Source organism: Dermacentor albipictus, chromosome 2 (genome assembly GCF_038994185.2).
Source record: "Dermacentor albipictus isolate Rhodes 1998 colony chromosome 2, USDA_Dalb.pri_finalv2, whole genome shotgun sequence".
In the NCBI taxonomy this organism is placed as follows: domain Eukaryota; kingdom Metazoa; phylum Arthropoda; class Arachnida; order Ixodida; family Ixodidae; genus Dermacentor; species Dermacentor albipictus.
The window spans coordinates 184,488,014-184,632,192 of record NC_091822.1 but is presented as its reverse complement, the minus strand read 5'-3'; the positions used below and the strand labels follow the sequence as shown (position 1 = coordinate 184,632,192).

The window sequence follows — 144,179 nt, the reverse complement described above, 5'->3', positions numbered from 1 at the left end:
AGCTACAATGTCAAGGAGTCATTGTTTACTCGCTGGTTGCTCACAGTGCAGCTTATTTGTTCTGTTCTGGCACCAGCTTTGTTTGCCACGAATACATCTAGAGGAGGCGGAATCTCTATCGGGCTTGAGCACTCCGCGACAGAATTCAGCCGATAGTTGTGGTGGTAGTGGTAGCAATAAACGTAGTGGCAGTAATTAGTAGTAGTAGTAGTAGTAGTAGTAGTAGTAGTAGTAGTAGTAGTAGTAGTAGTAGTAGTAGTAGTAGTAGTAGTTCAGAGTGGCGTTGCCGAGGAGTAGCACACCGAGCACGTCACTCCACCCCCCGAAATTTCTGTGTTAGTATTGGCGGCGAGGAGTTACGGAGTCGCCATCTATCGGAAGCGCCTCGCTGGCGTAGTATGAGGGATCACGTGGCGCGCTCCTCATAGGATTTGCTGTCAGCGCTCACCGAAAACACCACGCGCGAGCTCTCCCGGACATTACTGTAAATACTTTCGAAACGAAAGAAGTTTCTTACTGTCTAACTAATAATCTTGGGCAAACTGAAAGCACACAATCGTTTACAGACGCTATATCTCTTTACCGAATGCGTACAGTAAACGCCACTGCGCGCGGTCGCCGCGATGGAGTCTCCCGAACCGGCTTCTTGCGTGAAAGGTAGGTAAACGCTGAGAGCAAACTATGTGAAATATGTTCTTATAGTGTTTGTATAACTAAATGGAGTGTAATAGAACGAAGCCTCAATGAAGCGATCGCGCAGATTCGCAGCGACCGAGTGCGCGCGCCTGCATGCTTGTCCGCGCACTGTTTCGCTTTCTCCGCGCGCGCATTTTCGCACCGTGCCATGAGCTTTAGGCCGCAGAATATGAGCATTTGACAGTATACAAGCAACCATTGTTGCGTGGGCGCTATCAGAGCTGTTCAAAAATAATTTCATTGTAGAGACTTCGATGCCTACGGGGACTGTGATGTGCCGTCGCGACGATTCAATCTTTTTTTTCTTCTAAATTCTTTGACCTTTCAATACTATTTCTCGAGTTGCGTCGCACTGCATGTTTATCGGTGCTCTCAGCGTGCAATTTCCCTCTGCTCCTTTTTTGTAATCCAGTGCATTAATTCATAACACAAACATGACCATATGCCGTGCTTTTTTTTTAAATGTGCTTCTTACCGCTGCCTTTACGCTCCACTGAACTTGCCAGTATCTATAGCATCGACAAGTTCATACACCAAACCGTCATGACATTAGTCGGGCAGCGGACTCGGGCGAGCGTCTCAGTGCGCGTTTTCAGAACATCGCAGACCGGGCGCCGTAGCAGAAATCTTCCACGCGTCTGTGCTTGCTGCATACCCGATTTGCAGCCGATGACTGTTTGCCGGTTTTATGTTTCGCGACGAGCCAAGCTTCACGCAGCTTCTTGTCCTGCGGCTACGTGTGAATAAGGCTGACACCGGCCTCCGTTACGTGCGTCCGCCCCTGCGGCACCGAGCAGTAGCCTACCATGTTGCGCGCCTTCAAAGGCAGCCACTACCTATTGTAGTGCTTTGAAGCGTTGTAAAGGAGACACTCGAAGCGGGAAAATTTCGTCACTAAATGAGGACCGCAGCGTTCGAGGGAATTTAAACTCGTTTTCAGCTCCCTTCGGCGCGCCCGAAGCAGCCGACGTGGCCGCTATGTCCACGTGATCCCTCCTAGCACGTCACGCCGACGGTGGCGCCAGCTTTTCCAGTGGCGGAGCTCGAGGCCAATATGCGGCCTTCCTAGCTCCCCTCCCCTCATCCTCCCTATTTCCAGTGAAGTGGGTGCCCTCCTCGCTCCCGGAAAGAAATGTCTGCCAACGCCACTGGTAGTTGCAGCAGCAGCAGTAGTAGTGGTAGTAGTAGTAGTAGTAGTAGTAGCAGTAGTAGTAGTAGTAGTAGTAGTAGTAGTAGTAGTAGTAGTAGTAGTAGTAGTGGTGGTGGTCGTGGTGGTGGTGGTGGTGGAATAGTTCTTAATAAAGAAGAGAGAAAGGCAAGATATAGTTCTGACTGAAACACGATGGATGCCTTAATGAGAGTTCAGACGGCTTCACGCTGTACGTGAGCCGAGACACTCAGGGCAGGCTCTCTCGAGTGCGGATCTTCCCGCGGCGCCATCGTTAGGGTCCAGGAAAGAAAAGCTAGCTGCTCTCTCCAGCTTTGACAGGCGCGCGCCACTGCGCGGACCCCGCATTTATCCGCGGGCCGTGCCATCACCGCCCTTATACGGAGGAGCACCTATACGCCCGCTGCGGTCCAGAGAAACAGCAGCTCGGGACGCGGCTGCGGGGGTCCGCAGCTGTCGCGCCGTCGATCCCCGTGCCATTTAGGCCTCGGTCCCCCCCTCAGCTACGTTCCTCCTTCCCTTCTTTCCAAAGCGCAAACCTTGTGTTTCGCTCTTCTTGCTTCTGCTTTCGTTTCGTCTGTCCCGCCGCCCCGCAGGGTGGAGGTGTTCCCTCCTCTCTCTTTTCTCCTCGCTTTGCGCCTTCCCGACACGGGCGCTCTTCGCGGCGACGCTCTGATGAGCGTGGCCGCGTCGGTCCGATGGCCCGCTGCACCACCTTGGAGCGAGGGGCTTTGCGGCCTTCCTTTACTACTTTATTATTATTATTATTATTATTATTATTATTATTATTATTATTATTATTATTATTATTATTATTATTATCATCATCATCATCATCATCACTACTACCACCACCACCACTACTACTACTACTGCTGCTGCTGCTGCTGCTCGTGTTCATTTGTCTTTCTGTTATTTTACGATGACCTGGTTTTCGTTTCTTTTTGTGGTTATTTGTGCTCGGCTTATTCTCTTAGACCTTTTTTCTAATCGTATCTCAAAAGTGGTTCATGCTTTGATTTATTTTTATCTTTATTTATGTCATATCCAGTTGATTTCCTTCAATTCTACCTCGATTAATTCGACTCCTCGCTTAATTCGAACGCGCTGGAAAGTCCCGGTGAGAAACCATACATTTCTATGGAAGGAAAACTTCTTTAGTTCGACCGCAAAAGCATGTCGCTTCGATTAGTTCGACCCGCGCAACGGTGCTCCATCATGCCGCAGCGGTCACTAAAAGTGTGTAAACTTCAGAACTTTGGCAGGCTGCTCTACTGCTTTATTAGGAGACAATGGTGACGGCAGCAACGTGCCCTGCAATTATGAGGATGACGACTTGGGTGATGTCCCCTTTTGCGGATTTTGTCATCGCCGACGGCAGGCATAAAAGCCTCTGCGCGTATGAAGCAGAAGCAAGGTCCATGTAAACAGGTCGCAAAGCTTGGAACGAAAGCAGTGCGAAAATATATCGCCAGAGTAGCACGATTGAAAAGCTACTAGGTGAGGAGGAGGGGGGGGGGGGCACTGAAACTTAGAAAAGCTATGGGGAAAAAAATTCGAAAATTTTTAATCAGAATACTGTGATACGAGGAAATATTCCGTTTCAAATATTTTTGCAGTACTAAAACAACAAATGTCATTTTTTTTATATTTCACAATTTATTAGTCCGTTCTTGGTAACCCGTACCAACCAGCGATTTTGGCGCAAGACTTGTCAAGACTGTGCAAACCAGTGTCGTGCAACATGGCGTTGCTCACTCGAGCGCGGCGGTTTCATCCCGAGTTTTTTCTTCTTTTTTTTCCCCCTTACGTGCTTGGTAAGAGTGTGGCGTGCGCTTCGCTTCAAATTTTGAATGGCCTAGAGCACAACATTCGTTGGCGAAAGGTGTGAGGGCAGGTTTTTTGTTATCGTGCAAGTTCACTCAGCGGCATCCGACTCGATGTCCCTCGTCGTGACGATAAATGCGGAGCGCTCTGCGCAGAAACGTCGCGCTACGTTCGTTCAATCTCCGTAACACAGGCTTTTTGAGTGTCCGACGGGCAGCAGAATAAGTTAGTAGGATGTTTTCTAAATGATAACGTGGGTCAATGTTGTTTTGTCTAATAACTGTTGGATACGAATGCATGCATGGTGCGGCTTGGAATTGCGAATGACTCTGTGAAATGGTTTCGCATACGTTGCTATACATTACAATTGTGTGCTGGGCATAGTATTTTAATCAAATGAAACATATTTTGCTTGGTCAGTTATATTGGTTGCATTATTCTAGACGAATAAAAGTGAAGTTGCTTCTGAAGCCTCTGTGGTAGCGTCATGTATTTCCATCCTATTCGCTCACCTTCCTAAGGAACCTACTGGAGCATTCGCCGTCAGTAGCAGCCCAACTTTGTTCACATTAAACCATACGCTACTCCTATAGTTTAATGACACGCTGGCGCTTCAGCTGAGCGAGTCGCAAGCTCGCCTCAGCATCGAAGCAAAAATAACCGCTGCCATAGCGGTCGAAATGCCGGACGCTAAAGAAATTCAAACATTCGCGCCAAGCAGCATAAGATCGTCACGTCACTGCCATTGCCGGTTGTGACGTCACTTTCTAATTTTTATTTTTTGCTTGCTGGCTTTTTTGCTTGCGGCCTGACAAAAATTTATAGAAGCCCACAACGGAGCTCTAACTTGATGTGCGATGACAAAAGACGTAGTTAAAAAAAATATTAATCATTCTGACAGCTTTGGGCGCACAGAAATATCTGACGAGCGAATTTCACAGGGAGCGATATGAAACTCTCCCGTCAGGTATTTCTGTGCGCCCAAGGCCGTCAGAATGATTGCATAGTTTTGTACTACGTCTTTTGCCATCGCACATCAAGTTAGAGCTTGGTTGAGGGCCTCTCTAAATTTTTGTGCGGCCCTAAGGGTAAGGGTGTTACCAGCGCGACAAGAAAACATCCTTAAGGGTGTAAACATTTTTTTACAGTCTGCTCAGGCCTTGCACAAATGAACAGGTAGATACTTGTTGCTTTCATATATGCATCATATATATAGCTGTACCTTGAGCCCTTATGCAGACCATTTCCGGGAAATGCGAGTATACTTCGTATGATACTGTGCTGACTGTATCTTTCTGAGCTACCAACCCAGGGTATCCAACTGTAAGCGCCTCGAATGTAATGCAGGTGTCCCGATATTTCGCATGGTGAGGCATCTGAGAAAGAGGACGCAATGTAAATGCAAGACCTTAAACTTTATGGCTGCTGCGCAATTCGCTAAGTGGGCAACTTTGTCTATGCAGCAAGCTCAATCACGTTGGAGGCTCATGCGGTCTTAACCGTGTGATCAAACTGTATACACAGATGCACAGCGTTTGGCACAAATGAAATAGAATGGTTGTTTCTCATGCAGGCTTTCCAATCCATCAACACATGAAGCAGGCCCCAGACCGCAAGTGCCTGGGAATGAATATCCAGCTTCTGAAGGGCAACCGCCTCCAGATATCTGTACCGTCCACATCTACGTTCTTTAACTCTTCCTGTACGAGCCTCAGGACGTCGCTCCCTTTCATTCCTCTAACCACGGGCTCGTAACCAGGGGCCAGGAGGCGAGAACAGCATATGGATTCCTGTGAAGTAGGTACCACTTCCATCCAGCGCATGTGCTGAAGAAGCTCACTAAATAAAGTTTTTCATTAATTCTTTAACTCTTCCTATATAGGTCTCTAACGAGTCCAACTGTTAAAGTCCCGCCTCCTCGGTAATAGAAATTGCCACGGTTGCTGCAAAAATTGCAAAATAAGTGCTTCAATTAACATCCCCCCCTCCCCCGTTATTTTTTCATATTGTGAAGAATGAAGCAACAGAAAAACGACTTCGAAGACAGTGTTACAGAGATCCTGGGGTGCTGCAGCGCAACTTTCGAAAAAATTGCACAAGAGAATGAGGAGACACAAGCTCAAGATGACTCGAAAGAGGCAGCAAATTGGGTTGCCTTCAAATTAAGAGTATTGCGGCCAAAGAAGAGGTGCGACGTAATGTTTGAATAAGCCAAAATTGAACAATTTCAATAAATTGAGTTTAATGATTTGTGTGTGTGTTTTTTCTAAATGATATAGGTGCTCGAGCACAGCTGTGTAAATGTTTACTTCTGTAATGAAGCAAGACAACCGATATCACGAGCAGTTTTACTACACACCTTAAAAAAAAGAAAAAAAAAGTTGTGTTTATTAACTGGCGTCAAAATATTCATAACCGTGGCATAACTACGCCTGGTAACGGTAGAGTAAGTAACATCTTTGACTAAGCAAGGCAATCATTACTCATAACGAGTATCAGCCACCGAATCCAAAAGCAGTTAGCACCACCGAGCACAATGTTTCTAGAGCGTGTGACGCATTCACCGGACCGACTGCGACAATTCTAGAGTGGGTCCGACAAAAGCGTTATAGGCTAAAAACATCACATCCAGTGGGGTTTACTGCGTGCGTATTTGGTAGCCGATGAGTCATCGGTAACAGTGATTACATTATTTATAGTCGGATACAACTTTAGAAAAAAGGGGAGGCCCCGCCCAGATGACTGAAGCGGCGAAGTCACCGGCCGTCCGGCGCATGACGTCGGTCCAGAGCGCGCGCCCATTGGTGGATGCTCGTGTGTTTCCTCCTCGCAGGAGTAAACGCCCCCTTTTTTCTAAAGTTGTATCCGATTTTTTTTTTATAGTAAAAAATATTACTAACTTTGCCGTTACCAGGCGTCATTATATCAAGCTAGTGAATATTATGACAACAGGGGGAGGGGGGGAGGCACCACCACTGGGACAGCTCAGTCGCAGAGCACGGTTGTCCCAGTAGTCTCCGTCGCCACTGTAATTGCTTTCGCAGTCTTCGTATCGGCCGCGGAATTTCAACTCGATATCCGGCTTTCTTTTTTTTTTTTATCGACCGAATCGGCTTTAATTCAAGCTCGACGATGGTTAGGTTTAAGTGCCGGGTGCCAGGACGCTTTAAATGTAACAGCAGGCACAAAGGAAATTCGCTTAACAACTTTCGAACCGAAACAAACAGCATGATGAATGCGCAGCAACCGTCCGTGCCTGCGCCCGTTTTCCTAGCGACCGCCCTCGCTCGCCGGAGGGGATACACGCGGGTGGCCTCAAGATACGGCGGCGATCCGACGAACTTAGCTAGACCCCGGCTCTTTTGTGGGCCTCAATATGTCCCCTCGACTTCCTGGGTCTTTTCATTTCAGCCGTTTCATCTCACCGCCTTCCGTTTCTTTCGATAGCCTTGCTAAAACACAGATGGTTTTTCTCCGCTCCTCGGCGTACCCTTTCTCTTCGAAAGAAAGAAAGAAAGAAAGAAAGAAAGAGAGAAAGAAAGAAAGAAAGAAAGAAAGAAGAAAAAAAGAAACAAACAAGCAAACAAACAAAAACAGCCAGGCTTGTAGCGCACGAAAAGACGAGGATGCAGAAAGACGTGATACACACACAACGCCTGTGTGTTGTGTACAACGTTTTTCTGTGTCCTCATCTTTTAGTGTGATATAAGCTCCATCATGTCATACCGACACGCCAAAAACGCTGCATTAAAAAAAAGAAAAAAAACAGCCTTTTTTCTACCCTCAAGCTGCGAAGACGTGTATTCGACAGTCAACGAAACTCCACGCCTCCGATGCAGCTCTCTTCTGCGATATGGCGAGGTGCGCTTACGGTGGTGTCCTATTTTTTTTTTTCTTTTTCTCCCTGTACGTGCCGGACAGAGGAAAATGGCAAGGGCGGCAATGGACGATGCAGATTTTAAATATGTAATCGCGCTGCGAAATTTGCGAAAACGCAAGGCAATGGTGTGCGCTAAATGTTTCATGAAACATCCTGGGAATAGAAACACCCTTCACATGACGTGTATCATATCGCGACTTTTTACGTTAATGATACAGCTTCTTTAATATAACCCATCATACCGCAATTTTTTTTCTTCTGACAACGTTGCAGCGTTTCAGGAAATTTTCTTTCGATCGGAATTCAAAGACGACCGCGGCCGTATGCGAATGAGTCTCGCCGGCGCCAATGCAATCAGAGGATTACTAGCTAGAGGGTGGCGCATAACCTATACGTTAGCGCTTCGTTTTACTAACAACCATAGACCACATCCGACAAAGCCGATTTGCAGTCCTAATTAACCTGTGGAAGACGAGAGCACGCGGGTGAGGGCCGGTGACTTCAGTCTATTCTAGCCTTTTGTAGATAGCGCATTAACCGTGTTCAAACGTTACCACGTAATGAGCTAAATGCCTGGTAAAGGGGAATCAGATTCCTTCCTGCACGAGTTACGATAATTTCCATCACAAAAGAGTCTTCTATAAGCCTCCTGACACGGCTGCGCCTACAGTTAAACGCGACTCACTTCGTGTATTCGTCATTCCCTTCTTTAACTCTGCATGCCTGAAGAGCAGCATAAAAACGAAGATCAGGTATGTGATACAGGTCGCACAAAAGTGGATATCGACATGGTATGAATGCATTGAGCAACATAAACTTTTTATTTAAAAAATGCCAGCTTGCCGCGTCGAGGATAAGGCCTCATAAGGTATGGCTGCAACGAAAAAGCGTCATCTATGTGATATATGATGACGCCTATTATATCTCCTACCATAACGTATGGAACCAGGCCAGCAGAACCAACCTTGTCTGGGGGTGATATATGTCGCATCTGCGTTCGTCTAGGATTTTCATGAGGGGTGTTCCTGAAAAAAAAAAAAGAAAATGCCCGTCACTATTTCCCCCAGGTGGTTAATGTCAACATAAATAAACCTGAAAGAAAAAGACTCCGAACAGCACACCAGGTTTAATACAGTTAAGAAATTTCATTTCTGAACGGTCGTTGCGTGGAATTATCAATACATGTATTCTTTTCGCACACTCAAGATGAATAAAGGGGTCTAATTTTTGGCCTTTCTCTAAAAGCGTACATTAATGTGAATAAAACATTAATGTTTTATTCATGTTTGCTTCATTCTTGTTTATTCATGTCCTGCATTAATGTTTTATTCACAAGTATCCATGAAGACACTGGTGAAGCTTTCTTTTTTATTAAATTTATTTAAGGAGAGGTTGGTGCCTATGTGTGGCGCCGGCTGCTCCTCTTGTCTTACGTGATAGTTATCATCGGAAAGTTGTCAACAATCACAAAAGTGGACTAATAAACACATGAACAAGCCTTCGCGTACTAAGTCTCAGTACTGCAATATAAATAAATGTTCGGGCACCAGAAGAGTTCACATAGCATTAATACTCGCAAAGCCGAAGTGTTCACACACAACACATGAGTTCACACAGCATAAATATTCATAAAACCAAAATGTTCACACAGAAGGTGCTCTAAATACAACAACTACACATGCTACATGAACACGAAGACTCAATGAACATGTAATTAAGGGTGCCTGGTGATAATAACAATGTGAGCAATAACTGTTGTATGACTCAGTATTCTTGTGATATTTTTTATTCCTCCAAATGAAGTATTCTGTTGGCCTAAAAGTTTTTCAAAGAATATTGACCGTCTATCCAAGCCATGTAGTTTTTCCTAAAAGTTCTTGCGGGGAGCATCATGATTTTTACAGTGTAGAAGAAGGTATTCTACCTCTTCTCCAGCCTCTTCACATGAGCATGTAGCACTGTTAGTTTTTCTTATCCTATACAGGAAAATTTCAGTACAGGCAGTGCCTAGCCAAAGCCTATGAATCGTTGTTTCAACAGATCGACTAATTTTAAATGTAATATTGAATCGTATTCCAGCATCTATATTTTATAATTGAGAGTTCTGCGCATCCTTTATGAACCAAGTTTCTTCAGACAAGCTACCGCATAGTTCGTTCAATAAGCATCGCGCATCACTCGCCGCTAGAGGAAGTAGTGATAATTCATTCTCTTGACGTCCTGATTTCCTATGATTTCACAGTGACTTGGAATCCACTGGAAAGTTAAGCCGTGTTGTAGATCTTTCGCTATGGCGTATGTCTTCTGTATTCCATATGTCAATGTGATGTTTGCTTTTCTTAAACTGATTTCATTTAAGAGGAAGCTTTAGCTCGGGCCCAACTCCGACGCGGCCTATTCAAATATATGTAAAACGCAAAAACGCTTTTCTGAGATAACCCCTGAACCGATTTTAATGAAATCTGTTACATTTGAGAGAGAAAGTTAAGTTCTAGTGACTGCCGAAAGCGGAATTTCGATTTAGGGCCTCAATTTTGTTACAAAAAAAAAAAAGATTTAGCAAGTTCGAAAAAAATAGACGTAAGAAGTTTATAAATTAATAGCTCCGCACCAAGAACAGATATCTCGGTTCTGTAAACGGCATCCATTATATCACTCAAAACAGACGAATTGAGTATGTCAATTTATATCTTACGTGAATTTGTTGCGTTGTGTACAAGGGCTCTGCAAAGGGTGTATTTCCATATTACTTATTTTTTAGAGATTCATGTGTAACATCTCAGATTGTCCGCTTTAGGTGTACTATGAGATGCAATTCATAGCATTGTGCTATCATGTTTCCTTGCTGAGTTACGGAGTTGTAAACTTGATAGTTTCGTTTTCTAAAAAAAATTGCCAATTTTTATTAAAAATTGACGACCTAAATAAAAAACTCGAAACCAACAGTCAGTAGATGTTAAGTTGTTCTTTTAAATGCAACAAGCCTTGTCAAACTTGGTACAGTGGTTGCCGAGAAAAACGAATTCTCGTTTTACATGTATTTAGATAGGAGCACCGGAGCTAAAGCTTCCTCTTAAGCGTAGCAATGAGACTTGTGAGTCACTCAGAATTATCCAGCGAAGTGGTTCTGACTGCTGACATATGTAACGTAAAGCAGGAAGTATTACGTAAATTTCTGCCGTTGTGGACGTTGTAAATTGGAAAAAGCTTATAAGCACTTTTCTCTTGGTATACAGGTATATAAAACGCGAATGTAGAGCTTTGTTTCCAGTGTGATCCATCAGTATACACGTGAATGCGATCTATGTATTTAGTGTAAAGATGTGATAAAGTTAATTGCTTTATCCCAACAATGGTTATATCGCATTTGAAACCTGCTCCAGAAATTGAAGTGACTATTTCTGGAATTGCTAGTCGCCATGTTGGACGAGCTGCGCAAGTAGGCCAGTATTGGTAAGCAGGCAGTAAGTTCTTGCACCGCCGTATTTCTTCATGTGTGCGTGCAGTGGTTCTACGCTGGAGGTCTTGACACAGTGCATGATTAGGGTGTTCGTTTGCAAAACCAAAAAGAAAAAAATTACGACACGTTTCCGTAAGTCTTAGTGCATGAAAATTTGGTTGGTGGGACTCGGCAATTATCAGAGCACTGACAGATGCACGCGGAACACCAAGACGTATGCGAAGACTTCTGGCCAGGAAATTTTTAATTGTTTCCTCTAGATTACAGGATATTACATGTAGCACAGGGGCAGAGTATGCTATTCTTTGTCTAATGATTGCCGAGTGAATGCGTAATAAGGAAGATGTTGAATTACCCCATCTCACTCCAGCAAATTGACGAAGAATATTGATTAGGGAGTTTACCTCCTCCTGTAATGGTTTTACTTGGGTAGCCTATAATAGCCGTCTGTCTATGATAATACCCAAGAACTTGTGTTCTCGCACAAGTTGCACACGCTGAGAGTCAAGCACGAGCTGGAATCTCTCAAGGAATTTCCTTGTAAAAGGAAGTACAGCAGTTTTCTCATGTGAAATTATCCTACCTCTGCCTTTCAAAAAAATAATTAATTACTCTTAGTCCAGCTTGTAACTTTTGCTGAACGGCCTGAGTACTCGAGTCAGACGCCCGTATGCTCCAATTAAGTCTCCTGTATATAATGAATAATTTAAGGTAGCAGGCGAGATATGGGGTAATTCAGCCATAACACAGTTAGAAGAAATGGACTGAGTACACTACCTTGCGGAACGCCTTGATTCACTTTCCGCTTTGTGCTTTTGCCATCAGCTGTTTCAGTAATGATTTTCCCGTGTCTTAAGAAATCCGCAACCCATCTCAGTGGTCAGCGATGCTTAACCGAGTCAACCCATGTAGGACGTGAGTGTGGCTGGCTGTGCCAAATTCATGCTTTATGTCTAGAAACACTGCAATGGTGATTCTTCCACAGCTCCTCTCATGATCTACGCATGCAACAAGATCTAAAACAGCATCCATCCTACAGGCGCCTGCGGAAGCCCGCCATATTTTCGGGTAGTGCGTTGCTGCATTCTGTCCACCACTGAAGCCTAGCGTCTACAATCTTTTCCATACGTTTACACAGGCAACTTCTCAGACTGACAGGGTGGAAAGAATCTAGGTATAAAGGAGTAAATTTTCCCGGTTTTAGTATCGGAACCACTCGTGCAATTTTCCAGGAAGGCGGAAGATATTCCGATATCCACGCATCGTTCAGTAATTTTAACAAAGTTTTTTGTGGCCACAGGACCCAGGTTTTTCAGGGCAGCATATGTGGCCCTGTCAGGTCCAGCCGCTGTCCTCTGGTGGCACGATACAAGTGCGTTCTTTAACTTTTCTAATAAAAACGGCTGGTGTAGGACATGTTGATGGCTATTTATAGATAAGTTGATCAATGCTGTGGCTTCTTCGACAGAGTTAATGTATACAGGTGTGTTTACTGCTGCACTTGGACGTGAAATAAGCTGACAGAACTTGTTTGCAACGGTCATTTCCGGTACTTTCTGGACTACAGCTAGAGTTATGAATTGTTTTTGGCGCATTACTAACCCATTCAAAGAGCTCAGAACATTGTAAATTTTGATTAAGGTGTTAGGGGAGTATGGGTGAAGTGCAGAATTTCTGCCAGAGCTTTGTACCTAGGTGCTTCAGCTGCCGGCCCGTACGGTCATACATCTTTTGAAATTCTCGGTAATCTTCAATAAGGTCTGTGCATCGGTATTTTCTTTCAGCTCTGCGGGATATAGCTCTGAGCCTTTCGTATTCAGAGTCTACACCAGTGTAACCTTCAGGAATCTTAACACACTTTGGACAAAGGTTTGTCTTCTATAAGCGATAATATACTGTATCAGTGACCGCGTCAACTTGACTTGTAATGTGATATCGAAATGCCTGCCAATTTGTTATCTTTGCAGAGCACCGATAGGTCGAAAATCGTAGCCTAGAATGCTGTATTAGAATAAGAAAATGGCGTAATAGCTCTGCGGAAACCCGCAGGGCGGAGAGAAATAATTAATAAAGGGAAAATGAGACATCTACCCACTCGTAGCAATTGCTACAGAGGAAACACATGCAGGTTCCTCGAAAGAAAGGCCTCGCAGTTGAAGAAAAATTCGTCCTGGTCCGGGACTCGAACCTGGGAGCACCGCCTTTCCGGGGCAGCCGCTCTGCCATCTGAGCTAACCAGACGGCTAGCAGATGGCAGAGCGAAGTCGAATTCATCAACAGCGTTGGTGCCAACATTCATCAACAGCGTTGGGTTCAAGTCCTGGGTCGGGATGAATTTTTATTCAACTGCGAGGCTTTTCTTCCGAGGAACCCATATGGGTTTCCTTTGTAGCAATTGCTACGATTGGGTGGATGTCTCATTTTCCCTTTATTAGAATAGGGAAATTATCACTAACCCTTGTTTCAATGTCTGCTCTCCATGTTGCTCTACATGCAATATCGTTTGAGCAGAGCGTGAAGTCCAGGCAGCTGGAGTAATCAAAACCCCGTAGCAACGTCACTGAGCCGTCATTCAAAAAACAAAGACCACTCTTCTGAATCACCTTTTCAAGGTCATTCCCGCGACGGTCACACTAGGTGCTTCCCCACATGACATGGTGCGCATTGAAATTTCCTCAGTATATTACATCTTTTGTGTATTTCTGAAAGACGCCCGTCAATGGGGAAAATGAAATATTTATAGAAGGTTGTAGATAAACACTGACTATAGGGATATTTACTCGGTCAAACCGAACCTCACGTGCTACGTATTCTGGGATGTCTGACACTGCGGCACTTAATAAAGCTCACGGCAGGTCTCTTCGAACACATATCATCACTCTGCTTAGTCCTGAAGATCGAGAGGACGTATAAACAACGTAGCTAGCTAGTCTAAAAGCGTTGTATACATTTGCCTCTGTAGTGCATAGCGTTGGAAAGGAGAACTGAGCCACCACTTTTCTAAAATCCGCACACTTAGAGCGAAGACTATTCGCGTTCCACTGGAATATGGCGACATTTTGATAATTATTCATGCCCCACCTGCGCAGTGGTTGATGTAGTGTTTTGCAATATCATGTGTTCCATCGACAATACGGTCTTGACCTCTGGGAGGTTATTAGCCTGTGGAATCGCAGCAAGTATGGCTTTTAAAGCACGAAACAACATTGGTATGACAAGTTCAGCAATAGACGCAGATGAGTTCGTCTGTTTCGTTACACTTACGGGCTGCCGTGGGCTCGTATTCTGTCGTACGTTAGTCATGTGGTTGCTCTTCTGAGGAGATCCCTCCTGAACTTTTTGTCGAGTTTGATGTTGGCTTGGTGATGTCCCAAAACGTCGCTGGGTTCATCGTGTTCATGTTTGGTTCCAGTGCATAGCGCTGTTGCGTGCGACCATAGATAATGTCGTGTTGGTATTGAAAAGCGGCCGCTTTGTTCTGCGGGCATCTAGAAAATGGTGCAGTGTGGGACCCGTTCCAATTCGCGCACTTAGGTTGTCTTTGTGATGGTGATCTTCTGCACATATTCTCGGCAGTTTTTCGCTAAGTGACCAAATCTCTGGCAGTTGTAGCAGCGTCTGGCTGGCCCCAGATATTCGTCGATGGATGGCTAGGGAAGCCAAGATACGTACACTATGGGATTGTCGGTCACAGCGGAATTGCAAAATTTCGCTTCTCACAGGGCGCGATTCCACGGTGTCATCTTCTCGACGTATGTAACGGGTCTGTCGTCTAGCTGATGTCACTCCTGCCCCTTATATATTCTGTTAATTATTCTCCTGTGTATTCCATAGGTACGTTTATGATTTTGCCCACATTTCGTATGCATGACTCCGGAATAAATGGCTTCTCTAGTAAGCCAGCCACCTGCACACATGACAATAAACTCTTGGCTGAGGCGAGTGAACTCACAGTGACTGAGAAACTTTCGTCCATAGGCTAAAAGTTTTCAATTTTCCGGGGGGGGGGGTGACCAGCTTTCCGATTCTCCTATATATATATATATATATATATATATATATATATATATATATATATATATATATATATATATATATATATATATATATATATTGCACTTGAAGAAACTTCGTGTGACCTCGAAGAATTGGTCACTGAAGTGACGGCCTTACATAAGAAATTATGAGACCTCACAGATGGAGACAGTTCAATTTCACAGCCTCAGTCCTCTCCCGCCCCCAAGAATCTGGCGTCTCTCGGTGGTGCAATCTTACATCGTGTAATTGTCGTATACTTCGCTATCATTAATACTGATTTGCCTTCCCGGCAAAACTGCAGCCTCTCTCTCTCTCTCTCTCTCAAGTCGGTTACTGAGTGAATACAGGGTGCCCCAACTATCATGGACTAAAAGACTTTAGAAAAAGTGCAGTTGTGTTACTCGAAGAAAATCTAGTGACTTGTTTCCAGTACAGTGGAGTAGCCGCCAGTCATTCTTTCGTTCCTGAAATTTCATTCGACAATTGCAATTAATTGTCTAATTCGAGCGGTACTGTCCTAATTACCGGAGTGCCAATTAGGCATGTGTAGGCACCCCCAGGCAGTGACCTCATTGTGACCTCATTGTATATGAATTCTTAAGCGTCGTTGAACACCAGCTGCAGCCTGTAGGATGTGTTCCAATAGGTCTCCTGCAGCTAGGCAGTACTGAGTCCGTTTTATCACACCTTCAGTGGCTTTCTTGATGACCGACGCTCTAATTCTACAGCAGACATCTGTTTTCATTGTCTTGAGCTAATCTGACATCCGTCTCGGTCATGTAAGCACGGTCTTTCACATAACCCCAAACAAAGAAAACGGGTGGAGAGAGGTCAGGAGACCTAGCCGGACAATTTACAGGTTCGTGCCTTCCAATCTATACTGCGCATGAAAAGTCGCATCCAGCCAGTTTCGTGCTCGGCTGCTGCTGTGTGCTTGCTGGTGCTCCATCTTCCTGATACCACAGAAGTGGAAGACGTGACAGCGGGATTTCGTTGAGAAATTCATCCACCACTCCTTCAAGGATTTCGTCCACGAAACGTGGGAAGAACATGGGACTGATTATAGCACCGGCATAAATTCCGCATCCCACTTTGAACGACCATTGGTATACTGGTGCCGAGTGCGCTTTACCGAGTGTAGATTGGAGACACTCCAAAAGTGTGCATTTTGCAATTTTACCTGGCAGTTTCTGTGAAAATCGGCTTCATCTGTGCACATGATGTTGCTCAAAGAGTCCGGTGACTCATCGGCTTTTGTGAGGACTCAATTCGAGAAATCTAGAGGAATCTCCAGGTCCCTATCTTCCAATCATTGGTGCTGGTTAAGGCGGTACGGGTGAAAGGCCGCTGTTAAGAATCCTTCAAACTGATGACTTGGAAATTGGTACTTGGACGGCGAGATCCCGCACGCTAGCATGAGGGTTTAAGGCCATAAATGCTAGAACATCTATGCGTATACTAGGATTCAAAGATGAGGCCCTACGCCACTGTTTCTTGAAACTGCCGGTTTGTCTCAGGTTTTCATCATTTCTGATTATAGTAGACGCCATTGGTCTACCGCCACACCTCCATGACTAATATATATTTGCAGCCTTCCTCTTGTTGTCATTTGCAGCTCCCAAGGTAAGGATCATTTTTACCTTCTGCTCATTAGAGAAAAAAGCATGGCAACTGGGATGAAACAAAACGCGCCTTTAAACACTCGCTCTGACGTTGTCAATTCGCTTTTGTGGCAAAAAAAAAAGACAACCATCCGTGCACTTTATCTACGCAAGAGAACAGCTATCATAGCTTGTTTCCAACTAACACCAAACGCGGCGCGTTACTTCGGCCGAGGCGTGGCAGATAAGGCACTAGCTCGATCACGGTTTTTTAAAGCGAAGCTGTATGTGGCCAGCCGATTCGTCCGCCCATCTGTCTGTCGCCTGTACGCCGAAAATTTCTCCGGCGCAACGCCACGCGAATGCGCAAAAAAAAAAAGAGAGCGAAAGAGAGGCGTGCGAATGGCTGCTCCAGTATTGACGTCGTTGCTCGCCGTCGCAGCCGAGTGCTCGCTCTCCAGCTCCGAAATGCGTAGGCCATGCGTCATACGTACTCCTGAGGAGCAGGCAGCTTTCGATCAGCAACGCCGCGAGCAGAACCGGGAACACGCTAGTCTACACCGTCTTGATTCTGCAGCCCGAGCACAAGAACAGGCTCACGCAGCCTAGCGCAAGCAGCACCTGCGTACCGAGGATTCGGCCGCCTATCAAGACCTCCTTTAATGAACCGTCGGGATTAACCCAGTGATAAACACCGGCACCACAAGTTTAAGCTTCGCTGGTTTACCATCTGTACGGAGTGAACGCTTGGTCGGTGATGTTTTATTTCTTTCCTTAATTTAATTCTGGCTAACTCAGAAGGAGCCTGTTCGAGGGCGCTGCTTTATAATGCGGGTGGGAGCGTGGCCAAGTATTCACCATATTTCGCACTGTTTATTTATCAGTCGGAAAAAAATATAGTACGCAACTAGTACGTCACTGAAAATACGGCAGTTATATGTCCCTTGGCTGTTCCTACAAATGCGCCATTGACACTTTGATAATTATGACAGTATGTGTCGAGTTAGATAAATACAATTGCCTAATTAAATCTCAGTAAGGAAAAAAAAATACTGGCAGGCACTCCACTGTACTCGGAAGAATATGCACTAGGTTTTCTTCGAGTAACGCATTGTTTTTTGTTTAAATCTTGGTGCATGATAGTTAATTTGAACACCCTGTATATGTTTGTGACCACTGCCTGCAAGGGACGATGTTTTCATTCCTAATATATGTTGCAAATTATTAGAAGTGTATTTTTAATGAGTCGTTAGCTTTGTTTATTGGAAAAGGAGCGATACTGAGATCCATATCATTCACATATCATTCCCGCCGTTGATAAAACACTCTGCCTAAGGGTCACTAAAGTCTACAGTTTTTTTTCAGAGTCAAAAAGCACGCAAAGCAATTTGAAACGTGGTGAACATACAGCAGCATGTTCATTCTCTAGGCATAGGCTATCGATACCTTTAAGATTAATTTTTAATTGGCTACCGCCATCTCTTTCAAAAATATAAACTTTGTCCTGTGTGTGTATTTAAATATATTGTGTTTGTGCGCGGTGCTTACAGTGGAAATTTAAAACAATGTTTAAGTGAGAAAAGTGAGAAACGTGAGCTTATATTACACACAGTTTAGTGCGGAAAGCGAGAGAGAGAGAGAGAGATAGAGAGAGAGAGAGAGAGTGCGGAAAGCGAGAAAGGTAATGTTCTAAATATGGTGGAGAGTGTAGCATGGCTACCACGCTCGTACGACGTCGCAAGTCGTGTAAACTACAAAAGTAGCAAATTTCATTAATGTAACACAAAACGACAAGCCACTCAATAGCGCTGTCACTTGATATGAAATTTCCTTTTTGTCGCTCAATCTGCGGCTCCCGGTCTCAGTAAAGTATTTTGAGCCAAATTGCGCTCCGGGTGAAGTAACCCTTTAGAAAAGATGTATCACTTAATTCGCTTTGATGATAGACGACGTTTTAAACGTGCATGTATAGTGCGCTTACATTCGCCTGCGATTCGTTTTCGTGATATTTTATATCATAAGAACGGGGGGCGGTTGCTTTAATCCCGAGGGCAGTTGCATGCGATAAAATACGGTAGGTGTTCTGGCAGGCAGCCCGCTTTCTCAGCACTGCACGGAGCTGCTGCAAGGGACCGAGCATCGCTCCCCTCCCGGATTCAGCTCCCCGCACTGCTCCTGAGGAGGTCGACATGCAGACGGTGTACTGTACGTGCGTTGTCTACGCGCCGGGATAGCGTGCAACAAAAACAACACCGACCACAGTTTCGCTGGATGAGGAAGAGAGAGACGCCGCTGTGAGAGTGGAGGAAGCGTGTCGATGCAGCCCAAAAAAGACGGAGAAAAAGGGAAGATGAGGGCCATCGTTGAAACTCACACTTACTACAATGGATGCATTACAGTGACCACAACCGAGGAAAAGCAAACTCCAATTATGGCATCTTACAGAGTACACTTTTTCCAAATGGTCTCTAAGAGACACTATTTATCCCAAAGGCTGTCCTGAGGCTAGAAGCGGAGCCCTGAGGAGCCTTCTCCTTTTCTAAATACTGGCCTTACGTCGAGTCTAGTCCAAGCGCGCCCGTCCTGTTATAGCTGCCCATGTGTATATAAAATTCAGTCATGTCCTCTTCTATCAGTTCTTTGTATTATTCTCTGTTTACCTATGTGTACGGCATGTTTGAGGCGTCATCGCTGAGTAAGACAGTTACCACGCTTTCCACCATTTAAACACTATACGCTATCTTAAACACTATACGCTATCTTTGGGTACGCTGTTCCTGTCAAGTACAGTCGTGTTCGCAACACCACAGATTTTACGGGAAACTTGGGTATGTTTGACTAGAGGAGCCTATTATATCCCTCCAATCTACTTACCTGCTCCGATATCCTCCGTGCCTTCTACGACAGGAATCAATACATCTGGTCAGTTTTTGGCCCAACGTGGCGTTTACAAACACGTCTTCGTTTCGCACTGACATTGCAGATGGCGCTGCTTAGGAAGTATGTGTTTATGGTGAACTACTTCTGAGTGTCAATCTCTTTGCTGAAACAGACGGTCTCTGTATGTTTTTTCTGCCTTCGATAATGTGGACAGCTGTCTGGTTTCTTAAGTGCATAAGGTTCTAGACTCTCTGTCCTTGGCAGAACGTGTACACAGCAGGATCTAGAACCCCGCTCAGTTTTTCTAAAGAGGACATGTTCGTGCCTGAAGACTAGGGTATTTTAGGATATGGTGTTACCGTTTTAGTGTTCTCGCTACCGCTACCCTTTTCACCCAGTCGCGCATACCCAATCGGTGACAGGCGGCATTGGTAACGGTAACAGCTGAATGAAAATTTTATACCAAAATACCGTGCTGTAACCGCACACCTCCAGTGCCTCTATTTTTTGCATCTCTACGTTCCCTTTCTCCAATGCAGGAGAGCAAACCAGCTTACATCTCCGGTTTTCACACTTGCGTGCTATTTTCTCGCCCTCTAGTCGTGGAGAGAGAGTACGAAGTGGTTCCGGCGCTGCGTCCGCTGCGGCGCGCGGACGCTTTTCTACTGGAGTCGAGCCGTCGGAGCCGTTTCTCGCGCCGCGCCGTCTCTTCCTTCGTCTGTCCGAGCGGGGGGGGCGAGAGAGGGCGCGGCGTGCCCAAAGCCCGAAAGGCCCGTGCCGCCGAGGAGGGGGTCCCTTTCATTGGATTTTGCCGCGGGCGAATGAATGCGGGGCCCTTGAGTCGCGCGCGTCGGGGCTGTCGCGCCGGGGGCTCTCGACCGCGATGCGAGCGAGCGAGAGGAAATGGCAGTCGCGCTTATATTGTGCGCACGCGCGCTCGGAGGCGGCGGCGGCGGGCGCCCGTGGAGCGTGCGAATGCGTCTCCGCGCGCGTGTTGAATGCGTTCGGTTGTTGTGAGAGAGGCGAAGAACGAACGGAGAGCGCGCACCTGCTGCATTGGGACAGGGAGGAGGATGAGGAAGGAACTTCATTGCCGTTTATGGGTCCGAATTCTGACCGTCGGCTGGGCGAGGGAAGTTGAGGGCTCTGCGTGCGACTAAACTAGATGTTTATGCCGACTTCTTGCGCACCGTGGGCTCAACCATAGCCTCCTCTAATAAAGGAGGCTATGGCTCAACATTGGCAGCTGCTGGGTTCGTCACAAGTCGCGAGAGGCGGATACTACTACTTTGCATTTGCAGGAGGCTGTATGAAACAGAAATACTCACCCGGAAACGATTTGTTCACGGTCCGTAAAAGTTGTCCGAGAGGCTGTCCCTAATTCTCAAGAGTGCTTTGGCTTTCCGAGCTCAGTCGTTAGCAGCCGTTAGGGACTTAGCCCGTTCGACCATATATAAAGAATGTTCATTCGATCGAATGTGGTCGGATGAGTTTAGTGGTCGCGTGGGGAAGGGAGGCGGGTAGGTGACGGTTGGGTTGTAGCGGTTACTCTGGCCAGACAGCCATCCCCGTTTGCGTGTCTATCCCGACACCAAGGAAAAATGCGTGTCCTCGTAGCGGTATTGTTTGCAACGTGGGCCGATCGTTGAGACAGTGAAACGTCACCGCACCCATACGCCTCATAGCAATAACTAATGGAGCTAATCGATACATAGAGAAGCTCTAGGATGTCCGGTATTCCGGTACACGCAATGGCGTGCGTGTATCCATCCTCCTTTCGGCGCCAGTGAACGTGTCTCACAATACAAGTTCAATTCGATTCCCCTGTAGCACTGTGAAGCAGTTCACGGTAGTGTACAGGAAGTTCAGATGCAGCTCGACTTGTGTGGTGCAGACACAACGCTATACTCCAAACGAGTGCCGAGATGCAGACGTATTGCAGACGTTATGCTTTATCCGACTAATGTGGCGCCGAGAGCGTAAGTTTGAGATGTGCAGAACCGCAAGTACACGATTGGCTTCTGAGGCATAAATACATCCCGTGCATCCGTATATAGACACATCAGACGCGTGTAAGTGGGGTTTCAGTGGCGCTTTCACCCGTATGCTGTGTCGTCTGGTGTGCTGCTGCTTTGCACATGTACGTCTGCACCAAGTCGGCACTAAAGGTATAGAGGGTGCAGCAATATCGCCAATCAGCCCTGCATCTTTTGAAACGAACGGCGTGGTCCAGAGGGCGCAATTGACCACTTGCAGAAGTCGGAGCGCCACCTAGCACGAAAAACGGGAAGCTTGCGCCTCGCCGCTTGGTTGGAAAACATCCCGGCTCCAGCCTTGCTTTGGTACGGCGGCATCAAGTGGCGACGTTGTGTTTGCAGAGCTTCTTTCGCGTTTTGTGAAAGCGTCGACGTTCTTTGGTAGTCGCCATATATGACCTGCCTTAAATATGATTGAAGAGGACTTCATTCTCTTGCCGTTTTTGCAAATGGGACGGACAGCTGACTTCTCAGAGCGCTGGATAACGAGCGACAATGCGTGGGGTTATCTTCATGCCAACACTTCGTCCGTTTGTCAGGCACACCGCTGATGGGCTAAAAGAAAAGAGGGTTAAGTTAAGCACATAAAACTTAACGTAAACACCGTGGACCTTCCACTTGGCCTCATAGGAGCTACGTACACACCATCCATGAAGTCGGGCATCTACGTGGTTACAGCATGGTTCACAAAAGCCATTGGCGACATTGCCGGAGAGCACTGTGAATGTGTGGCCGGATGAGTGCTTTATGCCTGTCGCATTCCCCGAACTCTTAGTTGTAGCATGGAACAACAGATGTACACGTTCTAGCTTGCAAATTTGATATTCATCTCGTGCTGTTTCGCCAAACTGCTGTGTTGCATGCTTGTGGTTTACGAAGCCGTATCCCAAATTTCGCATGCGGTACATGTACGCGGTAGGTTATTCAGTTTGTTTTTGCGAGCGCTAAGGCCTCAAAGCTTACGCCAACCTATTTTATTATATGTTATATTAGCTTAAATATGGGCAGCGCGTGCGTCCGCAGGCCAGTACGCTCCCGCTTACTCGCGAGTACTCATCAAGGCAGATAGTTTGACGAATTGATTCGAAGTCATGGTGGAAGAGAGCGCAACACAACTGACATGTACGGAAAAAAAGAAGACGAGCGCAGACTCACAAATGACATGACGTACATAGACTGACCGCATCTGTTTGTGCGCTGTTCTTCACAAATCGCTTAATCGTATTCGCATCTACTCAGGGTCACTCAGTGACGAGCGCGAAGGAAAACTGCATTCTTTATATTTTAAAGCCTCAGCGGGCCCTGCCAGCACGTCGCTGGCCTTCTGTTCAGCGTTGCAGAACTGGCAGGAGATGACAAGGGTATAGTGCCTTGAATATACTTCTAGAGTATAATTCTAGGCACTATATATAACAAGGGAATAGAAGTTGCCTGCATAAGCCACAGATCCTAGAATGCACTGTTAGCTGCAACGGCGTGCCGTCCGGGTTCGACCGCTTCACCGCTGCCGTCCGCAAACTTCTCCACATTAACCTTCGCGGGCGGAAATCTGAAGAAATTACTATTTCCATTTTCATAATAATAGCTCGTGCAGCCGAAAGCGACTCAGTTGGCCGGCATGTCACGCCCGAGCAGCGCAGTTTGCTTTCCAACCACGGAGACGGCGCTCACGAAGCGCCGCCCCGCGGCCGGTTTTTGCGCATGCGCAGTCGTACTTCTGCAAGTGGTCAAAAGCATCACTGCAACGAATGGCATAGTTTGCAGTACCTCGTGAACATGTTCAGGTGGTGCAAGTGATTCGGGCAGACCTGCAATAATTACGTGCACAAGTGGGTGGGTTTATTGCGGACAGACAGCTAGTCGTCGTTGCATCAGTGAATGAATACGAGAGCATTTTATGCCATGCTATTACGTCACACAGGCGCTGGACAGAGTGCCGAGTTTCTCGGTGCGAAATCAGGCAAATGGAACGAATAATTGCACGCCAGTTATTTCGATCTACTCGGCCATTTTGAAATGCAGAAACACGCAACTAGGCTCACGATTATCTTCAATTTTCCTACACAAGCGCGTGCCATAATCATGGCCACTAGGACGTTACATTATGCAATTAGTTTAATTAGTCAACAAATTGTTTTGTTTTTTCTTGCAAAAGATGTCCGCCTAGGCAAATAATTAATCTGTAGTGAGGTTATTCTAGTAGCTTTTGTAGCGTTTAAAAAGTTTTCGAAGTGAAAACAACAACAACAAAAAACATTATAGCTGTATTGCTTAGCCGGAATTTCTTTACATGCGCATCCATCAATAATGTATTACTGCATATCTCAGCGGTTTCTTTCGTAGCTGCCCCTGTTCATGGGAACTGCTCACTTTTCATGCTTCTGCACTTTTGCATTACGTGTTGACTTTATCTCTTAGTTTACTTTTTGTTTTATCGGGTGCTTATTCTCTAATTTATTGAGGTTTTGTACGCAAATACTTGTATTTCGCTATTTAATCCTTATTGCTTGCTGTTGCTTATTTTCTTCATACGTTCATTGTTTAATAGTAGATCCCCACAACGGTATTGCTATGAGACCTCCTCCTGAGCTAAGAACACATGTGCCTATATATTCAACATGTTATAATGAACAAATTAATCGAAACAAGACCAGTGAGCTGTACCAACGAGCGAAAGACCTGAGTCTGCCTCTCTTTCGTCCTTGACCAAAGTACGCGCTTATCTTAACCAGCAGGCTGCAAGTATGAGTCAATTAACTCAGCAACATGTTCATTTGGGCTTTTGATACGAGAGATGCTTTATCGCCACTTGTTGACAGGTCGATTAAGGCAGTAATCGGGTAACTTCCAACTTTTCGACGAAAGTCGGCTATTGGCCATGCCCTCTCGAGTTAGTAATGACAATAATGTAATTACAATACATCTCTACCCCCCACCCCACGCACACACAACTGTAAGCTTATGAACGACGTTCTTAATTGTGGTAAACACCGAACGCAGCGAACACAGAATTTACACGAGCAAGCACGGTGATGCAACCTAAAGTGGGCAGGCCATTTTGTCGTGGAAGTATACAGAGAAGTGGATTTTGGCTGGGCGGACTTGCAAGCGCGAAAACCACTAAACGAAGAAAAGAAGAATGTGCCGGCGCGTCAAAAGGCAGGAGGGCGTGAAGTCGTGCTGAACGCCCAGCGACGTGTAGCTTCTCTTGGTGCTTTCTGTTTGCCGACGTTCTCGAGAACCGGCCACGGCTAGCCACGCCGCACCCGGCCTTGCAAATACGCTTGCCCGGCGCTCCCGCGTGTTGCTTTAGGGACGCCAAGAAGAATGGAAATGAAGCAGCGTTTGCCTGAGGCCTGCTGCACTGACACAGAAAAGAGCACTTGTCTGAGGAAAGGGAGGCAAGCAAGAACCGAAGAAAAGCGCGACAGCGAAAGAACAACCCAAGGGAACCGCAACAGATGCAGCTTGAACCACTCTGCGAGGAAGCCCCTCTAAAAATCCTGGGAAGGAGTGGCGAAAAGCTCTGCATGGGGAAATGAAACAAAACCTTGTTTCCTATCTTTCTTTATATATGCATATATATATGGTCTTTACCTTGACGTGTGCAGTTCCCTGAGGGCGTCAGGAGGGCAGGACCGTTGACAACTCCCAGATTCGCGGAAAATAAAAAAAAAGAATATATTTTTTTCTTTTTGTGTATTCACTACAATCTTTTGTGAGTGTTCTTTCCAGAACTGGATCATAGGAAGGAAGATGTAAACCCACGAGGAAGACTATCCTAGTGTTTATCTTCATTTCTTATATATATATATATATATATATATATATATATATTAAAGGCAGTTTTTTTTGGATGCAGTAAGAAAAGATGCACAACTTGACGCCGGCAAATGTGGGTACACAGCCGCACGGGCTGACTCGACCTTACTAGGAACTAAGCGGCGTGAAAACTCGTTCAAGTGATAAGCAAACGACAAAGAGCAAAGTGTGTGAAGGAGACAAAAAAAAAAAAAGTAATAGTTTACCTGACTGCGCATAGATGACGCTACCATACTGTGACGAAAACGAAACCGATCTTTTTTCTTTTTGTGCCTGGCTGGAATGTGGCGCCACGTCTCGGAGAGCAGGCGAAATACCCAGTCTACTTCGAGGCGCCGTCGATGTGGTTTGGTGCGGTGCCACCATTGGTAAAACCTACTTGGCATCGCGATGCGGCGGCTACCGTTGAAAATGCCGGCAAAGGTCGCATCTCGCTCCTGCTACAAGACCGAAGCGTGCAGCCGACTTTCTAATGAAGGTACGAAACAGATGTGACAGCCCCTGTGCACAGAATGACTACCTTTTCGAACGGCTCCGCGGCGGCTTCACTTGTTTCCGTACTCCGCTTTTCGTGGCGGGAAGGGGTCCGTCTTTTGTGTTTTTGGTTGAGCGGCCGTGGTCGGTTTGGTCGGTTTCTGTGGCTGGTGCATGGCTACCAGGTCCGATTCCTAATTGCAGCGTCATGGGCGTTTCGTAGTTACGCTCTGTAACTCTGAGAAGAAAGTGCTTTGGGTGAGCGTTGATGTATTCCAGAGCATTGGCAGCATTTGACAAGCGAGTGCGTTGTTGACTACTAATTATTTTTGCATGGTGGACTATAATCGCGTGTTGGCGCGAAGCAATTCAAAATAAAAAATGTCGTTTCGCTGCGCTTAGCGTTAACGGAGTGTGCCGGGGTCTGATACACTTATTGAACTCTTATAATAGTGCAACATTTAATTCTCGGTGTAGTGACGAAACTGATAACATTCTGATTCATGAAATGCAGTGACACCGCAGTTAGCAAACGTATCCTGTGCGTTTGCTAAATGGCTGAGTGATTAGCGCTGTATTATGTCTAATTCTTTCTCGTCAACTTGGTAAGCGTCGCTATAGTGAATGTTATTAAAAGCGAAGGATGTATATTTCACTTTTCTTGCCTCTCTGTAACTGTATTGGTTGCACTTCTAGGAGTGATATCTAAAGTCTGCACTTTGCACGCGTCTCACTGAAATATGTGGTTTATAGTGAGTCATACAATGCAGAAATGTAAGAAAAAGCGACGATATGCTGCTGCATTGCATCTTTTTTGAACCTGATAATCTGACCTCGCCTGGCAAACAATGAAAAACAAACAAGTAATATTGTAAAACAAAAAGAACAAGAAAGGAGAAAGAAATTGTGAGGAGATAAAGCGACGAGCTGAAACGTCCTTGCTGAGGAAAATAGCGCAATAATAGCTGCAAAACGTATTTCAGTTTATTTCAATACACCCTGCAGCACCGAAGCATTATGACGGGATCGAGTGGGTATACAACGGAATAAACACAACTGAAGGCACAAGTACAGAAACGATTTCAACGTCATTTAGTTAATAATGGAATACAAGAAGGGTGAGATTGACATATCATCGACTGCGCTAGAAAATGCAGCAATACTGGTTGTCACGACGTCGTCAGGCAAGACATATCATTCCGAAACTGTTTGTTGAAAGAAAGAAAACTTCGTGTAGTTTGTACCAACGTTACTAGATTAGTTGGTTTGTACGGCGTTGAATCTCCCCTATCTTACAATGGTGGTTCCGCCTGCAGGAAATGTTAACGGGGAATATTTAGGTACTTGAACTTATCCAGTCCAGTTGTGTTGTTATAAATCGAATGTAAATGTTTAAGTCTGCTTCTCTCATGGAGTGGCTCAATTCCAGTACCGCATTTTATTCCTGTTACCCTAGCTGTTCATGAGTATTGTTGTGTTACAAATCTAGTGGCACAGTTTTTGTATTGCCTTAAGTTTATCTATGTAGCATTGTTGTAAGGATTCCATTCCGCATTTGCGTATTGCAAGTGGCGTCTAATCAACGAACGACACGCTGCTTCCTTCAGTTTTTGAAGGACGCCTTTAAGCTGGTTTTAAAGCGAACGCTTTACTGGCCGCGAACTTGCGATTTAGCCGTGGCCGTGTTCCGAGGAGGCACATGACGTCACACCGCGTTCCTCGTCACGCCGCGTTCCTCGTCGTTGCGTTCGCCTCCGCTCGCTTCGCCAGCTGTGTCGCATGCCTGATAACATGTCGGAGGATTGAAGAGTAGAGCTCGCGTGCGCCGCAACCACAGTTGAGGCGGCAGTATGGACGGCGACAATTATGATAAGCAGGAGGAAGCCTGGAATCGACATCGGAACGAGATGAAGTGGAAACGAATCGCCCAGGAAACAGACGAACAGCGCGCCGAACGACTGGCTTAACACCGCAACATAGTTAGACAACCAGACTAACCTGGACTTGCAATCAAGATTAACCATAGAGTATCTAAATAAATACCCTAAGGCACTAGTGTCTGCGGGGGCTCTCACGAGCGTTGCCTCAACCTACATGGAAATGACGGGAAGTACAGGCTTCGGATTGACTTCGATCGTTACACTAGTGGCATTTGCTTGCGGCGCAGTAAACGAAGCTATACTTAAATATTATCGCGTAAAATCTAATTTTATTTCTGCAATATCTTATATAATGCACAACACGTTACATAAACTTTGTATGACTTTGAGATTGAAGCACGGTTTACTATGGTTTATCAACAGGGCACACCAGGGTATGCATTCCTGTGCGATTCCGTTCCCGATTTAACGCCAGAGAATAATTATTTATTTATTTTTACAACATCAATAACAACCCTGCATGTACTTACATAAAAATACTCATCAAGTATTTATGGAAATAAATATTTTGCATTGTGAGAAAGTGTTAACGTTGCGCCCTTGAGAGGAATGCTACAAGTGTCGTCTGCTACGACGCCTGCTCGCTGCAAACGCGAGACTTTTCTCGCACACGACAGGCACTTGCAAACTCTCTCGCTCTTTCGGAAGGCTGCGTCGGCTGTCACGACTGCTGAACATCTTCAAGTACTTTTAAGCACATCTGCTGCAGTGCTGGCTAAAGCGCTTGTGGCCGCCTACGAGTATGCTTCATTATATTTTGTATTGACGTACCGAATTCGAAGCGTTATGGCGTGGCTTTGCACTTACCCATTTTGCGACACTAGACTACAGCCAGGAAGCAGCAACCTCTCCTACCACAAGTAAGTTTGTGTTCTCAAAATCCTAAAACACGCATTTCAATGAGCACGTAAACGATCAATGCGTAATGAAGCCCTCAATAAAATTTGATTGTCATGCCACTAGAAGTACAACTGTCTGTCTTGGATCAGTATAGTGCCTTCTTTTTCCTATTTTCAAGTTTCATAAAGCACGTAACGCTACAGCGCCAACCAAATACACTTAACAGACCAAGGTCCAAACTGGCAAAACATATTCTTTCAACGTTTACGATATCCGTGGCTTTCTGGTTCTGGCAGAGCTGTCACGATTGCTGAACGTCTTCAAGTACTTTTAAGCACATCTGCTGCAGTGCTGGCTAGGGCGCTTGTGGCCTCCTACGAGTATGCTTCATTATATTTTATATGGACGTATTGACGCTGGGCCAGCGGCAGTGCTTTCTGCCGCTGGCCCAGCGCACTGTCCCACTGCAGGTTATAGCAATTGCGCTTGGAATGAAACCAAAACTGCCAAAAAATATTTGTAGACTAGTTCGCCAGCCAAGAGAATGCCGATCCGTAGCCTGTACTTCCCATCATTCCCATGATGGTTAAACGATCGCAGCGCCAGATTTCCCTCTAGTTATACTAGTATTAAACTCTACGAGATTAACCAAGGCTAACCATGCTATGCCTTAGCTTTCGCTACGTATATCCTGGCATAGCCGAGCTGAGTCACTGTCAATTTTTTTTATTTTCTTTGCAATTCTCTCGCAAATGATTTTGCGATTCCAGCGGCGACGCCGGCGGTACGTCAAAACGACCAGGGGAGAGTGAGCCCGTAACAGGCATCGCTCTAAAAAGGCCAACCTGCGTACTCGTACACTATACCAACAACGTTGGTTTAGTCTACGTGGACATTTCTGTAAGCGAACAATTAAATAGAGGGCGCTGCTGTGCAATCATCCGATGTTCTTTTTTTTTTTTCTGTTGCAGAGCGCTCTCGCGATTTCACGTTCCCTCCGACTGCCATCGTGCTCTAAAAAGAAGGGCTGCTGTAACCTAACTGTTGCCCCAGTGAGAGGCGGCGAGAACATCGTTCCGCTGCAAGTGAGACGTGCCTTTGTATATGCGGAACTGCAGTAAATGTGGGAAGATTTCAACATCACGCCGAGGAACGAGTGGGTGACTGATAAGGGGGGAAAGTAGGCGATGGTACTTGTGAAAAGCGGCGTCCTTTATACGGGACATAACGGAAGGAAAGAAAAGGTGGCCTTTGTCTAGAACGTTGCTCTTTCTTTATTTCGTTAGTCCATTGTTAAGAAGCAAAAAAAATAAGAAGTCTTCATTTTGATTGCACATTTTCGCTGATCGCATCATTACGAGTCGTTTAATTTCATCGAAAAAAAATTCGCCATTGTGTGTAAAAAATACTGTAAAAAAAGAAATAAAGAAAACCTGAAGGATTAGATTTTACTGGGCTGTAATTAACCGTGGCAATTTTTTTTATGACGTTTGTAATGTTTGGTACCTCATGTTTTTGAAAAACTGCTACCTGTAGGTTTAACCTCGCAAGCGGGAAACCGCCGTAACTTGTTCGATCCTAGCAAAACAATTTGTGAGAAACCAAATGAGTTCGCAGCGTTTAATTCTGATTTGCTTGATCTTTTCTTCTGCTTTCGTTTCCGCTTCCCTTTCTATTTCTACGTTTTAATCATTAATGAGAACAACGCGTGTAATTTTCTTTCTTTGCCTTCGACGCCTGTCGGCTTCATATGGTTCTCAGGAGAGGTGTAATACTATTACCTTGATGTTTGAATTGTTTGGTTAACACGGGCGTTCAATTATTATGTTGTGGTCACTCGCTTCATTGCCTGCATGCTTTCTGAACGAAACAGTGGAGATTGCAGTAAAAATGGGAGGCGGGGTGGAACTAGGGTATCAAAGGATGTCGAAGTCGAAGGACGTCGAAACTCAATTACATGTATTGACGGTGTTTACGGTGTTTGCACGTTCGGAGCGTAGGCGTATCAAATATAGTCGTGTTTGAATCGTATGCGTGCATGGTACGATATTTACCATTATGCACCTGTCATGACGTGCACAAAATTTACCAGTTTCGGAAGGCTTGACTGCAGGGCAGCAACAGCCGCCGCAAGTTCTTTTGTCGGGGAGGAGGTGGCTGGCTGTTTATTGTTTTACCCCTGGCCTGAAGAACCGCAGGGATCTTTTTTTGTTGTTGTTGCTGTTGTCCGCACTTGCTGCGCTAGGTGCACGCCGAGCTCGGCCAGCGTGTTGTTATCAACGAGCAGCGGGAGTGCGAAACATGCAGAACTCTTGCCTCGCTTGTGAAACGCTAGTACCTGGTGAGCTCTGTAGTGCATCAACCTCGACCGGGAAGCGTTTAAGATCGCGTTGAATTTCTTTTTTTCTTTCTTTCGTTAAGTTCGAGATGAACTGCTCTAAGACATAGTAACAAATAAAAAAGAACTTATTAAGTTGATACAACTCCGCGTCGTGCAGACAGACCAGTATAGTGTTTTGTAGTGAGGGTCATTTTGAACCGACGTGCTGAGGACGGCATACCGGTCTCTGCAGAAACGAAACCGTCAATCCCAATCACAGTCCGGCCGCGAAGAAAGCGCCGCGAATGGAGCAAGGGCTCCGGTATGTACCGTATTTTCGCGATTCTAAGCACCCCCCGATTCTAAGCACCCCCCTCTATTTTCGGGAAACAATTGGGGGAAAAAGTTTGCATGCGAATCTAAGCACCCCTTATGTTAAGAAGAGCGGGCAGCCAAGGCCGCCAAGCGCGCTTGCTCGCTCTGTCATCGAGCGGGAGCCGTCGGAGTCGGCGTCCGCGGCGCGATCTTGCCGCACAGCCGGACTGCAGAGCCGCGCGGACTCGTGAGCGGCAGTGATAGTCACTGAGCGTCCGACACAAACGGTGGGTTCACTGTCTTCAACGATTTTATGCGAAACATACTAGCCGCACAACCACGCTCTTCCTTGCTGCGCCGCGCGCGGCCGCGTAGCTATTTCTTTTGGATGTTTGCAAAATAAAATGTTATTTCTCGCAACCCATCTCGTCGTGATGTCGCAGCGAAAAGAGAGAGAGAGGGGGGGGGGTCATTCTAGATTTTTTCGAATCTAAGCACCCCCCTCACTTTGGGCATCGCGATTATGAAAAAATGGGGGTGCTTAGAGTCGACTAAATGCGGTATATGGCGCTCTCGGGCAAGACCGCAGCAGGTGGTAAACGGCGGTGTCGTGGGCCAGGGTATTTCGTTCACTTGTGAGCGAGGTGGCGTCGTCCTCGACGAAGGCCGTATCCACTTGAAGTTAACAGCAGGGACGAGGGCTACTTGGTCGAGCATATTTGAAGCGAGGAAAGTGTAGGAGTGCGCGAATATTCTAAGCATTCGAACAATGAACTGTTCGTTGCACTATCCGATGCGTTTCTATCTTAACCGGATAGCTGCTGTATTCGCAAATACGAATATTTTTCGGACAGTTTTCGCATACTTCAAATCGCCAGGTGTGCGCGATTGAGCGTGATATCGGCGCAAACGTGCGACAAATTTCATCCTGGTGGCCATAGTAGTTATGAAAGGCAGAACGTTACGCAGAAAAGAAAAGGGGGGGGGGTGTTAAGTGCCAGGAGGAAGAGAAAAGGAGGCGAGTTCGGGCGAGCGTGTGGCGGGCCCGTCCTAGTTGAAGGCGTTCACGAAGGGCAGTCGTTCTCAAGAAAGGCAAAAAGTGCCTACTGGGATTTATCGCTCACGGCCAACGCCGCCGACACCGACGCCGACGACACCGGCTTTTCTGCGACACGAGCTCCTTAACGCTGTCGCGTTAAAAAGTCCCTCCACAGCCTTGTGAGCCGACGAGCGACGGGGACGCTCTTCGAGTATCGCCCGCACGAACAACGACCGATCGTCCAGTCGTCGCAATGTCAAAACCACGATCTGATTATGAGGCACGCCATAGTGGGGGACTCCGGATTAATTTTGACCATCTGGGTTTCTTCAACGTACGCCTAAATCAAAGTACACGGGTGTTTTTGCATTTCGCTCCCATCGAAATGCGGCCGCCGTGGCCGGGATTTGATCCCGCCACCTTGTGCTTATAGTAGCGCGATGTGCATTTACTTTAAACGCGGTATGCATATAGTACAGGGTGTACTATATACATGCCGCGAGAAATGCATGCATTCTAGGGCGCTATAACGTAAAACTATTCCAATATGTTTCTGTTCCAATCTCCTGACGTCAAATTTGCGTAACCACCAACGCAAGCACCGGGCGGTCACCCATAGGGTTATCTGAACAGACCAATCAAACGCTCTCCTCGTTCATAGGAGGTCACTTTTGTTTGCTTGAAAAACGAATAACATTGACCACACTGAGCGGCTTGTCTTATCTAATTGGCTGACAAGAGGCGAGGAGAACGCTCAGGTGGAGAGGGATTCAATGGGGCAGAGCCAGTGCACTGAAAATCGATAACCGGATGAAGAGGGTGGTGCCGGCGTCTGCGATTGGTCGGCTTTCCCTTACTTAATTGCTTGTGGTGGCTCGTCGAAAATCATGGCGGCATGCAACGGAAGCTTAAGAATGACGCTAAAACTGACCCCCAGCAAAGAAGAGTTGGCAGAATGAGGCGGTAAACGTGCCGAAAGGGCTCGAAAACGTTACATGGCCACGCAAGAAGTTTTATTATGCGCAAATACACCCATGCTCCCCGGCAGGTGCGAGTAGCCAGCGTCTCAGCAATCGGCGGCAGCCATCTTTTATTCCTTTCGAAACGGGGCAGCCTGCGGCTATTCCGAAGGAAATTCAGTTTTGTTCGGCATATTAATGCATCTTTATCGCGTACACGTCACTTTCACGCGGTGAGCTTGTGCGGTTTTGTGACGTCGCGTGACAGGCAGGTGAAGTGGGTGCAGCCCGGAAACATTTTACCAATAGCCGAGGGCTAATGGCGAAAAGGGGTCGAATCAGAAATAAATTATTTTCTCTTTTCTGTCAAATCATGCATAATCAGTGCGTACACATAATATCAGATGGAGATATCGCGGTTTTTATAACGTCGCGCGACAGACAGGTGAAGTGGGCGTGGTCGAAAAAAAGTTTTTGGCCAATCGTGGAGGGCTGATAGCAGAATTGGAATAGAAAAGTTTGGAATAGCTTTACTTTATAGCGCCCTTATAAAAAAAAGAATAAAAAATTAGGAAAACCAGGACAAGACCAAGCACACACGAACGCAGACTATCAACAGGCATGTGTTTGAAAGGCACACATATATCTACCAGGTGCTCCAGCTATAATGCACTAAGTTTTCTTCAAGGGCAATAGCATTCATTGCGGATGAAACCAATTGTATATTCGAGACGCTACTACCCATTGGGCACCAATTGAGATGGGCACCAATTTGAGATTGATAAATTATACGTATACTATGACACAGCGAGCTCTGGAGCGCGGCCATCTTTTTTGCTCGGATGGACAAACCTACTATACCGAGCTGCGCCTCTCTGAAGGTCGCTTGCGAGTCTAAATTTAGCTTCTTTCCTCTGCACAACGATACCAAAGTAAGGTGTGCGGGCAGCATGACTGCAAAGGTGTAAGCGACAATGCTATAACACGCTTTCATTACAGCGGTTTAAGTAAGTAATTCCTTTTGAGCCTTTTTATAGAGACGTGTCAGGTAAAAAAAAGAGAGAAAAAAGAAAACCGCACCGCGTTTGTTGTGTGCCTGTTTGCGCGCCTGCATTTCAGTAAAGTAACGCATTGTAGCCCGCGTGGGTTCCGCAAAGTCCCCAGAGCCCCAGAACGTGGTCGCCATTCATGGCTACGGTAGTTAGGCGCCATGGCTAGTGTAATATAAACCGCCATCAGTGACGCACCCGCGCGGGAGCGAACCGCGCTGTCAGCTAGCTGCACGCGCGCGTCGTTCACGCGCGACAAGTTGCGCTGCGTTCGAGCCGTGTTCGCCTTCGCGATTCCCCCCGGGGCTTTCTTGCGAGTGCTCGGTGTCGTGCAGAAAAACGCGCTTTGCTGCGTCGTTCGGGCCTGTGTGAGCGCTCGTGGAGAAAGCGCACGATAGGCAGTATTTTTTGTTCTGCTGGGTTATGCTTTACTGGCGATCTGTCAGTTTATCATGTCTGGCTGGTTAATTTTGGGATGAAACAAAATAGTATTGGGCCCCGCAGTGCCTCGTGTTCTTACGTGCGCATATATCTATGTGACAATTTTGGCATACCGCAACCACGCACCACCAGGGTGGCCAGTGAGGTTTGAGCGCACCAGCTAATTCGTGCTATACGGATGAACGCATGACGAATATTAGCTAGCACGGGCTAAGGCTGGGATTATGGACGGCACAATGGCTGTAACCGTACGCGACATCCATAGCGCTGTGCTAAAGCACTCTATTCATCACGACGTGCGTGAGCGACGGCTTGTATATCGTTACGGTAATTAACGTTCGTTACGGTCGTCACATGGCTGCCATTCAGAGCAGCCAGCCAGACATCGATGTCGCGTTCTTCAAGATGTTTTGCATGTAAGTCGCTATTACTAACAGTTGTTCCTTCTGCTTCAAACCAGACATCGATGTCGCGTTCTTCAAGATGTTTTGCATGTAAGTCGCTATTACTAACAGTTGTTCCGTCTGCTTCAAACCAGACATCAATGTCGCGTTCTTCAAGATGTTTTGCATGTAAGTCGCATATTGCTAACAGTTGTTCCGTCTGCTTCAAACGAGAAGAGCCAGAATTAATTCTAGGGTTTTATATAGGTGTCAAAAACCGCGATCCAATTGTGAGGCACGTCGTAGAGAAGGACTCTGGATTAAATTAGACCACCCGGGGTTCTGTGGCCTGCACCCTAATATGCGCGGTACACGAGCGTTTCTGCATTGCGCCCTCATCGGATATGCGGCCGCCGTGAGCGATATCCAACCCGCGACCATGATCTCAGCGGCGCAACGCCACAGCCGCTGAGCCAACCGCGGCCGGTAGCCAGAGTCTTTAATGACAGTGCTGTGCAGACAGTAACAACGGCAAATGATAGCGCGACGCGCAGGAAACTAAAAAAGAAAAAGGAAAAAAAGAAGAAAAAAAGCGTGACATGCAGTGTCGCGTATCTTTCTTGCCGCATTGTGTGTGTCGCGCTGTCTTTCTTTTTTCCGTTTGTTATAGAATATACATACTTTTAAAGCATTCCGTCCTTCTAAGTGACAATGTATATTTTTTGCCCGACTCATTACTATAGCGACGGCGGACGTCACTTAATGTGTCAAAATCACTGAATAACTAAGTGAAATGAAGTGACGATATAAATATTAAGTTAATTGTTTTAGTTAACTCACGTAATGGTCGTCTGTCGAATGCGCCGCAGGTTTCCGTATTCGTTTTGCTGCGATGGTTGTTGACAGCTTTAAACACCCGCCGTGGTTGCTCAGTGGCTATGGTGTGGGCTGCTGAGCACAAGGTCGCGGGATCGAATCCCGGCCACGGCGGCCGCATTTCGATGGGGCCGAAATGCGAAAACACCCATGTACTTTGATTTAGGTGCACGTTAAAGAACCCCAGGTGGTCGAAATTTCCGGAGTCCTCCACTACGGCGTGCCTCATAATCAGAAAGTGGTTATGGCAAGTTAAACCCCATATTTTTTTTTTAAGAGCTCTAAACTGGGTTTGCTGTGTCCGTTTGTCGTTTCCGTTACGCAGTCGTCGTAGTCGGCGCACCACCGCCTCCTCCTCCTCCTCCTCCTCCTCCTCCTCCTCCTCCTCCTCTGGTAGGTAAAACGCGTTGGATACCCCAGTGTGCGCGTGCTCCACCAACCCAGTATGAAAGAGCGCCCGTAGATCTGTGAATCCGACGCTTTGTTGCGTACGTCGGTCGCGGTAGGTGGACGTTAAACTATACGAATAAAGGCTGCACCCTAAATCAGTGTGAAGCACGCGGCGCGCTTGGTGTATACTTCGACCGGCGCTTGCTGGTATGGCGACTTTGAACTCGCCTTGTAAGCTACGGCGATATGTTCGCGCTTGGTAATCTGGGCTGGACTTCGTGCACCACCAGGACTCTGAGAGAGCGTCGAAGTCTATGCGTGCAATTCTGAGGCAGCAAACGAAGACGACGTCGGCTCCATTTACACGAACTCGAGGCGAGCGTGTCGGTCAGCCCATCTTACAGCTCAAGCTGGTATAGCGAAACATTCCTTGCAAGCGGCTTGACACTACTCGCCTCGACGCTCCCTCGGCCAGACCCGCTGGATGTGACCGGCTTTCGACTGAACAAACCGAATCCACCCGGCTGTACTAATGTAAACGTAAGTGTTGTGCGCATCGCAACGGAAGTTGAGAATAACCGCCCGATTCTCCGCCGCTCCTCCCACTGTGGGCACGCGCGCAGGAAACAACGCAAATGCAACAAATGTCTGCGTCCCTTTGGAGAACCTGCAGCTGCTGTCGCAGCGAATGCGTGCGCTCAGGGTCGTAGGAATCCCCGAAGTCGGCAGGTTTTTTAAAAATTTTCTTGCGCACCTGTGCGTGTTCGCTGTACTGTTTGCGCGGAACTGGCTTAGAGTGCCTACCTTGGTTCGCACCGCTTTTCCTCCTCTTGTCCTCAAAAGAGCACCGGGGCGTCCTTTCCTCGTTGCCGAACCGATAAGGACACATTCTATCTTTACCCACTCTACTCTCTATCTCCTTCGTCGTTGTCACTCTCTCCCTCTCTCGCCTGACATAGTCATTGCTTCATACAGTGGAAACCTCCTCGTGTTGTCGCTGTACTTCTGGTCCGTGTTTTTCTCGTTCTGCAGCACTGTGTGCTCCTGTCGTGCCATGAAGCTGTTGCTGTCGCCTGTTGTCGTTCGCTTAAAAAAGAAAAAAAAAATGTGCATCTAAAACAAATCGGGAGGGGGACATCTTTCGCTCCGGCTATACCGAAATACAAAATTCACTATACTCAGACAAGAATAATGAAAAAAAAACGAACAAAAAGATTAGCACTCACTAGACACACGAACAAAAGTCACTAGCGCATAAATAGTGTCGCTATTCGAACGTGAGCACCTGCAGCATGGACCAGTACCTGGGACATTCATCCGTCACACAGTCGAAGTGAAGGAGGAGAAATACACGAGTTCTTCAACGTGTACATACATATGCAGCATCAATATTTGCCCGTTGACCTGACCGCTGGGGTCAACACTGCTAGGATCTCGATACGTTAAAAAAAGAAAAAAAAAAGCCGTGGCGACGATATCCTTGTCGTTGCTCTAGATCCCACAAAAGAGGCCAAACTAACTGCTGGAGGATGGACCGGTCACCTCCTCACCCTCCTACCCTCATCTCCTATCTCGCCCTCATTTCACCTCTGATAGCTGTTTCCGCGGCTAAACTCGCGGAGCAAAGCTGAGTGACCCGAATTAGATGTCAGCAGAGACGACGTTTACCAGATGTTTCTTTCTTGAAAATCTGAATTAGTCTGAATACTTCAAGAGGAGGACTCTATACTTCCACGGGAAATCGAAATGCATAAATAATTGAAGGGAAAAATTTCGCTACTTGGCTTCTTTACCGAGGCGTCCTGGGAAATACATTACAGTTTACGAATTGGAGCCGGTGAGTTCTCAAAGCACATTGGTACGTATCCATCTATAGAAGGAACTCCTTGGCGGGGCGTTGCTTTCTAGATGTGTCTTCCGCGAACTGCGCCGCGAAATTAATTGTTGTACCATATAAATTTGTCCTGCACTGTTAGGAGCGTGCTTTGTCGAAAATAGGCGAGTGGAGAAACAGTGCATTTTGCCGCAAATGTGATGGCGATTACTTCAAATCTGGTGCTAGTTTCAAAGTTCACTTCAGTTCTCTGAGAAATCAGCGGCTTCAATTTACTAATCGCAACGTGTACCCTAAAACGGTTAGTAAAATTTCAATATTTCATTTTCTTAACCAATCAGCTAAAGATTTACTGCGATTTCTTACGCAATTAATTTCTGAATCTTTGAATAATGAGCCACAGGCAATATTTAAAAGTTATGTTAAAGGATTAGTACATGCGCTGACATTTCCGACTTTTCAGTTATTGTGCGTTAATTTAAGGTACTAGACCGTAGAAAATGGGCTGGTAAGACTCGGAGAGCCCCAAGCAAGCTACTCTTAATAGTTGTTCAACGAACCATCTTCGGTTTCATTTCTTAGGAGGTCCACATCTGTAGTGACATCACGACGTGGAAGTCACGTGGGTGCAGGACGTCGCGACGTTGGGGCATTCCCTGCGGCTTGATCGGTTTTCTGTTAGGCTGCCACTTGGTGTGAATGAAGCCCGATGTGTCGCATCAAATAGCAGACAACCGAGCGAGACGCAGCGAGTGCTGAAGCTTCGCGACGTCTTGCTCCCCTCGTGACCAGCTTCTTCGTCGTGACGTCATGACACAAAACTCCTGGGAAGCGAAACCTAAGCTCGTTCGTTGAAAAGTTATCATACTAAATTACTTAGGGCTGTCCGAGCCGGAAATGTCATGCCAGTACATCTTTAACATAAAGCAAAAAATATGCATTTTTTAAAAGACAATTTGGAATCTATGCGAGGCTCGAGTGAAGCGGTTAGTCGGCTTGTGTACAACTAACGGTCATGCGTGACATTGTGTTTGCTCTCATCCCATGCATCGTGTAATTTGATGCAATGTTGACGCTTATACGCCTCGAAGGTGGCAACTTTGATGTCATTGAATTATTTTTAAATTTACGCACTGCGCCGCTCACAAGCTATGGCGAAACGCTAACACCAAAATCAGGCGGGTCCACAGTGCGAGACGTCTACGCAGTGACGTCGCGCGAACGGAGGCAACGTGTGATGCTTGTCGAGGGAAGCACACGTGCTGAAAGGTTGTCGAGGGAAGAATGGCGATGACAGTTGTATGCACCGAAAAGTACGACACGTATCTGTAGCAAGGTTTGAGTACGGGCTAGTTGGTATTCCACGTCACTACAATACCCGGGAGCCGTCAAGTCAAGGCCAAGAAACGGCATGAGCTGAATGTACTTATTGACAGCTCCCTGGAACAGAGGTGGCAACAGGAGTTGTTTAGTCAGCGCTTGTCTACGTCGTCCTTTTTTGTCCTCCGTCTATGTATGCGCTGTAAGTGACGCTTGATAACGTATCTGTAGTCGGATACAACTTTAGAAAAAAGGGGGCGTTTACTCCTCCGAGGCGGACGCTCACAAGCATCCGCCAATGGGCGCGCACTCTGGACCGACTTCATGCGCCGGACGGCCGGTGACCCCGCCGTCGGAGAAGATGGCCGCCTGGGCTTCGAACTGGGCCAAGTCGCGTCAGCTGTGCGCGTCAACGCCTCGTCACAGTGAATTCCCAAACTGTTTGTGATCGTCTATCATGCCAAAAATATTACTGCGAGCTTACGATGCGGCATTTGTGCCGCGTGCGTTTATTCTAAGCCGTGATCCGGCGAAGAAACATTGCAGCGAGCATCGCTGGCGCTGCGCTACGCTTTGCCTGAAAATAGGATCCCTCGGCGACCGCTGCAAACACACATCTTGCCTGTTTGTTCCATGACTTCTTTGATTTCGCTCCCGAGTGAAGTTACGACGAGAAACGTTTGCCAAAGTCTGGTGCCTACTGTCAGCGGCGGGGGTGTTCGTGTACTGTGTCGCTGCGTTTATCGTCGGACGGGGTGAAGTAATGAAGTGGACGGGGTGAAGTTATTTACCTCTCGTGTCACAGTGGCTCATACCCCATTCTGGAGGATGGACCAAGAGCGGCCACTCAGCCGGGGGCACGTACCGAATGGATAAATAAATGAAAATTAAGTAAATCAAGCAATTCATTAAGTATAATGCGTCATTCCATTAACACGTCGGTGGGCTTTAGAGGTACCCGTGAGTCGGCATTATTTGTTCAGGTTTTATGCAGGAGCTTTCTTTGTTGTTATGCAGGACAGAGGCGTGCTTACTCGCACAGCTCTGCCTGTCAGCATGCAAGGGTTATGCAAACGCGTCGAATATCCAAAGTATATTCGCCAATACATCGTACGACCGAGTAGCAGCCACTGCAAATTAGGAGGGTAGGCGAAGAATGCTTCGCTTTAAAAAAATGAACGCCTAGTATTTAAAATTTCATCAACACAAGGATGGTCTGGTTCCCTCCCCGCTGCGCCCGTTTCTGTGTAGAAGAGACAATCATGCTTTCTTATTCGGCCACTGGTTCATGCATGAAATAAGTAAATAAAATAACATGACGAAATTTAAGTAACGCTTATTCAAATGGGTGTGAATTTTTGAATTCCTGTGTTTTTTTTTAGGAGCTTCCTCCCTTGGACACTGTCACAAGGGTGCTTGAACAGTTGTTGCATAATTTATAATTGTTTGATGGCTATACTGTAGCTAAATTTCGTATACGTGGTGTAGTTTTCATTTCTGGGGTTATTCCTCAAATATTCCTGTCGTTTTCCAGTTGGTACAGAACGCCTTCCTATTCCACCCGAGTCTTCTCGACCAGTCTCTCACAGTGGGTATCATAAGCCGTCAACAAACAAACAAACAAACAAACAAACAAACAAACAAACAAACAAACAAACAAACAAACAAACAAACAAACAAACAAACAAACGTTGGACAGACGGATCACCGCGGACTGTTTACCGTAATTGTGTCGCGATGACTTTCGCTTTCCTTCCTCGCTTGAGAAATCGACGTCGGTCAGAGCAAAAGGGAGTCGGCGCTTCGTACGGGACACATCGGAATGGGACATTTTATTTCGGTCATCGGTCAGTCGCCGCTGTGATACACCGGACGGATGAATAGCGGAGGCAGCACGGGGCTGCGTCGCGCTACCTACATATATACCCTACCACTTCCTTACCCCGTTCTGTAAGGGAAGATTCTGGTGAAGAAATATGGCACGAAAGAGTTCTTCACTCCTTACTAAGCACTAAACGGGAGCTGTCCTTGCTCGATGGCCTTTCAGAGAACAATATCTGTTCCTGAGTCGTATTTTGAATCGACTCCTTTTGATTTATCATTCGTTTTGAGGTTGGTAGTTATCTCTCACCGAATTGCCTATTCAGCTATCGCTAGGATCGGCCACTCGATGGGACGATAAGAAAGGAATAGATTCGGGCGTACAGTATCCTTACAAAATATGGCCGCTGATATGCACTCCTGCCTGTGTCATTTGGCGCGTTCCCAATCCAGCGGTGCTGAAGCACCTCATCCAGTGCAGCTTTTCTTCGGCAAAACAACCCGAGTTGAAAATTTTTTGTTGTCTGCCGCATTGCGCAGATGTATAACGGGAAAGTTGTGCCGTCGCGCACCCGAGGGATCGTCGTGCTAGGACGAGAAGGAGGTGTGTAAGGAACCTTGAAAAAAGAAGGAGCTTCCGCAGGAGCATGTAACCGCGCAATCATGCGTATATCAACGCGGCATCCTCGCCGCTCCTCCTCTTCGGCGACCACTCGAAGGCGAGGTGAGTAGGCAGGCGGCGCTCTGCTTTAGGACGGAGGGGAGGAGAAGATATCTCACCTCGGCGAAAGGAAAACAACGTCGTCTTAAGAATAGCACGGACATATATTCAGATAAAGCGCGCACCGAGGCCCTTCCGGAAGGCTCCTCATGCACACGTGTGTACAAAAGGGCTGACCCCCTCCACCGTTCTCCCGTCCTCTCTTCCTCCTCCTTGCCGGCCAAACACACCCGGCGTAAGCATCGTGTTTCCCCGAAGACTGTGCCCCTGGCGACACTGGGCAGTCAGCTGTGTAGTTGACGTTGTTACCCCCAGCAGTTACTCGCGCCCAGCGCTGCTCCTGTCGTGGCGCGTGCAGGAAACTCGTTCGTTGAACTGCGCCCGCTGCCGGGTCTGTGTCGTCACTTCACGTGGTGTGCCGTGGTGCTGAACCAGCAGTATTGCAGCCTCTGTAAGCACTCCGGTCGTTTGCAGTGGCGGCTCCTGTGTAAGTAGGGCTCTGTGGCATACATCTGACTCCATTCTTTACGGGGTGCTTCACAGCGCCGCTTGCGCGGGATACAGTCTTCAAGCAGCTGTCACGCACGTCTTCCACGCATTTGCTGCCGTCCCGTTGCGACGCCAGTGCATTGCGCGCCCTCATACAGTGCCGTGGCTGTCTCCGAGGTGTGCCAAAGAGCGGTTGCGGTAGCAGGATGCGGCTGACGCCCAAGGAATTAGAAGGCCTGCTGGTGCACCAGGCGGGGTATCTGGCCCAGAAGCGATTGGCGCGTGGTCTGCGGCTCAATCATCCCGAAGCCGTGGCCCTCATCGCTTGTCAGGTGAGCGTGGGATACGACAGAGTTCTTGCGCGTGCGCGAGTGGCACTTTCTCGTTACCTTTATAGATTTGGCGCGGAGAGGTTGTCAGTCGGCTACAGGTGGACCACCACAGCATGTACTTCTGGCTGGTCCACGACGAATGCGGTCGACAGTCGACGTGCCGGGTCGGATCATCTGCACGTATAATCATAATGCGTCAAAGGGCGTGGAACGTTCCAGCGCATTTTGTTGGTATTGAACATCCGAAAGCAACACGCGTTAAGCCAGACAGGGCCATCCCGCGGTATCGGCGTTACTCAGTTGCCCAAGGTCGACGTTACCAGCGAGGGCTTCGAGATCTTGATCGTGTAGGAAGTTGCACGCATTTTTTTTTTATTAAAGGGAAGCCTTCCATGCCTTTTCCTTCGACTTTTACACTGCTGCTGCTGCTGCTGTTGGGTTGCACGCCGCGTGAGGAGGTGGTTCAGAGCGCGCATATACATGGCATGGGCATGGCAGAGCGGAATTGTGACGCGACAAACTCGTTTGGACCTTTCCATCACGTCACTACAATGCCCTCTGGAGCTCCCTGGGCATCACCACATTACCCTGTTGACTGCTGCAATTATGCGTGAACCCCGCAAAAATTGCCGAAACTGCAGCGCTTATCTTTGTACTAACGCGCAAAGATCCGGAGGGAAGGTAGGAAAGTATTGTATAGAATTGTAGAGAAGAGATAAAGAGAAGAGGCAGAGAATGGGTAGAACCGACGCAGTCCGTATACATGGGGAGAGGGCGAGAGAAAGAAAGGTGCCGTAAGACGGCAAGAAAACGCTACTACTAGACAATGCAGCGGTTGCAGACAAATTGGATAAATTTAATCTCAAGGTATATGCGGCGCGTACCAAAAAAAAAAAAAAATAAACTCTGCGCAAATCTGTTAAGTTGACAACTAACACAGGGCGTGCACACGTAAAATAAAAACTGCGCTCGCCGCTGTAGGTTTGCAGCTATGGCGTGGCTCGACGTCGCGAGTTCGATCCCTACCGCGGCAGCGGCATTTCGACACGGGCGAAATTCAATAGCGCTCGTGCAGGTAAATTTAGGCGCACGCTAAATAACTCCAGAGGGTAAGAATTACTCCGCGGTCTGCCACTACGGCGTGCCTTATAATAAGATTGTGGTGTTCACATGTATAGAGCCCAATCATTCACCTAATGTTTAACACTTCTGCCACTGTGTGGTATGCCGTGCGAGGCAATGACAATGCTAACCTTCTCGGAGATTATGAACAGTGGCGCACAAGAACGCCTGAAGCAAACACATCTCTTTGTGTGTTCTGTGTACTACGCAGACAAAAAGCAGTGGTGCACGCAAGGTAACTTTAACGTCAGCTCACCACTCTCGTATTGGCATTAAGCGCCGTCAGAAACTGCCTGCAACTAAAAAAAGAATTGCCTCAACTAAAAGAAATTAAACATTCGCCGTGAACATCACCGCTAATTGTCAATCAAAGCAAACAGAACACAAAGCTTCGCTTACATCGATCCCCACAGCATGTGGCATCCGCATCATTTTTTTTAATTTTAAACTTCTACCGGACGGTTCATTCGAACGTCTTTCTAGTCATCCGGCTATTAGCTGTAGCGCAAAGGGGAACCGAATTCCGTGAGCGCGTTTCAACTCCCGGAATCGTGTGCTGTGGGGCTATCAAGGTTGCGAGAGTGTTTTCTTGCTAACTATACAAAACACGTGATGAGAATCAAAAGTCCCAGGGGTTGAGCAGAAGCGTGAGGCGATGATTCACTGTCACTGAATGAAAGATGGGCGACATTCATTCATTCATTCATTCATTCATTCATTCATTCATTCATTCATTCATTCATTCATTCATTCATTCATTGGCTTTTGAGCCGTTACATAATGTTAGCCCTGTCCCGAGATAACGTTTTTCCATTCCACCAAAACCCAGCATGTGGGCCGGGTCTGGGGTGTTTATTCTGTCGGAACTAAAGTTATTTCCTCCTCTTCCTTTTCCACGCAGTTAAATACACCTACCGAACTCAACGATGATGATGATAATCCAAGTAGGGTCAGGTACCACAAGACACGACAAGAGTGGCCGACAAGGCTAGTCGAGGGTCCCATCGAAGCAAGGAAGACGCGGACACTTAGAGAATCATAAACATGCACTTATGTCGAAAATTTCCAAGCCACTGTTAGCCTTATCGGTCATGTCGCGCCACGTGCTCCAAAGCCCCGGAGATTGACAATAGTAGGGCTCCTCATTCTACCTGCAAGTTTCGGAGTGTCGAGGCTGTCTGCATGCAGCAAGGTACGACATAAGATACGACCACTCGCGCTGTGGCCTTGAAACATTGGCCGTGGTACATTGAGAAGCTGACGACGAATTCCGTGTAAGGGATAGACGGTATCTTTCTTTCTCTTGGAAACGACGTGCGTGTTCCGGGGAACATACCAAGTAAATAATTCGAAGTAAGCTAACCTTAAGCACTAGGTCTCGGCCATCGTGTTAATCTAAAAAAAAAAAAAAAAAGAACACACACAACGTTGGTGCCGGTGGTGTACAGCGCCGCGGTGCGTCTTCCTCGTGAACAGCACAGGACGCCGGCATCCTTTCGTTCCTGCCTATTTTGCGTCACGCCGCGCTGAGCTTTCCGTCGTGTTCTCCTGCTGACAGCGGACGCGCTGCGCGAGTCTTCCAACTCGGGACGGAATGCAGCGAGAACAGGCGTTACACAGTATAGGAACGCGACCCTCAGGGCGTTGAACTTGTGCTCGCTTTCTCTCAATTGCGGCTTTCTGCAGCCGCTGCGTGTGGCGCGGCCGAGCGAGTCTCCGGAGGAGATAGCGCGGCACCGCCTGAGGGTGCCTCCGCGGTGTAGGCCACGGGCCGCACGAGGGCGGCGATGACCGCACGGCGGGAGCCGGCGGATAAGACAGGTGGGCCGGCCGCTTCAGGCGGGTTCTCCACATCGGCAGCCGCTCAGTTACCGAAGGGTCCAGGCCGCGCGGACACCGCGCATTGTTTGCTGGACAAACAGCGGCAGCGTATAATGTCGGTTACGTCTCGCTCTCCAGACGGAACGTCTGTTCTTTCTCGCGGCGCTTATCGCGATGCTTGTTGTCGCATGTGTCGTGTTATCTCAGCTCCTGTCAACGAAGCACTTCTGGGCGAAAAGGAAGAAATAAATTAGGAAGAAGCCCGATTCCTAAATAGCAAGACTCCAGACCACCGTGCTCGAGACATTGTGTAAGCCCATTTGTAATGCACGGGGGCATTAAGCGTTCCTGTCGCATTCTTCTCCCGTCCCTTGGTGCAAGGGTAGCCGGCTATGTAGTATAGTGTACTTCAAGCCGACCTCCCTCCTCTATTAAACTGGATCATGCTGCGTCGGTCCGTCTGTTCTTTCCGTTACGCCGACGGTGGTCATCCTAATTACCGTGCGGTTGTTTTCGGGCCGCCACCTCACCTTCGTAGTAGAGTATGGAGAAAAACCAAAACTCGCTTACCAGCGCGATTGGGATTCCAACCCACGGGCGCCCTATTCCCTACAGAATGTTGCAGCTAAGCTGGTGTATCCCCCCCCTCCCCTTCCCTTCGCCACGGGTCCCTCCCTGGATTCGCCCGTGACGGGGAGTCGGGGACGACGTCGTTTGCGCCGAAAAGTTGTTCTAGGTTTCCACTGTGAGAGGCATGCTGCTGTCGCAGTAAATGAGTTCAGAGATGGAGGAATTCAGACCATATATGTGTTGAAATGAAGCCAAAATTAGATTTACACGTCTTTTAGTTCGACAAGCATTCCAGAATTTTCTCAGCGCTTGCACAAGGGAAGAAGCAGTGCGCAGGACGCACGAAAGCTATCGCTTCGGGTTATCAGTCTCTTAACGGCGTTGCGACATGTCCGACTTTGTGACCTCCTCGTGGCATAAACATCCTTCCTCTCTGATGAGAGTATTTGCATAGATTGATAAGGAACCGGCTCATTGCCTGGTGACCTTGTCGGTTGTACGTTTGATTCGCATAGAATGTGCGCTCGCTTCACATCTTCTTCACTCTTCTGGGGGCTTTGCCGTTTTAAGGAAAAAAAAGAAGATTATAGCCGCTGTCAAGTTACTGCCCGCGTTGGTTTGCGCGCGTTATGCCGAACCTACATATGAGAGCTGGGAACCGCGCGCGGGTTAACGACACACAAATAAGCGCTGTTAGAGCAATGGATAATACTTCATACACCCTCATTAAACCTCGAGGCACTCCGAAAATGCGTATCAGGAGCAGACTTCTAGTTCACCTACTTCCATTGTGAAACTACTACAGCCGTAAACGTTCTTGAACGAACGTTTTCAATTACTTCTGGGTGGTTGACTGCGACATACTAACAAAACTTGCACGATGTCTTACGCGCTATCTTCTCGCGCTATGTAATGTCATATGTCGTCATCAGGCAAAAAAAGAAAAAAAATGCAATACACTTTTTTTAGGGGGAGGGGGGGGGGGTGACGCAGCAACATCACGAACGTCACTGAATGGCCGCCACTATAGTTATTAGACGTCTTCAGGGTAGTACTGTACAGTGTAAAATGAACACGTACAATGTTCTATGTTACAGCGACCACTTTCCACTTTGATATGCTTCAACGCATTGCACGCTTTCAAAGCGGCGAAACCATCTTCATGAAACCAGTCATTGTGCAACGCATATTCGACTTTTGCTTCAGGCGCAGTTCTCAATGCATGTCTCGATATGAAATGAACTGTATTAGGCCTACACTGCCTACAAACAAATGTCTTAGATTTAAATTTGACGTCGGCTCATAATGACACTTATGGTGCGGCTGTGCTGCAGGATGCGTTCTATTTTTTTAAATATTTTTTTGTTTAACGGTGATCTGGGGCAATTTTTCGGAAGATCTATGGCTGGACCCGTGCAATCGGGATGGTCGGTCGGGATTCGGGAGTCTCCCGGGTGAATCGGGAGAGTTGGCATGCAGGTACGCGCAAAAGGGCAAAAAAGAAAGCTCACGGGACTATTACGAGTGATTCGTAACCGTCCTGTGAGCTGTCTTTTTTGCCCTTTTAATAATTTGCTATTCGATATAATTCGATAGCTGGTTTTCAATCGCGCCTATTCAATATTTTGTTTCTCTATGTATGACTTTTCATAAGCAAAGGCGTCATCGTCATCGTGAGCTTGTGGGTGCGTTTTATCCAGTCCTAGTAGATGTAGGGCGATTCTCCAACAGTGGTCGCCATATCTCCCGGCGTTCCTATTCGCAAAAGGTGGCACTCACAGCAAACAAAGTGGCTGCGTGCGGTTGTGCGTTGCAGAGAAAGCGGGCGAACATAACAGCACCGACAAGGCATTGAGGTCGACTGGACACACGTGCTTACCAACACTCAAGAGATAACGCATGCGCACGTGTGGGCGAATGAAAAAAAACATCCTCGGCAGTGTGCTGCGTTGGCTGTTCCACCTCTGTCTAGACAAGGTCATACGCACAAATAAGCTATTATTTGCGTTGTATACAGGCTTGGGCGCATGCATGAAGTGGAAAGCTTGCGACGACCACCTACGACTGGGAAAAACTCTCCTGGCCCAATCTTGGCCGGTTGCATGGTGGGCAAGCACCGCAGCAAGCACCGGTTGAGCTAAGTACGGCAAGCTATATAGGTCGGGATGGTTGGCATCGGCATTACAACGTTACGACTGTTAGGGTGCCTGCGTCATGTGCCTACGTACTGGCCAACGTAATCGCCTTACATGGCCCGCCATGAATTCCTGGATGGTTCCCCTCTGTCCGACGATTTGACCCGTGAATCAAAAGAGCTTTTGGGTGGACTTGGACATTTCGATTGTTTTGACAGCCATTCAGTCCTGACGTGGGTGGAGGCTGGACACACCGCGACTACGTTGATTTATTAACGTTAAGGGCCCCCGTGTCACATGAAATCGGGTGACGGCGTCTTGCGTCAGACTTCGTTTAGCGAAACGTCATTCCGAACCACAACCACGCAGGCCCTCCGCGTGGCGCAGAGGCGTTACTGAAATAACTGAATTCCTCAAAGTATAAATGCGTCAGAAAAATCTTAAAGTACAACCTAAACACAACCTGCTGACGTGATAGCGTAGGAATTGTAATTTGAATATACCAGAAAACAAAACTCTGTTACGCGGAAACTCAAGCATAAACCATTTTCCAGCGTTTCTACCATTCAGGGAGAGGCGCGCTGCGCTCGGTTCCTTGCAACAACACCATCCAGATGGCGCTCGCCTCCGCGCTTCCGCGGCCCTCACAAGAGGCCGCGTTTCTATCAGAAAGCTCGCCCGTTCGCCGCCAGCGTTTGCCGGTAAACGTTACGGTTACATAAGCTGCAGTTGCCGCGAAACGCGAGAAGCAGTCAGGGATCCTTGAATGCTATCGCGTTCCACTCTTAAAAGTGAAGCTTAAATGTCCTCCAATTTTAATTAATTTATTTATGTTGGCCACGTGTATGTTGACCAGCTAAGATTAAGTGGGTAGAAGCAAGATTGAGGAATAACATAGGCCTGACTCAACGCCACCTAGACTAGTAGTCTAGCGTTGCCTCACGTCGGCCGATAACCACGGTGCCTTCGTTGTGCCTTGCGTGGTGGTCTGACATAAATGTACTTGGTCGGCTTCAACCTGCCCGGCGGTTTTCTCTGCAAAAGAAAGGGCTTTTCGGTAGACATCTACGTTTCGTTTGCGATAGACAGTCAGTTCAACAGCGGGCACGCATGTCGCGTCACGGATTTATAAACATTTTTGGCGATTCATTTACCTGGGAATACCGGCGTGAGCTCCGTGGTTCGGTTGACACCGTGTGTAAATCAGGAACGCGCGTACGTTGTCCGTAAGTGTGGTAGGTACATATCCCTCTTCCTTGAACTGCCGCAGTTCTCCGGTGGCGCGACGCCACGAATCAAAGACGGTGATAGCAGGGTATTTAAATACTATTCACGAAGCTCGTGTTGTTATATGGGAAGTATAAATAGCAGCAAACATTTTGCTGACTAACTAAACATGCGTGGTGTCAGGCGTTCAAGCTATAGGACACCCGTGAACAGAGTTCACTCGACCACCGCGGGCACTCGCGCTCACAACACTCGTGCGATGAAGAGTGACGGCAGCGGGGAGCGCGCGTGCTTGTCCCAAAGCGAACGTACCGCGCTGCCGCTCCCTTTACCATTATTGCGCCGCGTTTCCGAAACACGGCAGATCACGCGATATCCAACGATGTAGGCCCTTTTCACGGCGATTCCATGGGGACGCCATGTTTGATCACGTATTGACGCGTCCATTGCTTGCCTCAGCGGCCTCCGTTGCCTCTGTGTTTACAATGTCTGTGCACGACGCCGGTGCGCCTCAGCAAACCTCTGTGTCGGCAGATATCGTAGGCGGTGACTGGGTGGACAACGCCAAGCTTCGGCCGCAGCTTCAGAGGACGTGTAAACGCTTTCGGAGCTTCCCGCTTATGAATTAATCAGGATCAGTGTGTTTTGCTCTTCGTTCTTTATTATACAAGCATATTGAAGCAGGGGCCTGCCATATTTCTGAGTCAGTAAAGTTCCTCGCTGAGGTCACTATCTATTTATTTTCTGCTTAATTACTCGCGGGTGTGCTCACTTACAATATAATTGTTTTTGCTGCGTACAAGGGCTTGGAGCGTATGTTCAAATACATGTAAAACGCAGAAACGTTCTTCTGAGATATCCTTTGGAGAAATTTAATTAATTGTATCGTATTTGAGAGAGAAAGTTAAATTCTAGTGACTGCTGGAAGTGGAATTTAGATATAGGGCCTGAAATAAAAAAAAAAGATTTTCAAAAATTCGAAAGTTTGAAATAAAAAATAGAAGCACGAAGTTTATAAATTAATAGCTCTGCATCAAGAACAGATATCGAGGCTCTGTAAACGGCCCCCATTAGATCATTCAAAGCAGACAAATTCGATATGTCATTTTATATCTTACGTGAATTTGTTACGCTGTGTACGAGGGTTCTGCAAAAGCTGTATTATCGTATTACAATTTTTTTTTAGATTCATGTGTACCATATCAGTTTTGTCCGCTTTAGGTGTACTATCAAATGCAAGTCACATAACTGTGATATCATTTTTCATTGCTGAGCTACAGAGTTCTAAACTTTATAGTTTCGTTTTCCGAAAATTTTTTATTTTTGCCAATTTTTAGTAAAAAGAATTGACGACCTAAATCACGAATTCAAAACCAACGGTCACTATAGTTTAAGTTTTTCTTTTAAATGCGACTAACCTCGTCAGAATTGGCGCAGTGGTTGCCGAGAAAAACGAGTTCTCCTTTTACATGTATTTAGATAGGAGCACCCGAGCTAAAGGTTCCTCTTATAGATGCTAGGCGCAGAATGACCAGAAAGAGAGGGCCCCCAGTCCGCAACAGCGCGCAGTGTGCATAAGCACGGCGTATCGCCGTGGATAAAGCGAAGTTCGATCCCAGCATCAGGCGAGTAATTTTTTTGTTTTAGTTTGACGTGAGCTATTCGGCGAGACACACCCGCCGTGGTTGCTCAGTGGCTATGGTGTTGGGCTACTGAGCACGAGGTCGCGGGATCGAATCCTGGCCATGGCGGCCGCATTTCGATGGGGGCGAAATGCGAAAACACCCGTGTACCTAGATTTAGGTGCACGTTAAAGAACCCCAGGTGGTCTAAATTTCCGGAGTCCCCCACTACGGCGTGCCTCATAATCAGAAAGTGGTTTTGGCACGTAAAACCCCATAATTTAATTTAATATAGTGTTTATGGCTGACAACAAGGGAGATTTGCAGGGATTGATTGACAGCAGCAGCACCCAGCTTGCCAGCAGCCGCGGTAAGGAAATTTCGGGAAAGTTCGCAAGGAAAGCTTCATCTTTTAAAGAGAAATAATGTTTCGAAGGAACGCCGAAGGCCAACGTAGAGCCAAGCTTATAATGATATATTAGTGATCCAAAATGTCCAAATTAAGCGTCAGTTTTACTGACGAAGCTTGCGCCGGTGAGTTTACGTTTTACAAACGTGAACCTATATTGATGCCGTCAGTAGTCACCCACTCGCTTAAGTTTGACGCATGCTGTTAGATTTGGAGATAACAGCTGCGGGCGTATCGGGCACATGCGTGCACAGTGTGTAGATGGAGCACAGAGTGTGGAGGATGTGGAGGATGGAGCTCAAAGAATGTTTTCTCGAAGGAAAACATTCGAAAACAAGCACCGCGAAAACGAGCACGAAATTTGTGCTTCAGTTAGTCTTCTGACTGGTGGCTTTGATAGGCTTCTGGATTGGCTCAACTGCTGTTTGAATGAGGGCAACTGAAATGTCTTCTTGGAAAAGGTTGTCAGCTGTGTGGGCTTTTGTTTAGCGCTGTAGCGTATAATGTGTTATTTCACAGCACAAATATACGTTTGCATTGTGTGTTCATTGTACAGGTCCTATGATTTGTTTTTGTATCATTATTATTTTATAGGTACAAGAGATGGCCAGAGATGGACTTACTGTATGCGAAGCAACGGAGAAAGGAAGAGAGCTTTTAGGTAAGATTAGCATCGCGTAGACATTGTACACATTCAAGTGCACGCACTCTATCAATATTAGTGTTATTTTAGTGTATGTACATTATCAGTTTTCAATGTCCCCGCGCAAGCCTCGGAAAATGCCTTTGGTACGCGCACCCTGCATCAATTTAACACCGAATGCTTCCTTATGGCTGTCGTATTGACCTGGACTTAACGTTTTGAGTGATACTAAGTTGAGATCTGAGCGAAATTTCGTGCTAGAAAACTGACTTTTCAATTCTGCGCTTTGACAACTGGCCCCTACCATTCTGGTTGAGTTACGTGACTCAGCCGTGGAGTAACAACTGTATGCAGTATGTAACTGTGTGCAATTCTACAACGTATATTACTTGCTGGTGCTTCTGTGTGGGACTTGGAATAATATCCCGCAGTATGGAAGTTATTGACCACCAGTTCAACGATAACTCGAAGAGGCAGGACGTGTTTTCTGACTTGATATCTTCCGAATGAATAGAGAGAACTTTTAGCAAAAACTATCCAAACGTAATACCGCGCTGCTCCATAATTCATGGGGCTAGTTTTGAGGTGTTGTGGGAGAAAAATATATTTGCAGCATGTAGATGTTATTTGAATACCAGCACAGTCGCACTAAGCTTATTTGGCATCATGTCGGAAATCTATAACTGTATTGTATCATCAGCGATCCTATCTTCCGCATAAATACCGAACTAAAAGAAATGTTTTAACGACAAAGATTTGAATACCAACGCGTAATTGTATTGCTACCAATAAGACTGGATGGCTAGGAATTACTTATTCTTGCTTAAAATACAAGAATTTCTATCTCATTTTGTCCTTAACCTACTTTTTTTTTTCGCAGGCAGAAATCAAGTCTTGCCTGGTGTGCCAGAGCTGATTCCCGAAATGACTGTCGAAGCGACCTTCACTGATGGCACAAAGCTTGTGAGCAACTCCCTTTTTTTAGTCGATTCTCCGACACCAAGAGCAGCAGCTGGCATATACAGCTCACCCTTGCTGTACACGGCGCTGTTGAGCAGTGTGCTGTACGCAGCAGCATATGCAGCATTGAGCTACGTGAAGGATATCCGATGCTTATAAACCCATTCTGAGGGATAAACTACGTCAGCAGAGCCTTTTAATAGTGCAGTTGCTGCACGGTTAAAGCGCTATGGAGAGAGTACGTTATACAGTCGAACTTCGCTCTGGTTGATTCGATGTTTCGATTATTATTTCGATCTCGACCGAAGATCTCGGCCGGCGCCCATGCACTTCTGTGTGCCAAACTTTCATTATTTGTGTCCTGTAATTGGCCCTCGCCGGCTAATTGGAACTTTGACTGGTCAGAACGCACCGTCTGCTAACCTCAATGGTGGCAGCACTGTGGTGGTGGCACTCAGTGGTGGCAGCATAAGAAGCCAAGACACCAAGGACAGACAGCAAGGGATGAATTACATGTATTCATTCATTGTACTAAAGAAATTATAAAGTAATAAAAATAAATATGGATGAAAAAAAAACTGGCAGTAAATGGGGCACGAACCAACGTATTCGCATTACGCGTGCGACGCTCTTGCGAAAACAAAAAAAAACAGAAAAGAAAAAAAGACTACCGCGGCTCCGTTTTTCCATCCGCTTTTTGGGGTATTTATGTCTACCTACTAGAACTAAGCACGGGAGTCGGCGCCACAACTCACGGTCTTGAAAGCGGATGTGGAACATCCTTTCTTGTGGCGGGCGTTACGTGTACGTGAGCTTCTTGGGTCAAAGCACGTGACGCACACGTCACGTACACGTGACGTGTGCGTGACGTGTACGTCACACGTACGTACACGTGACGTCACGTCACGTGTACGTGAGCTTCTTGGGTGAAGGCACGTGACGCCAGCGACAAAAAAGGGTGTTCCACATCCGCGGTCAAGACCGTGAGTTGTGACGCTGACTAAGACTCCCGGGCTTAGTTATAGTACACTGTAGTTTTAGTAGATAAACATAACTATCACAGAAAGTGCACGGGAAAACGGAGCTGCGGTTGCTCAATTGGTAAGAGCATCGCACGCGTGATGCGAAGACGTGGGTTCGCGCTCCATCTGCGGCCATTTGTTTTTTCATCAACTTGCATTTCAGTTATCACTTCCTTAATACAATTACCCGCCGTGGTTGCTCAGTGGCTATAGTGTTGGACTGCTGAGCACGAGGTCACGGGATCGAATCCCGGCCACAGCGGCCGCATTCCGATGGGGGCGAAAGGCGAAAACGCCCGTGCACTTAGATTTAGGTGCACGTTAAAGAACCCCAGGTGGTCGAAATTTTCGGAGTCCTCCACTACGGCATGCCTCATAATCAGAAAGTGGTTTTGGCACGTTAAATCCCATAATTTCATTTAATTAATACAATTACTGAGTACATGTAATTTCCATATGCTGTTCTTGGTGTCTTTGTTTGTTGGCTTCTTATGATATAAATAATAAAATTCGGGCCCTGTTTCCTTTCTTCTCGTTCCCTATATATGCAGTAACTCTAGCGAATGCATCAAACACGCGAGGAGGAGGAGGAGGAAAATATTTATTAAAAAAGGAAAGGACAAGCAGGTGTCTTCCTGCTTGTGCGGGAGGTGCCCTTAGTCCAGGGCTCCTGCGGCTCTTGCTGTCTCCCGGGCCCGCCGCACCAGTTGTTGCTGGTTACGAGGGTCCGAACTAGTTAGCACGGCCTCCCACTGCTCGGGTGTGGAGTTGTGTATTTGCGGGGCTGCCTTGACGTTGGGGCACGCCCATGTGGTGTGATATAGGGAGGCGTAGTCGTTACAAAGGGGGCATTTGTATGAGTATAGTGTAGGGTGTCTGCTTAAATGGGGGTATGCATTGGTTTGTAATTGTCGCCATGTTACGGCGTCTTCACGTGAGAGGATTTTGTCTGGAGGTGGGTATTGTCGTCTGTTCAATCTGTGGTGTTGTAGTATGGCGTTGTATTGTAAAGGTACGGGCTCCATAGATGCGGCCGTATCCCTCTCTTGTGGCGCCCGGTAGGCATGAGCTCGGGCTACAGCGTGCGCACGCTGATTTCCACGGAGGGACTAGTGTCCTGGAGTCCATACTAATTCAACGTCCGGGAATTGGGAGGCGTGTTTGAGAAGTCGATGGGCGATCGAAGATATTCTGCCTCTCGCGTAGCTACGGCAAGCTGCCTGGGAGTCAGCAATAATTGTTACGTGCTCGTTGGTCAGACTCGAGGTGATGGCCAAGGCGATGGCTGTCTCCTCCGCTACGAAGGCGCTGTCAGTGCGGACCGTCACCGAGACCACCTCTTGAAGGTTATGGTCGACAACGCTGGCCATCATGGCTTCTTTCTGGGGGCACAGCGCAGCATCTGTGTATAGTGTGGTGGGGAGACTGCTATATTTTGTCTCTAAAGTATTTGCGCGAGCTTGGCGACGACCGGCATGATGTTCCGGGTGCATGCTTCTGGGGACAACGGTTACCTTGATGTGTTCCCGGAAGTTGGGAGCCAGATGGATTGCTTGTTCGCTGCCTTTGCCGTGTGTGGGGTAGCCTAGGCGCGCTAGGACTGTTCTTCCTGTTGGTGTGAGGGCTAGGTGCCCTCGTTGGCTTGTGAGGTGGGCGTCTATAATTTCTCTTATTGTATTATTGTATCACTATCACTGAGGTGCAACAAGCACTCCATGCACTCACACGAAACACTACTCCAGGCAAGGACAAAATAAATAACAAGCTCCTGCGCAGTCTGGATGACGGCACCATTCAATCTCTTACTGACCTCTTTAATCATCATTGGGAAGCGGGTGCGCTACCAGCAGACTGGAAGCACGCGGACATCATACTCATTCCTAAGCCAAGCAAACCCTCCAGCTTAGGAAATATGAGACCGATATCACTGACTTCATGCCTAGGCAAGCTTCTGGAACATGTCATTCTGAACCGACTTCAACCCTACATAGAATCCAGCGATCTCTTTCCCGAAACAATGTTCGGATTCCGGCCCCACCTTTCTACCCACGACATCCTTCTTCAGCTGAAGGAACAAGTCCTTGAACACACCTCACCACACCATACCGGAGCGATTCTAGCACTCGATCTCAAAAGCGCTTTCGATAATGTGGCTCACCAAACCATCCTTACAAACCTAAGTCTCACGAACTGTGGTCCTAAAACTTACAATTACATACGCGCCTTTCTAAGCAACCGCACGGCCACAATAGGCATTGGCTCACTCAGAACTCCGACGTTACCTACCCGCAACAAAGGAACCCCACAAGGTGCTGTTCTGTCACCCACCCTTTTCAACGTTGCTATGATGAAATTACCTGACAAACTCAACGCAATGCCAGGAATCAGGTATGCAATATACGCCGATGACATTACTATCTGGACCACCACTGGTTCCGAAGGAGAGAAACAAGACGCCCTTCAGCAAGCGACCGACGTCGTTCAGCAATATGCAAAAACAAACGGTCTCCGGTGCTCCCCCGAGAAGTCGGAACTATTAGTCGTTCGACAGAAATCACGAAGAAAACTCAATGATATACCCCACATCACACTTACCATCGACGGCAAAGAAATACCCACAGTAAACCGCGTCCGCATTCTCGTCCTCCACATACAACAGGACGGCAGAGGCGCATACACCATCCAACGTCTCAAGCAGACCACCTTCCAAGTCATGCGAATGGTCAGCCGCATCACCGCCAAACAATACGGACTGAAAGAAGACGACATAACACAACTCGTCCAGGTCCTGATAATCAGCCGCATTGCCTACGCTGCCCCGTACTCACCCCTCACTCCTAAGGAGATAGATCAATTAGATGTACTTCTCCGGAAAGCATACAAGCAAGCGCTCAGCGTACCACCGGGAACAGCAGCGACACTCAAGCTTGAAGCGTAGAGCTTCTCACTATTATAGTGAGAAACTCTATGGCTTGAAGCCCTAGGACTCTAACACAATAAGATAAATTATAGACGCCCACCTCACAAGCCAACGAGAACGCCTAGCCCTCACACCAACAAGCGATACAATAATACGCTATATCTCCGGCCGAAAACGCTGATTATCGGCTAGCCTTCGGAAGATGCCGAAGTGAAAACGGCAGCTAAGAGATGGGTATTCGTCCGGTTCTTACGTGCTCTTTTTCCTCAAAAAGAGGGTTTGTATATTTCTTGCGTCGGATACGAAACCGAAACTGCGTTATCTGCTATCAGCGCCATCGCTATCGAAGTTGTCATCATAAGATGGCGGCAAAACAAGCTTTGTGCTATCAAGTAGCGATGCTTTGTGCGCTGTGCGTAATAGCAACATGAATAGCAACAACGCCGACGACGCAGCACTTTCAGGCTTTTATTACGAAAGGTAATTCAACAGATAAAGTATTTTACATAACAAGCTATCGGCATCAGAATCGCGTCACGTGTTTTCGGCGCTCGGGACGCTGGCACGCGTGGCAACAGCGCAATCAGCGGATTTGAAACCCGTCGGCGCACGGCTGACGCAATGGCTGACGGCGTGCGTCTGAACCTCCTCAGATCGAGGTTGTGGGGCGCTGAACGTGAAAGAGATCATAAACAAGGCCGCCGAAAAATGTACAGTGGTTGCAGTACCGTCGTGCTGACTTCCACGTTCGCGATTAAGTGTCAGGTCTCCCACTGTACAGATATTTTGGAAGGCCACCGGAAGAAGAGAGCCGCAAAATGATGAGTGATGTTCGTTGCGCTGCTGAGCTCTAGGTTGTGCGTTCGAATCCCGACCTCGGCAGCCGCATCTCATTGGGGGCGAAATGCGAAAACGGTCGTGCACTTAGATTTAGGTCAAATTTAATCCGGATACCTCCACCATGGTGTGTCTCATAATCAGATCTTGACATTGACACGTAAAACCTTTTATTTATTTTAAGGCAAAAGCCTTTAGTGGCTAATACCCTCGATGGTCCGGGAAACGAGGCGTGCGGTACAGAAAGTCATATAAGCTAGCCTTGCGCGGGCACGCGCTCGGGCCACTGCTATCGCGTTCGTCGTCGTCTTCAACAGCTGGCTCCGATGCCGCTCACGATCTTAAAAAAAAAAAAGAAAACCACACAACAACAACAAAGAAAAGAAAGAAAGAGAACGTGAACTATGATAGAGTTAATTCGGCTGGCCCCCACTACCTTCGTTTGGGAGTGAGCCCTCGAGCATATCTAGAAGTCGAACCCACGACGACCTTTGGTGTTAAGACGAAGTTAATTAAGGCACAGTTAATTAATATAGACTTAATTGAGGCGCTCGAAACTGTTACCTTTGGTGGGAGTCGCACCCATGACTTTTGGTGTTAATTAAGACAAATTCAATTAAGGTACAGTTGAGGTAGCGTCCCTTTGAGTAATTGACCTAGGTAAACATATTCATTCACATACTCCAATGGTTGACTGACCATGCTGAACTCTTGTTCTCTTGCCAGGCTATTGATTATTATCGTTGCTTCCTGCATATTAATCTTCAACAGTACCCTTACATACTCTGTGTTAAGGTCCTCACTCATTTGTTGTAACTCGTCCCCAGTGTTGCTGAACAGGACAATGTCATCTGCAAACCAAAGGTTGCTGAGGTATTTGTCATTGATCCTTACTCCTAAGCCTTCCCAGTTTAACAGCTTGAATACTTTTTCCCAAGCATGCAGTGAAAAGCATTGGAGAGATTGTGCCTCCTTATCTGGCACCTTTCTTTACAGTTATCTTTCTACTTTTCTTGCGGAGAATTAAGGTAGCTGTGGAATCTCTAGATATTTTCCAAGATATTTACGTAAGCCTCCTGTACTCCTTGATTACGTAATGCCTCTGTGACTGCTGGCATCTCTACTGAATCAAATGCCTTTTTGTAATCTATGAAAGCCATATAGAGAGGCTGATTGTACTCCGTTGACTTCTTGATTACCTAATTGATGACATGGATGTGATCCATTGTACAGTATCCCTTCCTGAAGTCAAGTGTTGCCCTTTATCTATTGGAAATTATCTTGTTGAATATTTTATATAATACTGGAAGTAAGCTAATGGGCCTATAATTTTTCAATTCTTTATCATCTCCCTTTTTGTGGTTTAGTATAATGTTGGCATTCCTCCAGTTCTCTGGGACCCTTGAAGTCCTGAGACATTTCATATAAAGGGCTGCAAGCTTTTCAAGCATGATGTCTCCTCCATCATGACAAGGGAATTTACAGAAATATAAAAATGGGTCGGAGCGCATACGGCACACATTATCACATGGAAGCTTACCATTACCATTAAAAAGAAAGGTGTACAATCGTGCATTCTACTGGTGCTAACATATAGGGCAGAAACTTGGAGACTGACAAAGAAGCTCGAGAAGAAGTTAAGGACCGCACAAAGAATGTTAGGCGTAACGTTAAGAGACAGGAAGAGAGCGGTGTGGATCAGAGAGGAAATGGGAATAGCCAATATTCTAATTGACATTAAGAAAAAGAAATTGAGCTGGGGAGGTCATGTAATGCGTAGGTTAGATAACCGGTGGACCATTAGGGTTACATAATGGGTGCCAAGGGGAGGGAAGCGCACTCAAGGACGGTAGAAGAAGACTAGATGGGGTGATGAAATTACGAAATTCACAGGTGCTAGCTGGAATCGGTTGGCGCAGGACAGGGGTAATTGGAGATCGCAGAGAGAGGCCTTCGTCCTGCCGTAGACATAGGATAGGCTGCTGCTGCTGCTGATGATGATGAAGGTGGCGTCAATTAAGGCACTCGAACGCACGTCCTTTGGTGGGAGAAAACAAGTAAAAAGAAGTAACAACGCATTCGAATGAAAATGTCAAGTAATTGAATAAATGTCTCTTGACTGCGCAGGCTTTCGCCTTCACCCTGTTTGGCATATGCTACAGTGACTGTATAGCATTTTGTAAAAGCGAATGAGTGATGTTGGTTTTTAGTGATTGCCTTGTTTTTTGTGATAGATATAACTAACTGGTCCTCATTTTCATGGACGCAGATCATGGCATCTGCTCAGCACTTAACGTTTCCTGATGCTCCATATCTGCAACTGCAGCTTCCACCTTCTAGGGCACGGTCAGCCTTCTTTAGATGCAAAAAATAATGGTAATGGCCATGATAATTTCACCATGCCCACTGACTCGTACAAAAAGTGACTGATATCAAGATTAGAGATAGGTTTTGTGGGTCTGAATGTTTTAATTATAATCTGCTGTGAAAAAAATACAACTGTTTTGTTGTCAGCCGAATGACTTGATATCATATTTCTATCATATTTTTAGACACTTTTTGTCGCAGTGTGATGCCTGTCAACAACTTCTGGTAGCGTTACAATACATAACGTGTAAGTTTAGTATGTGTGTTGTGATCTAAGCAGTCTTTCAAGGTCCGGGCTAGTAGGAATAACTAGGAAGTCCAACTAGTCTGCTTATCTATGGAACCCCTGACCATTTCACGTTTAGGAGGTTGTTTGAATGTGCTTAACTCAACAGACACTCAAGTCCTCATCTGTCACCTTAGAATGTGCACCGGAGAAGACTTCCTGAGCACAATAAATGAATACTCACACTCCTACTCGTGCCCATACCTGTTCGCCAATGCTCACTCAAGTTCATACTCACTTTCATGCACATTTACCAGCACACGGTAATGCTCATACTCACCTTCCCTCACTCTCACCAGCACTTACGTTTGTACTTGGAGCCACTCACACTTGCCGTCATTCACTCACATTCAAACAGCCACTCAAACTAACTGTCGCTGACTTTGGATGACATTCATATTAATTGGCACTCACTCCTCTTCAGTCTCGCGTGCACTCAAGTTTGCTGACAATCATTTTCTTTCATACCCTCGTCTCATCACACTTCTTGTCACTCTGCGAAATCACTGTGAAGCGCCTTTCAGTCGGTGTGCTCATGAGGGAATATGCTGACCTGCGTTTTTTTATGAGAAAGAAGTGAGACAAAAAGTGGTCAGGTTGGCCAGAGGAATGTGTCATTCATGAGCCATTCGTGCTCTCTGCTGTGGCCCTGGCACACATTGCATAGGTTAATGGGATATAATGCAGAGAGGAAACAAAAAAGCATTGTGACATCAAGGCTGTGTAAAATGTTTTCCCATGAGTCCCAACCACTTGATTTTTCTAGTGTTTCAGGCTTGATGCATGTTCGTAATCTTTACTTGTACGGCATTATGACAGGTGTACCTGGAGTTTCCAATTTGTCGACGCAATGGGGATCTTAAAAGTGCTCTGGAGGGAAGCTTTCTACCCGTTCCTGATGTATCTGTATTCGAGAAAAGGAAGGTAAATGCCATACATTTATTGTGCGAACTCTTGTAATAGCTGTGGCTTCATATTGCCATAGCCTTGTAACTTTAGGAAGCTGTACAAAGTGTATTTAAACACTGGTTTTGTGCAGGCATCACATTCATATATTTGAGCATATTGCTGAAATGGAATCAACGCATGTCCCATCAGCTCCGTGCTGTAATTAATGAAACAATGCTTAGCTATGTTGTGCTGTGGTAATGATGATAAGATCAGCACCTAATGGTACTGTAGTGTGCTTGGTAGTGTGTTTGCTTGTAGCAACCTCATTTATGATGAATTCTTGGCTTTTATGAATAAAAAAACAACAAGAACTACTATATATATATCAGCACCATATGCTATATGTATGCACAGGCGATGTGAAGCCCTGTTTATGTGCTGCATATTAGCTGTGTAATACGGTGAGAGTCACTATTAGTCACCTTGTGCTTTTATGGTACTGTACTCAAAAAGTCCAGAAAAAGTGCAGAAAGGAAAAATCAGACGTGTGCGTGTACAAAAACAAAATAGAGAGTTATGGCTTGACCGTATAATCTATTACTCTTGATGGAATACTGAGTTATTGGAGACATAGACTTAAACAGTCACTTTGCTAGTGCCATAGTGTGGTACAGAGTTTAACTAGAGAGTAAATCCATGAGAGGGGCTAGTTGCTGCGTGTTCACAATTATGTTGTGCTGAGTTTTACAATGGCAAGAAAATAAAGAAGGAAACAAATATGTGGATGGACAAAGCAAAACCTAGTTTGTGCTTTGTTCACATCTTTGTTTCCTTTTTTGTTATTTCTTTGCCAGTGCAAAACTTAGCGCAACATAATCATCAACTAGAGAGGACACAGAGCTATTATCGCATACCAGCCATAAACTATATGCCATTTGCTTGTGTGTGCCGTACAGTGATGTGGTGTCGGCTGTTACTGCTTTCAGGCACAAAGAATCATACTTGCAGCTGGCATGTCGTGCTGTGCACCATGTTTTCTGGAAAATTTCTTTTCTATGAACAGTGCTGTTGATGTCACCAGACAGTGCATAAGTAAAAATATTGTAAATTTCCAGGTGTCACTGATGCCAAGGCATCGATTGACGCAGTACAGTCCTATTCACACTGCTCCTTCACAGTACTCCTAGTTAACTTTCTCTTTGCAGAGTGCGAAAATGCAAGCATTCATTATTGACAGATCTTGTGTGTTTTTTATGAAACATTAGCCACACAAGTTGGCTTTAACAGCAGCTCTCCCTTTTCCTCAAAATAAAATAAAAAGGGAGCAGGGACTATCTTTCTGATGGTGATAACTGTTGACCTGGTCTCCCATCCTGAAAGTTGGATAGGTTGATGAGCTCTTATCTGAATAGCAGGCTTGTCTGATTGCAGTGATTTAAGGGAGCTAGAGAAACTGAGATAGAAGCTGTAAAGCAGATAAGAAGCGGGGCACATCTAGCTGTAAAATTGCGTGTTCTGGATTAGGGCTGTTTGTAGATAACAGGATTAGGGAAGTGAATTAGGCAGACCTTGGTATCACCTCCCATAATACAGTCTAAATGTGGAGAAGCCCTAAAAGGAGAAATGTGTATAATTAAATTACACTGTGTGTGTCAACATCACTTGAGTGCAAAAATTATTGATATGGTATTACATAGCACTTTAGTTTCTTGGCCTGATTCAAACAGCATCCACATAGTCTCATTATTTGCAGGATATAGAAAAATGGAAAAATAAAGCTTTGAACTTTTGCAGTCTTATCAAAGGGGAATTGAAACACATTTTCATCCACTAAGAAACCATTGCTGACCTGTAGACAGTGCTGCTGTGAACATGCAAGCCATATATGTTATTCTGCTGCATGCAGAATAGAACCTACAATCTTGTATAGTAGATCGCTTGCTCTCTCCTGTGGCTTTCAAGGCTCCCTCTTTTTTGCTGCTGTCGTCGACGTCGTCAGGGACACTACCGCGATATTTCTATTAGGGGGTGGGGGCGGAGGGTGGAGCCTCCATTTTTGTTGGGGGTGTGTAAGCGCACTTCATCACTTGGCACTACATGTTGGAAGGAGGAGAGCGATGATGAGGTGGGGAGGGGTTGGGAAGGGTAGCATGAAATATTGGGGGCTCAGCCACGCCCTCTTGCACCCCTTTAGAGCCACCATTGGATGCCATAGACAGCATGACAGTCCATGGATTTGTGCCAGCCAGTGGGCAATTGTTTAGGATATTGAGCTACTCACTGGTAGATGTCTGTGTGCCAAACCAGATCTTTTAGGAGACAGAGATGCAGTACTTGTTAAAGCATCCTGCCTGACCTGTCACTGCCTTTTTGTTTCTCGACGGTCGACGGTTTCGATGAAGCTGTGGCAGTGACGGTTCCGTTGTTGTGAGCGGTACCCAGCACCTCCACCACTTTGTTACGCGTGAAGGAGACCGTTTATAACCCTTACGGATGAAGGGGACCGTTTACTTTAAGTCGCGAAGGTGAGCGCAAGAGCGGCCAGCTGGTTGATCAACTCAGCGTCGTTCTCTTCTTCCTTCCCCACTCGGGACCGCAAGCACGTTCACCGGTCTTCGTTTTCTTCATGCGTAACAATATTGTTTCATCTTGGCAGGACTGTTTTCATTGAGCAGGTGTGTCTAATGGATATATATGGTTTACTGAGTAACTGGTAATAATGACACCATCACATCCGTCACATGCGGCAAAGCACACAAACTATTAGTCCCAGATTGTTACTGTTAAGCACAAGAAGTGTGCAATTGATTTGGTTTAGTTACCTTTAAATACTGCAGCCTTGAAGGGCTTATGGCACACAGGTGTTCACACCGTGCTCCTAGTTCATGCAAGTGTAACACGAAGATTTATCATGACATCCCAGGCAGCCCAGCACATTAGCATGCGATTCCTCACAGTAAGGCTACATTTGCGGCCAGCCACAAAATGGTAGTTGAGATGTGTTAGAATTGTGTATCATGAGAACCCTGGCCCTTATTTCGGTCACTAACAGCTAGCAGCAAGCCATACCTGCTACAGGTATGAGGGGTACATTGGAGTAAAACTAACAGAGTTCAAAGTAAAGTAGGTTCGTACAAGGCAGGAGCACCACAAACAAAAGTGAAGCTTGGAAAGATTACAAGAAAGAAACATGTATGTACAGCATAGACAATTAGCAGTTACCAGAAAGTGCATCTGAATATCTAGTGGTGACTCAAAAAGTTCGGTGAAAAATGGTATGAGCAAGGAAGCTGCACTTGTATGCATTTCACTAAGGTAGGGGTTTGTCTTGTTGGTGATCTGTAAAGTAGTAATGTAGGATGAAGTGGCAAGACATACCTGGGACCAAGTGCGTCTTACTGTCACTTTGTTCGTGCTCGTCCTCGACGTACAACATTTCGTGCTCATTAGTTTGCATTATTACTTAGTTGCAGTATGCACAAGCACAAATTTTACAGTGCAAAACAGTCAAGTTTACATTTTTCACAGAAGAGGAGGGGTCAGCTGAATTAAAGGCACGTACTTTATTCTCTTTCTTTGCAGCCTGATGTCCTTTCAAGAGTTGCCCCTTTGTCACTAGACCAGTTGGATCAAGAAACAGTCCAGCTGCTGAACAGTGTACCTGGAAAAATTTTGCCTTTAGAGGAAAACTCCGACATCACAATTAATGAGGGCCGAACCATCTACTCTATCCGTGCAGTCAACACAAGTGATCGCCCCGTGCAGGTACGTCTGGGGTGATTCTCGAACTCTTTGAAGGAAATAGGTGTTTAAGTCCAGGCTAAAGTTGTTATGGAATCAAATCAAACTTTATTTGCCTTGAATACAAGAACAGGTGGGGCCACAAAAAGCTGCTACCATGAGCAGCTTGATGAAGCAGCCGCCCCCGGAATGGGGAGCTGTGGTTAGGCACAGAATGCAGGAGTGTAATTGTAAAATGAGTTGAGTAGTGTTACTGCAATGTTAGTATATATTAAGTATTATTCATGCAATAAAATTGGCCTATAGTATAGTCAAGCCTGCTTACTATGAACTTAACTGTAACTCAAGAGAGTTTCCACCACAAGAGAAGTTCATATGTATTCAAAATTCACTTCTCCCGAGAATAGTACTGCTTAGTATTGTAGTGAGCTCCCCAAGCTCACGCTTCCCTTGTTTATTGCACATAAAAAAATAAATCGAACACACAAGGTATGTGGAGGAAGGGGCAGTGGCAGTCCCAGAGATAGATTTTGGAGGGGGTGAGAGCAAGTAAATCGGGGGTGGGAGTAGAAAATTTTTTCCTTCGATAAAATAATAATAATAATAATAATAATAATAATAATAATAATAATAATAATAATAATAATAATAATAATAATAATAATAATAATAATAATAATAATAATAATAATAAAGAAGAAGCAGTGTTGATTACAGGCATAGCATTTTTGTGGGTCAGGAGAAGGAGAAACATTATCCTAAAAATGCAAAAAGAGAGATAAATGTGGCAGCGGTCCAAGACAGCCTTTTCTTTCTTCTTTCTTTTTGAGAGGGAGGGGGTGAAAGTGAGAGGCACAGCTAGAGTAAAAGCTCTTTGTTCAGCAAAAATATTTATAAATGACAACAGATTTTTGTTTGCAACCTGACGGATTCAAATGCACAGCAGCATTTATGAACCATTAGTAAAGGTAAACCATTGTGGCTCTGATCGCTCGTATTCCTATATAATTACTCATTCATGCTTCCTGCATTGTGCACATGCTATGTTGATCCCAGAACTTTGATAGTATAACGCAATGCAAAGTTCACTTGGTGAGCCGCTGATCGACTAGGCATCCCTCTTCATTCAAGAAATGTTTGAATGGACCTTGGACTCATGATGCCGTGGTCGGTCAATATTCTCTGTAGTCCTTCTCACGCAAAACTTATCGCTAATTGATCACACTCGAGAATGGATGGTGCCGGCAAACCCAAGCAGGGCTACTTTCGGTGTTAGAAGATGCTTTTTTCAGAAGTGCGGCATCAGATGTCTTCATCATGCTCGCTTCCGTAGATTGCAGAGGCATAAAGGCTACCAGCTTCGGGAGATGTGAAAGCTTTCTGTCTCCTGATGCCTGCTGTTGTCCCGAATTTCTGCCGCTCAGAAGGCTGTGGAGATGTTTGGTAAAGGCACGGCCACACTTGAGGAAAAATGCTTGCTGCAAAATCTGCCATGCGACGGTCTCGAGCCATGCGAAGGATCATGCCATGCCGGACGGTCTCTAAGCTATTTCTCATGGCATGTCGTGTGCTGCAGACAGAGGAGACGAATCAGAGCGACCGCTTCAGCCATGTGCACACAAGGCAGCCGGTGTCATCAGGACATGCCGGACGGCTCGTTTCACTCTTGCGTTCATTGGACTTTGAGGGGAGGTGGTATATTGATGCTGTCAGGTGGCTGCCGCAGCAGCTAACTGTGACTCGGTCTGGCCATGCTACCACACCTACATTTTACTGCTGGCGCCGTGACACGCGCATCTTTTTTCCCTCTAGTGTGGCCATACCTAAGGTGGGCTCTCCAGTAGCAAGAACTGTTTTCTTTTTCACCTTCTCAGTGTTCACGCAAGTCATTGGACCATTGCAAAAATATTCTGTGTGGGAGCGAGAAAACTATTTTTCAACAAAAGTAGGTACTCTCAGCCATCGACGAGTAGAAAAAAAAAAATATTGCCGCTATTCAACAATTTTGCCTTTACTACCATCAAAGACCTCTACTCTGTGATCGTTTGGCTGCATAGTAAAAGCTACTGAATGGTGACAATACAGTCTCTCTCGGTGGTTGGGTGTGGGTTGTGATGAACTAAGCCAGCATGAAATTTTCAGAGTAAGTGCTGAAGAAGTTTTCTTCTCACTGGACGTGGGATGGGGTGGAATGTATTCTGTGGACGGGAGTGGATCAATTGTGGTGGTGTGATCGATGATGCCGTCAAATACTGAAAATGCTTGCCTCCTGGGGACAGAGGTAGTGACAGCGGTTAGATGGGGAGCAATAATGGCCCAAAGTATCCACTTAACAGAGTTGCATCAACACGCAGTCTCGTGATTGATCTGGTGCGGCTGCTTAAACATAATCTGGAATCCAGGAGAGGTGCGCCTCGGGTCCGACTGCGAAACGTTTTGCTGCTACAGGCAGGGCACCTTGCTTTCTTGGAACGCCTGGGTGATGGAAGCACTTGGCATAGTGTCACTGGCATAGCCGCTAAGCAGGAGACTATCCATGCCGACAAGCACGAATTCAAAACCAGTGGGGATGATGCAGGAGCTTTTGACAGGCTCAAACCATTGGTCTCTGTCCGTCGCAGGTGTCATGAATGGTTTGTTTTTCCAAACTGTGGCTGAACCCAGTCCACAGGCCTTTCCCGGCTTTTCTCACTTGCCCCAATGCACTTTTATACCGTATCATCTCAGAAAGCGATGCACTTCTTTCATCCCATTGTTCATGTAGCGATGGTGACATGACACAATCGAAAACGATTTGACGGGGGTGGGGGGGGGGGAGCCGTGGGACTGCCACTGGGTTGGAGTTGCAAAGTAGATAGCTTAAGGGCACACCTCCTGTAAGTTCCTACTTAGCAGGAGGAAGCTTTTGCAATGAATTGCAATGTGCTGAAGTAAACAAGGGCAAGAAAATATGTTCTCTATGTGTTACTGTGAACCTCTACAGCTATACAATGAGAGCATTGCTTATTGCATAATGTGTTCAGAGGCTAATTCATTCTTGCTTACATGCCCTCGGCCAGTGCATGGTGGTGTAGCTGTGATCCACATCTTATATCAAGGATAGGAGGACGGAGTAGTAAACAAAGTTCACACAAATTTAGTGCCCTTGTGAAAGAAAATCGAACACACCAAGTGATCGTGGCGACCAAAGGAGCACAGCTGCATGCATGTCCTCGAGGGGTTTTTTAGTGGAGTGTTCTGGCATCACCACTGCATAACTAAAGCATCACCTGCTGTGTTGCTATCTGGTATACAGAAATCAGGGCACTTTCACTGTAGAGTTTCATGTTTAGAAAACTAGAGGGCTCTAGAATACACAAGAAATGCTTAGACCTACATCACTAAATCCATTGACCAGCGTGGCACCTAAACTGCCAAGCTTCTCATTGTGTTCAGTACACATACACTTTGGGCCCGACATCGCATACATGCAAGGCTTCTGGCACTCTCTAATAGTGTTGTGGGAAGGAAAATGCGTAGGGGCAATATATTTGCATTGTACTATTTACAAGTAATTTTGTGGGGAACAAAATGGTCACCAGTATGCGCTAGGCCATGTCGCTATGTTTATTGATACGGTTCCCAGTTTTGTCACATTGGTGCACAGTGCTAACACATTGTGGCTCTGGTATGAGAAAAGGGCGCTGATTGATTAAGGCATGTAGTATGCGACATACGTGATACATACACTAGCAGATCAATAATTTTTTTTTTCTGCAAGAAGCTTCTACTTTGGAAAGCAAAAGTTTTGGTTTCAGTGAGCATTGCAGTGACTTGTACAAAAAGAAAAAAAAGTTTACTTGTTACCTGTGTATAAGGCTGTAGTTGTGTCATCTTATGTCACCCATGGATTTCATCATCTGGTTTGGTTGAGTGGAAACTGACAAACTTTGACATTTACATAACCGCAGCTGTCTTGGCCTTGTTTTTCATTTGCTGTATAAGCTTAGAGGCCGTAAAGGCTACTCAACAATCGACCATATTCACACTATCGATCAGGTGATAGAAAAATGTGCGGAATAGAACCAACCTTTAAATATAGCTTTCATTGATTACGAGAAAGCGTTAGATTCAGTCGAAACCTCAGCAGTCATGGAGGCATTGCGGAATCAGGGTGTAGACGAGCCGTATGTAAAAACACTGAAAGATATCTATAGCGGCTCCACAGCCACCGTAGTCCTCCATAAAGAAAGCAACAATATCCCAATAAAGAAAGGCGTCAGGCAGGGAGATACGATCTCTCCAATGCTATTCACAGCGTGTTTACAGGAGGTATTCGGAGACCTGGACTGGGGAGAATTGGGGATAAGAGTTAATGGAGAATACCTTAGTAACTTGCGATTCGCTGATGATATTGCCTTGCTTAGTAACTCAGGGGACCAACTGCAATGCATGCTTACTGACCTGGAGAGGCAAAGCCGAAGGGTGGGTCTAAAAATTAATCTGCAGAAAACTAAAGTAATGTTTAACAGTCTCGGAAGAGAACAACAGTTTACGATAGGTAGTGAGGCACTGGAAGTGGTAAGGGAATACATCTACTTAGGACAGGTAGTGACTGCGGATCCGGATCATGAGACTGAAACAATCAGAAGAATAAGAATGGGCTGGGGTGCGTTTGGCAGGCATTCTCAGATCATGAACAGCAGGTTGCCATTATGCCCCAAGAGAAAAGTTTATAACAGCTGTGTCTTACCAGTACTCACGTACGGGGCAGAAACCTGGAGGCTTACGAAAAGAGTTCTACTTAAATTGAGGACGACACATCAAGCTATGGAAAGAAGAATGATAGGTGTAACGTTAAGGGATAAGAAAAGAACACATTAGGTGAGGGAAAAAACGCGAGTTAATGATATCTTAGTTGAAAAATAAGAAAAAGAAATGGGCATGGGCAGGGCACGTAATGAGGAGGGAAGATAACCGATGGTCATTTAGAGTTGCAGAATGGATTCCAAGGGAAGGGAAGCGTAGCAGAGGGCGGCAGAAAGTTAGATGGGCTGATGAGATTGAGAAGTTTGCAGGGACAACATGGCCACAATTAGTACATGACCGGGGTAGTTGGAGAAGTATGGGAGAGGCCTTTGCCCTGCAGTGGGCGTAACCAGGCGGATGATGATGATGATGCCTTTCTGAAGCTTCAGTTATTTTCTTTTTTCTGTGACACTGATTGACATTATATATCTCTTTTTATTTAGATTGGAAGTCATTACCCTTTCATTGAGGCAAACAAGTACCTTGTATTTGACAGAGAGAAAGCATATGGAATGCGACTGGTAAGTATAAAACTGCTGAATTTGAACTAGAGGAACAGTAAACTCCATTGTAGTCATGTGATATGTGCTTTATCACCTTTTGTGTGACTCGGCTTTAATTGCTCACTCCTGTCTTGCTTGCTTGGTGCAAACGCAGTTGTGAGTATAGTAGCATTGTGTCCACTTTGCCTTTTGTTCAGCATTTGTTCTACCTGTTCTACCCTTTCAAAGTCTCTAAGCTAGGTTAATATTTGACCCTTTGGCATGTGGTGACATCTGTGAGCCAGTGAGGAAAAGGGAAATGAATGAACAATAAAAAGAGTAACTGCAAAAACTAGTCCTTAGATGCCTCTTTGACAGTAATAGTTGTTACTGTGCTGTTTTTAAAGGGCCCTTTTAAAGGGCCCCTCACCATGTCTGGCCATGTTGAGCTGACAAGCGAAGAGCATACAATGTGTGCTAACGATCGTGTTTGCTAAGAATTATATTGCTACACGCCACGGAAAGGCCTGAAATTTCAATCTGAATGTCATTCTCCCTTTCCCTCGCGGCAACTGCACTCCAAGCTGGACGGTGACGCACTCATATCCCTGCCCCTACGTATTCGTGTTCGCGGTGTAGCATCGCTCGTGGTGACATGTGAGTTTGAGAATTATTCAAGGCAACATCTGTTATTTGTGTGATCTGTTGCTTGAATTGACGAACTGAAGTTTGGATAAATAATAAAACACGCAAAGAGAATGTCTGCATGTCTTTTGTTTTACTTCATACCGAAGCAAGAGAGATGTGCTCCTGCTTTGTCTGCTTGTTTCCATGGTCATGCAGTCACTTGCGCAGCCACCGAAATTGTGCCATTTTCTACCATGTTCCAGCTTGCGATCATGCTCCGCGATCCACTTGTTCTGCCCCTGTATTCGTGTAGCACTGAATTATACCGCTAGTCATGTTTCCTTGTGCACAGCGTGCAAAATCGTGTGCTGCGTGAAACGAAACAATCACAACAGCTTGCACGCAACGCCGCCAGCTAAACTGCGCAATGCCGACAAAAAAAAAAAAGAAGCGAGGAGAAAAAAAAAGAATGAAGGTGGGGCCCATGATGTATGCGTCTTGCGATCCTCGAGGTCTGGTATGGGAGAATGCAGGGAAGGAATTTCGCTTGCATAGGCTAGATAGGGCGAGTGGAGAGAGAGACTCGTTTGGCAGTGGAGCGAACCTGCTGAAATCATGGGTTCGCTACAGTGAAATATTTCTATCCCGGCTATTAATGAGCCGATTTCAAAATTTTTGCGACAGAACGCTTCCTAGAGTATGTGTAACACCTTCAGGTGTATATTGCTATGGGGCCTGGTGAGGGGTCCTTTTAAAGCTTCAACAGCAACATGCACAGCTGTGGCTGATGGTTAAAAGAGCACTCGTTCCATTACTATACTGAGGTACACAGCTCTCAAGCATTTTGGTGCATAAAATGTTGAGGATTACCCTCTGTATTTGCATTTTCTGTCAGACTTTAGTAAACACTAGTGAACTGCACCCATGCTTCCTGTTTCTTTGTGCAGAATATTCCTGCTGGCATGTCCATTCGCTTTGAACCTGGGGATGCCAGGAGTGTCCCACTTGTGGAAATCGCTGGCTCAAAGTAAGCGAATGCACAAAAAAATTTTATGCACCTCTGAAATTCTCTACGCATTGTCCTGCTGCACAGGCGTGATAGAGTGAATTGTACATCAGAATGTATGGCAGGTTAAGTTCTCAAGTTCTGATGTGCTTTCTGTAGGAAAGGAAACACATTGATGTTACCTGGTCAAAGTGTCAAGCCTGCAGCATTAGTAAGAAAATTTACAGCACTACAGTAGTAGTTGCTCTGATTTAGCTCTTTTAAGGGTCATGTCATTACATGCTTGACTCTCTTGGCAAAAGCACAACAAGCGACAGCACTCTCATGGCTGTTATTGGCATCTCGCTATGTAACATCCTACCATTGCGGCCACTTCACATATACTAGTATCCCAAAGTACGGGGATATCTGTAGCTTGTGGAGAATGCATACATTTCCAAGTGCTGAGGTCTCATAATGGCTGACCACCTGGCCAGGAGCAACTTGTACTAATTTTACTATACTCCATTTCATATACAGCGGGCAATGTTGCTCAGGCTGTACAAGTAGTGAGGTCATACAAGTTTCACATTGTGCATTTTGCAGTGCAATTATTTTTTTATCAGAAACACTTGCTACAGGGTAACTAATTTATATAATTACACCTGCTACTACTTGCGTAGGAAGATTATGTCAAATCACATATTATATATGTGCACCTTCATGCTGCCAACATGCAGCATAGCGTGTTGTGGTTGTGAGAACAAGTGGTGTGCTGTGGCTACTGGTTGCAGAAATGAGTTACTCACTCATTTGGCGGTATTAAATGTTCTTAGATCTGCAACGCCTTCCATGTAATAATTATGTTGTATAATGCGACATCAAAGTATGAGAGGTAATGTTATGTCAGATTATGTAACACATCCTACTGTATATTTTTTTCATATGTGATGCACTCTTTTTTTGGTCATGAATGTGAGCAGTGAGTCTCGCTAGCCTTTTTACTAGTGTTGCCTGCTATGTATAAAATGAAGTTTACATTAGGTTCACCTGGCAGCAAGTCTCATCTGCATCTTGTAGCCATGATGGATATCCCTTTCAGGCGCCAATTAATTCTGTTGATCAAAACTAAATTTCACCATATTTCTTACATGTTCAGCATCATAAAAAGCATACAACTGCAGAATAGAATAAGAATTTTGAATTATTTAGTGAGGTTTGTCAAGTTTACGGAATGTGGACTCCATGCAAAAACTCTCTACAGGAACAGCAGATATCAGAACATCTGCTATTTTATGTCTAGCAGGCTTAAAAAGCACCTATCCAGCCACTTGAAAATTATTCTTGGTGCCGTATGGTGTAAAAACCAATGAAAGGAGTGAACCTGCTGCATACAACAACATATTCATGCCGAGCAAAAATACCCCACCTTCGCACTTGTTTCACTGAAACATTTTGCACATTTTATTTATGCTTGCAGCACAATTCCAATCAGGAGTCTTTCGAGAAGTATTCGACACATTTTAAATGTCATTACTTTCATCAGTGCTGTTGCTGTTGATGCAAAATCTTGGCATACACAATTGTGTACGTCAAGATTGACAGCTGCTTTATAAGGCGAGCTGGTGTGCTCATGAGACGTCGCTGCAAGGAAGCTAGACAGCTCTGCAGTCACTAGCTCTTCTCCTTCTGTAAGGACATACTGGATTGTTTTGAAAGCCTTTTCAGTGTGCAGAAGCCATCAGAAGGCTAGGTTTGTTGCTGCCTAAATGTGCAGCCAAAAGTTAAGGGGTGCATTTTACCATATGTCGCATTACTAAGGGAGCCAAGCATAAACAAATGTTTGGGCTAATACCCATGCAAGTGATGCACACAGCATTATATTGGGCCGATATCATAGTTGGACATGTTCTGATTATGACCTTACCTGCCATGATGGGTAATTCTGCTGATTTGATAGCCAATCACAGTGGCTGCATTTAAGTGGAAGTGAAATGCAAAAATGATTGTGTTCTTAGATTTAGGTAAACATTAGCACTTAAGACTCCTATCACTTGGGATTCATTCCAGATTTGACTTTTGCATAAAAAAATAAAGCATTTGAAATTATTTTTAGACCACTCGTGAAGTTTCTCAGAAAAATAAAAATAAATGTTCCAGAAACCAACACCAGGTGCAAAAAAACAAACAAGCAAACAAGAATGTATGTGAGAAAACATTGTATGAATGTGTGTGAATATATAAAAGGTTGGTGTTGTTAATATCTGCCGGGAATGTACACACTGGATAGCAGTATTAATGCATTCAAGCAAAATAAAGGACAAAGCTGCAGTTGTAAAACATGCCACGTTGTTTTTGTTGCAGAATTGTTCGAGGTGGAAGCAACCTGTGCGATGGTGAAGTGTCCAATAGAAACCTTCCGCTAGTTATGGAGAGGCTTCGAGCACGTGGCTTTGGTCACCGAAAGCAGGTGATTTTTGTTTGAACTTTTGTACAGTAGCCTTGCACGAGTTTGCATGCATTGCGAACTGAGAGAATCAGTGAAGCTACTTGACCTTTTGAGACTAAATGAAAATGTTTCCATTTCGTTATTTGCACGTGCGAGATGTGTCTTGTGACAGCACTAATATACTACCTACTTGATGGTTTGAATTTCTGGTGTTGGCCCTTACAAAGTTGCACACATTGACAGATGCGTTCCTCTTCAAAGCTTTGAGAAGGTGAGCCTGCACGTATTAATGCTGCGTTTTTTTTTCTCCAGGAGCAAGTGCACATCTCAAAACCATACAAGATGTCAAGGGCTGACTACATTGCCAGCTTTGGACCTACGGTTGGAGACAGGGTAATTGTTTCCTCGAAATGTATTTTTAGTGGTATAGAATGGTTTCTCTCTTTGAATGAGACTAATAATTTCAGCCGGTTTGATCATTTGTTGTCTGCAAAAATGTGTCTTTGTTTGTGTTCGTATGTACTACTTTTTCTTTTTTCTAGATAAAACTTGGGGACACTTGCCTGGTGATTGAAGTTGAAAAGGACTACACCCATTATGGTGATGAAGTCAAGTTTGGTGGAGGAAAGGTAAGGCCAGAATATATTAATCAAGTAAACTCTATGGAAATCCACTAAAAGAGGGGAGCTTCATCTTTACTTTTGACAAAGTACATTTCCATATAATTTTGTTCGATAAGTATACTCCAGACTGCAAAATGTTTTCAAAATGTGTCAGCATTAAATTTTTAAATTATTATTATTATTATTATTTTTTGTAGCTTGGTTGCTTAGTTTGGGCATCAAAGACACAGCACACTGCTTAAACGGACACTGAAATGATTTTGGCAAATGTGTACAGACGATACTGAGTCGGTAGGGTAGCTCTTTCTGAACATTTGGAGACAGATTTAGGAGCTCTCCATTGAGTGTGTAATTTATTACCAAGTTTTTAAAAATGTGCATTGCTACTGACCGCAGAAGCGTTGCTTCCCTGAGTTTTCAGCTGCCCTGTCCCCTGATATGTAGCGGGAGTATGTGTTAGTCCGGCGAGCTATTCGATTGGCTACCCATGAAACATCATCGGAAATCATAGAAACATATTGCTTCATAAAGCTTATTATTATTTTTTTAATAGCATGCGTATGCACAAAAATTTGTGTGCCCTTAATAATAAATACACAACTGCAATTAGTATAATGCATTTTTTTCAAACAAATGGCCCACTTCTGCCTGAGAATATGGATCGTCTGCTACATCTGCAGTGACGGCAGCCAATGAGGTGTGGAGGGGTTTCTCAATGAAAATAGGTGCAGTGATGTCTTCCTTGGCAGTAGGAACATGAATGGTGCCAGCGCTGTATTACCCTTGCCTTGCACTGCAGGTGCATGCAGGGGGTAAACGGCAGTGGCGGCACCCGCCGTGGTTGCTCAGTGGCTATGGTGTTAGGCTGCTGAGCACGAGGTCGCGGGATCGAATCCCGGCCATGGCGGCCGCATTTCGATGGGGGCGAAATGCGAAAACACCCGTGTACTTAGATTTAGGTGCACGTTAAAGAACCCCAGGTGGTCGAAATTTCCGGAGTCCCCCACTACGGCGTGCCTCATAATCAGAAAGTGGTTTTGGCACATAAAACCCCATAATTTACGGCAGTGGCGGCATGCTGTAGAAGACGCGAGCGCTGTATGTCAGCGTTAATGCCAACCTCCTTGGTCAACACTGCGATCATCCACAGTGTTGAAACATAATGCGCTTTTAGTGACAACCACAGGATTCGCGTTTGTCAGAGAATTGTGTTGTCAATAATTTCCTTAGAATGCTAGTAGTAGAAAAATATCCTAACAAGCCAACATCTGGAAACGGAGAGTTGTGAAGGCAACCGAATGTGCCTTAATACATGTTGAAATGTCCTCCAGAAAGCAGCCATAGTCAGTTAAACTTCAGCCCAGTTTTTCACCTTCCACTGGAATGCGTAGCATGTGTGCATTTGTTTTTGTGTGTGTGTTTAAATATAATGCAAATAATGTTTGCATTACATTACTCATATATCCATGCAAAAAAAAAGAAGGAAAAGAAAAGTTAAACTTTATCGCAGTGTGGCTGTCTCTATCTCCCACTCTAAACGTGTAGGTTCAATTCTCGATGCTGGTTACATTTTAATTTCTCAATTTCGTTTTTTTTACTTTCTTTTAAATTCTAGAATAGAGGAAACGAGATAAGTAGCCCATTTCACCAAATTCGCGAGTTAGCAGCAGCTCTAGCCTAACTGTCGCAGCACTTGTTTTTACCGCTGACAGCTATAAAGAAATTTTGCGAGCATGACGTAGAGACTATCGTAGACATCCGCATATATTTACATTTTATCAGGCTATTATCAAGCCAAAATAATACCATAAACAGCTACTTTGTAGTTTTGACATTGCATCAACACTCATGGCAACACAAGGAACGCCAGGCATAGTCCAACTCTTTTTTTCTTCTTGTAATGCAAGCCAGTGAACTATTGCTTGAAGTTCTTCGTGAAGGTTCACTCCTTGTAGCCCAGGCTTAACAAGAAAAACTACCATGGGAAGAGATGTAGGGACACACTCGGTTCAAATCAACAGGAAGTAGACAAAACTTGCGTCACCGCATGAAGGAAGCAGAACATAGCAATGGGTACCTGGTGTAAATGTTGAGAGAGAATGCCGCTGCTTGGGAGGAAGGTGATGTTTAACCACTCGTACCTGTTTCATTATAGCGTGCCATGCAAAACTTCTCTGAGAAAGCATCCCTTGAGAGATACCATCCATTTCTAGGTGTAGAACAAAAACCGTTTAAGGGACCCTTTAACAGGAGTTCAAGAAATTGATGCAGTTGTTGACAAAAAATTTTTCTAATGGCTTTCCTGTAAGCATTTGTGGTTGATACTGCGTAATTAATTTCTGTAAATACAACTTTTTCTAGGAAGCATGTATTTAATGGGGTAGTATGTATAGCAAGAACTGCAAGAACTAAATAGTATATTTGCTTGTGCTCTCTAAGAGTGCAGTGGTTGGCTGCTAAGACTGTATGACGAGTCACATTTTTGAGGTACTACATGCATCATAAGTAAAGTTCGTGAGGCATGTTATGGGCTCGCTCTCCTGGTCGTTTTGATGTCTGTGAGTGTCCGCCACCATCCATCGCTGGGATACCAAAATGCCTTGTGAGAAAAGAAAAAAAAAAAACTAAGTTCTCATTCTGCCACGAGGATCCAAAATTATGACTTACAGATTCGCTGTGCAGAGTTCCCATGGCCACTCTGCCAATGCCGCATCACCACCACAGCAGCTGGTGCTCGTGTGCCTCTGTTTCCTGCAAACCATGTTTCTCGCATGCACATGGAAGATCTGACATGAAAGATTGAAGTCATACTGGTAGCTTAATAAAAATGATATAATTAGAACTTCCTATTCATATGATCTTATTAAGCAGTTTTCAAGTGATAGATATGTCACTGACAGTATAGTGGGATCATCGAAAAGCCTGCGCTGCATGTCTGCTCAGTGGAAGGTGCATAAAAAGGTCCAACGAGATGCAGTATCGGAACATTCTTTTTTTCTCTGGAATAATTTGGATGACCACGGAGAATGCATGCAGGTTCACATAAACAGGTAGCAGGAACGGTCCTGGCAGCTGTCTCAACCATTTTTTGAAAAAAAAACTGTGCTCACGAGGGAGGGGCTTCTAGTGTGACACTAGCAGGATGCTAATGGAGAAGTTGGTACATTTTGGAAATGCAACTTTCCTATCGAAATTAAGATACTTGCTTATGCACATGCTGAGCTATTGTGCACACTGCTGTTTCTAGAGCTTAATATTTTGGGAAAAGTAGGGACACTGTGGCAAGGGAACTGCTTGAAGTGTTTCTATTCTGACAAAATTAGAAAAAGTGCAACAATAAATCACTAACGATAGGCAGGCACCCAATAGTTCTCTCTTATCGCTCTCTTATCCTTTGGCAGTGCATACCATTTGTCTCTCTTGCTCCTTGGCACCTTTACCACCTCAGATTAGCTCTGTACCAACTAGATGTAAATTTTCAAAACATATCTTTGCATGTACCCACTCCTGCTATGTCTATTTTCTGAGATGGCAGTTTGTGTAAACAAATAAACAAAAATGATAAATGGAACCATTCAATAATATCTCATCAGAAATTAAGAAATAGAAAACTTACACTCATAATATTCAATTCCTTTAGCTCTACCAATGCATGTGAGACTGTTTTGAATTATACTTTTGTTCTGTACTCACTCGTCTGTGAATTCTACCAGAGATGACACAGTATGAAGTAAATCTTCAATCCCTTCACAGGTTTTGTGGGTCCATTTTCTCTTTACAGCCACCGCCTCCCCTCACCTTACCTTCCCACCTCCCTTCGCCAGCGCGAGACCTAAGGAAAGATGAATTCAATTCGATCAGTAGATTTCATTGAACCCTTGTATGTATTTGCTGATGTATAAGTGACGGTGTGATACATGTGAAGATGTGCCTTCCACTTTGACATGCTAGATGAGAGTGAAGGTTTTTTTCCTTCCCTTGTTCCTGGGGCCGTTGTTTATTTTCGAATTTATTTCCTCTGCCCTTTCTTGTAGACCGCCAGGAGTATGTATACTACACATTGAGAAACACTGATTTAAAAAAAAGTGGAGGGGAGGGGGGAGGGGAACTAAGGTGTTTTTGTTGATGTATCTCAAGTTTGCACTTATGTAGGGGTATGCAATTGGAGGTTGACATACCTGATGCATCTGTTTACATATTGTTTACCAATGGTAAAGTTTATGAAATTTACAGTGGCAAATAACAAGTAAGAAGGAACATATACTGCATCTGTGATGATGACTAGAAGTATACAAATTTTGCACGGGGCTTCATTTGTTGAATGCTTATGATCTGCAGGTGATACGAGATGGCATGGGGCAAGCAGCTGGCCGTAACCCAGAGGCAGTCCTTGATGTGGTCATTACAAACGCTGTCATTGTAGATGCACTTCTGGGTGTTGTGAAGGCTGACATCGGAATTAAGGTAACAGGAAATAAATCGTTGTCCCTGCATCGAAATTTTGCAGCAGCACATAGATGTTAGCATTACTGCAGCTGAACTGCCTTTTCAGGCTGTACCTTCTGTAATGTTCTGTTTTTCCGGTCTGTCCGACAGCTTTGTCTGTAATTTTCTTTAAATTCTTTTTTCTTCTTAATGTGGTACTAATTGCAGTTGTAATGAAGGCTAGATGAAGTTGGCAAATTGTTGACTAAGGTATCATGCGTTTGTTAACCTTTCTGTTAAAAAACAAGCTACCAAATATGTGTTTTAAACTTGTGCTTCCTGGAAGCATTGTTTCTGGTATTCAAGGAGTGTTGTACAATGGGCTGGTTGGTATGAATAGATTAAGGATAATGAAACAGTGCTTAAGAGCACAGGACATTGAGACATAGACGTGGGACTGAATTGTGAAACGAAGAACCCCATGTAGTCATGCTAGGTGATTGTGCTCGCACACACGTGCAGAACATTTTTGGGGGTACGCTTCCTCCTCTCATACTTCAGTTGCAAGGCCACACCCATACCCTGTCTACCTGTCGGTGTCCTGCATTTCGCATGCTGTTTTATTATTCCTAATTCTTTCTGGTAACTAGCATTTTACACCTATGCTAAGTGGAAGCTTTTTGTTCTTGGCAAGAGCATTAAAGGAAACATTCCTGATATGAAGTGCTGTGCCACACGTGTCAAACATGATTCCTTCTTTTTATGTTACGTCATAGGCAAGCAGCCTATATATCTAGTTCGCTGTCACTGAAATAAACCAGTGCGGTACGTGCTCTTGGATCGTCTCCGTCACTCTGCCACCAGCTACAACAATTCCCACTAAGTAGCTTCAGTATGCAAGATTGCAAAACAGCTTTATAGAAAAGGCTGCCTCTTCCTCACCAAGAAGGCGTTGTACTGTTTGAAATGTAGAATGTATAATCTGTCCATTGTGGAAATTAATGACTTGCATTTGTACATTGCATTGTCAAGGAAGCTTGCACGGATTTTTTGTCATTTAGAAACTTTTGTACTAGCAGTTGGTTTTGCTTTCAGATGCTCTGACCATGCACAAACTACACTAATTTGAGCTAGTAGACAAACAATCCCAGGTAGTACTTGAATCATATTTAGATAAAAAAGCATTGTTGGTTTACCCACTGAGTATTAGTTTTGATTTATTCTGCTTTTTGTGTCATTGATGCAGGGAAACGAGATTGTTGGCATCGGGAAAGCAGGAAACCCTGATATAATGGTGGGAGTCGACCCAAAGCTCGTCATTGGCTGCAGTACGGAGGTTGTGGCTGGTGAGGGCCTCATTGTGACGGCTGGTGCCATAGACACCCACGTGCACTACGTCTGCCCTCAGCTGGTTGAACAAGCAATTGCTGGCGGCATCACAACTCTGATCGGGGGTGGCTCGGGACCAGCGGAAGGGACGCGGGCAACCACGTGCTCTCCAGGTGCTGAATGCATTCGGTAAGTACTCAGGTATGCCACGAGTAGAAAAACGATAAGAAACATCCAAGATATTCTATTTTTAACAATGGCTGAACAAGGGAAGCCTCGCTGGTGTGATAGTGCAAGGTGTTCGCTTTTCCGGAAGAGGGTTATAGCGCCGAAAAAACACAACACACAGCAAGTGAGACGGGACAGGCGCAACTTCCAACTGTTTATTCACCGCTTATGCAACAACTAGCCACCCAACAAGTGTTCGCTTTTCCGAACACCTTGCTCAGTTGTCCTATCATGACTCACGAGGCGATGCGGTTTCGTCAGTGGCCGCCAATGCGGTGGGGTGGGACGACAGAATGTGCACACATCACATGCCTGTCGATCATTTTAAAACTGAACGAATCATGTGCTAGGTGTGGAGCAAGGGGCAAGGTTGTTCACTTTCCAATGAATGGACGTTTCGCTCATTGCTGACGACGTGCCTGGTGTCTGCTTGTAATGGCCATTCCTCTCCTCTTGTCATCGCATGCCCAACGTTGGTGGCTGGTGTTGCGGGATGCATATTTTTTATATGAAGACACCTTCTGCTGCCATTTCTGCAACCTTTTGGTGGGCATTCTCGGCAGCAAGCAAGCCAGTGGCATCAGGATGCAGGAGGAGGTCCTTTGTGCTCTCCGGTTTTTATAAACCAGCAGCATTCGACGTCCTTGGGCAGCGCGTTGTTGTTTTACTTCTTGCCTGTGTCTGTTTTTGTAGTATTATCACTGTTATGTAGTTGTTGCTTGACGCAAGATGTGGTGACAGTGTCCAAAGTTGCTTGAATGTTGTCGCCATCGCCAGTATGTTGTCAACATAAAGTGAGACCACGGTAAATGTTTGTGTCAGAAAGGTGAAGTTTATCAGACACATCTTTTTAGACTGCGATGTAGGCTGCATGAGCTTCACTACACACAGGTTGGTTTCACTGCATGTTTTGCTTTTATTATTTACATGTTTCAACACAGCACACTGTATTGCAACATCGCAGTCACTCAAGGAAACTCAGCTCTCTGAATTACCGTGCTTTCTTTTCTTTTCAACACTACTTGAAGTGTTCACTAGTTTCATGGAGGATGCCCCTTTTAATATAGACAGCTATCATCATGATAACAAAAAAAAAGGCCTTTGTTTGTAACTTTATTCTTCAACAGGCAGCTTACGCCATCTGGTATTGTTTATAACAGCCACAGAGCAGGAGACGAGCTCAAATCGTCTTGAGGGCTGCATGAGAAGTAAAACAGCATTGAACGAGTTTGGCTCATCATTCGTCCTTTTTTCAAGTCCGTGCATGATGAGCTCAGTTTGTATTCTGTTCAAAAAGGAAATTCTTCCATCAAAATCAAAATTTTTAGGTATCCAACTCAGTGTTCTTGACTTGTCTCCATTAGAAGAGCCTCTTGTCAAAACATTTGCTTCAGTCTGAATCTTCCCTTGTTCAGCCACTGTTGATACCTCAAGCACTCACCTTCATGTGAACCATTTCATCTTGTTCGATTATCATCATCATCACTGCCGCCGCCGCCACCACCACCACCACCACCACCACCATCGTCATCATGTTTTATGTCCACTGCAGGACGAAGGCTTCTCCCTGCGATCTCCAGTTACCCCTGCCCTGCGCCAATCAATGCTAACTAGAGCCCGCGAATTTCCTGATTTTATTGCTCTACCTAGTTTTCTGTCGTCATCGATTGCATTTCGCTTCTCTTGGTGCCCATTCTGTAACCCTAGTGGTCCAACGCTTATCTAACCGGCACATTACATGACCTGCCCAGCTCCATTTTTTTCTCTTGATGTCAATCAGAATATCGTCTATACCCTTTTGCTCTCTGATCCAAACCGCTCTCTTTCTGTCTCTTTAACGTTATGCCTAGCAATCTTCGTTCCATCGCTCTTTGCACGGTCCTTAACTTGTTCTCAAGCTTCTTTGTCAGTCTCAACGTCTCTGCCCCATATGTCATCACTGGTAAAATGCACTGATTGTACACCTTCCTTTTCAATGATAATGGTAAGCTTCCAGTCAGGAGCTGACAATGTCTGCCGTATGCGGTCCAACTCATTTTTATTCTTCTATGAATTTCCTTCTCATGATCAGGGTTCCCTGTGATTAATTGACTTAGGTAAACGTACTCCTTCACAGACTCTTAGAGGCTGACTGGCGATGCTGAACTCTTGTTCCTTTGCCCGGCTATTCATCATTATCTTTGTCTTCTGCATATTAATCTTTAACCATACTCTTACACTCTCTCTGTTCAGGTCCTCAATCATTTGTAACTCGTCTGCATTGTTGCTGAATAGAACAATGCCACCGGCAAACCAAAGGTTGCTGAGATATTCGCCATCGATCTTTACTCCTAAGTCTTCCCAGTTTAATAGCTTGCATATTTCTTCCAAGCGTGCTGTGAATAGCATTGGAGTGATTGTGTCTCTCTGTCTGATCCCTTTCTTTATAGGTATCCTCCTGCTTTTCTTATGTAGAATTAAGGTAGCTGTAGAACCTCTGTAGATATTTTCCAAGGTAGCTACGTAAGCGTTCTGTACTCCTTGATTACGTAATGCCACTATGACTTTTGGTATCTCTGCTGAATCAAATGCCTTTTCGTAATCTATGAAAGCCATATAGAGAGGCTTATTATATATTTTGTAATTTTTCAGCTGAAGGCTTTACGGGTCCTTTCAGCTGTGGACATGTTCCCTATATCCATCCAGGCCATGCCATAAAAATAGCAGCTTTAAGCAGAGATCTGTGTAGTTGCTTTGGGTATCTGAATGTAGGCTGTCTAAATGGTCTTTCTGAATTTATAACAGTTGTGAAGCACTGAAGTCAGTGATAAACAATATGCGTACATGTATTTTTTTCTAGCTTAATGTTGCCATTGCTGCAAAGCTGGGTTCTCAGTTTGTTAATGTCAGTAGCAGTGGCGTAGCCAAACATTTCGTTTGGGGGAGGGGTTCACGTTGCAGCTTGGTCTTCTCTTTAAGAGGAAGCTTTAGCTAGGGTGCTCCGATCTAAATACAAGTAGAAGGGGAATTCATTTTTTTCGACAACTGCCGCACATAATTTGATGAGGTTTGTTGCATTTAAAAGGAAAACAAATTTTGTTGACTGCTGGTTTCGAATTTTTCATGCACGTTGTCAATTCTTTATTAAAAATGGCCAATATCGTAAATTTTCAGAAAACAAAAATATCAAGTTTAAAACTCTGTAACTCAACAATGAAAAATCATATAATAATTCTGTGAGTTGCATCTAATAGTACATCTACAGCAGACAAAATTGATATGTTACACATGAATCTAAAAGAAATTAAGTATTATGGAAATACGGCTTTTGTAGAACCCTTGTACACAACGTAACCAATTCACGTAAGATACAAATTGACATACCAAATCTGTCTGCTTTGATGCAGAGCTATTAGATTGTAAATGTCCTGTTTCTCTTTTTTTCAAACTTTCGAATTTTTTGAAATATCTTAAACGAAATTCAGACCCTAATCGAAATTCTGTTTCCAACAGACGCTGGAATTTAAGTTTCTCTCTCAAATGCAACAAAGTTCATTAAAAGAGATCCAGTGGTTATCTCAGAAAAGCGTTTCTGTGTTTTACATGTTTTTGACTAGGCTGCTTTGGAGTTCGGCCCAAGCTAAAGCTTCCTCTTAAACAATTTGTCGAGGGATCAAATACATGAATAATAATTGAATTGGCATTGCCAAAGATGCTGCACTGAGAAAACAAGTAAAATATGTATTTTTTCATAAAAGAATGTACTCGTATGTTGCAAAAATTTTGCCTAAAATAACTGATATCAATGCTTCCATCTCTTTTGTCTATTTAATAAGTGAAGAAAACATCACACAAACTTTAGAACTATATCAGTTCGAAACCAGCAAAGCAGTGCATGCCGTTGATATAAAAAATGTAAAGGCCATGAAATGAACAAGTTGAGGACAAATATGTTAATGAAACTTTGTCATTCAAGAACCGTGTTTACATTCTTGTACATAAGCAATGGCCAGTGAGAAATCTCAATGACGCTGTCATTTGTTCCAATGTATTACGCAGGAGCAGCTGTCACCGGTCCTGTATCATGAGTAACTGCACCGAAATTATAGTCGCAACAGAGAGCACGTATAAAAAGCAGTTCTGCAAAATGTACGAGGGCGAGTCAAATGAAAGTGAGCCAATGCGAATATATGACAAATGGAGTACTTTATTTAAAAGTAGGCTCCATGAGCATTTAGACGTTTGTCCCATTGACTAACGAGTCGCGTGATTCCCGTCTCGTAAAACTCCTTGGGTTGCTGCTTCAAAAAGTCTGCAACTGACTCTTTCACGTCATTGTCCCACACGAATCTAGTGTGGGACGATGCCCAAGAAGTTTTCTGGGCATCGTCACGTCATTGTCTCACACGAATCACGTGTGGGACAATGCCCATTCCCAAGTTGGGGACCGGCATTTTCGTGGAGCAAGATGACTTCATTACTCAATTTTCCATGTCGTTTGTTCTTGATTGCGACATGCAGCCGTTCCGACGTTTCGCTATATCGGAAAACAATTGATAGTCTCTCAAAATTTAGCAAATTCTTTCAGTAATGGCCCCTGACAATCGAAAAAAGAAAAAGTCAACAACACCTTTTTGGCGGAAATGACGACCTTTGCTTTCTTTGGGCATGGTGAATTCGAATGTTTCCACTGTAAGCTTTGCCGTAGTGTGTCAGGCTCGTAGTAGTGGCACCATGGTTCGTCCCTGATCACAATTGCAGACAAGAAGTCGTCACACTCATTGTGATACCGGATGAGATGGGTCAACGTAGCACCAAACTTCTTCGTCTTCTGGCGGTGATTGAAAATCTTGGGCATTCATTGTGCACACAAGAGCCCATAACCAAGACGTTCATGAATTATGATGTGAACCGAACCGTGACTGATGTTTACATGCTCTGCAAGTTCATCAATGCTTATTGTCCATTCTTGTCTCATCAGCTCATCAACCTTTGCAATTTTGTTGGGGGTGATTGCATGATGGCTTTGGCCCGGTCTTGGATCGTCTTTGCAACTTTCACGTCCCTCTTTGAACCGTTTGCTTCGACGTTTCACAGTGGCCAATGAAGTGCAATGTTCAACGTACACGGCAGCCATACGACGACTAATTTCTTTTTGGGAAATACCTTCAGCTCTCAAAAACTTCATCTCACCATGCTGTTAAACTCTTGGAGTGTCATTTGTGTCACGCAACCATGTTCAACCGCGTGTATGAGAGCATTAAAGAACCTTTATCCTTACACCTGCTTGTCACTTTTGTAAATGAGAGATGCCTCTCTGCTATGTGCATGCAGGGTGGGTAGGCTCACTTTCATTTCGCTCGCCCTCTTACATTAGAAATGCGAAGATACAATGGGATATACAAATGCAAAGATACAGTTTGATAAAGGGCTAAAAAGTGTCAGTGCAGACAAAGTTCACTGCACGTATACACAAAACCTCGCAACAAGATATTTAAATATACGTATAAGTCTCCAATAAATCTACGTATCCAAGAAAAAGTCACTGTATATAATGGGTCAAACAAGGCAAATAAATGTGTTGCACAATCACAGATTCACAGAATCCTAGATCCCGCACCCATTCCATCCACTCCCCCGGATGTATCGCGCTCGATGCGCTTGCTCCCCGCTTTTCTCCTTTGCGCACACAAGACTGACTCATTCGTCGGCTCACCCATTCAACCCCCCACCCCCATGCTTTCACTCGTACATACGGCATGCGGCGCTCAGTCACGATGTTATTGGCCTTGGACTTTATACGAAACATGAGGGCGACGGCGATGGCAGGAATACGCCTGGCTTGTCCATATAGTTGCTATCACAATAGACAGAGTAGGCACATAGACAGAGTATCCGGCAACTGAAGCGTCCCGTGGCCTATTACTTTCCGCAAAAGAAGTAGTAACAAAATGGAACTTTCACCATGCGAAAATTCACTGCGCCGCAACAGTGTATTTTTTTTCCTTTTGTGAAGTGGGGGCACCAAAATGAAAAAACAAAAAAGAAAGTATGTGGCTGCAATCGAATGCTTATTTTGGGCACCTAGTGTAGCTGCCGAAGGAATAGCGAAGAAAACGTGAGACGCTTGGTCCACCGAGAACCATACGCTTACTGCTCGGTATCCTACACCGGTGAGACAAGGCTTTCCGGAGAGGTTGCGCTCAAGCGAGTGCGGTGCAATCCGCATATACATTATAGCATATCGCGAAAATGCATAGATAATGGCCATTGGGCGATTCTTCATGACCATGAGGTATTCTAAGTGAAAGCTTGTGCCCATGTGCACACCCTTCCAATCTTCTAGCGAACAATGAAGTGGGGACTGTTAACATGTTTCGCAGGGCTTTCCACCACTCCCTAGTCACTCTTGGGTACCTTTGTCTGATGCCAACCTCCAAGAGCACTGTGCAAAGAATGAAAAGTAAGAAAGGAGCAAAGGACATGGCACTAAACATATTACTCTTAATACCTCCGCTATTGCTAGGGCATATTCAAAAATGTTTGCCACTGTTAACAGCGGCAAACACAACCACTGTTAACAGTGGTGGCAATGTTCTGCATTAGAAGCTCTCTGTAGTTGCCTTTATTTTTCTTGCAAAAGCTTCAGCATTTTCAATATGCTACTAAATGTTGGCTAACTTAAATGCAAGCTAGCTCAGTGGCTCGATCTTGTGAGTGGGGGCTTTTGACATCTTTAAACAGAAGCCTGCTTCAGTCTTGGAACCAGCGGAGACCTGCATTTTTATTGAAACAAACTAAAAGGGCCCTGAACCACTCTTTATCGAAGTTGAGAAATGCATTTGAGGTTAAAATAGACTATTTCAGAAATACTTTGCTGCGAAAAGTACTTCATTTACTTCAGCAGAAGTGGAGTCATTGGAAATCAAGCACCTCCTTTGTAGTCCTTCCACTCCTTCTTCAATGACTTGCATTGCAAAGGCCTACTGAATGTCGCCTTGGCGCGTAGTTCAAATTTCATTTTGGATGTTCACGTAGATGCCTTCCTTCTGATTTTGGCACTTATGACGCACCAAATGCAGTTGTCCTCAGTGAGCCGCAATGTGCTGAGCCAACGGACTTGTCGTGGCACCCAGCGGCGGCTGCGGTATCTGCGCTACATAGTAGACTGTAGCTACATGCAATTTTAGTGCATATGCTTAGCATTTGCTTTGTGCACGGCAGTGCTTGAGTGTGCGCTCATGCTCATATGCTCCAGTCTGGCCATTCTACGTGATGCGGACTGGCTTTGTCCTGCACCAGTTTGACCGATGGATAGTAGCCACATCCAACCTGCATACTTTGAGGCACTATCAGTAGCTTAATACCAAGCAAAGCCTGCCAAGGTGTCTAACTAGAAGCGGCCAGGAATGAGCGCGCACTGGCAAGCATCTGTGTAGTCTGACCTTAAGTTTCCCGTGGTTCGAGGCTAGTTGAGTGTCGAAACTAATCGAAATTAGTGAGACCCGATATCTACGACACCGATAAGCTGGGTGGCCAAAGTTTCCTTCCTATGCAGGTGGCTGCAGCCGAGCATGAGGAGCCAATAGTCGGCTTCTTCCGAAAGTATGTAATTATTATCGAAATTCAAAACCAGCTTGTTGCTTACTTGAGGATGCTTAGTAAACTGCGTCAATAATTATACACAGTAACAGTGGGAAGAAGCGCACTGCTTCAAACACCCTTCTTGAGCTATGAGAGCTGTTGGCTAACAGCAGCTGCATATAGGAATCTGCTGTATTTTGAAATAAAGTATCCAGAAAAGAGTGAGGAGCAGGCTTCCGTTGAAAAGTGAGCGTTTGAGAAAAAGGTGACTTTGCGTTCCACTTGCAAGCTCCACACGCCATGCATGACTGCAAAACGTTTCTGAGATGTTCACAGCTGTGTACACTACCTCTGGACTGTTTCTTTTTCACCCCAAGCCTGTGGGGTGCTTCAGGACTTCTTTAAAGTAAGCTTTTGTATGTATTACTCTTCTGATTTGGCTCAGACTTTACAGCAGATCTGCAATTTCTGGTCAGCATTGTTAAATGAAACACTTAGAATCATTGTTTGCACGGGTCAGTCAGACACCCAATGAAGAACCATGCTTCTGATACATTCATCTAGCCACTTTTAAGTTCCCTCGCGGCGTGCTTTGCATTTGGCTCATTGGAAGACATTCATTTGGTTGGTCCATGGTGCCTCGCTCCATCTCAGAGTGCTTGGAGGTGCTTTCACCTCCATGCACTCCTATTTTGGCCTATAAAATTTGCGCCTCATATTATGTAAGGAAACGAGCAATTTCAGCTGAAATCTTCAGTTCCGGTTTCTGCACAGGTACTACCATCGTTTCTTTTCCTAACAAGGGGGGACGCCATCGCTATTGTATCATTTCCTCTGACAAGGGACTGTCTTCCAGTAGTGCAACCAGTGAGGACGACGGCAATGACTAAGTTGCGAATCATCATCACACAAAACGCTTTTGCTGAGTGCTTTCAGCGCAGGTGTCATCACCTCTATTGTCTTGTGTTTTTTGTTTGTGTTGTAGTTTGCTTTCGATGAAAATTTTCTTCACTTGTGCTATACGATAGTTATAAGTTTTTTCAGATTTTTCCTGTTCCCAAATATCAACTCTTACTATATTTGGATACGTATAATAAGTGGGTTTTTACAATTATCCCTCCACGAATCTTTTGTTTGTTCGGCGTTGCGCGGAGGCAAACAATTAGATGTGGACAGTGGAGGAAAGTTTCATTTCATGCCCTTTTCTAGTTGCTGGTGTAACCCATAGCTTTCACTGCATTGCATGGAGTTGGTGAGACGGACTACAAAAGCACAGCCGAAATCCGGCAGATTTCTGGTCATGTGACTGCTTCAACTTCTGTTATTGGCGCGTGTCTGAAGCAGCCATTGCAGAAGCAGTGCCAGATGTGCACCTTGCAAGTTTGTTTCCAACAGAATCAGTGCTGACACATTTCCACTTTCTGCCTCGCGATCGCACTGGCCAGTGGCTGAACATTCATCTGAGGCATGCTTTCTCTGGTTTGGATCCCGCGTGGGCTCTGCATTATTGCAATCTCAGTCACAGCACGACTGGAACGAATTGAATGTACTGTATGGGCAACTGTTAAAGGGAACATGCAGTAAGCATTCTGCCGAAGGATCGACATTTGGGCGAGTTGGTACTGGTTGAACACCTTGAAGGGGCAGCACAAAAAGACGATGACAGAAGGCAGGAACACACAGGACAGCGCTGATGCGCTGTCCTGTGTGTTCCTGCCTTCTGTCATCGTCTTTCTGCGCTGCCCCTTCAAGATGTTCAAGCATTCTGCCATTGATTATCGCTGAGATATGGCATGGAGGCCTACTAACAAGTTCTTTTTTTAAATTTATAAATGTATGTTCCATTGATTATATAGCCACTTCTTTCCAATAAAGGTGAAAAAAGGCTTAATCATACTGGCTTTATTATTGGTTAGGCATTCCATTTAACCATTTAATAGTGGGCCATACTGTACTATTAGTATATATACCTAACCATCACAGAAGTGTGTTGCTGTATAGCAATGAATTGGTCTCATAGCTGGTTGGCAAATAAAGATCTGTATAATTGTGGCAAGCAATGAATGTCAAGTGTTTCATTAAACAATGCTGATAAAAAGGAAATCAATTTGCTGAGTTATTCAAGCAAGGACAAAGCAGCAGTGAGTGCAAAATCTTTTATAGTTAGAGTGTAAACACAAGTTTCTCTACTGCATACTTATTTTAACTTGGGCATTTTCATTTTTTCAGAAACATGATGATGAGCACAGATAGCATGCCACTGAATTTTGGGTTCACAGGTAAGAGCTGTATGTCATTTCTTCGAGCTATGTTAGAATAGGCCAGGTGTATCATACTTAATATTTAGGGGTGATGTGCATGCCGTTGACACACCGACTGACACACGGCCATTGACATGTGACTGACAGATGGCCGTGTCACCGTCCTTGTGCGCAGCGCTCCTTTATTCTCAATTCTACACCCTCGCTGCTAATATAGCTTCGCTTGTTGCCGCACCTATCCGCCTTGCCCCCTCTCCCCTTTAGAAGAACCCTACCTATATATACTGTTCCGAGGAAAGCATGTCACCTTGAAAAAGACAAGTTCACTTGTCGAAACGTTCGCTTCCACGTTCACCTTGTTCTCATTTTGCTCATCGCTTAATATTGAGACAAGATTTAAGGGAAGCGTCTCCTTAGTGAGTTATGTGCACCGTCGTGAGTTTTGCAAGGGCGATGGGAGCTGCACATGCTTTATAAACGTTAACCTAAGGTAGTAAAGCTTATAATACTCAAGTAAGATCTCATTAATATGTACTCATTCAATAAGTAAATCCAGTTTGAATATACTGTAATCTTAATGAATCTTCTATCCTGTTGACATTGAACTTAATGTATTGGCTGACTGCTTAAGCAATAGTCATATACTGCATGCCAAATGGTTAAAGCATAGTATTTACTTAATTTTTCGGCACACACAAGCCTGGAATCAAGAAAATGTTGTGCACGTAGACCACAGATAGCGAATTTGTGGCGAACAGACTTTTCATGGACAGCAGCCCCCACCGATAGTGACTTCAAAACTTGATGGTTGTGACGAGTTTCCTGCTCCCATAGCTTCTGGCATTTTCACGTTGTTCACGACAGTGACTTGGAAGTGGGTGATGGCCCTGCCATTTCCAAAGCGGCGCATGCGTTCACTGTCATGAGGGCATTCGCACAGAAATGGGGCCTGATGGAGAAACTGGCTTGTTGCCTTGCCAAGTTTGAGGATGCCGATTCTTGCAAGGCCGCCACGGTGGCAAGTCTTTTTGCGGTCTACTCGCAAATAAAACTTATCTTCATGTGTATTTGAGTGAGAATTAAGATGTAGTTCTTTTCTTGCTGATAAGTTTATAGCCACTCATCTGCCATTGTTGCTTAATTAGTGCATACCTGATCCACATTCCCTGTCAACTGCATATTAACAAAGTTTTACTGTGCTTTGCAAGTGAAGACTCATGGTTCTCGCTGTTGCAAAATATGGCACAAGATGAAAACCTTTTACAGATTATCACCTGAATCTCTCTAAACTTTGAAATAAATGAGGAGAAATTAGGGAACCAAGGGGCCCAATATTGTTAGTCACAAGACTCGCAACCATATGAAGTTAACAGATGAAAAGGAAAGGAAGCAAAGGAAAACATAGGGGAAATTATTTGTTGTTTTAATTGACATGTGTAAATGATAATGTAAAATGAATTGAAAGTTGAGGAAAAAACAACTTGCCACCGTTGGGAGCTGAACTTGCATCCGTTGCAACTCACAGTGAAGCAGCTCCACTTGCTATTTTGGCTGCCATGCCTGCAATTATTTATCTGCATACTTTTCAGAAAAAATAGTGTTTCATTGGTTCCGGGAGCAAGCTAAATTAACCTGACAAACATTCCTCTACATTTTAGAACTGAAGCTTAGGGTTCTGGTCTGGATGGCCATGTATGATCGCTAATTTAATGTGAAGCAATGTTATTATTCTCGTAGATAATATAGTTCCCATTTCACTTACAGTGAGAGCAGTAGAATTACAGCAAAAAGCACACTGGCTCACTGAGTTCTTTGCGGTGGTGGGAGATGTTTTGGCCAGACTGGGAAATTACCAACAGCAAGAATGAGTATGCTTACCGCTCATTGTGTGCTAATAGGCACTTTTCTCGACATAGTGGGATGTAGTGTGTTAAGGTGCATTAAAATGAGCAAGGAGAAATGAAATTATGACGGAAGTGTAAAGCTCATTGTCATCACTAATGGAACAGTATGTTGTTCTTTGTTCAAAGTTTCTATGTAACAGCTGCAGTTTAATGGACATTCCACATTTGATGTCATGGCCAGGTGTGCTGCTGACTAGCACTCCTAAGGATAGATTACAAATATATATGTAGTGCATAACAACGCATACTTGGGGGCGTGATGATTCAAAGTTTTAAATTTTTCCACTACAGTAAAACTGCAGTGTTCTGCAGTTTCCTGCAGTAACTGCAGAACTGCAATTAAACTGCAGTTTCCTGCAGTAAAACTGCAGGAAACTGCAGTGCACTGCAGTGTTCTGGTTATTGTCTTCTTCACTATGGTGTTGTCCTTGTTAGCACAAAACAAATTGTAAACATATACGTAGAGGGAGAGAGAGAAACTTATTTACAGAAAGGTAGAGAGGTCGGTCCCAGTTGTAGCTTGCTCTGGCCTGCTACCATGCACTGGGAAAGGGGGGCAGGAAAGGAAATTGGGAATGAATGATGATAATAAGAGAAGGATGTGCACATTTAAAAGTTCACTATGTGCGGCATCTCTAAAGCCACTTGTGGAAAGGCTATAGCTGCTCTTGTAATCAGGGCTGCACTGTTTATCAGGCCAAGGACCAATAACAATCTCATCATTTTTGATGTGTGCAATCAAAGAGACCAGTTTCTGTCATTCTCACGTGTACGCAGGGCAAATACAAAACATGTGCGCAAGTGTTTCTGGCACCAGACAGTATTCACAATTTGGACCAATGTCACTGCAAATTAAGAGGTGTGTATAATGCCTGGTGAATGCAACACCACATCAAACTTGCTGTACCATACATGTTTCATTTTGTTCAAGCTTATGAGGCATAGGGAACTTCATTTCTAGGTCCTAGTTACGCAATTGCCTCTGGTGTCAACCTGGTAGGGTCCAGTGCTCAAATGTAGAGTTGTGTATGACACAACGAGGCAAGGTGTTCGTGTCTGTTTGTAAGAACTCAATACGTACTTCAGAGGCATTGTTTAAAGCTATTTTTACTTCAGCTTCTGCCTGCTCATTCCTGATAATTTGCAGTGTGCCGATATCCACTGAAAGGTGAAAGTGTGGCCATTTCTTTTCGCAAGTTCGAGGAGCTCTGTGATTTCTAGAGCTAAGGTATAATATGGGTCTTGTCTCATGATGCAAACGGTGGTTTGAAGAGCTGGCTTAGCATCGCAGAATACTGTCCATGTGCAAAGAGGCTCCCTGGAGAGAAATCAAAGTGCTTCTTAGATTGAAACACGTTCTGCAGTACAGTGGAAACCCGGTTATACATCCCCCCGCTTTGCGACGACCCGGGTTTTATGACGGATTAGCGCAGTCCCGGCGAAGTCCCCATAAAAGCAGTGCATTAAAAACCCCGGTTATCCGACGCAATTTTACGCCTGACCCGCGTCATACGACGACCCTCGCGAAGTGCGGGACGAAACAGCGAATGAAAGAGAAGTGCCGCGGGTCTCTTTCCTTGCTCCATCTCTCCACATGTGGAGCACTTGATACAGCTCGACCGGTTCGCTCCGGCGCAGCTTTCTTTCCTGCCTCGTCTCATCGTTCGTTTCTCTCTCCCCACCAGCAGCCGCCCGCGATGCTCGCTGTGCTAAAATAGCGCCTTTTCTTCTCCACAATCACTTTCTCCCTCTCTTCTCGGCAGTGTTGCCTCTCGTCTCATTGGGGAAGCGTTTCTCTCCTTCCAGTTTCCCTGCAGCAGATCGCCGACAAGGTAGCACGGAGAGGCCTAGGTTTATCGCACATGTTCTTCGTCATGACCCTAGCAACCAGCGTTCAGCGGAGATTTTGAGTTGTGTGGAGCAATGTGACGCATGATGTACCGAAAGCGGACAGTTCTGCCGCTCTGCGATAAGCTGAATATTATCGAGGAAGCAGAAAAGTGGCATGGAGCCATGACAGCCAGCATTGCCCGGGACCTTAAGATACCCGAATCTTCACTTAAGGCGATCCTGGCAAACAAAGCGGTGATATTGCAGAATGCCAACAAGTTCGGGCTCAAAAGAAGGACAGCATGAGAAGTTAGAAAAAGTTTTCGTCAAGTGGCGGCATCAAGCACAGAGCTCTGCGATCAACATTGACGGCACCATTCTAAAGGAAAAGGCGAACCTTCTGGCATTGCGCCTGGGCATTGACCACTTTCAGGCATCGAATGGGTGGCTGGATCGCTTTAAAAAACGAAATAGGATTGTGTACAGCCATTCCTGCGGAGAAAGCACTTCCGTGGACGTTTCGACGGTGAACGAGTGGATGGAGTCACTGCCGGAGATGTTTGCTGCGTACAAGCCCTGCAACCTTTTCAACACCGATGAGAGCGGTATTTTTCACTATTTGCAGCCTGAGCAAACCCTTGTGTTTAAGGGTGACAGCTGTCACGGTGGCACGTGTAGTAAAGAGCATGTGACGGCACTATTCTGTGCTAACGAGGACGGTTCCGAGAGGCTGCCTGTCTTCCTGGATGCCGGCATCATTAAGTGTGTCAAGCAAGGGTACCGGAAGTGGTTAGTGCAGCGTCAACTGGCTGCTATGGAGCACAGCGAGATGGAAAAAAAGATCACTGCGCTCGACGCCATGCATTCTATTACCAGTTCGGGGAACGCAGTGTCGCGAAGCACAATCGCTAACTCGTTCAAGCATTGTGGCTTTAAGCGAGATACTGCCTCCTCTGCTGGGGACGCAACAACCTCGATGCTGCTCGAGGCCGATGCAGGCTTCACCGACGACGATTTCGAGGGTTTAAACCTCACCACGACCTTCACTGAGTACGTGGAGGCCGATGACAATGTTGCGATCTGCGGTGAGGGGTCGCTGGATGATGCCATTGAGGATGCTTTGTCTAGTGCCGACACCGCTGCGACATCGGACGAGGACAACGACGACGCCACAGATGCCGTGCCTGTGCCTACCACGTTTGCCGAGGTGCTACGGCACATAGGCGGCATCCGGAACTTCTTCCGTTCACATGACGCTGCAGAGGACCTCCTTTTGGACGTTGCCCAACTCGAGCGAAAGCTCTTGGTTCACAGATCAAACAAGGTCCAAAAGAAACTTACCACCTTTTTTTAAAGTTCACGCCGGCTGGTGGGAATTGCGGCAGTGGGCAGTGGAGTGTCGTAAAGGTTCATTTGAATAGAGCATGATTGGTACCTGTACTGCAGCATTAATTCTTATCGCATTTACTTTTTTGGTAATTTGGGTTTCCAAGCCCTGCAGAGTATGTTAGTAGTTTACATTGAAGTTTCTCGTAAATTCATCGTGTGAAATAAGTTGTATTTTTATAGGCATAATTTATGTTCCGATTTTACAACGGCCACAGTTTACGACGCTTTTTCGTGGTCCCGAGAAAGTCATATAATTGGGTTTCCACTGCAGTTGATATTGACTTTTGGTATATCTTAAACCATTGAGAGATGATCATTTGCAGGTTGATAAAAGCTGCAGTGAAGGCACGTGGCATTACATATCCATTGATATACACGTGCACGGTACTGCCACAGATTGTATAGATGCGAAATAGCGTTAATTCAGTCCAAGAGATGGAACATAGAACTTCAGGTCTAACCAAAGGTTGAGGTAGGACCCATGGAGGTATTCTGAAAATACTTGCAGGAGAGAATCTTGATGGTAGAATGTACTCATGGCGCAATATAGTCCTCTAAAAGCTGCAGCCAGGCTGGGTGGCAGGGAGGGATGACAGGGGGTGATGCCGGTATTGGGCTAACAAGCAAAGGTACACTCGAAGAGTCTGAAAGTGCATATACGTACTGATAGGACAAGCACAAGCTTCCACTATTTTTACATTTGTGGATGTGAAGCATGGTAGGCTCAAGCATACACAAGAAAGTAGATGGAGGGACAGCCACTGCCATAGCTCAGTTAGTAAAACACTGCACATATCATATGGAGGCTGTGGGTTTGGTTCCTACCAGCAAAAGTTGTCTTTTCTTCCACATGCATTCCCCCCCCCCCCCTTTTTTTAATTAAAATGAGGAATATGAAGCTTATTGTAAATTTAACAACCAGTTATAATTATTTCTACCGTTCAATAATAATGACACCTCATTCCACCAATTCCTTTCTTGTCTTCATTGTCACTTGGTTTCGCAAGGTCGTTACTAAACCTCAAGCTCCTCATTTTTTCCAATACATTCAAATTAGCGTTGGATGTAGACAAAGCGTGTGCGTTTCATACCTGCTGGATTACTTGATTTCACCAGAGTTGCCTTCTTTTGTGGAATTTTGTGAGTAATTTGTGTGCTTGTGCAGTCGAGTTTAATGTCATCTTTGTGCCTTTCAGGCAAAGGAAACACTTCGTACACTGAAGGCCTTGCACCTGAGCTCGTATCTCAAGTGGAAGCTGGTGCAATGGGGTGAGTAAATACCAACAGTTCAAGGAGCTGCCAGCAATTAAAGCAAAGAAAAATGTGACACAGTAAAAGCTCTTCAAGCATCTGTCAGAAAAAATGTTGCAACGTATGCTGATTTAATATTCAATGCCAGAAAATTCCAAAGTGTGAGGGCTGAGAAAGGGGCTGTCATTTTACCAAATTTAGTACGTGAATCCTTATTGCCCATCCTTGTGGAAATATTGGTGGCATACATGCCAGTGATTCCTAATTGAGAAGCCAAGCTGATATAAAAGGGGTCCTGAACCGCCCCTCAGGCTTCGTGAATAAACATAGTCCACGGATAACACATGCTGCTGTGAACATCTCAGCCAATTTTGCAGTCATGCGCTGCACGTGGAGCTCACAAGTGGAGCGGGAAGTCACCTTTCTCTCAGGTGCTGTCTTTTCAACAGAAGCCTGGTCTTCATTTTTTTCTGGATGCTTCATTTTGTAATATAGCAGATTCCCATACGTGACTGTTATTGGCTAATAGCTGACATCAATCAAGAAGGATGTTTGGATCAGTACGCTTTTTTCTACTGTTACTATTTATATTTATTGATGTAGTTTAATAAACGGGCTGAAGTAAGCAAAAATCTGCTTTCGAATTTCGATAATGATAACGTATTTCTGGAAGATGCCGTGGTCAGCTGCAGCCGCTCACATAGGAATTAAACTTTGACCACCCTGCTTATTGGTGTCGTACTCGTTGAATCTCGCTAATTTCATATAGTTTTGAATGCTCAACTAGTCTCGAACCACGCGAAACTTAAGGTCCGATCACACACACGCTTGCCAGCGTATGCTCGCTCCTGGCCGCTCCTGGTTAGACACCTTGGCAGACTATTGATAGAGCTTCAAAATGTGCAAGTTGGATGTGGCTACTGTCTGTCAGTCAAGCTGCTGCAGGACAAAGCCGATCTGCACCATATAGCAAGGCCAGACTGCAGCATATGAGCGCGAGCATGCACTCAGGTCCTGTTGTGTGTGAAGCAAATGCTGTGCATACATGCTACAGCTGCATGTAGCTGTGGCCTGCTATGTAGTGTAGATACTGTGGCCACTGCAGGGTGCCACGATGAGTCCACTGGCTGAGTGCGCTGTGGCTTGCTGAGGACAACAGTGTTTGGCTTACATTTAGCGTGTTGTAGGTGCCAAAATTGGAAGTAGTGGTGTCTACATTAACATCTAAAATGAAATTTGAACGGCACGCCACGGTGATGTTCAATAGGCGGAGTGCTGTGGGCATGCCCTGCTCTGCCGTAGCCTTAACAGTGCAAGGCATTGAAGGAGCAGAAGCACTGTGAAAGAAGCGTTTGATTGCCAATGACTCAGCTTCTGATGAACACATCAAAGTACTTTTTGTGGCAAAGTATTTCTGAAATAGCCTATTTTAACTTCAAATGCATTTCTCCACTTTGATAAAAAGTGGTTCAGGGCCCATTTAGGGTAACAGGACCAACACCACTTTCCATACATCTAAATGCATCATACTTTTACAAGGTGAACATATTGCATGAGGCATTATGAGGGCAAAAGTTCATCTTTAATCTTAATTGAGGAGTGATGCATACGTGTTATACTCACTGTAGGAGCATGTGTGTGCGTGCATGTGTATGTGTGTGTGTTTATGTATTTATATATATATCTTTTGGATTATCCATGATCCATGATTTCAGGCCATTCTTTGAGGGAAACAAGATCCTAGACAGCTACTAAAGCAGCATACTCTTGTTCTAGATGTGCTTGAGGAAAGCAAGGCCTAAGTGCATACCTACACCATTCTACCGTAGAAAATTGTGTTGCAGTGTTGGCTGCACAATGGTCTTAGCTTGAAGTCAGTATGTAGTACCTTCAGTCAAAATTCATTATGCACACCACATGTTTTCTTTCTATAGAAAAACTTGCGATTTTCAGCCTAACAACACTCCTGTGTACTCCACTCTAAGTGTGGACAATAGACAAAGTACAGTATTTGCAGAATAATTTCCTTTTGACAGTTGGCAGCAGTAGTATTCTGCCAGAGATAATATTGTTGATAAGCTCTGGCATTTTTGAAATGCTCATTGATCACCTCGTCTACATTATTTCCAGGCTTAAGTTGCACGAGGACTGGGCAGCTACTCCTGCGGCTATTGATGCCTGCCTTCAGGTCGCTGACTATTATGACATCCAGGTATGTAGCTGAATTACAGCAGAGCACATTAAGTGTGGCAATTTTGTTTGGATTGCCACTTGTCAGGCATGTCGCAATGAAAGAAACTGAAATTTTACAGAAGTATTTGTATGTACTCTATCGGTTAAAGGGACACTAAAGGTTAATATTAATTCAATGTGGACTGTTGAAATACCATCCCAGAAACCTCGAAACGCTTGTTTCGTGTGAAGAAGACTTATTTTGGGAAAAAATGCGTTCTGAAGTGTCCGTGTACCTATAGCGCAGTTCAAATACAGCATTGTTTATCAAGCTTTGTACCCATGAAAAAAAAAAAAAAACAATATGCGCAAAAGAAACCCTTGGATTACAAGGGATATAATACATATGAAACATAAAATGTCAAGGTTGAGGAAGCTTATGAATGAGACATCAGTTTCCTGCTACTACAAGAAAATCAGCAATTTGGCGCATATGTTGAGAGCAGTGATAAAATGGGCAAAGCATACGTACATGAGTTTCACACTTAGCAACTTCATAAAGAATGCTCCTCAAAAATTTCAGATATTTTAACGCGAACGCACATAAGCAATGCAATTTGCCGCCTAAGGATGCTCTCCAAAGAGGAAATCAGTTTAATAAGTACTTTGAATTCGTTTTTACTACGGACAATGAAACTTCACCAGATTTAATAACCATCAGCTGAGGGGAACCGGCAACATACTCGGTGATCTAGAGCTAACGGAATCGGGTGCACTGTCACTGCTGCTTAACGTCGACATTAAAGGGACACTAAAGCGAAACAATAAATCAGTTTAGACTAATGAATCATTGTCTGAGGACCCTGCAGGCAGTCATTTCAAAAAAATAGTTTGATTATTAGATGAGAAAATGAAGGTCCAATATCAGTATTTGAATTTCGTGCCAAAACCCCGCTGGTACGTAAACATGACGTCAGGGATTCCAAAGTATGTTTTCGCATTTGGGCCGCATTGGCTGAATAAAGGTTCCCGAAACTTGCCATGTTTAATATTTGGTTCCTTTAGAACACAATGTAGTCAATCTGTACCGCTATATATAATTAGTAGGCCCTAGAAGATGCCATCAAAATCCAAGACGTCACAGCCCCCAGGTGCGGGAACTTAAGTAGGCGTCGCCACCCGTATTTAGTTCTTGCAGTTTTTCTGGCTTACCAAACGTCTTATTGTTGTAAGAGTGGTGTTTTTGGTGTTGTAGAACGGTAATTTACTGATGCAAAAGAAATCATTTTTCACTTTGGTGTCCCTTTCAAACATCTTGCGGCCCAGCTGGCATTCCAAATATTTTTCTCAAGATATACGAGAATGAGTCTTGAAATACCTCCTACTTCTTAATATCTCTAGAATCATCTGAAGTGCCAAAAGACTGGAAAATAGCTGATTGTCCTGATTATTAAATTGGGTGATGCAACAACCCCACCAGATTGCAGAGCAATTTTGCTACCTTGCACATCTTACAAAATTCTCAAACATATTATACTAAAACACATTGTAACTTTGTGTAAGATAATTTGCTGAACAACAACCAACATGGTTTCAAAAAAGGACTATCAGCCAGTACGCAACTGATACGAATTATGCACAATCTCGCTCTAACAATTTATAACCAAGGGCAGACTGATATAATATTTTTTAGATGTATCAAAGGCCTTCATCCAGGTATCACGTCCTAAACTCCTGGGAAAACTAAAGACATTCTCTGGTGGCATACCTGGATAAAAACTTATCTTTCAGGTCGACAGTAATTCGTTGGTTTCGAAAGTCACTAATCGGATTGGGTAGAGATGTCATCTGGTGTACCACAAGGGACAGTCCTAGCACCAACTATCTTTTTACTATCCATCACTGACATGGCAGATAACACGAAATCAATGTTGTGCATGTTTGCAGACGGTTGAATTATATATAGAGATATCACGAACCATAATAATCAAGTAACACTAAATTACAAACTTGCACAAATTACAGATTGGTGTCAGGCATAGCAAATGAAGATTAATTGATACAGGACTGTTTTTGTGAGAGTAAGCAGACAAAAAGACCCACTAGAATTCACCTACACAATGGAACAGCAGAAATTGAAAATTGTCGATGATTGTAAATACTTGGGCATTGTTCTATCATCTGATATGAAATGGGACAAACGTGTGGCACGCATCTTCTAAGGCATTTTCAACACTTTGTTCACTTAAATGCTCTTTAAAATTTGCCTTACCTGACGCTAAGATGCTAGCTTACACCTCATTTGTTTGTCCTGTACTAGAATATGACATTGCCTGTTGACTCCACCATACCAAACAGTGTATGAAACGACTAGAACCAATACAGAAAATACCCAAAAGAGTCATTCATAATAAGTAGAACTGTAATGATTCGCCAACAGAACTCCTTAAGAAAGCTTGCCTACCGATTATTTGCAAGCGTGCTAAATTCTTACTCCTGAAGTTTCTATTTCACCTCCTTAATGTGGACTATAAACTAAACAGTCGTACATATTTCTCTTTCTCTGAATGGCAAAACACTACACCATCCCAAACTTTTAATTGAATATGGGTTACACACTGACACATTCAGGTATTCATTCTTTCCCCAGACAATCAAGGATTGGAATCCATTGCCTAGAGATATTATAGTTTGCTCACCTAACAATTTTCTCCCCATGCTTGAACAGTATGTCTGTCAGTATGTATTGTGATTGTAAATGTCACCTACAGACACCACATTTTGTTTTGAATTGGTTTTGATGTGCCTTTTCTTGTTAATTTTCTGCTTTTGTATTGTTATTTATTAATATTTAAGGGTTGGCTCAGGAAGGTCACACTCTCTACTGCTCAATTACGTCCTCTTGTTAACTGCATTGTTAACAAGCGTATAAGTTGTTATTCATATATTGGTGCACTGTACTTTCCAATGTCCTACAACAGCCTCTGTATGGAGGCTAGTAGTATGTATGAAATAAAATAAAATAAGCACTCTTCGAATGCTCACTGGTGGCGCAATAAGCGACAGCTGCTTTGCTGTTTGAGTATCATGTTTGAATCAGTGAGCTCTGTACAACATTTTCCTTGTATTCTGCGATTTTGTCAGTGTATAGTTTTTAGACACTGCATGTCGTCTCATCTTGCTAGATAGAAATATTAAAAAGGCATTGCAATAGCTAACTCCTTTACGGTAGTGCTGAAGCTTTGTCATGAAGTGCTGTGGCCACAGTGATTGTCCAACACTGTTTCCTTTCTAACTTCTGCCATTCATGGCCCTGTGTACATGGAACACATTCTTCACTGTCCCCTGCATTGTGGCAGGCCATGATCCACACAGATACGCTGAACGAGTCGGGTTGCCTGGAGCAGACCGTAGAGGCATTTGATGGACGAACAATCCATGCGTACCATGCAGAGGGTGCTGGAGGCGGCCACGCACCGGATATCATCAGCATCTGCGGGGAGCTCAATGTCCTTCCCTCGTCGACAAATCCTACCAGACCATACACAAAAAACACTGTTGAAGAGGCACTAGACATGCTCATCATCTGCCACCACTTGGACAGGTGGGTTTGACCTCCACATTCAAAAGCGTTTTATCCACTCTACACTCTACTATATCTCAAGAGCGTAGGTGTCAGCCGTGCTTCTCAACCAAAGTGGACACGCTACACTAATTATACTCCATGACCTTTTGTGGTGGCTTAGTGGCTATGGTGTTCTGTCGCAGAGCACAAGGTTGAGGTTGCGAGCTTGATGCCCAATCACTGTCGCTGCATTCTGATGGGTGCAGAATGCAAAAACGGTTGTTTGCATAAATTTACAGGGGCGCTATAAAGAAATACAGGCGGCCTAAATTAATCTGAATCTTCACACTGTGACTTCTCTCAAATCCCATGTGCTGCTTTGGGACGTTGAAAAACTTAATAAATTGGTTGGTTGGGCGACATTCCGCAACAATTCCTGAAAAAATATGTTGAAACCATGTGCTCTTGGCATCTATTCAAAGGCATAAGAGTGAAGGTGTGTCTTCTTCTTTAGCCACACGTCTTGCTGCATAGCATATTATGTTGTGTCTCAAACAGATTCTCATCATTGAGATCACTTAGGGGTGCTTTTGGAATGGAGTATTTTGTTCAGTCTGTAAGTGTGGTGAGGTGCTGCATGCGGTGAAGTTGAAGAACGAGCTTTGGGTCAAGGCCTGTTTGTTATATGCAGGCTAGCTCTGGTGAAACTGTTTGGCTGGCATACAAGATGGATACGCTGTGGCCACCTCAGCAATTTTAACTCATTAGCTTCCAAAGTTTGTGTATTGCTAGGTTTGAGAATGAAGGCCATATTGCCAAAACTGGCTATTCACTGCATGGGAAATATTCTTAGTTTAAAACACAATTCGTACAATGGCATTACACCCAGTATACGCTGGGAAAGTTTAGGTATTATATCAATAGATGGCACTGCATGTCCATTTCAGGTGTGGCTTGATTTGAAAAGCTTTTAATTAATTTTTGTAGAATGTTATGTGCATAGTTCACTTATGATATGATGGCTGCAAGAGATGGTCGCCATGTGCTAGCTCATGATGAAATTCTTTGCATTCTCTTGAGGACTCGGGTGACGGCAACGATTAACCTGGGACTGGTTTTTGAAGACGAAAGCTTCCCCAACGACATTTTGGTGTCCCACACGCTTGGAAGCACTCCTGATCCTTTGCATGCCCGAGTGTTTCAAGCTTTTCTATCCAAAAATGAATCTGTGACTTACAGTTAGGTTTCCAAACTGAAAGGTGTTTGCTTCATATAGCAAATATAAACCTTAGTTGTTCACATTTTTTCGATGTTCGTTATTGCAGAGAATTGTATAATTAACATGACATCAGAAGTTTGTGTAGTGTGTATATGGAGCAAAAATTATCCAGAAGGAGGGTCTCATGGCGCATGTCATATTTTGTAGCCAATGGGCTAACCTCTTCTCAACAAAATTTCACTGTACATAAAATACACATTTCAAGCTATAGGAAGCAAGTTCATGATGCATTCTGAAAACAGTCTGCACATTAAGGATAAGGCAATAATTAAAGCGAACAACACAGACAGTGACTATCAGCTGGCAGTTTACTTGAAGAGAAAGAAATATGTATAGTAGGGATAGAAACTACAGTGTCTGTAGCACCAGTGATAATTCATCTGTTGAATAGTAGTAGAACAAGGCATGCCTACAGACAAGATTTCAATGAGTGGACTTGCCTTCAATGTAAGAATGCGCATGCTACTTGCAAGGGCTTCGAAAAAAAATGGGGGAAGAAAGCTGGCTGGTTGAAGTCTTGACAAGAGAGAAAAATATGCAGATCCAACACACATTTTGGAACCCATGTGAAGTGAAGCTTTGTGTATTTGTTGACGCCTATTTGATGCTCTATAAAGACTGGTTTGGTTTGTTGATTTTACGTAGGAATCGTAGTGGGACATGCCTATTCTGAAGGATGGGTCAAGAATAGGCACACATGCAATGGCGCATACTGATTGGCTAAATAAAATAAAATAAATAAATATAAGAAACTGGCAAATTCATCATTCTATTAACAGATCGGTGTGCCTTAGATCAATGCCTGTGAGCCAACATTGTACATTCAGGCTTTGTGTAAAAAGTTATTTTTTTTTGTTGCACAGAACAGAAGTGGGTATATTTGGTCGGCATACAAGCATTGTATAATTCACTTTGCAGGTACTTTCATGTAATGTTCATATGTACCATGTGTCTCACTTACTTATGCCAAAATTTAAGAATACTCAAGTGTCATGTAACTCGACAGAACCAAGGTAATGTTGGTTGTTGTTGCTTGGAGCAAGTCACACAATTTTTTATACTTCCCCTGATTGCATACTTAATTATAATTAATCAATCAACTTCCCAAATGTTATAAGTCAGAGCAAAACTGTCAATGAGGAAGTTGTAAATCATCCTGAAAAATTCCTGATCAAGCTTTCTGTTGCTCAATACGTACTACATAAGAGTTTTTTCCTAGCATAAGTGAAAGTCAGCACAACACAAAAAGGCGCTTCACAACTAGTGGCGCAGCACTTGGTGAGGCAGCCGGTCAACTCACCAAATTGTCTTTTGCCTTGTGACCTTGTCTCATTCCAGCGCACAGACGCTTACTGCCGAATGGTTTGTCGATCGGCTTACTGGTCCAGCACTGCCTCCCAACAGCTGCTTACTGTGACAGCTTGCAAGTCTTAAACTTCAAGGAGGACCACTATACAGTTAAACCTCGATATAAGGAATTTCAAAATAACGAAATTCTCGATATAACAAAGTATTTAACCTTTCATGACCTCTTGTTCATAGTACACCTTGTATAGTATTTAGAACCTCAACACTTCCAGTATATTTACGATCCTGCTGATAATCAATGGGTCCCTGTTGTCCCTCACTCACTTCACCTTCAGGTTTTAGAAGCCTTTTAGGACAACCCAACTGCCAGCCACTTACATTTTCACAAGATGCATGATTGCATCAGGACTCACTGTGTGTGGTCTAGACTTTGAACCAGTGTCGCTAAGTATGTTGGCTCTTGTGTGTCATTCCAACACTGCCTGACATCTCTTCCTGCCAGTCTACTCCAACTTCTTCCATGCCCATCCGCTCCCTTTAAATTTGTGTGTACAGACTTATACAGTCCCTTTCTGCCAAAGCCAGCCAGTAACTGCTAGACTGTTAATGCTGGACTATCTTGTTTGCTACATGTGTAGATACCTGGATATCTTTGAGCAATACACACGTGCAACTAAACAGCATCTCTTGCCTTTTTATCTTTTTCAAGAAATGTAAAGGAAGACTTGGCGTTTGCCGAGTCTCGGATCAGAGTTGAAACTATTGCCGCAGAGGATGTTCTACATGATATTGGTGCCATCAGTATTTATACCTCTGATGCACTTGTGAGTATTTTCTTTATTTCTGACATAATTTTGTCGCTGAACACTGGCACTTGAAACACCTTTTGTCAAAGCTACAGTGCGTTTGCCTCTAAAGCTTACCTTCTTGTTGTAGTCATTGATAGGGCATGCCTGAAAATTTGTCTCATCTTGTATTTTGGTATGGTTTTCTTGATGCTGCCCAAGCTTACTCTGATGAGTGTTTCAGTATACTTATCTGTACAGTTGTTTATTTTCTCCATTGTTTGTGGTGAATGCTCAAGTTGGTGTTTTATAACAATGGTGCAGTTCTCTTTATTCGCCTTTGTCTAACTGTCTGTAGAGCGGCCTCATGAAGGCGCAGGGGTTAGAACATAAGAATATAGTCAGACCTTAATATTATGAGCTGCCTGTGAGTAATATAGCTGTCTGAAAGTGGTGTAAGGAACTGTCTGTAAGTACATATGGACATTGCGAAGCTGTAGGAGTGAGAACATGAGGACACAGGCAGGTTTTAATACAGTGAACACAAATAATGAATTATTCAATAAGAAAAACAGAACTTAAAATTTATATATTATATTTCGAGGTATTTACATGCCAAAACCATGATCTGATTGGGTCGTACCGTATTGGGGGACTCCGGAATAATTTTGATCACCTGGGGTTCTTTAACTTGCACCCAATGCACGGTACATGGGTGTTTTTGCATTTCAAACTTAAACTTTGGCTTGTAATGCTTGATACGAATTGATTTTGCATGGCTATAACAAAACTGGAAATGCGAAATTTATAGCTGTGTCAGTCACAATGAAGAGAATGATTTCTCTTTAGTGAGGTCATGAACAGCATGCACGGGATCAACTGGGCATGGCATTCTTGAAAGGAAAGTAGCGAGGGCAGTTTCCAAGAAAGGAAACGCAAGCAAGACAGATGACAATTACTGTTGTGGGACAAGATAAGCCCCAAAGGGTACAAGGTCGTTTTATAGTGTAACTATATAGTAGTGTAATAGTGTAACTTATATAGTAAATATAATGCCCATTTTTGAAAAATGAAATATTACCTGCAAAGTTATGGACCTAGCTGAGGTACTTGACGTCAATTTTAAAAGCAGCTGATTTTAAAAGTAGGTGAGATGCCCCAGAAATAGCCTATTTGATGCTAAGTTGTCAGGGCTAATAGCCCTGGCTTTGGAAAGAGGCAAGGTCTCAAGAAAATAGTATATATTTCAATTAACCTATTTTGCATGGGTATAGCACCTGTGGTGTTATAGGTTTGTTGTATACAAAAAGTTACTCATTTTACATATTTTGCTGATGTATATGTTTACGTGCTGCATTTTCTAGTGCAGAAAAATTTTGGTAAGGCGTTGGCCTTTGTGCTGATGTAAGCCTGGTATATCAAAGCACCAATGCTTTGCCGTTTTGGCCTCCTTTAATATTGTAAATTTTGACAGAAAAGTTGAGAAGGTGACTGGCTGATTATGGAAGTGTTTGCTGCACTTGGAAAATGGGGGATCTTTCTGGCTGATACATGACAATATTTAGTCATGTACAAATCAAAGCCCATGCCAGCTTCAAGGTCTTCAAATTTTGTTCTCAGATGGCCTGCAGGTATTGCTTCTGGTGCTGGTAGGAATTATTGAAAAACTTGCTGTTGTGCTATTATGCCATGCCTTGATGAGATTTTTTGCTATTGCTGCTGATTTTTGGCTGTTTAAGGTTGGTAGTGGTCATAACATTTCACTTGTTAAGGCAATACAGTCAAACGCCTTTATAATAAAGTACTTGGAACCTCCGAAATCATTGTTATACAGGCCATTTCGTTGTAAAGGTCACGCACTGCACACTTAACCGTAAAACCAGGACAGAATAATAGGCGTTTGTTGTAGAAACGCTCAATTGTGTATACTAAGTGATTTGTTGCTGGTGACAACAGCACATTCACTTGCAAGCTTTGCCTTCCAGGCCATGGGTAGAATTGGTGAAGTCGTGAGCAGGGCCTGGCAGACTGCTGACAAGATGAAGATTTTTCGGGGTAAACTGAGAGAGGACTCACTCACCAATGACAACTTCAGAGTTCTCCGCTACCTTGCCAAGTACACCATCAACCCTGCGCTGGCTCATGGAATTGACTACTATGTCGGATCTGTAACGGTTAGTCGCTTGGCTTTGTGGTAAAGTTAAAATGCCTCAAAGCACTGATGAGGTTACAGTGCAGGTACTAACTTGTGGGCTGGTACTGAGAATTGACCATTCTCATAACTGGAACTGCTCATGTACAAAGGATAGTATGCATAGACTGAGATAGTTTATGGTAGGAATGTGGTGTCATTGTTGCTATAGGTGGGCTTATTATAAACGCTAACGGAGAGCTTGGGCCTTCGGGCTTCCCGGTACCGGTTGGTGGTGCCGATTTGTTGTGTACAATACCTCACTGTGAGTGCGAGAGAGATAAGTCAGCATTGAGTGCTACAAACTTTGAAGATGTTTCAAAGCAACCTCTTTCTTTTTGTTGTTCATGCAGCTCTTTGTTTTGTTAAGTTTTATTTCTAAGGAAACGAGATAGCTGCACAGTGTTATAGCAGCACGAGATGGGTATTGGATGATGATGTTTCACTATTCCCATTGCGGCAAGTGGCATTGATATTTTTGAGCGTGGTATTCTGGGGTAATCTAAAGGTTGGGCATGCAGTTTCCAGAGTGCTACCAGGGGCTAAGTTTTTTGTAGTGATTTTTGGTGTGAATTGGCTGCTATGGAACTTTTCTCCTTTCCTCTTTCAATTTAGACTAATTGTCTTTGTTCACAATGCTATCTTTATTCATTTGGCAAAAAGAAAAGACTAGTTAATTATTACTACTCCAGAAAATCAGGGCCAGAATTCCTTTTCTTGAATTTCGCCCCACAGCCTTTGTGGCGGTGGGGTCAAGATTGGTAATGTCACAATGAGCTGGTGCTGGCACTTCAACATAGTGTCGCCACCTGTGTTTCATTTTAGTGTCTTTCATTTGAGTCCTCCTCTCAGGATAAGAGTGACCACATTGCTGTTCAAGAAGTTGAAGAAATGTGATTTAGTTTTATCAATATAGTTTGACTTAATATTCCTGTTTAGTGTCCTTTTAACTTTAGAAAAAACAGTATCTGCAAGTGGGGCATTGTGCAAGGAAAGGAGATAGGGATGACCACACAACCCTGTTCGTACTGCAAGAGATCGGAACAGTCATGTCAGTGCTAGTGGCAGTTTTCTTTTAATTTCTGTTGTATATAGTGGCCAACAATATACATTAGAATTGATAAAATGGCTGTGGCTTAGGTAAGGTTAAGCCCAGGATGCGAAGCATACTAGCCTTTATTTTAGTTGTTGAACCACTGTTTAGCCTGGTGAACTGCTGTTGCTTGGCTATATTTGGTTCGGCTAGACGAAGAAACAACTCATGCATTACTTCTTCGCCTTCAAGAGTGGAACGCGACAGCGTTCCCGTCGACCCGCCAAGGGGTGTAAGACAATGGGCTACAGGGCAGCGACTACGCGCCCCGCATTGGACGCGGTGAGCGTCGAGCAAAGCAGCGTTCGGCGCGGCAACGAAATGTGCGCCTGAGCAAGAGACGCACGCCTTAGAAACAGCGCGTTTCTAAGGCAACACCGCATTCACTAGAGGCGCTTTTGTACCGCTTTGAAGCGTTGTACTCGTGGCTCAGTGGTAGCGTCTCCGTCCCACACTCCGGAGACCCTGGTTCGATTCCCACCCAGCCCGTCTTGCAAGAGTTGAGCCAAAGCCACTTCTCCTCTGTCGTGACGTCACGGTGTCACGTGATTTCATGGTCACCGCCGCGCCTGAGGAGCTGGGTTGAGCCCTCGTAATATGCTTCGCATAAAAACTTAGAGCACAAAAATACGAAATACGTAGAAAAAGAAACACACACCACATGCGCTCACTCACAACTGATGTTTAATGCACATATAGAAAAATACATGTATAGAAAATGGATGCTTCGCACATGTCAAGATGAGGTATAATAAAAGCATGCATCTAAGGCATGTGTGAATATCGATTATTAAAATTGAATTCTTTATCATGTAGAAATAAGGATGGTTGGCTTACATACAGCGCGGCATTTTTGGTTATATGATGGGCTTCAGAGATTTCTTGTGTGGTTTGGTTAGGGTGACAGAACAAAATGACTATGTTTTCAAAGATGGGTTTACACAGACATGATTTAAAATGTACGGCGAGATGAAAGGATGGCCACAATATACACCGTCATCTGGTCCGAGGTCTTACACCATCTACGGCGCTGTAAATACAGCGCCGTAGATGGTGCTGCAAATGCCAAGCTTCAAGAGGGTATAGCAGTCTTCAGATATGTGGACGATTATTTGATTTTTATTGACAGATCACATGCGTCACAGAGAATGGAAGAGATTGTAGATTGCTTTCGAAAAGAAGGCATGGGTCTAAAATTCACCTCCGAGTGGCCGAGCAATAATAGATTACAGTTTCTTGATGTGTGCATTAATTTTGGTTCGGATCATGTTTGCTGGCACTACAATCCAAGATATGCAAAACTTGTTTTAGATTTTCCATCGGGCCATTAAAGCATTGTGAAACTTGGAATTGCTCTGTCGTGCTAATGCATGGCCTTGGAAAAATTTATGTGCACAAGTTGAGCACGAGCTTTCGTATGTAAGTGGAACGCCTTAAGGCCACGGGTTACCCTATGCACCTCATCACATCAGTTTGTGAAAAGCTTGTGCGCATTGCAAAGCAAGAAAAATGTGGGCGTCGTCCTTTTGTTCAAAATGAAGGAAACGAAAAATTGGCAGTCATCTCCTACACACATAAAATTTCACACGTCCTAAAAAATGTGACAAAGCGTTATGGCGTTCTGGTGGTATTTTCTGCACCACACAGGCTTAGTCGCATTTGCTCCATTGTGCACAGGAGGGCAAAGGCCACATCGGTGGGTGATAGAGGGTGCAGCCAGAAACATGTTAATCATTTTGTCGATTGTGTCTCGGGAGTAGTATACAGAATTCTCCTAAGCTGTGGTCATATGCACATTGGCCAAACAAGCAGATGTGCCAACATACGCCTAAGAGAACACAGAAATTCATTAAACGGCGCGCCATACGTTGTAAATCATGTCTGTGTAAACCCATCTTCAAAAACACTGTCATTTTGTTCTGTCACCCTAACCAAATCACACGAGAAATCTCAGAAGCCTATCATATCACCAAAAATGCCATGCTGTGTGTAAGCCAACAATCCTTATTACTACATAATAAAGAATTCAATTTTAATAATTGATATTCACACGTGCCTTAGATGCATGCTATTTTTATACCTCATCTTGACATGCGCGAAGCGTCCATTTTCTATATATGTATTTTTCCATACATGTATTAAACATCAGTTGTGGATGAGTGTGTGTGGTGTGTGTTTCTTTTTCTATGTTTTTCCTGTTTTTAGCTTTTTAAGTTTTTATTAATATGTGTTACCAACTAGCCCACCTATCCATCTTTTTGCAATATACATTAGAAAGCTGATGTGCACTATACCACTAGACACAGCAGTTGTTGCAACCTGGTGCGAAGAATAAGTTAAACGGCCACTGCAGCAAAATTTCACTTTGGTGAAATTGGAAATGAATGAGCATAGTAGTATATACCGCTAAAGCAGTCCTTGCCGATTGTCTAATTTTCTTATCAGCAGCCTTCTAATATCATGTAAACACATAATGCAAGCACTTGGTGATTAGCAGTTATGACATCACCTTGAAGATTTTTCAACATGTTGTGGCCAGCCAAATATGGTGCCCAATCTTGAATGTCATGCAGAAGTGTCGTCTTATCTGAGTTTAACATTACTTCCGGCAAGTGGTAATGGCACTGATTTTTCCTGTTTTGGTATCAAAGCAAATACTGTTATGAGTCTTTTATGACACATCCACTTGTTCATCAAGCATTAGATTTTGCATGGGGGCTGTTCTGTATTTACACTATAAAAATCTAGGCTTTCTAGCTAGCCCAAAATTTCGTTGCAACTGATTTTTGAACTAGAATCAAAGTGATGGGCTTAGTTTGTCTAATGTTGCTGTTAAGACTTGTTGGTGTGCCATTAAAGCAGGAAAGATGGCACACTGCAGACATTAACAAAGAAATGAAATGGGCTTCTGTGTCCCCTTTCTTTTTTTTGTGTCTGTTTGTCTTGCTTCTCCTTTTATTCTGTGCATGCAGTATGTTATGCTTCCTGCTTTATATCCTAGCGTGTCACTGGCCCTGTGAGATGTATTTTGCCCATGACACGCTACCTATGCCTTTTGCTGGTCTTCACATTTGCCACAGTCTCCCTCTTAAAATATTTTCATGCTTGTTTTTTCGTGCAGCCAGGCAAAATTGCTGACCTAGTGTTCTGGAAACCATCCCTCTTTGGGGCCAAACCTGAGACTGTGATGAAAGGAGGCCAGATAATATCTGCTCAGATCGGTATGCATATTTCACAACATGTTGCTGCCGCATTTCCACACATATTATATGCCTGTGCAAATAACTAAAATAGCTTTTGAACATTTAATGCAAACTAGATCAGTTTCTACCTCATGTATCCATGAGTAGATATGCACCACAATTTTGTGACCAGCCTGGGCTTGACACTAGCAGAAGGCTGGCCGGCCTGGCCTAACTATGGGCTGAGGACAGGCAGGCCAGGTCCAGCCTGACGTGTCAGAACCACAACCCACTCAATGGCAGAGCAACATGCCTGTCCTCAGCCATGGAATAGTTGAGTAGTACATGGTGACAGTGAATGATAACCTATTTATTAAGATAAACATGCTATCTTTGCTGCTGTCATTGCTTGTTAATCCTTTATTGACTACCATTGCCTACAGGCAACATACCAGAAAAAAAAAAATTTATTTGTTGCGGAATTTCAATGTTGAGTACAAAGTTTCTGAATGACTAAATGACTTCCACCAACACTGAATGACAGGCAGCAAGCGTCATTTCTTGGTTTAAAGCAATGACACAGGACGAGGAAGATCTCCGGCTGCAGTATTATGTAAAGCATCTGAAATGTACACCTATGGTTCTCATATTGTCACGTAGTAGTGACAATAAAGAACACAGTAGCAATACTGTGAATGACGAAACTGACTTTTATTAGGCGAACTTGTGCCCACAAAAGGAAGTTACACTCAAAGCACTACGATAGCGGCAAACACAGTCGGCGTGAAATTTGATCTACCGGTTAAGAGTGTCGGCTTTTATACATGAGCCATCGAAGGTTCCAGAGTAATCAATGGGGCCTGCATGTCTTCCATAAAGTTCTACACAATTCGCGTCGCACATGCAATCAGATTACACAAGCTTCGATGACAACAGAACCATCAATAACATTCAAGAAACTTCCGATACATGTGGGCAGGTCTCGCGCTGAGCGAGAACATTTGTTAGACGGTGAAAAGCGGTCACCAAAAAAAGATAAACTAGTACACTTGCCAGTATGATTAGAGCTGTCTGTACAAATTCCAAACAAAGCCTTAGGTGACTTTGGATGAAGCCCACTTCCAGTTTCTGGCCAGGGGTTTCCTTCTATGGCTGAAAAATTTCCCCTCTAAATTTTTTTTTCACGTTTAGATAGAAAATAAAAACATTTTGAGTATTTATATGTGCTGTCATTAAAGGCTTAATAACTGGCTTAGAAGGCTGGAGCTTCAGAGCATAAAGGTATTCAGAAATTGTTGTGAAGAAACAGAAGATAGCCCATAACTTCAGGCTTCAGGCGAGTGTGTGATTCCTGCAGTGCACTCGCTGCAAGCTTGGCAAGTTCTTAATAGTCGCCTTCTTTGCCCTTCCAAAACTCCATAAGTTCTGATTTGGAGCACAGATTTAATGTTCCAGCATGCAGATGCTCACTGATCTAATCCTGCTCTTGTGCTTTTTGTTGCCACTGTCGCACCACTTGCTGAATAATTTTGCGTGTTGCTTTATCACGGGCATTTTTCAGACGTGCTGTCCTGTGTTGCGAATTCAAATGATTCTATGAAGTGCCTTGCATGTGTGTACATCTCCTCATGCTCCTCAGGCAAAAGCATTTGTAGCTAGGTGCTCCGCTCCTTTATCCATGCCTCGGCAAGGATGTTGCTCGAGTTTTAATGTGTTAGACATTCATTACCACTGCTCAGCAATGCCTTCAACTGTGTGCTGATGCAAGACAGGCATGTGGGCCTGGGTGTAACCTTTTGTTTGACTTTCTTCTGAAAGTTGAAAGCTACCAAGGATCTGGGTCCAGTTCAGGCTCCAATGCTGGTCCTGCCTGCCTGATGAAATATGCCTGTTAGCCTGAGCCCAGCCTTGACCAATCTAAAGATAGGCCGAGCTGCCTGAGCCTTTGTGCTGGCCCAGGCTCGTGCACACCTGTTGCAATAAGTACCTAGGCAAAATACATCTCCATGCACAGAGGAGAACCTCCAGTCTTGCCTAATGTTTCTTGCCATCATCACCTTCACTCTTTTGAACTCCTGTCAATGTTTGTTGCTTCTGGTGCACCCCACACATAGAATGATTGCTGTTCAAAGCGTTCCTTCACCACAACAAATGACAGGGACAAAAACACAGAAGCACAGATGACATTGAACATGGCAGAAAATAAACGAAGTGAATGGGATGAATTTCATACCTGAAATGACAGTACAGATGCTCAATAACGAAAAAGTTTGGCGACATCTATGCAATCTTTAGCACTACACATTATGGACAGAGAGCACTTGCCACTGTTGCTCAAATTCTCTTATCTCATTGCTCATTTCACTGCTTTATGTACCGTAGCACTATGTGGCATGGCAAGGGCTGTAATGCACTTCGTTTTCTGTAGCAAAAGCAGAGGCCTTGTGCCTTCCTTACCCTCTAGCATGCCTAGGCAAAATGCGTTATGAGGCCAGGACGGAAAGAAAGTTGGATTGGTGTCAAGTTGGGTAAAGACAACCGTTTGCTGTAATAAAACAAGACTTAGCATGATGTATTGTTACAGGGTTTTAGGAAAAGCAAGTGTAAACAGCTTAGTGTACCTCATGGGCAGGGTCACTGACACTGCACTCATCAAGAAATGAGGCGATGTTTTTGTCCATTTGTACACAAGGTAGGGAATAGTGTCTTCTAACTTTGGGATTGCATGCTCTTATAAAACTCTTTGCTGGGTGCACTGCATTGCACTGTGCTAGCAGAGCCATGCAGCCTGTGAAGTAGTTGGCATAGTGAGCCTGAAGGCAATCATACACATTCAAGGATATGCTTTGGCTCTTGAAAACTGAGCTAGTGACCGCTTGAAAGAAGTTTTTAGAGGAAACATTAGAGAGCTTTAGCTTGTACAGTCAAGAGTGAAAGTTTGGGGACAAAGGCTTCGCAATTTTTATTTTTTTTTCACAGCCTGGGCATTGTGGTTGAAATCAAGATCGTACACCTACGGGCACTTATTTGACCAATACAATGTATTAAACCAATTTCAGGCTGTGGAGCTACGCTTGAATATATTTGAATATTTCGCTGATGCCATGGTCTACAAACTTTTGCTCGCGACTGTGCATATACTCGTATGTTTCATTACTACTTTGTGGTGTGCAAGCACGGAACTGCAAATGGCAGTGCTTGTGATGGTAACCTGGGACAGTTTGTTTAACCAAAGTATGTTGCTCTGTTGCTGCATTGTGTTACAGTGTTATCATAGCTGCTGGTGAAAAAGCTTCACAATGCAAACTTCGTAGCTCTATACCCTTTCCCACCAAGGCTGTATTCCACAGAAACAGTGGTGCTGAAGTTAGTACAGTCAGCTACAAAAGTTTATGGGACGCATGACAAATTTTATGTCAAACTCTATAACAAATGTGAGTTTCTACTCTAACTTAGTTGGTCACTATGTAGATTGCAAAAGCTACTACAGATTGAAACATTTAATTTGAAGCTTTGTGTGCAGGCTTTGCGGAAATTCGGCTTTCCCACAAATCCTGTGTCCTGTAAACCCTTGTGGTCGACTCTTCGTGTGCTCACTAAAACTTTCTGCTACTGAATTGTGACATTTGATGCCAAAATTATTTGGAAACATAGTTGGAAGGGCGTCTTGAGTCTCTCCAAGGGTGGCAGCTTAGTAGAGTGTGTGTCTGTGGAATGGTTTGTTCTTGATTCAGGGATCATTTAACAGGTTTGGCAAATGGATCCATCCCAGTTTGTGAACCAATTTGTCTGAGAGACATGTATGGTGCCCGTGGGCTCTCAGTTGGAAGAAATTCGGCTGTGTTTGTATCCAAGGTGAGCATGCTGTTGTCATTCTGCATTTTTACAGATTTTAGTTATGCCGACTAGAGTCAGTGACAAGTCACAAATGCAGGAGAAGCTACTCTCAAGAAACCACGATGCACCTGCCATTCATGTCTTTGTACCTGTAAAAGCAGTTTCCTTACATATCACACCAGCACAAATATTGTTTCATAAACAGCCAGGACAACACAGTCATGCGCCACACGTACCGTGTCACTTGTGTCGTCTTCACATTGGAGAGGGGATCTGTACAACGCTTTGGCTTCTAGCGCGAAGTGAAACACGGACACAGAAAGGAGCAGACAGGACGAGCTCCTTTCTGTGTCCGTGTTTCACTTCGCGCTAGAAGCCAAAATCATGTTACTGTACCAACTCGCCCAACTGTCTATCCTTTTGCTGTACAACGCATCTATGGGTATATCTGCCAGTCCCCGTCTGTTTGATTCGGTAATTGAAGCCCTGCAGTTGTAGGACTCAACGCTTGACCCGAGGCGAAGCTTGGTGGGAACTAAACATCCATGCCAAAGATGAGCGGTCAAAGGGAATCCCAAACTCGGCAAATTCAATATAGGCCCTGAACTTGTCCACTGCCCACATTGCTGCAAGGCACTCCCACTCCTAGACAGTATAATGGCTTTCAGCCTCTGTGAGAACCCTGCTAAGGAAGAAAACAGGCTGCAGTCCATTAGGGTCAGCCTGCATAGCACAGCTGCAATGCCAACACCGCTTGCATCAGTTTCAGCCACGGAAGGTCGGTTTAGATCTCGAAGGCTCACAACTGCATGCTGAGCTAAGGATTGCTTGAGTGCTGTGGAATCCTGCTCTTGACTCTCTTAAGGGCTTTACTCTCTGCCACTGCCATCACTCATTCTTCTTCAAAAGGTCCGTGAGTGGATGCCCTGTCAGCGAGAAGTGTGGGATGAAGTTCCTATAATAGCCAGCAAGCCCCAGGAAGGCTTGCAACTGCTCAATTTGGCTGGGTCTTGGGTAATCTAGCACTTTGTGCACCTTTTCTTCATCTGGTCTGCACTGTTCGGGTGGGTGATGTGGCCCAAGAACTTAAGGGACGGATGGCACACCTGTATTTTGTCTGGGTTAACAGTAAGGCCAGCACCTTCAATATATGGCAGCACTTCCCTCACCTGCTCAACGTGACTGTCAAGCGTCTCCAAGTAGACTAGAAAATAATCTAAAGATGCCATAGTGAAGTGGTGATTGATTCCCTGTAGCACACGGTTTATAGAGGTTTGAAAAGTTGCCGGGCCACCTGCCAACCCAAAGGGCATCCTGACAAATTTAAGCATACCCTGATGGCAGATGAAGGCTGTTTTTATAATGTCGGCATCGCAAATGGGAATCTGAAAACAACCCTTGGGAGGGATTGAAGCTTGAGAGCCACTGAGCTTGGCCAAGTTGTGCTCGCAGCCAGTCTGTTCGAGGCATTGGGTAAGCAGGTACCTTTGTTCATGCATTCAACGGTCGATAGTCTACAGCAAGCCGGTAGCCTCCAGACTTCTTCGTGATAAGAACTGGGGTGCTAGTCCAAGGGTTGCTGCTTCGCTTTGCAAGACCCTGCTGTAGGAGGTCATGTACGCAGCCTTCAATTATTATTTGCGTCTAAGCATTCATTGAACGGAGCTTGCATCTTACAGCCGCACTATCCCCTGTATCTATGCAGTGTTGAGCGAGGGTGTTACAATTAGGAATCGTAGTGAACAAAGGGCTGAAGTCGTCAAGCACTTCCTTCATGCTTGTTTGTAGTTTTGTTGCTACAGCACGTTACTTACCCTCTTCAGTTGGAATGCTACTTAGTATTTCAGGAGCTGCAAGAGCCTCTTTGAAGAGGGTGTGCAAGTGGTAAGACTCTCGATCTTCCTCTCTTGCGAGCACTGTGGCTGGTCCCTCGTTGTGCTTAGTGAATGGTACACTCCATTGCGGGTTGGTGCCAATAGTCCATCTGCGTAGTGCTACATGTACAGAGATGCCTGTTGCACTAAAAAAATATCTGCTGAGAACAGTGTCCTGGTATAGGTCTGGCACACACACAAAGCACTGGTTGTGGCTGCTCATAGTCCATTGAATCTTGCACTTTAGAGATGTTGAAAGACTGAGACCAACCTGTTGGCAATCAGGTTGCACACACCTGTGTCCTTGAAAGAAAGAGGTCCGGACACTGACCAGAATGGTTTAAAGTATATATTTACGTTTTGGCTCCCACCCCATGGGAGGCTGTGTCCCGAACTCTGTCCTAATCTTGGTGCCTGTCTCCTCTGCTACCTTTGCCCTCGGCATTCCAAGTAAGCTCACACATGATGTTGAAGCAGCACACTTAAGTCTGATGTGTTCACACACGCATATCATGGCTCACCAACTAGCCTATCAGTATCTATTAAGCTCACGCTTAAGCCTGTATCCAGTAGGGCATGGAACTTAGCCTTCCCGATTTGCACCTCCAGGAGGGGTTCCTTGCTGCCAGCTGAAACCGCTGCCTGCAGTGCAGTCACGCAGGTGCCCGCCAGGGTGGCACCTGCCGCCTCCTATTTCCCAGACACTGTGATCATAATTGCCAGATTCCGTTGCATTCATAGCAGCGGGGTGGCCCAGTAAACTAACTTGTAGGGAAATAGTGAACTAGGTGACAGATAAATCTCCCTGAGTCGCGCTGTTAGTATCCATGTGATGGAGCTGCGAGAGATGGCCTTATAGCACGAACAGTCAGTGCATGCAGTTAGTCTTGATGGTAGGATGGCTGTATTGCTGCGGCATGCAACGGGCAGTAGGATGCAGCCAGCGGAGACTGAAACAGCATGACAGCCGCAGCCATCAACATTCTGAGCTGCACGCTGGGCAGGCCAGTCACAGTCAAAGTTGACTGGAAGGCAAGGTCTCTCACCACTTGGTTTGTCGGAGGTGGCGGCAGCTTGTACTGCAGCTGCCTCGAAGCGCGCTCCTCAAGGCCTCAGCTGCTGCAGACAACTCCACGAGTCTGGCAAACTGTTTGCCCTCTACCAAGTCTTGGAGTTGCAGATGCATTTGCTGCAACACGCGGTCAACCTTTTCTGATTCCAACACTTCGCTGCCAATCCGATCATAATAGGAAGCGATTGTGTAAATAAATTTCTTTAAAATTTTCTTCTGGGTGTTGCGTGCGGAGCTTGAGTTCTTGTTTCAAGCTGCCATCAATAGAAGAGAATTCCACAATGAAGGCCGCCGTAAACTTCTCCCACGATGCAAATGTGGTCGTGAAGTGCCACCACAACTTTGCACTGCACTCCATAGTAGTGGGCACACTGTGGGTCAGCCTTTTATCGGTGACGACACCGTTGACCAAGCAAAACGTCTCCAGCCAGTGCAAAAATTCTTCAGGGGTCTGGATGTCATTAAATCCAAAAGGAGCTGATCTCCAGCATAGCGTGGAGTGGCTTTGCCTGATGGTTGAACTGCCACCGCTGCTGTCACAGAACGGGCAGGCACTGCTTTGGCCACCATCAGCCTTTGTTGAACTGCTGCTGAGACTTTCTCACGTTGCACGGTAGAGCCGTTGGTATGCCCACCATATGCTGCAGCAACTTTTCAGGCACGTTCACCGCTTCCATGTCCACGTCCCTGTTGATCCCAGATGAGCCCCCACTTGTTACGAACGATAACAGGCAGCCACGTATATCGAAAACATTCCCACAATTACCGCACTGTGCAGCTCTTCCTCCACTATGCTTTCCTTATGCTGTCCATCTGCACACACCGCATGCAACACACACACTTCGTGCCACCTTCATCTTCCGTCCTTCATCGCCACAGCACTCACGCCACCTGGTCCTTTCCCTGGCAACTACAGTCAACCATGCATGCGACGACGCCTTGTCTCACCTCGCTTGGAGCTATCAGTCTGCTTATGCCACCACTATCTCCTCACAGTACCAAGATCAGACTGCGTGAGAACTAAGACAACTCACGGAGAAAACTGGGAGCTTGAAAAACGGATTAAGGTGGGAATTTTTCTGGCTTTCTGTCCAAACAATAATAGTCTCGCACTACTCCTGTGTTTGTGTCCACAGCAGCCTCTAAACATATACATCATCGAAGGTTGAATGCCGTGGTTAACCTTTCCACGTAAAGGCGTATGTTTAATTCACAGTTAATCAACAACAAGATCGTTTAACAGGCTGAAAAGTTTCAGGATTAAGGCAGGTGTGACAGCGAGCTAGTTGGTTACACATACCTAAATTTGTGTTAAAGAAATTACGAAAAAACCACACTGAAGCATGTGTAGACACATTGCTTGCTGTCCTGTGTCTATTTATAGTGTAGTTTAGTTCTTTTTGTAATTTCTTGGACACAAATAGGTTCCGGAATGCTGCAGTGCATAAGTGAGGTGAAGGCACGTACAGTAGAACCTCGTTGATAAGATGCCATTCTATATAATTTTCCAGTGCCAACATTCTCAATTGAGAACACAAAAAAGTACCCAATGCAATTACACTCATTTTTACCAGTTAATACGTTCCCGGAAAACACAATCTTCTAACACCAACGTTAAGCATATCGGCAAACTGCAATCATATGGTACATTTTCTGGCTGCTAGATCCTATGTGAACAAGAAAACATGTGAGGCACATGCAATAAAGAGCAGTAGTTGCCCACCACTGCAGCCTCCCTGCAGTACTCACCCGCCCATTTCACGTGAAATGCCTTCACGCACTAAGTTTACTCTTCCAGTACCATAGAACCTCCTCGCGGGTCGGCACACGTTCCATTCACAACTATGTTTCGTTCTGACGGCACCACCCACCACCAGCTTAATGTGCGTCGGTGTCTCGTGCTGCAACGATTCTTGCTGAGTGGGCATGTCAGACCTTCCCTGCAAAATGCCCCACCTGAAGAAGCACTGACCCAAGCTAGCCATCCTGCCCATGACGACAGCATACTTCTCGGGCTGCTTGGGCCCCACCAGCTCGTCGTGTGTCGGCGTCTCTTCCTGCAACAATCGTACATTGCTTCACGTTACGTAGATATCAACTGCAGTTGAGTATGCCAAATTTTTTATAGGCATCGGGTCGTATGTTTTTCCGGTTAGTAAGTTTTTTTTTTCGCATTTTGTTACAGAACATATAAATGAGGTTCTACTGTACTTGGACACACGAAGAGGGAAAGAGAGGCAGAATCAAACACAGAAGGTTGTTGGTGCATGGTGGAACTAGACTTGAGCAGACACCGTCAAAATCCATAGCATTATGGCAAGCTCATGGGCAAGCTTCAAGGCAGCGTCACAAGTCTTTTGCATTTGCATCCTTTCTGGCTTGCCATGCCTGCACTCATACTACAAGTTGCTATTGGGATATCGCAGAACCATAGTTTACTAATACAGCTTAGCCTAACATTCCTTTTTACTGTCTCTTTTATTTTTACCTTTAAGCACTGATGTACCCTTGAGCGACACTTGCTGATACAATCTTAACCTTTACTGGCTATAGACTGGTGGTTTATGGGTGGCAAGCTAGTCAGTGGAACTGCCCTGCTGCTGCATATTTCAGAACAGCGTATTAACAGCTCCTTTATCAATGCGTAGCTGTAGTTGCCTTTGCAGTGTGCTTTAATACCACAGTCATTTGTAAGTTTTAACCTTTAGTCCTCCCTAGTTATAAATGAAGGTCAACACAGTCTGAGAGTTAACATTGTTTCTAGTAAGAAATAAACGTCAACACAGACTGAAAGTTAACATTGTTTTTTTGTTTGTGTGTATAATCCGCCCCTGCATATAAACCTTGACCAAGATTACAACCACTCCAATCGTGCATTTACTCTGGCAGCCACTTGACGTGAGACCTTCCATGCAGGTGTTGGAGCTGGTGCACCTGTTGCTCTCAGTTCTTTGCAGCAAACTGTCTTTATATTTTGTTGTTCCATAATTATGCTTGTTCATGATGCCATAATTTTAGTGTACCCCTATCTTACATCGGCTTGAATGCCAACGGTCTCTGTTCTGGAATAAGAGACGGAGAACTTTGAACTTATGGAAAAACGACAGACGTCCTTTCGCTTCGAGCGCATCAAGAAGACTGCTTTATTTTTCACTAGAAAGTATGGGAAAGGGGAGAGAGTAGAGAGAAGGAGAAAGTCATAATATACCATGCCACACAAGCATTCTTGCACCACGCACGTGCCCGAATCCGCTCCACACTTGGAAGGCACCACCTCACCACCGGTTGCTGCTTGTATACATCGCGCCCGCCAGTAAGGCATGTAGTTTGAGGGGTATCAAGTGTCTGGCGCCTCTGAGAGGGAGTCCTCCTTGCCACCTCGTCGGCGGGCCGCAACGCGGGGGTTTATCTAATGTCCGGCCCCTCTGGGTGGGACTTTGGCTCCAGAATGGAGGATATACAACAGTCTCCATCCAAAAAGATTTCTGTACAAAATTGCTTTCTACATCTTACTGCCTGAGAATTTGAGAAGGTGTGTATTGGTGAAAGAAAGTGCAGCAATTGAAGGTTATCGATAAATTTGATGTTGGCAAGAAGATGTAGGAAGTGAATGTTGTCTTCTGAGTTAAACCAAGACACTTGTAGAAGCACTATTTTTGTCTGGAAGAAACACGAGATGGACTGTACTTGCATCCCTCTTTGCATCCAGATACTGTACTTGGATAAATATAGCTAACCTGACTACAAGTTATGGCCTATCTCATGTTCCAGAAGTATCATGTACCAGTCTGGTTGAACTTAATTATTAAGTAAAGGGCTGGTGAAACATATCTTTACAATGCTATTTGCTTTCATTTGGTAGGAGTATGTTACTACTGGAAATAAAAGAAAGCAAAATTTTTCTTTCTCAAATTTCATGCTGAAATCTCAGTGGCGGTATGTCAGTTTGACGTCACGGATATCAAAACGCATTCTTATATTTGGACCAAATTGGTGCAGAAAAAAATTATCAATACTTTCTAGGTTAAGTTCCTGGGTCCTTTTAAACACAAAGTTCTAGTCCGTAATTGCCAGCAAACAAATAACTAGATGTCGGCAAACACTGTAAAAATCTGTTATCACGGCGAGCTGGGTGCAGGAAGTTCAAGACATTGTCGCCACCTGTCTTTTGTTTTTGCGTCTTCTGGTTTACCAAACCTCCTCACATTATATGAGGGCCCGTATTGATGCTGCAGACGCATGACTTATCCAGATATTTAGATTAGTGTGTCCCTTTACACACTGGTCTGAAAATTAACAGTGTCATGTTCAGCTATACCTGAAATTTAAATGAAAAACAAACATAGCACTTTATAGAAGAAATCGGCTGTTTGTGTAAGCACTGTTTTTTTTTTTACCTTTACGTTCACTTAGAAGAAGGTGAAGCAGATAATAAGGCTTTCGTCGTCTGCAGAATCATGTTGTCTCTTGGTTATTTCTCTGAGTGACTGAAGTCAAGCCAGTGACCTTTTGCCTGTTTGTTCTGCCCTTTAGGTCTCTCGGGAGAAGGGCATTGTTCTCGACTACGGGATTAAGAAAATGATCTTACCTGTGTCCGGGTCAAGGAAGCTGAGAAAATCAGACTTTGTGCACAACAACTTGACTCCAAAATTGTCAGGTGTGTATGGTCTGTGACACCTTTTTCCCTTTCTAATTTAAACTCTAAACGAACCATACCCTTTCTCACATCACTTACTTAACAAGCATCTAGAAAGTGTTTGCTTTACAGTAACTGGACAACAGTGAGATGTTGTGAGGAAAAGAGGAGCATAAAATATAGTATTTACAGAATATTACTGTTTAAGGAGTTATGAGCTAGGTATTGAGATATCCCTGTAACTTCATGTCCTCCTATAACATTGCAGCTCTTTGTACCATCGAAGCCCTGTAAATTAATATGAAATAAAAAAATAATCGCGAATACTACATCGGTTTGAACTGTGAATCTCATGGCTCTCAAGCTGCTGCTGTATCACTGTTCCACAGCTGCATTGCATTCGTGCGGAAAAGAAAAGTTACATTATTATACACTTACTCCTGAAGTTCACAAAATGGCTTTAACAGTTCACATTAAAGATAGCATCTAGAAACAAAATTTTTTCTTTTGTGGTTGAAATTAAGCCTTAAAGGGGCATTAAAGAAAAATATTAAGTCGAGCTAGATCGATAAAGCTTCATCTAGAAGTCTACCATCATTTTCTGCATGGCAATATATCTCATTCTTGCGTAGAAAATTGCCGCTGAAGGTCCCACTGCTGCTCCTCAATTTGAACAGCCCGTGTCAAAATGAAAAGAGTGACGTAATTTTCATGTGACTTCCCTTTACGTTGCTGTTATGTCTCTTGGAAACTTTATTTAGCTGTGTATTTGAAGCGTACTACTTGGTGGCATCTATCCCTGCTCTGCGGCTCTGCTTGGATTCACATTACCGGATAGCAGAGGTGGATCCAGCATGTATGGCCAGATGTTATGAGTGTCCTCTGAACTTTCGTTGAGGAAACCCCAACCCTCTCTTTTGCCCTCCCATGAAGCAAAATAATTTAGTTGGCGATCTCTTGAGTCTTCTCATTAGCCATGACTATTTGCTCAAATGGCATCTGCGGAAAGTACCACGTCAACCCTTTCTATGCATGCATGCCACCTTAACATGACTGGCTGTACAACTACCTCTTAAGGTTAACTTGACCCTCAAAGTAATTCAAAATTGTGGCAGAACTCATCATAGGATGACTGTCAGTGGTAATGTGTTAGCATTGAATCAGTATAGCAACACAACATATTTGCTGTTAGAAGAAAGGAGAATTTTACTGGCTTCACTGTTACTGGCACACGTACAGCTGATCGACACCTGAACATCGGCCAGCAAAAGGTGAAATACATTAGGAACAGAACGGATGAAAGTATAAAGAGCCAGGGGAGATAAGGAAACAAGGACTAGTCAGTTAATCTTCGGTACAACGAAATAGGTAAAATCGGCAATTTGCTTCGTCATATTGAAATTTTTTTTGTATTGAAATTGGACCTTTTATGTAAATAAGTACAGTCGCCAATCGATTTTTCTTATGTGGAAAGGGGCTGCAGAATTTTTCAAATTATCGAGCAATCGCCAAAAACAAATTTGAATGAGAAAACAATTCATCTTTATGTATTTAGCAGTCGGCGATGAATGATACAGTTTCATGCCACGTTGACAATTTCTTCACATAGGCAGTACAAATTAAGCGAAGCCAGCCATGCTTTCTCGTGTACTCCACCCCCGCACCTAGCCTGATGGCGTCACCCACACTGGGACAACGCTATCATGAAAAGCGCTAGCAGTGGGAAACGAATGCTTCGTATGCCTCTCGCTACAACGGGTCACCTAAACTCGAGATTACGCAACCTTCAACAGAGAGTTAGAGCTCAGCGGGCTTACGGGCCAGCGGGCCCAGCAGATGAGCGGAGACGCCATTGCACATGTGCGGTACAACATGCACAGTGGCATCTATGCTGGCTCACTGGAACTGCTGGCTCGCTGAGCTATAACTCTCTAATACTCAACAAGCTGGAAGACGGCTTACATAATGCCACGCCTTCTCAGCACGCCTACTCCTTGCACACGCGGAAGATTATCTCTAAAAAAGGGTGCACGGTTGCATATATGCTCAGTCGTGCTTACAGCCATGCGCAGCCCCAGCCGAGACCTGATTCACAGTTTTGCTACTGCATCGTTCACTGTCACTACAATGTGGTAATATCATCCACACAAGCAAACATTGCTAAAATAAATTTAATTAGATTACGGCGTTCTTTGTGCCAGAACTACGATATGATTAAGAGGCATCTCATAGTTAGGTAAACTTGATTATTTTGACCACCTGGGTTTCTTTAACATTCATCCAATGCAAAGTGCACAAGTGCGTTGTGAATTTCATCTGCATCAAAATGTAGCCGCTGCAGGTGGGATCGAACCCGTGATGTAGAGTTGAGGAGCTCAACACCATGGCCGGGCTACTGCAGTGGGTTGTGCCTTGGCGACGCCAACTTACAAGTGTCATAGTTGTCCTCGACAGTGGATCATTTGCAGAAGTATACTTACTGCGCATCTGTGAGAAAGGCTGTTCTTCCAACGAAAATTTGTTGTCCAAAAAGTATAGTAGAACAAATTATCATAGTAGACTTCCGTTAATTCGACTGCGGCTAATTGGAATCCTCTTTAATTCGATTCAGACCGCAGGTCAAGACCGGGCCCATGCATTTCTGTGGTCACAGACTTCCCTTATCTCGATCTCAATATTGACCTTCGCTGGATAATTCGAATGTGACTGGTCAGCTTTGCCGCGGTACGGCTATGTTATGCGGTGAAGCATAAGAAAATGAAAAGAGATCATTGTCGCGGGACATAGCACGCGTTTCTTAATTATACGGGCGCGCACGCGCCGCCTCCGGTCGTAGCACGAGTACCTCGTCACCTAATAGGCATACTGGCAGGAATTCAGAGCTGTTTCTGACGTTGCTGTGGTAATTTGAGCCCTCGTTTCTCCCCCCTTGCGTGTCTCATATATGAGACCGTTAACAGGGATAATACGCGTTCTTTAACGCACGTGCCGTGGCCTGAGCAGCGGATAAAAACCATCTGTGTTTTGGGAAAGTTAGAAAAAATGAAGGCGGTAAGATGTAAAAACTCGGAAAGTCAAGGGGACGTCTAAAACCAGCAAAAAAGCGGGCCTCTCCGTAAAACTCTGAAGGCCTATAAGTAAACTTATTAGGCGTCCCGGTGCTTGTATTGTGACCGGAGACGGCGCATGTGCTTGTTTAAATTAAGAAACTCGTGCAACGTTGCGTAACACTAACACAACACTAACACAATTCGTCAAGGAAAATTAATGCCAATATATTCCTGCCAAATTCAGACAAAGTGGATGCCGAAAAATTCAATCTCTATTTATAACCTTACCACTCTCTACAAGACGCTTTTATTGGGTCATAGTAAAGGTAGAATGAAAATATGGAATCCTCGTTTATTTACATTGGGTATATCTTAAAAGCACATAAGGGCAGATTAAACAACAAACTTCACCTCATTGTTGTCTTCCGTCCAGACATCCCTGGCCCGTGATATCATTACTTCCAGGTCAGCGAGATACCACAAATGAAATTAAATCTTCATAATTGCTCATAGACAAATGTGCTACACTATCAAACTGAGAATGCAGAAGATTATTAGCCAATTTCATGGCATCCGCGATTTAAAAACACAGTGCTATAGGCTGCCTTGATGCTCGCCTCCAAACTCCCATGTACCTGAAGCACGCACATGCTGTTACACCTCTGTTCAAACCAAAGTCCCCACACAAAAATTCCTGGGCGTTACAATCACACCTGTAGGTTCTGCTGTTGAGGGGTACATCTTAGGAGGATAACTTCCTGACTTGTGCACCTGATGTGCTGTAGAACTACAGATTCGAGCATTCCACAGATATCCAGAATTGCCACTTTGGTTCAGTTTTCCCCACTTGCAGTGGCATAAAGTGACAACAGTTACTGAGCTGTGCACAGTGGCATTCAAGTGAAGATCAATTCTGAGCATTGCTTATGTAAACATTCATCCGGTTCTGTGACTGGAGTTGCTAGGTCATGTGATGGGGTGCATTACAGTGGAGCTTCTTAGGGCAATGATTGACTCGGGGCTACTGGGTCTGTTTTTTTTACTTTTTTTTCTTCATTTATGATGACTTCAGCAGATGACAAGGTAGCAGGTAGCTTACGAAGTCCATGAGCATCGTCACCCTCAGGCTAATCATAATTTTTGGTTTAATTGTTAACCTCTTGTTGATTGGTATTGTGACATTACTATCGAAGACACTTGTAGTACTAAATTAATAAATTGCTTGTCTTGTAATGATGGGTTTGAACACAAGCTTATGCTGTGATCTTTTGTACCAAAGGGTAAGAAATAAAGACCTTTTGTAAAATGGTGTTGTTGAATGTTGTGGAAGATATATAAAGCATCAGACTAACATCAGTCATTACTACTTTGTCAACTGCCACATGACAAGCTTGCAGCTGTTTCCAAAGTTGTCTAGCACGGCGAGTCTTGAATTAATATAGAAGTTATCCACCCAGCCAATATGCCTAGTCGTATGACCTCTTTTGCAATGCATTCTTTTCACTGTGATGTGACTTGCACGACCTGTGACTGCACAACTTGTGTGAATTCATCTTGTTGCGCATTGACCACTGTATCATGTGCATCAAACAGAGGCAGCTGCTACAACTCTTTCGCTATATCTTATATTTAATAGTACGTTCTCATGATGATTACACCGTCTTTGACCACATTTCTTTAACTTGAAGGCCATGCCTCTCATTTCAGTGGGTTTGGGAGTTGAGCTGAATATAACAAAATATGATGAAGAATCCAGTTTACTCCAGAAGAGGCAATCAAGAACACATCAACCTCTGCACTTGTACTGTGAATCTTTGTGGCAGAAATAGCCCACGACAGTTACGTTCGCATGAAAAAAATGTTCGGGATGCCAAAACAGTTTGCGGCATTTCACTTGTGCAGAGACAACACCCAGCCAGCATGGTGAAAGTCGCAGAATGCCTGCATTCACTGCACCTTCTTGAGCATCACTGCCTATGTGGCAGGCATGAGATCGGCTGTCAGTGAAGCAATCTTTCATTGCTGGCAAAGAATGTATGGAAGCAAAAGAAATCGATGACTAGGCATTTTGTCCGCTACAAACAACTGTATTCACAGAGGCAGGGCAAGCCCACTGCCAGGCCCAGCACTGCAAAAAGTCATGTTACTAAGCCTCAAATCTTGGTGTTGGGATTGCCTGCATGCATTGTGCCTGATTCTGTTTGTCGTCTTTGGCAGGGGCTGGCTGTGTTGTATGGATCTTATGCATGAATCGACTGGCCCTAATGTATGAATGTTTGTATGCCTCTGGCGGGGTGCCAGAAGCATGTAATAATCAGGAAGAGTGAATTTGCCTGAAAAAATGTTGCGAGGATGCTTTTGGAAGATTCCTGCTGCAATTTTCCATTCATATTTATGTGAAACACAAAAATCCTTTTGTAGGGAACCACTGAACCGATCTCAAGAAAGTTTGTGGCTTTGAGGAAAGAAAACAAAATTCTACCGGCTATTAAAAGCAGAATATGAATTCAGGCCTCAAATTTTTATGAGAAGCTTCAGTGATCTATAAATAAAAACATTCAAAGCATAGTCTACAACTTTGGAGCTGTGCACTAAAAGCGACTATCACATTTCTGAAAGCTGTATCTGTCAGGTTGTCCAAACTAGACAAACATACAGAGTTCTAGTTTAGAGCTTATATGAAATTGTTATATTGCGGATGCAACTTCTGAGAAGGTTGTACTCACAACTTAGTGTCATATTTCAGAGCAATGTATGATATAATAATCCACTCTACTCGGAACATCCTACTTGATGTAGCTCATAGTATTCTCATGTCTGTTTTCATAGTGAGTGCACTGCTCACACTGAACACGAGCACGCGCGCTCAGATGCGCAATGTGCACACCGCATAAATAGTGCGAACTTGGAGCTTCCTAGGGAAACCAAGCTCTGCAGATGGATTTATGTTAAGAGGAAATACATTTGTCTTCTTGTCCAACAACAGGTCAGGGACTAGGAAGTTTAAGTGTGGTTATGCTGCTTGTGAGTTCCTACTTTGCCTTGGAACAACCATATGGAGCCACCAGAAAATGAAGCTGAGGAAAGCACAGGAGAAATTAGCAGTTCTTTTTATTGACCTATTTAGCTAGTATTGGTCGGATAAATGTGTGATAAACTTCATATTCTTAATAAGGAGAGAAATAATTGAAGAGATAGGAACACAACTTTGCTCTGGGGGTAGAGCAGCACCGCATGTGACCCGTCGTGGGAGCTCAGTGGCTATGGCGTCATGCTAAGCATGGGGACATGGATTTGTTTTCCGGCCACAGCTGCCATATTTCGATGGGGCGTAAATGCAAAAAGTGTGTGTGCCATGCTTCATAAAGCTTTATACAACAATTACTAGAAGGAGCTCTGGCCTTGTGTTTATGGGAGCTGCAAGCAGGGCAGTTCAGCTTGCATGAAAATGATGGTTAGTTTGTGGATTTGCCTAAACTTTGGCCTTCTGGCTTTAAATGGCTTCGTGACTTTCCAAACTGATCATTTTCAATGAATTACTGTGTTATAAATAATTAAATAAGCTATTAAAATTGCCCAATGGCTGGACTCGAACAGAGGGCTCCTATTGCTGAAGCCTAATATTGGAACCGTTACGCCACAAATGCATGTGTCTACGGGCGGCGTAGAGCACCCTTAAGAGTTTCTAGTGGGTAAGCCAGCGCATTCAAATTCTTGGTGCGTTTTGATTTGGCCACCTCAACAGGCAGAACTGGTGCAGTTAGTAGAGATTATGCATTTTCTCAGAGTCTTAGTGCCTTCTGCATTTAGAAAAAGTATAGGCTACTTTGAAATTTAGGCCAATAAAGGCAGATGAGGTGTAGTAAACGAGGCTCAAGAACATCTGAAGCTACAAGCACGAAGATCAGACAAATTTATGTACCAATCATCATCCCCACGGTGGCTGAACAATCACGGTGCTAGAGTTCCCTCTAGTAAGTATTGTAGAGTTCCCTCTAGTAATTATTAATAAAGGGAAAATGAGGATGAACCCGGACACGGAACACCACTTTCCCAGGGCAGCCACTCTACTATTTGAGCTAACCAGGTGGCTAGCAAATGGCAGGGCGAAGTCAAACTTATCGACAACTCAAAGCAAAGTAATAGTTCTGCGGAAACCTGCAAGGTGGAGAGAAGTAATTAGTAAAGGGAAAATGAGACATCCACCCAATCATAGCAATTCCTACAAAGGAAAACCATACGGGTTCCATACAGGAATTATTGTACGGAACTATGTGCCATGCTTGAAGCATGTGCTGAAAAAACCTCAGGTAGTCAAAATTAATTTGGAGCCCACCTCTAGGCTTCCCTCAGAACTCACTGTGCAGTTTTAGATTGTTACCCCCCTAAAAGTAAGCAACGCATGTGTCATGTTGGCTTCCAACAGAGGTAAAACTAGCTTCTCTTCCACTTTTATCTCTATAAATTGTTATAAGGTTCAACAAAAAATGGTAGTTTTTTTCTTGGCTTTCCTTGGTTTAAATGCCGGTTGGCTCTATATGGCTGCTTGTAAAAATCTAGCCCCTTGGTTCTTATTTATTGTTAGTTTGCCTATTGTCAAATTAATCCTTTATCCCCCAAATCTGATCTGTATTTGCCCTGCAGTTTTGTAGAAATATTGCCAAGGATGAATCCTACTCGTTTGCAGTGCACTTTGCTTTGCTCTATCGAAACAGGTCAAGTGTATAAGCTTATTCCGTGAATGATTGTTTGCATTTGATACTCATGCATGTAATTTTGTTGTTGACATTTGTTTTGCTGTCATGAGAGTAAAGAAATATTACTGCAGTCTTTTACGCACTTTCAAAAAAAGTTGCGCCTCATCTCTTGCTCAATGTTTCTATTAAATACAAAGGATAAACAATGCAACATTTTTCCATTAAAGCATTAAATTTGTAGAAATTCATGCACTTTCTCAGGAAGTAATGTGAGTGTTTAAGGGTAGGCAAATTACAAAACGCTGCTACTACGTCTTGTAACTGTCAACAAGTTTGAGTGTTCAGGGGGTCCTCATAAAGAAAAAGAACAAAAACATCAGGATCTTGGGTCAAGAAAGGTAATTAGAATCTGCCTCTTGCATAAAAATTGATAACTTTCTGGCATTGCCAATAGCAATGGCCAGATGGATATCAGTTCTACACAAAAGAAATTGATTCTGTATGTGGGGAGGAGGCCACTTCACTAACCTTTGTTTTAATCTTATTACAGTGAACCCAGAGACGTACGATGTCGAGTGGATAAGATGTGAAGATGGAGAAGAAGTGAGGGAACACCTCACGGTGCCAGCATCTGACCACATTGCTCTTGCTCAGAAGTACTTCCTATTCTGATTGAATGGCTCTGATGTGTGTACATATGTAGATACATTGCCATCTCAGCTTCATCTTTCATTTAAGATGTGATGCATGACACTTTCACATTATGCTCATGTCTAAATCTACCATTTAAATTAAGCGATGCAATCAGAGCTGTGATAACAATAGCAGATGAAGAGAGAGCCTGTGGAAAAGAAAAAAACTAAATTTGTTCATATTTCATTTGTACATTGCATATCATTGATGCATATACATCGCCATGTCACCTACACAAGCAGAGCAAGGCATTTGTGTCAAGTCTGCCTCCAAAGTGTCACGAAAACATGCTGAATTTTCAAACGCATCTTGAATTCAGAGCCTATGCTTCATACCACATAAATGCTGGCTTGAACGAGACATTTCGTGTGTGTTGACTGACCTGTAATATATTCAGTAAAGCATGTCTGCTATGCTTACAGGTGTGGTGCCTCTTTTGACTTCCTAGTTCTTGGTTGAAATGGTAATGAGTGATGGTCACATGCTTACAGTGATTATCGCACAATTACATGCTTATCTTATTGTATTGATCAATACGCAATCTAAGGCAACGCCTTCAAAATTTCACATTTTACAGACAAGCTCATGAAAGGTGTTTTTGTTCTTGCAGCATGGTTGTCACCTCTCAGAATTTTGTCTTCTTGCTTGCTTGCTTGCTGAATGTATGGATTTTCGAGCAACGGCTTTATTTGTGAACCCTCCCAGACTTTCCCAACCATGGCTGCTGACTGGATGCTGCTCCTGCCAGGCCAAAAGGCTTGCACGCAGGACAGCGCTACCATCTTTACTACCTTTATAGGTGTCCAGGCTGTGGACCTTGTTTTCTACAATATTACTCAGTGATAAAAACAAATGATACCTAAATATAATTATTTCAACAAATATATGTCATCAAGATCACAATTCCTTTTAAAAAGCAAACCTTTCTAACCTCTTTATGCCTGCTTTCCTAATCATTAGGCCACAGTTTCACATATACTTCTGTCGCGTCAATGCCAACTACATCATTGAAATGACTGCCTCATGTTGCTGACGATGGTGATTTCCATACAGATACCATACAGATACCTACAACAGGAGTTGGCAAAAAAGTGGGTGGTACGTTTAAAATCAATAAGAAGCAATGAAGAAATACAAGGCAATATAAGAGTTGTCACATTCCACAGCATGGGTGTGCGAGAGCATGCGCCAGTTTCCTTTACACCAATGATGCAGGAAAGAAATGGGCAAATTTATAGCGTTTAATTAACTGCTTTGCTTCTCATGGATTCCAAAATGTGCATTGGATCTACAATAACTTTTTATTATTTGTTCTTTATCTTGTATAGTCCTTCCGCCCCCTGCTTGGTATTTGAACTGCAGTATGTTGTAAATAAATAAATTTATAACATGTGAATTGACTCATGAATAAGTGTAAGCCTTCTAAGCTGGCTGCCTCATCCATTGGAATGAAAAATAATGAAAATATGTGTCTATGCGGGAGGGCAGCAGGACACTCACATATGCACAAACAAACATGCACACTCAGGAATGACCAGTGTGAATGCAGCCCAATGTATCACGAACAGCTGAAAAGCAGTTTCGTGATCAACATGCAAGGAAAGGTTGCACAGGGGGCAACAGGGCTTTCTAGCTGCAAAGAAAGCACTTGCGAAGAAGCTTCGTCTTGGGGCCAATGACCCCACCACGGCAGCTCTCAGAATTTCGTTAAATTTGCAATTCTTTACATTGGCTGTGGCGTTGCCACAGCCAATGTCGCAGCTAAGGCTGTGACATTCTGGTGGGGGCGGAGTGCAAAAACACTGTTCTACTGGGCATTGGGCATGCATTAAAGAATGCCAGCTGGTCTAAATTAATCCAGAATATGCCTTTACAGCATGCCTCATAATCAAATTGTTGTTCTGGCATGTAAAACCTCACAGTTGAATTTTTTATTTACCTTGGGAGCCAACTCTGATTTCATTGTTCAGGTGCCTGCAAAACACAGAAATCCTGTCATCGGACAACCACTGAACAACTCTGCATGTGCGCCTTAAAGAGAATTAAGGATAATTTCTATCAGCTATTTGAAGCAGGATGTTTGTTTAGAGTCTCAAGTTATCTGGAGTTGTAAAGAAAATTGGTAAATAAAACATAAAATTAAAGCATGACAAACATCATGCTCCTTATTATCAACCTTGTTATTATCAATCAATAAGTCAATCGTTCCAGTTTTTACAAAACAGCGTGGCGAGAAGAAAGCAGCGTCATAGTGCCACTTAGCTGGTGTCACCATTCCGAGAAGTCGGCAGTGGCAGAGTATATGTAAGAAATCTGTGTGCAGGGTTGGTTCAGCTAATTGAATTTCTTAAAGCCCTTGCATTTGGAGAAAGAGATTCAAAGGCCCTTAAAGCTCGTTAGAAAGAAATGTGCTCCTTGAATTCCTTGAAAATGGATTGGAGGTCACCTTTGAACATCCAAAAGTAAGAAATTCACATTGGAGCTATACCATAGACACTGTATATTGGTAAATGGTCCTAGCTATATTCTTTTGAGAGTGTTGCTAAGCGATGCTTTGTGGCGGGCCTTTAACCACCAAAGGCAGGCTTGTTTAAATTACCATTATCGTCGCGGAGCTCGACAAAGCCAGCTCAAGCGACCAAGCCATACTACTAGTTACACTAGTTGGTTCACACCACATCCATCATGGATCCATCATGGATCCATCATGGATCCTTGTTTTGAGCGCAAGTTTCTAGAACTGCTTGGCAGAAAGTAAGTGTCAACCATTTTGCTTCGACATGGTAATATCTTTGGCTGAAGTCGGACACTACTAACCATTATGCCAGAAAGCGATTAGCATCATTTAATGGCGAAGTCAACTTCGAAAATCCACCTGAACAGTTGAAAGCATGTGCTCAATTCAGCAGCTGCTTAGCTGCAATTCCTTACAGCTAAAAAGGATTTCACTTTTTTCTAGTGTATGTGTACAAATAAGGGTTGTTTTCCCCTCCTTGAATTTTTGACCTTTGGCATCATTGAAATACTGAAATTGTCCTCGATTTTTGAGTGAAATGTTCTGTACGAGCCCTGTGTGAGACACATGCTTACAATTACAACACTATGCGCCAAAATCAGACATATTGCAATTCTGTAAACCGTGTGCAGCTGGTGGCTGAATGAAAAAGAAAGAAACCTGTAAAACATTCATTACTCCAAACGCTTCTCACTCTCCTAGGCTTTTTAGTGCAACAGGCCAGATCTGGCGACGGATTTTTGACACTCAGGGACTGACTTTAAAGCTTTCGTCAAAAACCATTCGAGAACAATTTCCACAGCCTGCGCACCCGAGGTGTACTCCAGGCGAAGCCGACCGAGCCAGATAATGTAACACATATGCGATGGCAGCTGGGCAATGGCTTGCTAAATTAATTGTGATTATTTACTGAGGCGCACGCGTCGGCTACGGGCTTGGCGCTCACTCTCGAACGACGCAATGTCCACGAATGGCCGCTATTGAAGAAGCAAACGCCCCCGTTTGGCGACTCGTTACGAATGAAAACGGCGATGGGGCGGGAGGGCTCCCGATCGCCTTCGACGTCTCCCCTCGAATGGCGCCATCAAACAACGAAACGGCGCCGCTCCCACCGGGTATTGGGCGGGCGGGCGCGTGGGGGGTCAGACACGTACAAGACCGAGCAACAGAACGGCTGGTAGATACCCCCTCCCGCGTACGACCGCGGCCGGAGCGGTCTGCGGCGATCGTCTTTACGACCGCCATACACATGGGGCCGGCATTTCACCTTTGGATGGCTCCTCCTCCCCGATTACCCTTCCTCCTGTCTTTCTTTTTCGCCCTTGCTTCGAAGGAACGAAACGGAGAAGGAAATAGCGAAAGAAGAGCACCGGAAAGACGCATGTTCGCCCTCCTCCTTTTCTTCTTGTCGCGTGTCCGACATAGGGATGCCGTAGGGATCACTTGTTCAGTTCCCCATATCTGGCATGATTCTGGGAATAACGAAACAATCTTCCTCGGTTTGCGAGGACGAAAAAGGAACGCCAAAATTCACTTGCAGTGCAGAGCAAGAAGACGAAAGAAAAAGGTAGACGTTTTCCCGAAAAGGTCTGCGCGGCGGAGGGAGAAAGAGGAAAGCAGGAGAAGGGGACAGAGAGAAGACCGAAGAAAACAGGGAAAGTAAAAAGAGGAAACTGTAGCCGGGTCTTTCGCAATTTATCTGTTCTTTGTTCATGCGTCACCTAAATCGGATTTACGACCGATTTCGGAATGCTTAATTTATGACGGCGGGGGCTTGCTGCTGGAGATGGAACGCGTAGCCGTCGGTAAAATAAGACGAAGAGAAAGAAGGGGAAACGGGGAATTAGAGCGAAAAGAAAAGGCTGGCAGCCGGAGACGTCGCTTCTTTTCCCCAATTGAGGGCCGTAAAGTATCCTTTCGGCTCGCTCCGCTCTCCGAAGGCTGCAGCGTCGTTTTATTAGTTTTACAGCGACACCGCAAGGGTCGGCCCCGGCTTCTTTCCTCACCCGGTGCCTCCATTTTGCCGCTTTGTGAAGGATGAGCTTAAACTGCGACGGGACCGCTGCCTCGTGCGCTCGCCGCGGGCTTTGTTAGCCTTTTGTGCACGGATATGTTCCGTCCCTCTCGCAAGCGCGCGTGGGCTGGTTGTAGGCTTCAACCGTTGTCGTTCTTGATTACGCTCGCTTCTTTACGGTCTCTTCTCCGTCGCTTTGGTTCGCGTTATTTCGAGAACGCGCCTGACGTCCGTGAGTTATCGCGTTTTCTTTTTTTTTTCGTCGTTCCGTTCCATCTATTCACGCACTCCCACTATTCTTCCTTTTTTTTTTTAAGGGAGCTCAGTTTTTCAGAAGGTCAGGCTGTTGTGTTCTTCCGTTTCATTTGAAACGGTATGAAAGCGATGAGAGCCTATATGTACACTTCTTTTCCTTTCCTGCCAGTCGCGAAGTATGCGTTGAAAATAACCAAGTATGCGTTATTTGCCTTCGCGTTGAAAGCACTATTTCGTCTTGCAATACGTCCTTCGCGACAGGCAATGTGTTTATTGCAGGGAATTCTTTGCGTATAAAAGCTATTTCCGCTTGGAATCGCATTTCGAGCAGCGAGCGGCGTGTTTTATTTTCCGAGGAGACAAACTACAGTGTCGCATAACGAGCGTAACGACGCTATTATAATACAGCGGCAGTAATGTTTCGCGTCTCAGCCATGCATCTTTGTCGCTTGCACAGCTTTCACTATGGAAACAATACCTCTTTATTTTATTTTTTTTATTTCATAGTGCAGACTTAGATCAGGTCCAAGCAGGGTGGTTAAACACAACAATAATACAATGTATTATTCAATCAAGTAGGTTAGTAACACACAACAGTAGTACAATGAATCAATCAATTGAAACAGGCAAGAACGAGTTATTCCACTCTGTTATAGTTCGGGGAAAAAAAAGAATACTGAAATACATCTGTCCGTGCAAAATAAGGTGTTGGTGAGTTCGGATGATGGTGTCGAGTAAGTCCAGACGTTGTACTGGACAGATACGATGCAGGATTAATTGATAAGACTTCATTAAAAAAGCATGGAAAGAAATCGAATTCTTAAGTGTTGCCTTCGCTGCTCAAGGACTTCGATGCCATTATCAGGCATCATTTGTGAGGGGGAATCATAGCGAGAGAATTTTGAATATATGAATCGCACGGCTTTTTTCTGTACCCTTTCGAGACATTTAATATTTTGTTTAGTAAACGGGTCCCAAACAACACATGTATATTCAAGTTTCGGTCTAATTAATGTTGATGTTGAGTTCAATGGCGCATAAGCAACTAAGGCCATCATGCGTCTAATTATTGAATAATAAGCAAGCAGTTTTACGTTAGGTGGGGAATTTCTAAGTTTATGTCGCAAAATATATAATTTACGCAAGGCTGAAGAACAGATATTATCAATGTGTAAATTCCATGATAAGTTGTTAGTAAGTGTGACGCCCAAATACTTATATTTTGTTTCTTCCTGCAACGGCAACGAACCTAATGTGTAACTAAAGGTTAATGGAGCTTTCTGACGAGTGAAGCGAAGAGGGGGAAGCGTGTGTTAGCCATATCTGAATATTATAGCAGATTTCGTTTGACTTGCTGTTGACTGTATTTCAAATGACACTGAGTCTTTCTCAATGAAGGTTTATGTATAGCAGCTGATTAAACAGGTAAAGAACCACAAGCACTCATGCACAATAAAATTAGATGCTTCCTGGTCGTATACGCTTTATCTCGATGACTCCTTTTTTCGGTCGCCTTGCGGCTGCAGAAGTATGGTAACCTCTGCCCTCAGTTTTCTTGGATTTTGCTTCCTAACACTCACGTTTATGTTTTACAAATGAACGCCCACAGTGTCTCTCCTTAAATTCGAAGCACTTAATTCCGCCCCCATTTTCTGTAAAGGGTGCTCCACTGCACTGACACCCATTACGAGGGGAAACCATGACCGCAAGGACTTATCGACTGTTAGACGAGTTTCCTGTAAAGGGTGCTTCACTGCACTGGTACCCATTATGAGGAGAAATTATAGCCGCAAGAATTTCTCCTCAGATAATCGAGTTTCCTGTAAAGGGTGCTCCACTGTATCAGAACCCATTATGAGGGCAAGCTATCGTCTTAAAAACATCGATTGATTGACAAGTTTTCTGTAAAGCATGCTCCACTGCACTTGAATCTATTATGAGGCGAAACCATGGTCGCAAGGACTTATCGACTGATAGAAGAGTTTTCTGTAAAGGGTGCTCCACTGCACTCGAACCCATTATGTGAAGCAACCGCGGTCGCAAGGTTTTATCGTGACGCGTTTTCTGTAAAAGGTGCTCCACTGCACTGAGACCCATTATGAGGAGAAGCCATGATCGCAAGGCCTTATCGTCTGATAGACGATTTTCCTGTAAAGGGTGCTCCAGTGCACTGGAACCCATTATGAGGAGAAACCATGGTCGCGAGGACATATCGACCGATGGGCGAGAGCAACAAAACAACGTGATGTCTTTGTGCGAATGACAAGCCCAGAAACAGCAGTTTATAACGACCAGGCAAACTTACGCGCAGCGTTTCATGTGAGGTAGATACCACGGATGGGATTCGTTTCATGCTACCACATACTGGTAATATCGTGCTTACAATACTGGTGCTCACTAAACTCGTTCAATGTTTAAAGTTTGGTACAATAGTGTCCTCGCACTTCACACTCTCTGACAATGTGACTCTCGGAACCTGCGTCCTATAGTGCCAATCGGAACTCCATATAGCTGTCGCGCCGTGTGCCGCTGCGGCCGGTTGAAATAACGGTAAGAGACTTCCTCGATTCCGACCGGCATAACTGTGATCACGCGTCTCTCTTCCAGCCCAATCGGATTCGCAATTAGGCGTGCTCGATTTGTCTTATATAAAGAGAAGGATATGCTATATTCGCAGCGGTGGGAGAACTGCGGTTGCACTGCAGGAGGCGATATATGAGGACGTTAGGGAGAGGGGGAAGGTCGTGCGTGGGGTGCTGCATTGTGCGGGTGCGAGGCCTGATACGCGCGGTAGAGGCGCTGGCAGCGGAAGTTCAGCCTCGCGTCGACGTCAGCGCTGATCAAAAGCAGCGCTCGCTCGCTCGCGCCAGCGGCAAAACGGCCCGGGAAGTTCGTGGCTGCAGAGTCGTCGTTCCAGAACGCCGCGGATGCCGACGCTGCAAACTTAATTACGCCAGGGCGCAACGCCGAACGCGCCCGCCGCTCGCTCGCACGCCCCCCTCCCCCCCCCCTCCTGCCCCTATGCTCGCTCGCTGCATCGCGCCAACGCGCTGCCCCCGGCCCGTCGCGTATGTGTTATATGGGTGGAGACGACGGCGCCCCCGAGGCGAATGTGCTCCGCGCCGTTACGGAAACCGAGCGAGCCGAAAACTCGCACATAGCTGACGCCGCCGCCGGCGATATTAGATTTATTAGCCGGAAACTTTCTCTCGAACAGCGCCGAGTCCTGGTTCTAATCGCCGCCGCGCCGGTTGCGTGCGTGCGTGCAAACGCGGTGTGTGTGTGTGTGTGTGTGTTTGTGTGTGTGTGTGTGTGTGTGTTTGTGTGTGTGTGCATGTGTGTGTGCGTACGTACGCACGTACGTATGTACGCATGGGCTGGGGCATCCGTTCGCCCGCCCGCTGGTGCTGGTATTAACGCTTTCGATATAGCGCCTACTGTACTATGCACGAATATGGAAGTTCCGGCGCCCTCCGCTTCTGGAGGTGAGAAATCGATCAGATTCGATTTTGCCAGGAATGGCAGACAATAATTGGCGGTAGTTGTGGGGATTTGGGGGATTCGATGCGCCATTGCGCTGGCGAATTTCACCCATGTCTGTAATCCTAAGCCATGCCGTTCTTGCTCCGAACCAGTTTTAGCGGTGGCGCTCCACTCGCCATGGTTCGTGGGTGAGGGCGGAGCTAGTGACGTCACGGGAGTGGCCCCTCGTGGCTACTGCCGTGACGGTAGGGGCTCTCTTCTCCTTTGGGACAGCACCCGGTACGTACGATGCTCTCTCTCATCCGCCGACACCTTTGTGACTAGGATTGAGCTCACGCACGGCGCCTTTGCCCGTGCGGGGAGCGCGTACCTCGTGTTGTTTCCTATCCCGACGCTAAGCCTAAGAACGGGTGCCTAGTGCTCGCGCGAGGTCGTACCACGCCGAGCCGCACTCATCGAAGGCCCAAGCCGAAGGAGATTGCCCGAGCTCTCGCGAGTTGGCCCATTGGTTATCGCCAGAGCGAGTAGCATAGCCGCCGGGACTTTTCCTAGCGGCGCGTCCCAGCTTGAGCCTGTGCTCTCGCAGCGACGTGCTACAGGCGCCCCCTAGCTGTATTTTCGCCCTTGGTGCGGGACCCCTTTGGTTCCCCGCCGTCCCGGGACCGGGCGTTTGTGCAGTGTTGGGTGCCGTTGGAAACAATAAACGGTTTCCTTCATTTTAGGGCAATACTGTGTTTTTGCGTGCGTCGCTCGGTAGCCCCTTGTGGCCTGAGCTCGCGCGCAGCGGCGCTAGAGGCTGACGGCTGACGCGGCCCTGTGGCTCGCTAAGCTCGAACCCGCGGTGGTCGGTACTCCTGTGAGACCCCGAAGACCCCACACTGGCGCCCAACGCGGATTCAAAGGCTCATTAAGCCTTTGTCTGTGCTTAGCCGAGTTAGTACGCCTTTGCATATTATACTTGCCGCGTTATGTCTGCTAGGCCGAGTGACCTTTGTCATTTGTTAGGGGACTTTTGCCCTTTGTTACCGCGAGCAGACGCCGCGTTGCTCGATAACGGGGCCAGTGCTCCGTTTGAGCAGCGGACTTATGCACCCTCACCTGTCGCAGCCCCCTGTGGGGACGACAACACGAGGCGCTACGTACCAGCTCCCAGTGGAGCAGTAGCGTTGTTTGGGAACGGGGCCAGAGCCCTCCCCGAACAGTGCACACCAGCACATTCGTCTGCCAGGACTCCCTTTGGAATGCAAGGCAGTGCGATGTCGCAGCGCTCTCGATCGGCTCCCTGTGGAGTTTACGGAGCGCGGCACGGAAACGGGGCCTTAGCCCTCTCCGACGTTTGCCCGATGGCTGCTACTCAAATGAGCAGCCAAAACCAGTGGTCTGCCACGGCCCCCTGTGGGGATTACAATGCTGCAGCCACGAATTTTGCTCATTCGTCTCCCTTTGGAGTACATTCGGTTGTGCCCAGTGGCGCAACCTTCGAGCGCGCACCTGTTTTGTCGACGCTGGCTGCAAGCGGCCAAAGCAATTCACGTATAGCTGCCTCAAGTGGCGGCTGTGAACGACAGCAGGCGCACCCCGCTAGGAGCCCGTTTTGCTCTGGGGCTGGTGGCACCGCGGCCGGTATCCCTGTGGAAACCGCGCCGCTGATCGAGCTGGAGGACTGTTCACCCTTGCTCGACCACGCCGCTAACGCGCCAACGGTTCCCTTTGGAGCAGGCGCACAGACGCTGTTGCAAAACGCCGCTGAAATGATTCAGTCACTCTCGGGGGCAGTTAAGGCGCTTTCGGCTGTCCCGAAATGCGCGCACCCCGCTGTACGGTTGGCAGTCCCGACTTACAGCGGATACGGTGACATGCTCAGTGCCAGGGATTATTGTGACTCCCTGGTGCGCTACCAGATGGCAAATCGTTTGGAGGATCAGGAGGTGCTGGAACGCGTCGTTCCCGTAGCACTTACTGACACGGCGGCTAGGTGGTACCGGCTTTCCGGATACCGTGCAACAACCCTCGAGGAGTTCCGCGTGGCATTCCTGCGCGAATTCCTACCCGCTGACTACCAGAGTAGGATGCGGCGAGAGCTTGAGCTACGTACACAAGCTCCTGACGAGTCGCTTCAGGAGTACGTACGCGCGATGCAAGACCTGTTCTTAATCGCCGAGCCCAATGCTTCGAACGAGGAACGCGTCGAACGGGTGATCAGGCAGGCACATCCGACCTTTTCGGCGTACCTGCGCGGCGGCCGCTTCCGAGATCTGGAAGAATTGGCCGCCGAGGCGAAGCGCATTCAAGGCGACATTCTCGCCGCGCGAGCCTATCGCCCACCGCCGCCCGCCAGCGAGGCCCTTGAGCCAAGCTGCGCGTGGGGAGGGCCTGTGCCCCTCCCCCAACGGCAACAACCCGGCCAAGCTGCCTTTTCGGCTACAAGCGGGTGTGTTTGGGAGCTGAGCGCGCGCGCTCTAGATCCCTACACGTACGGGAGGCGGGCAGCCTGTGCTGCACCACCGCCCGAAATGCATGCGCAGGGACGCACTTCGACCCAACGCATCGCAGATGCGGACGCTCGTAATAACAGGCCCTTTGGTCAAGTAGCGAGTCGACCCCGGCAGGGAGCTGAGGCCGCTCCGCCTCGGGAAAGGTACCGAGAAGGAGTGCGCTGTTTTCGCTGCCAACAACGAGGGCACATAGCAAGGGACTGCACCGCGCCCAGGCCTCCTGCGAGGTCGGGAAACGGGAGCGCGGGTCGCTCGTGAAGGCACGAGTGACCGAAACCCTGCTTGTCCCCTCGGCGTATCGAGCAGGTTGTGTTGCTGGGGCGCA

General features: G+C 45.0%; 1 protein-coding gene and 1 long non-coding RNA gene across 4 annotated transcripts in view; both read left to right on the top strand.

Annotated features, from left to right (window-relative positions):
* LOC135920141 (uncharacterized) overlaps positions 1-5,644 on the top strand; it is a 303,939-nt gene extending 298,295 nt beyond the window's left edge. Inside the window, exon 3 of the long non-coding RNA XR_010570180.1 lies at positions 5,265-5,644. This is a non-coding gene — a long non-coding RNA (uncharacterized lncRNA). The remainder of the gene's footprint in view (positions 1-5,264) is intronic.
* A 20,077-nt stretch (positions 5,645-25,721) lies between these two features.
* Positions 25,722-133,513, top strand: LOC135920148 (urease subunit alpha-like). Of its 3 annotated transcripts, none has more exons than XM_065454296.2 (22): positions 25,722-25,886; positions 52,452-52,518; positions 53,385-53,463; positions 61,712-61,816; positions 65,366-65,548; positions 70,756-70,833; positions 72,369-72,448; positions 74,771-74,876; positions 75,168-75,248; positions 75,398-75,484; positions 79,817-79,942; positions 81,150-81,421; positions 91,253-91,302; positions 97,604-97,676; positions 99,789-99,870; positions 103,190-103,434; positions 106,692-106,806; positions 108,753-108,941; positions 113,173-113,272; positions 116,982-117,088; positions 124,550-124,673; positions 132,950-133,513. In XM_065454296.2, the coding sequence occupies exons 1-22, from the start codon at positions 25,799-25,801 to the stop codon at positions 133,069-133,071; spliced, it is 2,559 nt and encodes an 852-aa protein (XP_065310368.1). In that variant the 5' UTR covers positions 25,722-25,798; the 3' UTR covers positions 133,072-133,513. The 3 variants fall into 3 exon arrangements, with proteins under 3 accessions (XP_065310368.1, XP_065310376.1, XP_065310357.1); XM_065454304.2 differs by having other exon boundaries at positions 25,750-25,886; positions 53,381-53,463; XM_065454285.2 differs by lacking the exon at positions 25,722-25,886 and adding an exon at positions 42,468-42,951 and having other exon boundaries at positions 53,381-53,463.
* Positions 133,514-144,179: the final 10,666 nt, after the last annotated feature.

Excerpts from the sequence above, each read along its gene's own strand:
- LOC135920148 (XM_065454285.2), top strand. The coding sequence starts at position 42,826 with ATGCGGCTGACGCCCAAGGAATTAGAAGGCCTGCTGGTGCACCAGGCG. Across the intron at positions 81,422-91,252 it reads CCAGGTGCTGAATGCATTCG|AAACATGATGATGAGCACAG; the intron begins GTAAGTACTCAG and ends TCATTTTTTCAG. Across the intron at positions 91,303-97,603 it reads ACTGAATTTTGGGTTCACAG|GCAAAGGAAACACTTCGTAC; the intron begins GTAAGAGCTGTA and ends TGTGCCTTTCAG.